General features: G+C 35.9%; 4 protein-coding genes and 1 non-coding gene across 9 annotated transcripts in view; 3 read left to right on the forward strand and 2 right to left on the reverse strand.

The window, feature by feature from the left end:
• Nucleotides 1-9176, forward strand: part of LOC138712192 (uncharacterized) — a 24617-nt gene extending 15441 nt beyond the window's left edge. For 2 of the 3 annotated variants that reach the window (XM_069843699.1, XM_069843700.1), the window contains exons 6-7: nt 1-125; nt 8318-9176. The exon at nt 1-125 is cut by the window's left edge and continues 333 nt beyond it. In XM_069843699.1, coding sequence (XP_069699800.1) covers nt 1-125; nt 8318-8627 — 435 coding nt within the window. In that variant the 3' untranslated portion in view covers nt 8628-9176. Of the gene's footprint in view, nt 126-8275 lie in introns of all 3 variants that reach the window. The other variant, XM_069843701.1, reaches the window with a different exon arrangement.
• A 6693-nt stretch (nt 9177-15869) lies between these two features.
• LOC138712195 (QRFP-like peptide receptor) lies at nt 15870-51474 on the forward strand. The gene is made up of 7 exons (XM_069843707.1): nt 15870-16562; nt 28789-28974; nt 30457-30760; nt 32327-32505; nt 36109-36252; nt 39252-39431; nt 46636-51474. The coding sequence occupies exons 2-7, from the start codon at nt 28798-28800 to the stop codon at nt 46942-46944; spliced, it is 1293 nt and encodes a 430-aa protein (XP_069699808.1). The 5' UTR covers nt 15870-16562; nt 28789-28797; the 3' UTR covers nt 46945-51474.
• On the reverse strand, nt 17322-17395 carry TRNAT-CGU (transfer RNA threonine (anticodon CGU)). Its single transcript has one exon. It is a non-coding gene; the product is annotated as a tRNA-Thr (tRNA).
• LOC138712194 (SET domain-containing protein SmydA-8-like) lies at nt 51126-90707 on the reverse strand. Of its 3 annotated transcripts, none has more exons than XM_069843706.1 (5): nt 90530-90706; nt 83792-83971; nt 61241-62530; nt 53577-53761; nt 51126-51514 (listed from the first exon to the last, which is right to left on the reverse strand). In XM_069843706.1, the coding sequence occupies exons 3-5, from the start codon at nt 62514-62516 to the stop codon at nt 51386-51388; spliced, it is 1590 nt and encodes a 529-aa protein (XP_069699807.1). In that variant the 5' UTR covers nt 62517-62530; nt 83792-83971; nt 90530-90706; the 3' UTR covers nt 51126-51385. The 3 variants fall into 3 exon arrangements, with proteins under 3 accessions (XP_069699807.1, XP_069699805.1, XP_069699804.1); XM_069843704.1 differs by having other exon boundaries at nt 83810-83971; nt 90530-90704; XM_069843703.1 differs by lacking the exon at nt 83792-83971 and having other exon boundaries at nt 90530-90707.
• A 1807-nt stretch (nt 90708-92514) lies between these two features.
• SmydA-5 (SET and MYND domain containing, arthropod-specific, member 5) lies at nt 92515-119699 on the forward strand. Its single transcript, XM_069843702.1, has 8 exons — nt 92515-92643; nt 97442-97594; nt 100431-100861; nt 104462-104767; nt 110777-110965; nt 114371-114524; nt 116713-116884; nt 118249-119699. Exons 2-8 carry the CDS (start codon nt 97457-97459, stop codon nt 118572-118574), a joined length of 1716 nt encoding a protein of 571 aa, XP_069699803.1. The 5' UTR covers nt 92515-92643; nt 97442-97456; the 3' UTR covers nt 118575-119699.
• The last annotated feature ends 9752 nt before the right edge of the window (nt 119700-129451 follow it).

A 129451-nucleotide genomic window follows, 5' to 3' on the forward strand; every position in this document is an offset into this window, starting at 1 on the left:
ACACTACACATGCGAAGACATACTGGCATCCGTCCCTATAATTGTAAGATGTGCGACAAGACATTCCGGACCGGCACAGCTTACAAAGCTCACATCAAAATACATCTGGATGAGCGTGCTTACAAGTAAGTATATTGTTTCTGTGAAAATGTGTTGCTGAGAATGCTGACGCATGCAGGATGATGATCAGTGTAGATTCAGACATTTTTCACTCTTTGGGGATATCTGAACAAAAATCAATCAATCAATCTTCTTAATGTATCCAGCTGTTTGCTGACAACATAAAATCCACTATAGTCCACTGTAGTCTATGCAGTTGTTGTTTTTCACGAGAAATGAGGGGTGTTTTGATCGGTGTTCATTATAGATGCCTGTTCCTAGTAGCCAGAGTTGGGGTGTAGTCAATATGTACTACAGGGCTGTGGTCTTCTGCAACTGGTACTGATGATTTTAATTTACTTCTTTTGTGGTTTATGGACGGATAGTATAGAAGAATATGTTCCAGATCTTCATCATTATTATTATTACACCACAGACAAGTAGGATTATCAGAAATGTGAAATTGTGTAGGTACAACTGTGTGACAATGTGATCTGTTCTGGCTCTTGTTAAAAATGTTTGAATATATCTGGGAAAATTTTTGAACAAAAAGAGATAAAGATACTTGAATACCTGTATTTATAAAAGAAGGCTCATGTCAGCTATGTCTGGCCATTAATCACATTTATTTTTATTTCTACATTCTTCACCAATGGATTGCTTTTCCAATTTTCTATTTTAATGCATTTCAATGTTATCAACATGTTAAATAATTATTATTTCAGACAATAATTTCCCAAATCACTTCATTGTACAGTCGAACCTCGATACAACACTTTTCAGGGGACTAGAAAAATTGTATTATTGAAGTTTTATATAATATTCTTATAGAAGTTGGTATTCCAAAGAAACTGGTTCGATAAATTAAAATGGTTGTCGTGATTACATCATGTAATCACAGACATTCAAATGGGTACGAGAAGTTTCATTCACGTTTCATTCACGTACTGAAGTCAAGCACTGACGGTATCATGTTGCTCTACAAACTCTGTCTCTACAAGCAGTAAGAAGTGGTTTCGTAAAGAATGAGGAGAACTTTTTTGATGAATTTAAATACTATTATAGTCACAATCATGCCATGGTATGAAAGAAAAATTTCACAATCTCGAGCGGGAATCGAACCTGCGACTTCCTGTTCTCCGGTCAGGCGCTCTACCACTGAGCTATTGAGTTCGTCTCACGCCAAAGGCTTGGAATTATCCTTTCATACTGGCGACTCTGTTATAGAGTACTGTCCATAGCGTCTGATCTAGTCAGCACTGCTTATGGGTTGAAAGAAACTTTACAAATGTAATCTCCATCTTGTGATGTTTGGTGACGTATACACGTCCGTTGATGTGACATATTAATGAATTTAAATACTATTATAGTCACAATCATGCCATGGTATGAAAGAAAAATTTCATAACCTCGAGCGGGAATCGAACCTGCGACTTCCTGTTCTCCGGTCAGGCACTCTACCACTGAGCTATTGAGTTCGTCTCACGCCAAAGGCTTGGAATTATCCTTTCATACTGGCGACTCTGTTATAGAGTACTGTCCATAGCGTCTGATCTAGTCAGCGGTCGACCTGGTTGGCTAGTTGGTATAGCGCTGGCCTTCTATGCCCAAGGTTGCGGGTTCGATTCCGGGCCAGGTCGATGGCATTTAAGTGTGCTTAAATGCGACAGGCTCATGTCAGTAGCTTTACTGGCATGTAAAAGAACTCCTGCGGGACAAAATTCCGGCACATCCGGCGACGCTGATATAACCTCTGCAGTTGCGAGCGTCGTTAAATAAAACAAAAAAAAAAATCTAGTCAGCACTGCTTATGGGTTGAAAGAAACTTTACAAATGTAATCTCCATCTTGCGATGTTTGGTGATGTATACACGTCCGATGATGTGACATATTAATGAATTTAAATACTATTATAGTCACAATCATGCCATGGTATAAAAGAAAAATTTCACAACCTCGAGCGGGAATCGAACCTGCGACTTCCTGTTCTCCGGTCAGGCGCTCTACCACTGAGCTATTGAGTTCGTCTCACGCCAAAGGCTTGGAATTATCCTTTCATACTGGCGACTTTGTTATAGAGTACTGTCCATAGCGTCTGATCTAGTCAGCACTGCATACACATCACCAAACATCATAAGATAGAGATTACATTTGTAAAGTTTCTTTCAACCCATAAGCAGTGCTGACTAGATCACACACTATGGACAGTACTCTATAACAGAGTCGCCAGTATGAAAGGATAATTCCAAGCCTTTGGCGTGAGATGAACTCGATAGCTCAGTGGTAGAGCGCCTGACCGGAGAACAGGAAGTCGCAAGTTCGATTCCCGCTCGAGGTTGTGAAATTTTTCTTTCATACCATGGCATGATTGTGACTATAATAGTATTTAAATTCATTAATATGTCACATCAACGGACGTGTATACGTCACCAAACATCGTAAGATGGAGATTACATTAGAACTTTTTTGTTGTTCTGTCGGACAAAATGTAATATGTTTACTTTGCTCAACAGTTGAATTAGTAATATATAGGAACATTGATTGCCATGCTGAATAATTTATTATTATTATTATTATTATTATTATTATTATTATTATTATTATTATTATTATTATTATTATTATTATTATTATTATTGAGCACCTGAGTGTGTGTTTCTATAATTCTTCTGTACATGCAAGAATATTGATATTTTTATATCTTCTCCATAGAAGGATAAAATTATTAGGTTTTATCTCAATTTTAATCTTCTTAATCTTTAGATGAGGGTAACTATTTATTAGTTATTCATTTAATAATAACATTATTATTATAAAAAAACTGCTGCAATATTATGTGCCAATGAACTGATAAACACCAGGAATTGATATGTCTTAAATCATACCAAGGAAGAGAAAGATGAGATAAATAAATGTAAGAAAGTCAGCTAGCTAATGGGGTTTGAAATATCTCGTGCTCTAAAGCCTTTTAATAGAACAGAATTTCTCAAAAGAGTAGGCTATGATTAAAATAGCTTGAATAACTTGTCCATAAGAAGCTTTTAATTTTGAAAAATTACAAATTTCTCGACCAAGTATTGAGAGAAGAATTTAGAAAATTCCTGATTATATTCAATAGGAAGGTTAAAAAAAGAAGCAAGAAAAATCGTATGTTATTCACTGGCTCTTGATGACAGCAGTGACATTACTGATACAGCAAAGCTTGAGATTTGTATCCGTGGGATTGATCAAGATGTTAGTACAGGAGCCACCCACTGGTTGTAGTTTTTATGCCAAGTACCTTTCCTTCGTCTCCTTAAGTCATAGGCTGTCTGTCGCATGTAATCACTGCAATTCGAGTTTTGGACACTGCTGGTCTAGTGAAACGTAGAGCAGAGTCTGTATAGGTCAGTTTTTGTCAGATGCTTTTCCAATTCACTGTGGGCTAAAGCAAGGAGATGCAGTATCACCTTTACTTTTTAACTTCACTCCGGACATTAGTCCATTCTGTAGTCACCTATGGCTCAGAGATATGATGATAACTCTCTGAGATGCTTCGAAGACCTTGCGTAGAATATTCAGTCCTGTTAGAAATCATCAGGGATGGAGGATGCTCTCTAATAATGAACTATCCTACATCCTGATTGAAGGATGGAATATTGTAAAATTTATAAAAGACCAAAGAATAAGATGGCTGGGACATCTAAACAGAATACCAATAAGAATGTTAAAGGGGAGACTATATACTAGGAGAAAGGGAGACCAGAAGTGAGGTGGATGGATGGAGTAATTAAAGACCTTGAAACTATAGGAATGATGGGCTGGACAAATGTGATAGACGACAGAGTAAGATGGAAGTGCGTTGTTAAAGAGGCAAAAACCCACCCAGGGTTGTAGCGCCAAATGATGATTACATTGTACTCTTTGAATGCCTGGGAATTTTCGTGTTACAGTTTCTCTTAGGTACACCAGATGTCACATGAGGTTCACTGACATTTTTCCTTCACAGATTTATTTGTGCAGGAAAAATAAACAGGTGTAGTGGGACTTTTCGTCCACTCTATGCAATAAACAATATAAATTATATTTTACATTAGATATTTTCTGTCTTTTGAAATATGATGGTGATGATGATGGTAGTAGTAGTAGTTGTTGTTGTTGTTGTTTTTGGTAATGGATATTTATTATTTACTGATCTATCTTTCTTAAGTAAAAATTTTTATGAAATAAATTTTACTGGAGCTCAGAGACATCATTAGAAATTTATCTGAGGGGGCCAAAAAGATAGTCCTGATATTTTACTGAAATAATCATTGTTAAAATTATGGAAAAATATTTTAAAAGTAACACATGACTGTGTAAAAAGTTATTTTCTATTATAATACTACTCAGATATGATGTGGTTTGTGTTGCAGCAAATGAAACACAAATACTGGCCTAACATTATTTTGTGTTTTCTCTTTCTCCCTTCATCTCACTCATGTTTACACTGATAGCAAGCACTTGAACATTAGTGTTGAATGTGTTACAAAAGTAATTTCCTGAAACACACTTACTTTTGAAATAAATTATGTTAATTACCATTGCATCTGTTAGAGGCTTGTATTCGGTTCTGGCGATGTCACCATCGTCATTGTCTCCATCAGTATTCAGTTCGACACTGTCCTCTGTATCAGACATGTAGATTTTTTAATATATAAGTTCTAAAATTTCATAACACTGTATTCTTTCATAAAGTCCTACTTCTGAAGTTTTATAGTGCCATTTAGTATTATATTCACTACTTCTAGATTTAAACCGAAATATCGGTTTGCTTTCAGATATGAAACTTGTTTTATATGCACATTACATGGCAAACTATAAGTCGGCTTCTTTTTTCACCAAATACCTTGAGTCCACCATTGTTAGGGGAGTCGCAGCAGGTCAGTTTTAATATGTAATGTTGATTTTCCCAAGTCTAGTCTAAGTAAAATATCAGTTTCATGTTGCTAGAAGTTCGATTTTGATTTAGCATTGTGCTTAGGAATTTTTACTTTTCCTCCACATTGTCCCTCTTTTCCATTAGGTATTTCTGTCAGTTATTCGTTTTGTTACATTTGCAGCCTAAACTTCGCAATATTGTTTAAATGAACGAATTGGAACTTTTGTATGAAATTTTGGCTTCCAAAGCTAGGGTAATTTTTGTAAGATTTTAAAATTCACCTTTGTTATAGATGCAAAAAATAATCTTCTACACATCTCTTTCTTCACAGTAATTTAAGTTTGTAATTCTCTTGATGAAATTATTGGGGATCATCAGTGTGGTTTTAGGTGTAATAGATCAACTATTGGGCTGATATTTTGTATACGACAGATAATGGAGAAAAAATGGGAGTATAAGGGTACAGTGCATCAGTTATTCATAGATTTCAAAAAGGCATATGACTCAGCTAAGAGAGAAGTTTTATATGATATTCTTATTGAATTTGGTATTCCCAAGAAACTAGTTCGATTAATTAAAATGTGTCTCAGTGAAACGTACAGCAGAGTTCGTATAGGTCAGTTTCTGTCAGATAAGGTTCTTAGGAAAATATTTGGGGCTAAAAGGGATGAAGTTACAGGAGAATGGAGAAAGTTACACAACACAGAACTGCATGCATTGTATTCTTCACCTGACATAATTAGGAATATTAAATCCAGACGTTTGAGATGGGCAGGGCATGCAGCACGTTTGGATGAATCCAGAAATGCATATAGAGTGTTAGTTGGGAGGCCGGCCGGAGGGAAAAAGACCTTTAGGGAGGCCAAGACGTAAATGGGAAGATAATATTAAAATGGATTTGAGGGAGGTGGGATATGATGATAGAGAATGGATTAATCTTGCTCAGCATAGGGACTGATGGGAGGCTTATGTGAGGGCGGCAATGAACCTCTGGGTTCCTTAAAAGCCAGTAAGTAAGTAATTCTCTTGGAGGAGGATCCGATATAGGCTACTTTCTAGGTGACATAAATGCTGCAGCACTGTCCAGAGTCAAGGTTCATCTCTGTTTAGAATATCATGTTGAAAAAGTACCAGTATAGTTAGGTCTACTCTCAGTAACAATATCACTATTGTTCATGGTTTATTGAAAAACAAGATTGAGAAATTTACACATTCATAAAATACAGCCGATCCGTTTGGGAAGATATAAAATAAAATTGCTATAAAAATTATATTAGGAGTGATATAGAAGTTATTGCAGTTTCAATATTAAAACACACAGGATTTTTTTGTCATTCTTTTTATGAACGAAAGAAACCTGATCATCTCTTAACAGTGACTGAATTAATAAAATGCTGTTTATTAGAAGACCGTGAGCTATATGCATATTGTATTTTACAGAATTTGAAAGTGTAACATCAGTTAAACATTGTTTTCGCCATTAGTCTTGTTTGGAGAGCTCCGAATTACAAGTTGATAGTATTACGCTATTGTACGTTTAAAGAAAGTGGATCTGTTAACAAATCACGTATTGGTGCATGTAGGTGTGTCGTAGTTGTGGTGTATTCAGTTACTTTAAATTTTCATTTCATTTCATTTATTGTATTCCATAGATCTTACATTAGCATTGGAGTTTTAAGATGTGGAACAAGTCAAAATTTTACAAGATTACAATTTTTTGGTGAGATGAAGTGAGGGGAGACCGAGGATTCGCCATAGATTACCTGGCATTTGCCTTATGGTTGGGGAAAACCTCGGAAAAAACCTAACCAGGTAATCAGATTGGTGACTCTACAAAAAATATACAGTACATAGCAATCAAATGCCTCAATTTACAAACCTGATCATTTATTCATCAGTTGAGCTATAAAATACAGTATAATACATAGCAAGTAAGTTAATTCAATTTAAAGTCATAAACAATTCAATCAGTTGAGATGTACAAAAATTGATAATATCATGCAAATTACTTCAGTTTACAAGCATAAACAATTCATCAGTTGAACTATACTGATTACTATTCAATTTACAGCATTGTACAATAACCAAGCTATACAAAAATATACAATACATAGTAAACATATAAATTCAATTTACAAGCATAATTTAGTTGAACTAAACAAAATTGTACAATTCAAGTGCAATACAGTAGAATCCCAATTATCCTTCACCCTATTAACTGATTGGTGGATTATCTGACCGTCTTTCTCTCACTCCCCCCCCCCCCTTTTTTTTTTTGCTAGATAAACATATGAAGTAGAGACTACTGTACATTATATTAGTATACATATTTTTTCTAGAGAGTATTATTACAAGCATTTAAAGCATTTACACTTACACAGTTTTGGTCTACTATTCGTGTTGCCATACTGTACAACTTCTATATAAAATGTATTCCATGCGTATCAAAAGAAAACGTGTTGTGCTAAGTATCGAACAAAATGCAAATAATTAAGTGGTTTGGGGAAAGAGAAATTGTCGGTCATCGCGCATCACAATACGAGACTGATGTTACAACTGTGCGCGATTTAATAAAAATCAAGGATAAAGTGTATGCAGTATGTAACTCTACAACATGAGACCTTTACTATTCATATCTTTCTGCTGACAGCCATTAAAAGGAATTTCCCTACCCCTTAAAAACACGTTGTTGACAACCGAACTTAAATTAATGAACTTCTGATTCACTACGAAGCATATTAAATGCAAGACAACTGAGAAAATTAGGAAAGTTCAGTGTTATTCACTTAATTTACAAAAATATTTTATGGTATGGATTATCCGATTTTTTCGATTAACTGTTCAGTCAACCCCCTTCATTACCACAGATAATAGGGGTTCTACTGTAATTCAATTTACAAGCATAAACAATTCATCAGTAGCCTGTAGAAAAAAATCTACGCAAAAAAAAAAAAAAGGTTTGAACATACTTGAGAATTTTGCCATCTTGCTGTATAAGATAGTTAATTTGAAATAATAATATAATGACTGACATTAGTAATGTCAGGACTAACCTCTGCATAAATATAACTGCATTATGACTCATTTTAGGAAATATGATATTTCACTTTTTCTCTTGAGTGAAATCCATTGTTAATGTTAAAAACATGAACATAATAATTATTTTCAAAGTTTCTGAGTTTGGGATCTGAAAACCTCTCAAATATGCCTAGTGACGTCACTGTTTGAACATGAAATGAATTTTGTCTTTAAAATCGAGTATGTATGTATGATGCAGTGTATAGGAAGAACAACTCTAAAGTATAATACTGTGGTGCAGGTGCCCATTCTGCCCAAAGAAATTCAACACAATGATCCAGCTCGCAGGTCACAAGAACAGCCACACAAAACCGTACTCCTGTGTGGAATGCAACCGGCCATTCTCATCCCTCTATGCAGTTAGGAAGCACATGACATCCCATGAGGAAGGGATCAGCGGGAAGGACCCACTCAAGTTCCAGTGCCATGTGTGTGGGGCGTCTTACGCTCGAAAGTTTGCTCTCAGGGATCACCTCAAATCACATGGACGGAACATTCCTCCAGCACCTGACAAGACCTGCTCGGATGACTCTTCAAGTGATATGTCTTAAATATTCTTAGTCTTGCGAAGTGAACTGCAACACGGGTCCAATTGTTTGTATACAGACTGTGAGCTGTGGGAAGATACAACATTTACTGCTGTAAGTATATGTAGCAACACCGTTGAACTTGCTCAAATTGAAGTTAAACTTTAACAGTGAAAGCAGGCATGAGATAAATATAATTGTGGGAGTGTTAGAAATACTGGTATTTGCAATTTTATGATGTAATTAACAATTAACGAATTTGTTTTCCTGTTAAACTTTTACATATAAATATAAGACTGTCACAAATTGAAATGAATGCTAAGTAATGAATTATACATGTATATACGTATTTTTTTTTGTTTCGGTTATGAAAATTGAATCATGTTATCAGTATGTCTAATATCTTTATTCCATTCACCTCTTGAAGCTTTTGTTTAATTTTTACTATTATTTTTATCTGAGTTGTTAGTAAAATTAATAATCTTGAGGTGTAATTGGAATAAGAAATAATATTTTGTTTATGTAAATTAATTTTATATATATTTAATTTCAAATATAGAATAATTAAATTGACTGATGTTTACTGATGTAAATTTAATCTAATGGGTGGTACAGTTTGGAAACAGGGTCCAGCTGATTTTTACCAATGATCAAGAGTTCCAAACATAATTTGTACACACGTAGTTTGTTAAAGTGAATCACTGGGGAGCTATGTATCACTTTGTGAGCTAGTGTGATCAGTGCTTTGAAAATGAGCAACACAAAGAGAATTGTACCAGCTGTGAAATTTGTGCTGTTGTATGCTGGCAGTAAGTCAAAGGCAAACTTGGTGTTGTCTTGCATAACATATGTACTCACACATCACAGTGCACTCTTGAGCTGCTTAGTTGTTTCAAGTAAAATTTGTTTTACCACGCACTGTATAATCTGAGACAAAAAAAAATGACTATCATACTCTAAAGGCCCACTCCCACTTAGCAGAATCGAATCGAACAGAATTTATCTTCACAATGTATTTAAATGGAAGATAGCAGAAAGCGACAAGTCGAATCGAACCGAATCGAATTGAATAGAATTCATGAGCTACAGTGCGTTCGTAGCTCGGCCGAGCCGGAATAAGACTAGAACCTTAGGTCAGGTCACCAGTTCACGGCCCATAGAAAGTCTTATGAGAGCTTTGTATTATACCCACTTCTAAAATATGTGGTTATTACTTTTATATTAGAATGACATATAATAGGCTACATGTCAAGCAGTGTATTCTATGGAATGGTCCGACCGAGCCACGAACGCACTGTAGAATATTTATTCCACTGACGGAACAGAATTTGTTTCGGCTATGATTGTATGTTCTCGTGAAGCCTTCGTGAAAAAACAAATGAGTCATATCCATTTTTGATGCGCAGTTTCTTTATTGAAAATTATTGCTGAAATACTATGTAGGCCTATACAGAAAACTGCAATTCAATAATATGAACAAAGAAGAAATAATAAATCTTGTTCAAAATTATTCACTATTGTATGACAAAACACAGAAGTACTACTGTAATAATTATTCCCGTAATAATGCTTGAAGCAATAATAAGTAAATTACTGGTAATGGAAACATTAGGTAAAAGTTAAAATCCAAAGCAGCACTAAAGAACGGAATTTTGCTTCACCTCTGAGAATATAAGTTAGTCAAATAAAGTGAAAATTCTCCATTTCTTGTTTTAAATATTTATTTCTTCACTTTCTGCCTCTTCACATAACCGTGCTAAAGCCATTATGCGATCCATTTTAATCTGTACATGCTTCGGTTTTGTTCGATTCCACTAGATGTGAGTGCTGGCAGACGTTTCAATTCAATTCGGTTCTTTTCCGATAGTGGGAGTGGGCCTTAAGTCTCCTTTGGAAGACTTTGGTTGATTCCGTGAGAGCTTAGGTTTACATGTGAATGAATTTATTATGCACATCTCCACTCTATTTTTCCTTTGTTGTGTTTGTTGCTTTTTCTGTCTGTTTAGAGATCAAGTGTTATAATTAATGTAAAAAAAAAAAAGATATATTCAAGGGGTAAATGCAAAATAAACATCCTTTCGCTAGTTGGTGAACCAGATGCTGCCCAAAGTGGACTTAGACAAATTCATGCTACAGGAGAGCAGTCATTTTTTGTGTCTAAAGCTGTGCGGCCTGACCTGGATACAGTTTATTACCATTTCTTTTTGCACCTCAAGGGTTTCTATGATGAAGCTTGCACGTTTTGTGAATGACAAGGACTTAAAAGCAGTAGCAAAGAATTGGCTGTCTTTGTTGGCGTCAAGATTTCAATGATGGAGGTATTCAAGAGCTCATGGTATGTCTCAGTCATGATATATAATATTAATAATGATAGTAAGTAAGGCTAAGATATTGTAAATAATTTGATTTGTTTCACTTGTTTCATAGTTGTGTTGTTCATGATGGAAATGGAGATTGACAACAACTGGGAAGATCTCATCATGGACAGAACAGAGTTGACATGCTTTGTGAAATCGTCACAGAGTCGACTTGCTTCATTATTCCTCTGATTGATTATTTCATAGTCAACTGGCCCTGGCATCCCAAATGGATTTCATGTTTGCATTGCAACGGTTTTTAATGCATATGATCGTGGAAGAGTTTAAATTCGCCATATTGCTTCCCTCCATCATAGATCACAAACTGCTTTAGTGTTCTTCAATGCTTTGTTTTTTGTCCATGATGTTACCATTAAGTTTGAGCATTATGGTGATTTTATGTTTTACATAACTTACGAGAAGTATAAAAAGTATGGAATACTGCTTACAGCTTTCCTTCGTTTAATTTTGTGAAAAAAACTCTATCTACAGAAACTGTAGGAGTTAAAAAAAGTAATATTTTGAACATGTTTTCAAAAACTGTGTGTTTCATTTATAAAGGATACATCAAGGAGTCAGTTTTTTTAATGGCACTATGTATTTATTTGTCTTTTATTCTTTGGTTCTTCAGGTTTCAAAACATACAAAATACAAAACTTTTTTTTATAGATTAAAAAACACACGCACAGATGCATGCACACACATTTTTTTGGTTTCTTGTAACACTTCTATCAACTGCTATGGTTATTTAGCATCTGAATGGAATGTAGGTGATAATGGCTGCAAAATAAGTCCAGGGTCCAGCTCCAAACATTACCAGCATTTGCTCTTAATGAGTTGAGGGAAAGCCCCAGAGAAAAACCTCAATCAGGTAACTTGTCCCAACCAGGATTTGAACTCTGGCTCACTGATTTCACAGTAAAACATGCTGTTACTCCACAGCGGTGGTTCACACACACACATTAATTACTTAGAAAATGGATATGCACTAGTGATATCCCGTCATATGGCGTCGAAAATGTGAGAGTCAGAGGACAACATATACACAAGGTGAGAATATTAGATAAGAAAGAAAACAAGCAGCCACTCTGAAACAGAACGAACCAAGCTTTGGAGACAGCATTGGAAAGATGCGGTAAACTTGAACTCCAATGTCTCCGACATTGCCCCGCCATTTTTTAGCGATGATTTTAGTTTGAATAAATTAATTTTCTGAAGATAGTTTTTAATTTTATATATTGTACGAAAATATAAAAAGTTAATTTGAATGCACTGAGAAATGGCTGCGTATAAATTTACATAAGTGAATGTATGGACCTACTTACAGCATGTTGGTATAGTATATATATATATATATATTTATTATGTAGGTAGTGTTATAATACATAAAGTTAAGATAAATCATTAATGTATTTTGCGTATTTAGCCCATGTACTGGGTTTTTGCCGGAAGGGAGAATTACTGAGAATTGACCGTCATAATAAAATTCGCTCCATTATTGCCAATGAACTTCGCCAGGCTGATAAGTATGAGGTGTACGAGGAAATTGGATGCCTTTCTGCTGACGGTTCAACTCGAAGAGCAGGTATTATTATAGACCGAAAAAAAAATTGTGGACTCATTCTCGATCCCACAGTCCGTTTTGAGAACAGCGAGGAACAACCTGGAGAAGTCTCAAAGAAAAACGGGAAATTTATCTGCCATGTTGCAGCAATTTGTAGACCAAATATAACATCAAGACATGGGACGTTATAGGAATTATGATTGGGGCTAGAGGCACAATCCCACGGGAGTCCTTAGAATTTTTCCGAAAATTAAAAGTTCTTAACACCACCCTGGACATGATATCCTCCACTGCACTCGAGTCATCGATTAGCATAATTATTACTTATATTCTTTATAAAATGTAATTTGTCTTGTAGACTAAATTGTTTGTTGCATTTCCAATAAATTTCTCAATGATAGCCTACCTAACTAGGGTTTCTATTAAAGAAAAAATTGAATTAAATATAAATATTGATTTAGAATTGATTGGGAGACCGATTATTAAACCCTGGTTGAGACGGCTATCAACTATCTTACATTAAAATTGCATAATGGCTAATATGAATATTATGAAATATCCTTAGCTATACTAATTGTTGGCTACATTGAATTTTACTGTAAATAAGTAAAGTTTGGTTTTAATTTGCATGTGGTGGCTGTAGGTAGTTGAGAACTGGCTGTATATGACTGTCTAGTAAGACAATTTACTTACCACATGTGGTATGGTAAGTAGTCATAACATTGTTATTTCTAGGGATTCTATAGTCATCAGTAATCGTGTGATATACTGTAATAAACTTACCTGGCATGGTAAGTACGAAATAATGAACTATCGTGCAAAAAATACGTAATACGAGTATATCTATATTAATAATAAATCTGTAGCCGAAATTTTTCTGGTAATTTTCGATTTTCCAAAAATAATTGGTCCTAACATATATAATTAACCACCCTGAAACCGAAAATAGCTTTTTTGAAATTTTTGTTTGTCTGTCTGTCTGATTGTATGTTTGTTACCTTTTCACGCGATAATGGCCGAACGGATTTAGATGAAAATTGGAATATAAATTAAGTTCGTAGTAACTTAGATTTTAGGCTATATGGCATTCAAAATACATTATTTAAAAGGGGGGTTATAAGGGGGCCTGAATTAAATCGAAATATCTCGCTTATTATTGATTTTTGTGAAAAATGTTACATAACAAAAGTTTCTTTAAAAATAATTTGCGATAAGTTTTACTCCTTGAAAAATTTTGATAGGACTGATATTTAATGAGATAAATGAGTTTTAAAATTAAAATAACTGCCATCTAAGGCAGTGTATTGAAATAAAAAACAAATGACTTCGTCTATAAGGGGCCTTGGACACAACAATCGAAAGCTATGAAACATAGCCTACAGACAATGTTTCTGTGTTTGTATGAAGTAATATCGGAAGCTAAATTAACTGATTTGTATAATTAATTATTATTTCGTCATTGGAAAGTGTAGTTTCTCTGGATGGACATAATGCTATAATGTTATTACAGTAACTTGTGAGTGAATTGAGGACAGGTAAGATTAAAATAGCTTCTTATGTACAGAAAACTTGGTAGGTTATTCTGTATATTCATTTCCTGCATTTCTTAAAATAATGTTTATGAACATATTCATTTTTATCTCAGAGAATTAACGAACGACGAGAGTGTATTGATTTAATATGCAGTAATAGTACGTTAGCTTAGCAATGCATTATTTTATAATTCAAATTTTAACTATGCTCAATTGAATCGTGTTAAAATACATAAAATATATATGCAATAAATGCAATGCAAAAAAATTGGGTAATGAGCCAAGCAGATTATGTAGCGCTGTTGTAAAAGTTGTTCCTCCTGAGATTCAAGAGCTCCCACAACAAATTAAAAACTTTCTAATTCGAGTACATCCGTTATCAACACACTTTTTACATAATATAATATAATACGGTATAATATAATATAAACATAATAAATCTGTAGCCAAAATGTTTCTGTTAATTTTCGCTTTTCCAAAAATAATTGGTAATAACAATTAAGAAACATGTTAAAGGAATTGTCATTGCACCAAATGAGTGGTCTCTGGATCAAAATGATCGCATTTTAATATTTTAAATACAATTTAAATTAAGTAACATATTAAACGATTTATCCTTCTATCAAACACGAATGTTCCCTGGATCAAATGTCCTATTTTAATTATGTAATTACTTTATATTTATTTCTAACGGGTGCAGCGGAGCGCACGGGTACGGCTAGTATTGTAATAATTTTCTATATTATGTTTTTTTTTTCTGTTACAAAATCTATATTTAAACACATAGACAAATTAAACGGTCTTATTTTTTTTTTTTTTTTAGTGATATTCTGTGTATGTTACTTTGTTTTCAACTAACCAGAACGTCATTGTAAAACTAACTGCTTTTGTGAACATTCAGTTGCTAGTTGTGAAGGAGGCCTTTGGAAGTAATAACAGTTAATAATTTAATTGTTCTATAGTGTCACCTGAATTTTAAACTATTTATTGCAATAAACGATTTTCAGAATGTGTTTTTCGTCTGCTACAGAAAAGCAAATACAGGGTGAATCAAAAGTATGGAACCATATAAATATCTTCCATATGCTTGATTTTCAATTACTATAGGTGTTACCAGTATTTGTAAGACCAAATGCTCTACCAGTGACACATTCGATTCTAGCCCTCAGCTATCTCAAAAGCCGCCATTTTGGATGCAACTTTGAAATTTTAAATGGAAAGGGGGTCATGTAAGTACTCAGAATCATCCAGAAATTTTCTTGAAAAAACAATGGTGCAATCCGTTTTGAGATATCTCTAATCGTTTTCAAGTTATTGAAAGATAAAATGACACAAACATTAGTTACTGCATCTACAGATATTTTGTATGGTGCAGTACTAAGGAGACTTTGGATAAGTTATTTTTATGCAATTTTGGTAATTAACTTTACTGTCTTACTGTTTGGTTAACCTGTGACAGTTTCAATGCATTGTTGTGATTATTTGAAGCTTTCTTATAACAAATTTCTTGATCTTCGTGATGGCATTATCGAAAGAGGAAAGAATTGATATCATTCCTCATTCAGGTGGGTTAAGCCACAGACATGTTGTAGGCTAACATGCACACACGCATGCACTTTTGATTAATCTAACGCTCAACAACACAGCCCATTCATAGAACACCAATATAGCGCGGCGTATTTTTGTGACGGTAGGCTGCAAGGCTAACTTCGTTTAGCACGGAGATGTGGAGAATTGATATCCCTTTTCCAGTCCCCCCCCCCCTCAAGCTCACGAATCAAAATCGTAGCCATGTCTTCAGAGGCTTGTTGCCACAAGCCTCGCCTCGCACTGAACCCTCGGATCCTGGAATGACTGCCAATATTGAACTTAATATGTGGAAGGATCGGAGTTAAATAAAGTGTTACGACACATCGTTATTACGAACTTATAGGTCTAATGTTACTAGGAATAATAACTCAAATTTTTTGGGTAGGCTAAGCTCAAAAGCCTCTTAAGAGCTTCGGCACAGATGATATGCTAAAATTTATGTACGATGTATTTTATTGATTATGAATATAAAGTTACGAACCGGAGTCTGTTCATTGCAATTTTTTGTGTGCAGGCATTTAATCTTAGTATCGGTAACTAAGCAACATAACTCGATAACCACCTGCAATTTGATGTACGAGTTAATTCGATACCTTAGTGCACTACCGATACGGGAGTGACGTCACTTATTGTTTTCGCGTAGATCATTTGAATAGATTGCTTTTACGCCCTATCTCTCACGTTGATAACAGTGGCCATCGATGGTCACTTCTTTTCGGCAAAATATAAAGACTTGTTCGCCCATAGTAATGTGAGTTGCAGGGCAAATACCTCTTTATGAAGACATGCGTGAAGTGCATGACAAACACCGGGGCTAATTGAATCTGCAGCGATCAGTCGTGAGCGATGAGCAGTGAGTTTTCCGAGTTCCAGTAAACGCGAGTCACGCCACCGCTTGTGTGCGTAGCTGCATTGGGTGAGTTTTGTTTCTGATTTGTTAAAGCTATTCTCAATCTTATACTTTCTAATAATTATACTAAGTATAAAAGAGAGTATTGTGATGCTTGAAATATTCAGATATATTGTCCACATCTGTGGAGTAACGGTTAGCCTGTCTGGCTGCGAAACCAGGTGGCCCGGGTTCGATTCCCGGTTGGGACAAGTTACCTGGTTGAGGTTTTTTCCGGGGTTTTCCCTAAACCCAATATGAGCAAATGCTGGGTAACTTTCGGTACTGGACCCCGGACTCATTTCACCGGCATTATCACCTTCATCTCATTCAGACGCTAAATAACCTAAGCTGTCGATAAAGCGTCGTAAAATAACCTACTAAAAATACAAGTTTTCAGTATCATGATGTCGAAAAAGTTCTGCGCTTTATCAGGAATACACCGGCACGTAAAATACGTCACCCATTTACGAGAATGAATGTTTTATTTTTGTTCAGACTTACAAATAGAGAGTATAGGTGTACGATTCACTCGTTCATAGTTTTCTTACCCAAGGGCAGATCTTTCACTGCAAGCCTAGCATTCTCTAATCTTCCCTATTTTCTGCATTCCTCGTAGTCTCCAAATAGGCTACGATCCATATCTGATATTTTCTTCTGCCCCGAGCTTTTCTCCCGTTCACCATTTCTTGCAGTGCATCCTTCAGTTGGCAGTTACTTCTTAAATTATGGTCCTACAGAATTATCTGTGTTTGTTACCATTTGTTATTAACGGAGAAAAATTATCTCCGGCGCCGAGGATCGAACTCGGGCCTCCCAGTTCTACGCACTGGGCGCTCTAACCACTGAGCTACGCCGAAGTTCAACTCACCGCACAGGATCGAATCTTTCTCCTTTGGTTCTTTTCCCTTCTTAGCCAGTGACCCACCCAATTCATTTTTCTTTTCATGTTCAGCTTCAGCACTATTTCTTCACCCACTCTTTCTAACACAACTTCATTTATTTTCCTGTCTGTCCATTTCACATGCTCCATTCTTCTCCATATCCACAAATGCTTCTAGTCCCTTCACTTCGTAGTAATGATCATTTTTCTGCTTCATACAATGCCACACTCCACACAAAGCACTTCACTAGTCACTTTCTTAGTTCTTTTTCTATTGAAAGCTTCCTTGGCCATTGATATCCTCGTCTTGACTTTTTGGCAGCAGCTCATGTTACTACTTATAATATATCCCAAGTAATTATTTGAAGCTGTCCACTTGTTCCACTGCCTCATTTCGAATTCGTACGTTTACTTTGTGTAGTTTTCTTCTGATAACCAGGTCTTAGTCTTGTTTGCATTTATCTTCATCCCATACTGCTCACAGCTGTAATTTATATCCAGTAGCATTATCCCTTGGCATCATCTCCTCTTCTGCTAACAACACATAACTTATCACCAGTAAATCTTATAAGCTTACAGTTTAATCTTCTTCCCCCGTCTTTCACTCTTCCCATGTTCTGAAACAATTCTTTTACTAAATTCCCCATGTAGATGTTAAAGAGGATAAGTGTTATAGGACATCCTTATTGTACTCCTCTCCCTATTCGACTTCCCTCTACGTTAAGAGAAGTAATTAATGAAGGGCATGCAATACATTTTCTCTTCAGATGAAGCGACATGCCGACAGTACTACTTTACAATGAAATTTATTTAATTATGATTCACTTAAAATTTATCTATGCGTATTTTATCATTGTAATATTGCGTAACTCGCGATTAAAAATCAAACGAGTGGTCGTACAGGTCTGTATATGCTCTCATGCCGAGATATTACTGAGACAAACCGCGTGACACTGTAATTTTACACGCAAGTTTGGCACTCTCATGCCTTTAGCGAGGGAAGGTTGCGTCATTGGGCGTGGTCACACAATTTACATTGCTTCGTAGCCGAACTGCTAATAGCATTAGCATTCGGCAGTGGCGCATATTGTTATTACAGTAAGCGTTTGAAGTTCTGCCATTTCTTGTGGTGCTTATACTCGGTGCGAGGAAAAACATGTTCTACGTCAAACATGATTTAGTTAGGACATGCCGTCTGTCTCGGTCTGTGTACAGCGGTTTCTCTTGAACTACAGGACAAATTTTGTTAAAAGTCAATATGAAGGGTTCAGAGCCATAGTGGGCCAAGCGCCATTTATTAAAAAAAGGAGAAAGCAAGGGTTAAAGTTAAGCGAATACCATAGTTTAATGAAGATTGACATATAATTTGTTTGAATGTGTATACTTTATAATACAGTAGAACTTGGTTATAACGACATCCAAGGGACCTTAAAAATTATGTTATAAACGAGTGTCGTAGTAACTGAGATTCGCATTATCAATCTAGTGAGGTGGAAAATGAAAAATAACAAACTTAATTAGACTTAGTTTAGATTTATGTATTGACTTTTAAGCCTACAATGAACATAATAAAATACATGTAGGCATACAATTATAAATACAGTATTCTGTATTAAAAACGTTTGTTCAGTACACACCAAACTACTTTACTTAGAAGTGAAGTAATCAGTCATTTTACTCTGTTGTCTTCTACTTCCCCAATACACACTTTCTAGGGCTAAATTACGTTCTATGTTCATAATTTCAGTTGCAATTTCACTGCTCCCTTCCCTAGCTTCATAGAACAAGTTCATAATTCTAATGACTTCTAAAGCGTCACTCACTTCTTTAAGTGGCCATACTGCGTTAAAATGCGTGCACTTAGTGAAAACGTCCTGTCGAAACTGATCTAATGCCGCATGAATTCGGGCAAGTTACAATGGGGTGGGGGAATCCGCCTGCATTCCAGAGGTCTATGACAGAAGGAGACTGTAAAGAATTTGTCAGGGTCAGATTTCAACAAAATATTTCTTAAAATACTTTGGTTCTTAGAAAATCTTATTCCTAACTGAGGTTGAAAATGACGTTATATGCCAGGTAGATATACGTTTGTCGTATTAAGTGAGGTAGGAAAGCATATGTCTTATGGGGGATTAGTTGGGACCACAGAATATTTGACGTTATAGGCGAGGTGTCGCACAAAACGAGGTCGCTATAACCAAGTTCTACTGTACTTGCTAAATGTTTCCATTGAATTATGGTAATAACTTCATTTTAACCCTTGTTTTCTACGGTTTTAGTAAATGGCGCTTGGCTCACTATGGTTCTGAACCCTTCATATCTACCTAAGAGTCGATTTATCCGGGAATGATGCATATGAAATATATTATTTTTAGTAAAAATTCTGTGGTGTTCGGGTAAAGGGGGATAAGTCATTTTTTTGTGTAGATGGATTTTTGTTCCCCAGATGAACACACAAGTTAAATTATACAAATGAGTGTGCAAAAACCAAAGAATACTAGGAGTTGATGCGTTTTATTTGTGTGGAAAGAGTCCGAAGTTTAATTTTCATTTATCTCCAAATTCATTTTTATGACTTATCTCCCTTTACCCAAACACCACAGAATTTATAGGTAGGTCTACTTGGTTTGAGTTAATTACATAAAATGGCGATTGACTCGAAATGTAGGCTGATTTTTTTGACAAGTTTTTTAAAATTATGTTTTATTTAACGACGCTCGCAACTGCCGACATTAGATAGCGTCGTCGGTGTGCCGGAATTTTGTCACGCAGGAGTTCTTTTCCATGCCAGTAAATCTACTGATATGAGCCTGTCGCATTTAAGTAGTACACTTAAATGCCATCGACCTGGGCCGGGATCGAACCCACAACCTTGGGCACAGAAGGCCAGCACTCTACCGAATGCGTAAACCTAAGGCCGACTCTCAAATTTTGTTTCTTGAATTATTATTATTTTTTATTGGGTTATTTTACGACGCTGTATCAACATCTAGGTTATTTAGCGTCTGAATGAAATGAAGGTGATAATGCTGGTGAAATGAGTCCGGGGTCCAGCACCGGAAGTTACCCAGCATTTGCTCGTATTGGGTTGAGGGAAAACTCCGGAAAAACCTCAACCAGGTAACTTGCCCCGACCGGGATTCGAACCAGGGCCACCTGGTTTCGCGGCCAGAAGCGCTGACCGTTACTCCACAGGTGTGGACTTCTTGAATTAAATTAAAAGAAAAATGAAATGAACAACTTAGCATAGCCTCAGAACTCAATGTTTCAGAGAAATAAATTGATATACGCAGAATTACTAATTCTTCTTTTCGTTGTAAATTATTTAGAAATATATTTGTAATCACTGCAGAATTTCTTATTAGCGTAATCTTACGCTCTCGAAACGTTTGTTACATTTGGGAGGACAATTATAATTGAAAAATGGTGTTGAAAGGATTTCATTCAAATGAGAAAGATGTTTGGAGTCGTACAGTATACGCTCTTGGCCTATATAACATACTTTTAAAGCCGTCGGTGTAGCTCAGAAGGTAGCGTGTTTCACTGTTGATTCGGAATTGCGCTTGTGTGTGGGTTCGATTTCCGCTTGGACTGATTACCTGGTTTGGTTTTTCCGAGGTTTTCTCCAACCGTAAGGCGAATGTCACGCAATCTTTGGCGAATCCTCGGCCTCATCTTGCCAAATACCATCTCGCTATCATCAATATCATTGATGCTAAATAACCTAGTAATTGAGAGAGCATTGTTAAATAACGTAGTAATAAAACTTGCTGTTAACATTTAATTGCGGATTGTTATTTATGTGAAAATACTTTTAGAAGAAACAACTGCAATAAAAATGTAACTACACGCACTTTATGTAAATTTATAAAAAAAAAAACTAATTACCAAATATATCGTCGTTGTTCCTGCAATAACTCCTATGTGACATATTTATCGATTTTCAGATTTTTGCTCTGTTAAATAACTTAAATAGTGATACAGCAAATAATAAAATCTCGTATATATAATTATATTTCTTTCTTTCGAAAATGTAAGAATTCACAGTCTCCTATGTACGACTGCCATAGGATGAATAAATGTGTTTTTTCCTCCTACTGAAATGGTATATTTTGCAGGAACAACGACGATATACATAAACCATACAATTCTTAATTTTGGATTTATGGAGAACATTTTTTTGTAATCCGATCCATATTAAATGATCTAGTTTATGTAAGCTATGTCTTTTGATTAACGGTTTAAGAAAATAAACTAAAGGTTGCAACATAATTCCAAACACTAAAAAAAAAAAAAAAAAAAAAACTGAGCTGTTATGAAACGAGTAAAATGTATAATGCTAACTAATGTATCACCTTAGGTTAGATTAGGGTAGCTACGGGCAGGTTAGGATGACCCTTTGTACGTCGGCCATACTGAGGCCTATTGTACGCCCCGAAGTGTATGGGATGAATGAGGATGAGGATGTACCAGCCCACCGGCCGCATGTGACCCCTCATCCGCTCACCCGATGGGGAGCCTTCTACCCTCCCTCGCTCTAAGTTCACACCGTCAAGGTGACAAAGTAGCACAGGATCCATTCCAACAGCCCGTCCAAGGCGTCGAAGCGCCCTTGGAAGTGCTCTTAAGGAATTAATCCTGGCAGAGATATTGCGGAAGGCTGTGAACTCAGGAGCGGTTGTAGAGAGGACGTCCCCTCTCCTAAGCGGATGAAAACATGCGTCTTGACCTGAATATGGCTATTGAATGAGATGAAAAAGATTAATGATATGATATGAAAATCTAAATTATTTTTCTCCACGGGAGGGGAAGGGAAAATGGACCGGGGCAATGAAAATTCCAACCCGGCATTTGCCTAAGTAACTGTGAAAAACCACGGAAAAACCAGTCAGGTTGAGCGTCCGGGAATCGAATCACACGGGCTTCTCGAATGCGAGTCCCATGCGATACGCATGAGCAACTCGCTAGGTTATATTTCGCCTTTGACACTCATTTTTCTGTCTGGAGTAAACCCTAAACTGTCGTGGTCTAAGGCATCCTGCCTAGGACCCGCGTTACGGAATGCACGCTGGTTCGAGTTCTCATGGGGGAAGAGATTTTCTTATGAAATATCGGCCAGTGTATGGGACCTGTGCCAACCCAGCATCGTGATGCACTTGGGGAGCTACGATAGGTAGCGAAATCCGGTTGCGAAAGCCAGCTATAACGGCTGGGGAGGATCATCGTGCTAACCACAAGATACCTCCATTCTGGTTGGATGATCGTCCACCTCTGCTTCGGCATGTGGGCGTGATGCCAGCAGCCAGCTGGTCGGTCTAGGTCCTTCTTGGGCTGTAGCGCCACGGATTATTATTATTATTATTATTATTATTATTATTATTATTATTATTATTATTATTATTATTATTATTATATAGTAAACCTTGAACTAAATCATAGTTCATACTTTCGTCGTGAAACTTGAGTCAATTATGGGCCCGTTTTGTTGTATTAACATTTAAAAATAAGCTATTGTAATTCTCAATATTGTGATACTGATATTCGTCATCGCCATTGAGAGGTCGTTTTAAAGATTCAATTTTTAACCGTCTATCCAGTAGTGTAGCTGAAAAAAAAAATGCCAGAATACTGCTTTCGTGATTTATTATTATTATTATTATTATTATTATTATTATCATTATTATTATTATTATTATTATTGGCGGCCGGGACTCGGCTGAAGATCCCAGGTTCAATCCCAAGTGGAGGGTGAGGATTTTTCTCATTGCTAAACTTCCAGAACGTCGCCGGGGTATACTACTTTCCCTGTCAATTTGAGTACTGAGTCTTTCCAGGAGGTGAAAAGGCGGACGGAGCCTGCAAGTTCCAGAAGATATGCATTTTTCAACGGTATATCCATTGTCAAAAGCAAACAATGACTCAACACATGAGATCGGTATTGTCTGTTACGCGATACGAACGATATCCTCTCATCTGCCTATTCAAGTCGCAGATAAAGCAATAAAACCCTGTTATCTCGTTCACGGATAATCTGGTTACCATGACAGCGAGGTGGAAAGTTCAGTTATTGCAATTTTTTGGAATCAATTTTACTTTTTTTTTGTAGTGGAACCTTATGGCCATAGACATTAATTTATAAACAGCGTGTTTCAATTAATTCTGTACAGAAGTAGAAAATGTGATCTTAGAAAGAAAATAAGAAAACGGCAATTAAGAACTTTAGAGGCTGTAGCCCATTTAAGGCTATTTGATATGTTTAACATACACTGCTCGGAAGATAAAAGTAGTCACTATTTAAATGATACAATTAACAAATTAAGGTATAAGAAAAAATTACAAGAAAGTGACTCCCGCTAAATAAATAGGCTATGTTGTTTCTTTTATGAAAGTTGGTACCATCGTGATTGTTTTGTTTTTCATTGTTGAAGCCATCTGAAAGCTTCACATAGCATAAATCAGATTGTGTGTTAGGAATGATAAAGGTTTATATGGATCGCACTGCAGTAATTCTAAGGTTATAGGCATCCTACAAGGAAAACTCAGCTCAGACTCCTCGCGCCGCGCATGCTATACCCCTCTTACCCCCCTGCAGTAGGCGGGTTCTTTAATAAGCGGCTACTGGTATAGCTATAACGGCTACGGTTGCGGACATGTGCACTCAAAGAGCAGCTGTAACAATAACCAAAAGTGAAGATGTCAACAGCGTCTCTTTCTAAGTCACAATCGGTATCCTCATCACTGGAACAGTCCTCATATTTAAATTTTAAATATTTAAATTAAATTAAATTAATATTTAATATAAAACACTATGTGACTCCCTGATAGAGATGGGTAAACCGTTCTTTTTAAGAAACAATTTCGACTGTAACTGTTTCATGAACGAAGCTGTCCCAGAATAACAGTTTCAAAGAAACAGTTTCGTAAGAATATGTTTACAACATCAATGCCAACTGTTCCAAGTGTTCCAACTTCTCATCTGCTTCGGGAATATGTTTCAAAGCACTTTAAATCAGCTGTTCAGTAGTATTATGAAGACAAAAGTCATTTTTCGTAGGTTACTGTTAAGGTTACAGTAAATAACTACAATTCAAAATGAATCGATTTTAGTAAAAATAGTTTAATAACGATGACATTAGCCGATGATATTTTTCGCTGTATATTAATAATGAACACTACTGTATGTTAGGGCACCATGAACATATTCTCCATCAATGGACAGCTAATAATTGAGGGGTTTGGCGAAAAAGGGCGTATACGTCAATATGGTGAATTGAGATACAGGCAATCTAAGATTTTAAAACGCACCCGAATAAAATGTTATACAGATAGTGAAAAAAATTATACATTAAATTAAAAATCTTAGCGAGTATAAATGTTTTGTAGCATTTAGGCAATTTATATTATTAAATTTCCTTATGTTTGTACCATTTAAAACTTCGGTCTATACGCCCTTTATCCATATAATGATTTGCTTAGGGGATTTAGTGTAGATTTCAGATTTAAATTTCACACGGAATTGAAACAAAGATACATTTTATGACATTTATTATCTACTTCTAAAGTAATTTACATTATTTCAGATATACTGAGTAGACATTAAGTACGCAAAGCAAAATCTCTGAATATAGGCTAACAGAAAAAGAAAATCTCCATTTTGTTTGAACATAAATAAATAAAATTTATTCTTTGTATAATCCTGAAAACAATAAGCCCAAAAATCTGAATATTGTAACAAATCTCTTTATAGAACATAAAATATTTCCGTCTGAATCCATGAGTTTCATGTTTGTTTACTCTTAAAGCAAGGACAATAATGAACATAAAAGCAGTCAAAGGAAACAACTGGACTGACTAAATTTAACTATATATATTTGCTTAGTAGAGACCAAGAGAAAACACACACAGTACAGTATGCGGTAACGCGCAACACTAGCTCTATTTGCAGACTGACTGACTAAATCGCGCACGCACGCACGCACGCACGCACGCACGCACGCACGCAGCCCTGTCCTGCAGGTATGTACAGTACAATCAAAACAAAATTTCGCTACTATAATTAGCGAATTATTCACCACATTTTAAACCGTTTTCCCGAAGAAGGGCGTAGAGGTCTATCCGCCTTTCTTCCGGCAAACCCCTCAATTAATATCAGATTTATTAGAAAATTTGATTCGCACAATTAAATCGCGCGATCCTACATAGGCTACTGTTGCACGAAGGCCGTGTGGAACATCGATATTATATCTACTTTCGATTGGAGGTCAATGATAGCGCTACACGTGGCCTTTGCAGACAGCAAAGAAGAGGCAAACTGTTTAGAAATTGAACTGTTTATATCTCTTGGAACCATGTGCATCTTTGGAGCATGTAACACTCTTTGGAACAGTTGGAACAGGTTATTTCACGAACGAAACAGTTTCAACTGTGAAACAGTTCCAAATAAACTGTTCCAGTTTTTTTTTACCCATCTCTACTCCCTGACTCTGTAGCAATAACACATGTTCAGTTTAGCATGAGAAGATATCATGTATTCATGTATTGTACATGCGCATGCGCATAATGTCGATGGTGTGATTGGAGACGGGGAGCATACGTCATCTAAGAGAGACAGTCACGCCCGCTGGTTTCTGCGCACTGAGTTTTCCTTGTCGGATGCCTATAACAGAGTCATAATGAAGCACCGGCTTTCTCTATCACTATAAATACCTCTAACAGAGTTCCTAAGCATTCTGAAATTCATATTACGACGTTAGAAATCTCAATTTACATATTATACAGGGTGAAAGTGAAATAGCTGTGCAGTTTGAGAGGAACGATAGGGTACACTTAAATGAATAGAAAACCTATATCACGGTTTGTGATTAAATGGACGGTAATTAGAAAATTAAGTTGGAAGTTTCAACAGTCTGGCAACCTTTCCGCTAACACAGCCCCTTTCTTCTCGTAATACAGATGTAAGAGTTCAACGAACTCAGCATACATGAACTGCCTTCCGCCTCCCCTCTCTGGCTACAACGTTGCAATTTGGGTGCATAGTACAGTGGCTTGAAATTAGTGGGTTTTAAATTAAATTTACACGAAAACCTCCACGCTATTACGAAGTACGCCAGAGGGATAAATGATACCTTATTAGATTTTCTATCGATATTGACAAAAATCATGATCCTACTCGCAATAATTACCGCATAAGAGGGTGTTAAACATTTGGGAATGGTGGAAAATTTTTTTCTGAGAAAACTACGAACTTTCTACCAATGTGGTATTACACTTCTTTCTTACATACAACATGAGCTATTCGCTCTGAAAATCTACAGAATTATTTCATTTCCATCCTGTATAAAGATAACAGATTAGGCGAATGACATCATAGTCAAGTGTCAGAGAAACAGAAACCTTTAACAGAACAGTTATTATTTAGTAGTCTCAGCATAGCAGAAGAAAACAGTTCGTGTTTTACTAGAGTGAAAAAAAACAAGAAAGCTAACAGGTAGGTAAAACATTGCCCAACTAGTATTCAAGGGGGAGGTACACCATTGATCTGCAAAAATTTGGTGAAATTCATTTTTTTTGTATCTTAGTTACTATAAAAGCTAAATAAACAAAACTTTTCATGCTTAATAAACATACATTACACTTTATTAAACACTATTCAGGATATTAAAATGGCTAATAATTACCTGTAAAATAATATCAAATTTTCGTAATTTTTTTACAACCGTGAAGCATTTACCTAATAAAAGATATGATTAATTAAATATCTGCATGATTATTTTTCTGTACTGTTTTAAAGATCTACATCAACAACATAGTCTAGGATCTTTTACCTATTCCTTCAAGAAATATTTTTTTTCTTAATCGTTACTTTCAATATTAAATTTTCTAAAAATTTTGATTAAACAAATATACAGGGTGATTTACGAGGAAAGGTAACAAATTTAGGATACGATATCTTAGGCCATTTTGAGTGAAAAGTTCATATGAACATAGGTCCGTTTTCGAATGGTGGCGGAGCTAGATGCATTTTTTTGGTAAAACGTCTCGCCCCAATGTGAATCAGACGTTACCATATGCTGCTGACGTGAGACGAGGCGTGAGACAAGGTCAAGGTCGCAATTAATGACATAACATTGGAATCTGCATTGTGAACGATGTAGATAAGAGGAAGAAACCGGGTGGTGGGGCATTACAAATGTCCAATCGCCTGCCCTTGTCTGATGTAATGACACAGAACCCGCAGATAACACAAATAGCCTACACTATCATCAATTCATAGCAGTCCAGTAAGCTACCTAAAGTACAGTAGTTATACAGGTACAGTTATCGAAAGTGTTAAGTTGTGTTTTTCAAGATGCCTTATAAATTTTCGACTACAGAATACGCCGATATTGTGTATGTTTATGGTTTCTGTGATGGAAGTTCCTTCCGTGCCGTCGCTGAATATGAACGACGCTTTCCGAATAGAAGGATACCATATCGAAGAGTACTTACTGTCTATGGGGTTGGATGAAAGACTTGGTATAGCAAAGGAAGGGGAAAACGAGAGAGGCGCTAATCGACCGTATTTTGGATGCGGCATAGAGAACAGTTACGTGCAACTCTCCCGCGCGATGAGCGCGATTCACGCCCGAGCGCAACAGTGCATTGAAGCAGAAGGAGGTACCTTTGAAAATGTGCGAAAACATCGACCCCGACGTCTGGAATATTAGGTATGTATGCATACATGAATATAAACTTTAAATTTGTCCGTTATCTGTCTCTAAATGCGAGTTAGTAAAATTGAATTTTAGAAGTTTTTATGAAACCAAAGGGTCATATCTCCGTAACCGTTCGAAAACGGACCTATATTCATATGAACTTTTTGACTCAGAATGACTTCAGAATTTACATCCTAATTTTTTTACCTTTCCTCGTGAATCACCCTGTATTTCCTGACGGAATAGATAAAAGATCCTAGACTATGTTGTTGATGTAGGTCTTTAGAATGTTTCTGTAAAAGAACCAAGCAAATATTTAGCTAATTGCAGATTTTATTATGTAAATGCTTTACGGTTGTAAAAATAATTATGTAAATTTGATATTATTTTTACCAGGTGATTATTAGCCATTTTAATATTCTGAATAGTGTTTTATAAAGAGTGTTGCTTGTATATTAAGCATTGAAAGTTTTGTTCATTTAGCTTTTATAATAGATGAGCTACAAAAAATTAATTTCACTAAATTTTTGCATGTCAATGGTCCTACCTCCTCCCTTAAAGCATTTTCGATTGTGAATGTACGTTCATCTAACGATATTAGTATCCAAAACCGTTAAAGACTATACAGTGGGTGTTCAGATCTTGCGTTTCGTGCATTGCCAATTTGTTTACTCAGGTGTGGACAATGTGTATGCACAAGAACGTCCCGAAACACACCGTCTGCAAGTCGTCCTGGCTCACAACGGCGTCGTCCGCGATGGAGAACAAATCCAACTGCAGCGATGACAATTGGTACGACATCGAGATGGACATCCGAACCGGATACCACAAGGTCGTGTCCAGGGTTGTCAGCTACGACAACGTAAGTGTTAAAACATTATGGTTTATTTAACGACGCTCGCAACTGCAGAGGTTATATTAGCGTCGCTGGTGTGCCGAAATTTTGTCCTGCAGGAGTTCTTTTACATGCCAGTAAATCTACTGACATGAGCCTGTCGCATTTAAATACTTAAATGCCATTGACCTCGGCCGGGATCGAACCCGCAACCTCGAGCGCTATGCCAACTACGCTACCAAGGCCGACACGTAAGTTTTTGTGGCGGGGGAAGATTCTGAGCTGGTGAAAACGCGATTCTTTCAATGTTATTGTCAATGGGGAAATGGGAGGAGAAAACGCGACCTTGCGAGGGAATTTTGGGCTGAAAAAGAACTGATTATGTGAGCTCCAAGGCCTGTTGCTATCTATTACCCAGGGTTACCATTAAACGATAAAAAATTTCTCAATCTTTCGGGCAACCTTATACTTCAATATGAAAAAAATGCGGACAAATTAGAGAATTTCCAAAAGTGTATGCGGACGGCTTTTTTTTATTACCAAAAAGCAGACTTGTCCGCATAAATGCTGACGTATCATAACTCTATATATCATCAATCCTATCGCCACTAAATAACCGAGTAGTTGATATAACGTCGTTAAATATCCAATTGAAAAACGGAGTGTGATCTATGCCATATTCCACTTACTGTGGAACATTTTTTATTACAGTGTCGAAAATACGATCGTATCCGTCGGCAGTATGGTATTCGGCCGACTCTACGTGACGCTCTTGGAAATGATTTTAATTGTACAAATGCAGTTCTGAGATTTTTATCGAATACAGGACTTGACAGGGTGATATAGTTTTTTATTGATCCGTTTTACTTATCCTCCGGACTCTTTACATCCGGAGGTTAATTTTTTTTAGTATACGATTTTAACAAAGTTGACATTCGGACCTTTTACATCCGTGGATTTTATAAATGCGCCAGACAATTTATTTCTGGTGGCATTTGTTTTATTGTTTTGTTATTTCTTTTTAAATACTACTTGGGGTCTGAGAAATTCTCACTTTTATGGTTTTTTATGCATCACCTTATTGAAACTGCATTTGTTTGCCTCGTTTTAACCGTGACAACGCTTTTTAGTTTTTTTAAGTATTCTGGTTATTGTATTGAATTTGTGTTTAATAAAAGATTTTAGATAAGGGCGCAAATAGCCATAGTAGCTGACGCGCCCTTTTTAAACCCCACTAACTAACTAACTAACTAACTAACTAACTAACTAACTAACTAACTAACTAACTAACTAACTAACTAACTAACTAACTAACTAACTAACTAACTAACTAACTAACTAACTCCAATTGAAAAAAACTCCCCTAAATTCTTAAATTTGTCCCTACCTAACCTAAAAATTACATATAAATAATAAAACGTTCCACGTGATCCAAGGAATTTCATGAATCTCCTGTCACATTTTGAATGCAATGTTAATGTAGCTTATACCTGCGTTATCTCTCAACAGATATCATATAAAGACTTGGAATTCCCCAACGATATCTGGATTCGAAAAGCGGACTGGGAGATCAGTGTGAAGGCAGCTGCATTCATCGTGGTGGTGGTGCTGGGGCTCGCAGGCAACACCCTGCTGCTGAGCATCGTGCTGAGGCACCGCTCCATCCGCACTCCGACCAACTTGCTGATCGCCAACATGGCGGTGGCAGATCTGGTCACGCTCCTAATCATGCCATGGGTCTTCTTGTGCATGGACTGTTTCCAGAACTACATACTGGGCGAGATCGGCTGCAAAGCACAGGGCTTCGTGGAGTGTAAGTATCCGGCATGACAACTTAAATCGGGACCGATAGATTTGTTACATTATGAAACACGATTTCTTGAGTAATAAGTACTCAGAAAGATTCGTAATCGCGAGGTAAGTACACAATAACTGAATTTAAAACTATTAACATTTTCGATTGTGTTAGAGGATGTTGCATATAACACAACTAAATTTAAATATACGCGATTACAGACACAATAACTGAATTAAAAACTATCAATGGTTTTGATCGTGTAAAACGATATTAAATATGTACTTAACTGAATTTAAAACTGTCAGTAGTTTTTATCGTGCAAAACGAGATTTCATAATATACAATAATTGCATTTAAAACTACCAATAGTTTTAATCGTGTACAACGATAGATAACACATAACTGAATTTCAGACTATCAAGAGATTGATCGTGTAAGACGAGATTTCATATAATACAGTATAACATGACTAAATTTAAATGTACCAAGAGCATTAGAATTCAAGACTATGAAGACCTTTGATCGTGTAGAACGAGATTTCATACACATCTGAATTTAAAACTACAAAGAGTTGTAATCTTTTAAGACGCGATTACACACACAACAACTGAAATTAAATCTACCAAGACTTTTTATCGTGTAGAATGGGATTATGTACACAATAATTGAATTTAAACTTACTAAGAGTTTAATCGTGTAAGATGAGATTACATATACAATGACTGAATTTAAAATTATGAAGAGCTCTGATCGTGTAAGACGAGATTACATACACAATAATTTGATTAAAAACTACTGAGAGTTTTGATCGTGTAAGACAAGTTGGCGTACACAATAACTGAATTTAAAACTACCAAGAGTTTTGATCGTGTAAGACGAGTTTGCAAACATAATAACTTAATTTGAAACTGCCAAGAGGTTTAATCGTCAAGATGAGATTACATACGCAATAACTGAATTTAAAACTACCAAGAGTTTTGATCGTGTAAGACGAGTTTGCATACATAATAACTGAATTTGAAACTGCCAAGAGTTTTAATCGTGTTAAGACGAGACTACATACAGTACACAATGACTGAATTTAAAACTATCATGGGGCTTGATCGTGTAAGACGAGATTAGATACATAATTACTGAATTATTACATAGACAGATTTTGGACCGTGTAAGACTAAATTGCATATTATGCAATAACTGAACTCAAAATCTATTTAAAGATTTTTGATAGTATAAAACGAGAATAGATTTACAAAATTAATTATTGAACTTCAAACTTCAGTGACAAATTTTTTGATCGTGTAACATTACATTTTATATATCGGTTAAACATGAGACTCGTATCAACAGATTCTTTAACTTGTTGGACGAGAATAGGTATACAATAACTGAATTGAAAATTCTTCCAACTTATTTTTGATCGTGTAAGACTAGATTACTTATTATACAGTAACTAAACTCAAAACTCTGACGAAAGATATGAAATTAATAATCGTGTTATATGTAGTAGTAGTAGTAGTGAAATATACTCACTCAGTGATAGTAATAATAGCAATAATAGTTACCTAATTACACTAATTCCAGGTTTCCTTCTACTCACTGGAGTTCTGAATCTGGTGGCCGTGAGTTACGACAGGCTCACGGCGATAGTGACGCCCCTAGAAGCCCGGCTGACAGTTCACGGAACACACATCATCATGGTGTCCACGTGGGTGACCGGAGTCATCCTAGGCATGCCGCTAGTCTTCTTCCGCTTCTACAGGGTCAGCATGACACATGCAGCTATACTCAAATGTTACATGATTTAACAAGAGACTTCAAATATTTTTGCTTCCCATATAACTCGTACAACTAATACCTTTTAATGCAGTGGGAGATGCCATTTTAATGTTCCACAATCTCTTAAACTCTCGAGTGAATACCTGTACTATTATAATTGTGCGGAAAATTTCTTTATGCTGCTTTATTTGAAAAATATTTTATAACATATAAATAAGCAATTTTTCGAAGTAGTTCGTACCAACTTCGGCACATGCATTACAACGGTGAAATGAATTCTGCCGCTTTTTCTCAAAATTTAATATCCCCGGTGTCTGTTGTACGACTAGACAGTCAGCTGAGATTCTGGCAACTAATTGCTCGTCAGTTTCCACTGGAGTTTCGTAGATTAGGGAATTGAAGAACACCCCCAACAGAAAAAGTCTAGGAGAGTGATGTCTGGTGATCGCAGTGGCCAAGAGACCTCTTCGTCCAATCCAACGTTGAGAAATGCGATATCTAGGTATGTTCTTTTGAAAGATAGTGTCACCAAACGTCTGTATTCGTACTTTGATACGGCAGAAATGCTAGCAAACTTGCATATCCTTCGGGTGCTACACCAGAAGTTTAGTGTTTAATTAGTATCTGAAGATGGCATCTCCGACCATTGGTTCCTTATATCAAAATACGCATATTGGATCCTTCTATCATATAAATCTTTATGATTCTGTTAATATGGAACTTCTAAATGTGCGCGAAGCATACTGATGAGCGACAATTTTATTGTCCGTAGCTGAGCTGCCAGTCTCTGTTGTTTGACCCTGAAAGTTAGTCAGAGGTACATCTCTTGGATGGTCAGTCATTAGCACAAATATTTGCTATATTAAAATAAAAGTAAAATATATTTTGAAGAGTAAAGGGGAAAAATTGATGTCACATTTTACTGTTTTTACAGGATAGCAAGTTGAAAGTTTCAAGACCCATTATATTATATTGCCTTTGGCTTATCATTCTTCAAAATTCTTGGACTATAAGACTGTTATTCTCTACAGTTAAACTACACAAATCTACACTACCTGAGCTATTACATAATATCTAAAACAGAAAATCGATAATTTTGGATTTATTACGCTTTTCCCCTGTGGTTTGCATATATATTTATTTAAAACGGATGTCGACGATGTTTTATATCATTTAGGATTTTCTGGGTCGAGACAAGTCACCTCCTCGTACGCTTTTTGTCTTGAACACTTCATTTCTCCTCGTTTCTTAACAGGATTATGCTTTGTGGTCCAAGAAATTAGAACACCAGAAAAATTCTCAGCGTAATACCTTCTTTGCACATGTCGAGCAGAGTTAGCGAGCACATGAGAAGCTCTAACACTTGCCTTTGCGTAGTATCCCGACAAACATCCATTCTAGTGACACATTCACCACAGTAGAATTCTCGCTCGTACCGATTGCCAGGCAAGCGTAAAAATTAACTCCCTTGTATTATACTTATCCTGTGCTATCGTACCGTTTTTTATCCACGTCTGCGGCTAAAATGCTAGCACGCTGATCTTCTGTCCAGGCGGTCCGGGTTCGATACTCTACAAGGTCGTTATGGACTTTGCGGTGGACAAAACAGACTCTGCAGAGAGTTTTCTCGTGGTAATCCCATTTCCCTAATTTATTCCACCAATACACTCCTCTTTCCCCTTATTTCATCTATCATTTGCAGTACTTACATATACGCTGGTGGGTTAATTATTACAAAATAGTTGTTGTGTATGGGTAGCATGGGTTTCCAATATTACAGGAAGGGCTTTGGGCTCCGGACCGCGGGGTTTGTCAGAAACTCGTCTGAGAATGGGACCTGATGACTGTTGTTGTTGTTTTCTAATGCCAGGCGTTTGACAATAAAGTCATTTGACCTCTTGCTCTCCAATATTTTTCAAATATATTATCATGACCAGCCACTGTAGCACAGATTTTGAGGTGTTCCGAATCCATTTCTTGATGAAAAATGGCAAGTTGTAGCCGATTTAAGTGAACACCATATTTTAACGTTTTGGTGGCTACTTCATTCACACACAACCCCCAGAATGTCTGGAGGACCACACCTGCTGTTGGTCGACGGGTCCATTGGACCTAGCTGGGAGATCTTGTTGATCACCAGCTTTCCCTCCTTAAGCCACTGGAGGACGATTTTAGTGCCATAGCAGGTCAGCACTAGGAACAGAAAAGTAGAAAGAGGAGGAAGGAAAGGGAAATGAACCCCTAGGCCTCGAATGCTCTAATGCCGTCAGGGTCGAAGAAAGTAAGAGTTCAGTCAGAGGACTGGATAGGAAAGGGTAAAGAGGGAATTAGGTATTGAATAGAGGAAAATTATACCAAATTCAGTCATTAACTCATCAAGCTGACCAGTGCTAATTGATGAGCAGCCCCTCTCTTTAGTTCAACTTGTAAAATTATGCTTACTAACAGCTGCACCACGGGAAGGCAGGGATGGGACATTGGGTATTTGTCCAGGTTGGTTCCTTAAAGCCTTCAATGGGAAGGATTAATGCTTTCCCCCCTGTATCCGACAGATACCATTTTGCAGCCACCTGATGACTGTGTGAGGGCTGTTATGACGGCCTACCTGTCGGCATCGGAGTCACGACAACCACCCAGGCCACCTGTCGGATTTGGACAATCTTCGCATATATAGGGTGTTTTATAATTATAGGTACAAACCGCAGAGATGACTAGAGGACAATAAAACTGCTAATAAACAGAGGTCCGGAAACCAACCGTTTTCGAGATATGTCATTAATGTGGTCATAATTATTATGAACCAGCCTGTATAGGGTGCAAACAGTCTTGGCTTTGTCCACCATAGATACAACTCCGCCATCGTCGAGATTTGAACTCGGTTCTGCAGTCGTTGTAAGCCAACTACCTTCCAACTAAACTATCAAAGCAGCAAATTGAAATTGAAATTCTTCATTATCCGGTGCAATTTCTTCTTTGTTACGGAATGTTGGGGAGTTCTTACGCACAAGCTTTCACAACAGGTGTATCGACCATAGCTTACCAACACTGTAGTCTCCCAGTTCTCCCGATTTCAGTCCCCGGTCTTTTTTTGGGATATTTGAAATGTTTTGTGTAGTCCAGTCCTGTTGATAATGTTAACGAACTTCGGGTGTGCAGTGTCAAGTTACAAGCTTGTTTCGCAGTAGGTCTAGAACGTATGGATTTAAAAAAATTAAAAAGTAATAATAATTTTACCCGTGTACATGTGGCATTTCTTGCTCAAAATGATCATTAAAGCACGGGTTATACGTCATGACTCACCGTATATATTCCATATTTGTTTTCAATGTAGTAAAATTAGTGATAATGAGTGACTATTTGAGATTATGAAGGAAGCTGGTAGCTGACTGTGGATAAATAAAAATAATGCTTAGTAGTTTTGCTGTTAATTGGGTGCACTATATATTTAAGTGAAAATGTGTGACTGGAAAATGAAAAGTACAGCGTTGCAGTTGTTAGTGTTTCATAATCATAACATAAAAGCCTCTCAGACAAATGGAAAATGGCTTGAAGGGCTGACAGCGATCTGCCTGTGTTGCGAGTTGCAGGAGCGAGAATGGCTAAACTTCGACGAGTCGTACTGCACGGAAGAGCGCGTCGTGATGCCCATCTACTGGTACGTGGTCATCGTGTTCGTGGTGTGGCTGCCGCTGCTGGTCATGACCTTCTGCTACTCAGGACTCTTCTTCAAGGTAAACTTCTACTCCTCGCATTTCCCTTGTTCTCCTTGTTATCACTGCATTCGTCTTGTATCCTGGTCTTGTCATTGTTCTCCTTGTGTTACCCTTGTTCCCATTGTATTCCTCTTGTTCTATTGTCTTCCACTTGATCGTTTTTTAATTGGTTATTTAACGACGCTGTATCAACTATTCGATTATTTAGCGTCTATGGAATTGGTGATAGCTAGATGGTATTTGACGAAATGAGACTGAGGATTCGCCATATATTACCTGGCATTCGTCTTATGGTTGGGGAAAACCTCGGAAAAACCCAACCAGATAATCGGCCCAAGCGGGAATCGAACCTACGTCCGAACGCAACTCCGGATCAGCAGACCTGAGCTACGTCGGTGGCTTCTTCTTGTCTATGCCTTGTTCTTCTTATATTCCCATTGTATTTCTCTTGTCTACCCGTTGTTCTCCTTGTCTTCCCCTTCTTCTTCTTTGTTTTCCATGTTCTCCTTGTTCTCCTTGTATTACCCTAATACTCCTTTTATTTCCCTTGTTTTTCTTGTATTTCCCTTGTTCTCCTTCTCTTCCTTTTCTTCTCCTTTTGTTCTCTTTGTATTTTCCCTGTTTTTCTTGTCTATCCCTTTTTCTTCTTGTATTCTCCTTGTCTTTGTATTTCCGTATTATTCTCGTATTTCCTTTGTTCTCCTTGTATTCGCACCGTACTACTTGTATTCTCCTTGTCTTCCTATTGTTCTTCTTCTGTTCTTCATGTTGTCCTTTTATTTCTCATTGTCTTCCCTTTGGTCTCCTTATATTACCCTTGTTCTCCGTGTAATTTCCTTGTTCTCCTCGTTTAATTTCTCGCACACCTACATGCATTTTTACGTAAAGATATGTTATATAGTAAAGTTTTGTTCCTGTCGAGTTCTTTTGGTAATTTTTGTGACGAGTTACGTTGTGAGTCTTGAACCTGTTCAGTAGGACTGGCAGATCGAGCCTAATTAATATACAGGGTGAACCGTAAGTAATGTCGTTAATTTCAGGAGATATATTTCAAACAAAAGAAGTTTATGCAAATCCACTTTTCAGGTGAAGCTGATTTGAATAATTTCAGGGAAAAAATTGTTCCGGGGCCTGGTATCGAACCCGGGACCTTTGGTTAAACATACCAATACTCTACCAACTGAGCTACCCAGGAACTCTACCTGATACAAACTCAAATTTTCCCTGAAAAACTAGATTTGCATAATACACGTCACTGTTCGTTAACAGAAAACCACAATTCAAGTCACACAGAGTTTGTGTGCACTCATTGTTAGTTGCCCGCTTGTCAGCCCGCTTTGAGGTCTGTGGATATAAAAGAGAAAAATTGAGTCGGTGTTTGGCAGAATTCCCAGGTAGTTCAGTTGTTAGTGCGTTAGTACGTTGAACTAAAGGTCCAGGATTCGATACCCGGTCCCGGTACAATTTTGTTCCCTTGAAATTATCAAAAAAGTTTAATACAATTTTGTTCTTTTTTGCTTCCTTTCCGAGATACAAGTTGTCTATATGAAACATTTAATAGCGTATTTTGTGGAAGCCGTTGATTTAATATCCAATATGGTCAGTCAGTTTAAGAGAGCAGTGTATTATGATATTAAATAATTGAAATAATTTTAGTTTTGGCCTTTAAATGTGAAGAAATCTGATCGGAACAAATTTAACTTTTCCTTTTGCAAATTAATTTTACAATGTTACATTTGTTCGGATCAAATTTCTGAACATTTAAAGGACAAAACTAAAATTCTTTCTATCATTTATCATCATAATACACTGCTCTCTTAAAGTGACTGAGCATATTGAGAATTCAGTCAATAACTTTCCCAAAACACGCTTTGAAATATTGCATATAAAATAATTTTTATCTCGAAAAGGAAGCAAAAACGAGCAAAATTGTGTTAAACATTTTTGTTTGAAATATCTCAAAGAATAACCCCATGAAATTAATTACATAACTTGCGGTTCATTCCGTATAGTCTGCTTCAATCCTGACCTTCAGTTCTGAATTGACAGTCTATAGTACTCTACGGGCTGCGGGCGGACTGTTCAAGGTGTATGGCTACCATTACTGATTCGCCCCTGTACGAAGAAGGTTTGGTTTATAACAAATATATACATAATGCTGCTTGAGTACATGGATGGCCAATTGGCTATAGCCAGTAACTGTGATAATGAAAGTTATTCCCTGTGTATATTTTCTCTACTTATTTATATGCCGGTTTTCTTATAGGACGTACTGTACAATGAAGGTAGAATACAGATCATAAAGAGCAATTGTTTGTATATATATATATATATATATATATATATATATATATATATATATATATATATGGAGTTTGATTAGTGTAATATGTAAACTGGTCAACGATGTATGCAGTAGAGGGGGAAAGGAACCGGCCACCCTACCCCATTACCTCCTGGCTTAATTGCCTCATGAGTGATGCCTTATTGGTATCATGAAGTTCAAACGTCTTGTTCGGACAGTTAACTAAACAACAATCACTTCAAATCGTAGTGGCGTCTAACAAGATGATCATGCAACACACAACCAATTTAGTTGCTTCCATACTAAACAACAGACTGAATCTTATTTTCCGATTACCTACGTTACGTGACAGTACATGCGCAGAAGCGGTGTATACTGGTCGCACGGCTTACCAGATCATGTGGCCAGTAGCCCAGTAGTTTTATAAAAAAAAGTTACTCTTCTCACGATCTGATTTGATAATATCTGTGTAGACGCGCTGCGAAGTAGGACCGTTTTATTCGCGAGGTGACGCACATGCGCAGAAGTACTGTGATAGCGTTCCCGCACAATAAAATTCATGTAATCATGTGTCAGAAATTTGTGCAGTTCCATAGGCAGGATCTTTTTTAAAATTTGACGATTATTGTAGTCTACATAGTCGTAATTGAGCCATAGTGTGTTGAGATCGAAGCAGTGGTGTGTTCTGCAGAACAGTCGTTTATGTTTGTAGTTAGACCAGTACGAGAAGAAGGTCCTCCGCAGGGAGCACCCTATCTCTGTGAGCTACAAGACCAAGGTGGCACGCACCATGTTTGTGGTGGTTGTAGCGTTTATGGTGTGCCGAGTTCCCTTCACTGCACTCATATTCCTGCGCTCCAAGATGCAGCAAGGAACTCAGACTATAAACCAGGTAAGGTTTCTATAAATTACGATATATATATATATATAGAATAGACCTACTCTGTCAGCTGTTAATGTTTGGGATTATTTGGATAAGCCGAGTCTTTTCAAGGTTATGTAATGTTAATGCTGTATGTATACAGATGTAGGCTAGATCTTTAGTTAATGTAATAGTTGTAAATCGGAATATATTATCCGAAGTTGAAAGCGGCTAAATTTGGACACATTAACAGAAGTGAGCAAACATTCCTAATTTTAAATATTTGTAAAGTAGATCGAGGAAAAAATTGCCAAACGTAACTATTAATAGGTTTTAATTGTAAGGCAGACTTCGGCTCTGCTAAAGAGAAATATATTATCGAAACTAATATCGGTGGGGTTTCACTTGATCGGGACTTCAATATCCACCCATACCACACACGGGCCTGATATATGATTAACGTTGTCTTAATACATGACCAAATGGAAGTAGATAGCTACATGGAATAAGTTTACAAATTTAAAATACACGAGGCACATATTAGTTTTAATTATTCCGTAAAGTACACATTTTGTATTATTTACGAACATATTATTTGTTGCTGTAGTTCTTAAAATAATGTTTAAGTGTATTGTTAATTTCCATTTGTTTTTATTTGCATAAACAATGATGCATAATGAAGCCAGCACAAAAAATTATCTTCAGGGAATGAGATGAGAGTAAAGTGAAAGACTATTGAAACTTATGTAGGACCTATACATAATTATGTAGGTTGTATTGTAAAATTAGGTATTTTATTTTATGTTTTATTATTATTGTGTTAAATTGTATTGTGTATTCTTATTGTATTGTGTATAAAATTGTATATGTGTTGTAAAATTATATTGTGTATTGTAAATTTTATTGTGTATTGGTTATCATTTTATTGTGTATTGTTAATATTGTATATACCACTGCCACCGGGTGCTTGCCCACTTGCAGTGTAAATAAATACATACATACATTATTATTAATTGTTTACCGAAATTAATTTATATGTATTTATTTATTTCAATTCATTCTGAATGTTCACTTATATAATTTGTATTGAATTACCTTAATCAATTTATATTTATTCTACTTTATCTGGCTGTTCACTTCTATACTATCATCTTAGCACTAAGTTCCTATGTATTGTATCTATCAAAATTTTGTTTACTCTTCGTCGTCTGTTTCGCCAGGAAGATATTAAAGTAAAAATAAACCATAAATAAACGAAGCATGTCTTTAGAGTAAAGAGAGACGAACAGAGGAGTTGATAATGAAATCAGTAACATTCCTCATACCTGCAATGGTAAAAACAATGAAATAACAAATTTCTGTATATCGACAAAAACACGAGAGTTTCAACCTTATAGAATGTGAACAGACACAGTACGAAAGCCTTTCTCTCCTAGCCCAGTAACTTCGAGGGGAAGTAAGCAGTATCCCTCTTAGACACTCTGTACTGTGATAATCACAACAAAACCGGCATAAGTAACATTACGAGTTTTGCTGTACATCGGCCAGTTTTTTCTTCCGTAACTGTACATTAGATAAAACAGCTTGCAATGTAAGCTGAGCACAGCAGTCCAATTTGATTCTGAACTTTTAAATACTGCTTCACTCTTTGGCAAAGATACGTGTTCTTGTTTATTTCTATCTTGAGGTGATTCCTTTGCCTTCGATAATACGATTATAGTGGTATTTTGTTAATTATTTATCGAGTCATATATTTAAATTTCCAAAATTTTATTTAATACGAATTTGAAAACTAAATCTTAAAACCTCAAACTAGTAATAGACCTATTAAAAAACTAAAACTGAAGTACTGAAAGAATGTGAATAAAACAAACTATACACTTAATTTAAATTACAAAACTAAAGCGAGGAACTGAAATTAAAACATCAGAATTAAAACTGAAGTATAAAATAGCAAAAAAAACTAAAATGTAAAAAACCAGAATTGATAATAAGAAAATTAATGAAACTAATAACTTAGCTGAAATGTCGAAAATTTGATTAAAGCGCTAGATGTGTACCTCGAAACTAGCTAAAAATTAGAACTAAAACAAGTAGGAAAGGAAGAAAACAGAAACTAAAAGTTGGATTGGAAACCAAAAGAAAACAGAACTCTAAAAGAGAAGTAAGAAATAAACCGAAAATAAAACTTGCAATTGATAAAGAAATACGAAATCAAATAAATTGAAATCGAAAGCCGAAGCTAAGAAAAATAAAACTATAATCGTAAAATTTAAGAATTGTAAAACTGCATCCAAAAAACAAAAACAAACAAACAAATAAATAAATAAATAAATAAATAAATAAATAAATAAATAAATAAATAAATAAATAAATAAATAAATAAATAAATAAATAAATAAATAAATAAATAAATAAATAAATAAATAAAATGTGATTCTAAAAGTGAAAAAAGTGGTGCGTACATAATACAAAAAAACTACTTGAAAATTACAACTGAGAACCAAAACTAAATTCTCAAGCTAAAAATTAAAAGTAGCGAAATAAAAGCTGTAACTCTGTATCTGAAACTCTAAACTAAAATGGACTATAATCTGCACTATGATTCAACATAATCTGCTTTCATTTACAAACACCTTCTCTGTATTTAATATCTAGTGCGCGAATAAATGGTTACAATCCCTTTGTTGAAAGTTCTAATTAATCAGTGCCATGAAGACGATAGCGTTTGAGAAAATATAAAGGAGATAAGTAAGGATTATTACATACGCTAATTGCATTAGATTTCTTAGGAAAATATATTTACAAGTGGAAAATAAACTTCCATGTGCTATGCTGCAAGCTTCTAAGTGGACTACATCTGTGGCTGCATAGTACATGAAAGCCACGACTATTGTAGATTTTACATTTATTTTGTTTCGTTATTCATAGTTACAGTTTCTACAGGTAGGTCTCATAACTCTCGTAATTAACTCTCAGATAAACTGTATTTTTATCCAAGGATAGCGTAGCCTGTAGGCTGCAGAACTAGGTACTACTCGCTTCCGTATCTGAAGTCACACTGATTTAATTGGTCCTGACTCATACCACGGCGCCGGGTCGAAATCGTTAAAGACGGCCATTTTCGCCGCGCCCCCTTTGTCTCTCACTCGTCTGATGCAATTGGTTTACATATTGTTTACATATTGCAAATAAGTCATTAGTGTAGCTCTTATAGCTTCAGTGTAGTAAGCGTCTAACATTTTGAACTTTTTGAAACATCTGAAACTCAGCACGTATTCCTTCATCCACATTAATTGGGGAAGGACATAATTCTACGTCAAAAATATTTATTCCACTTTACATAAGGGTAACTGTAAAGTTAGGGGTTGGCTTCCTATCCTTATTTGTGTATTTCGACCTGCTCTACCATGTTGTACAGTCCCGAGGAGGCATTTTTCGTACATCCTATAACAGGGAAGTATTATGTTTAGTCAACAGTCCGAAGACTGGTTAGATCGTCATAAGTAACACCAATAAGGCAACTAATCGAGAAGATAATGGGTTAGGATGGCCAGTTCCTTCCCTCCCTCCATTACATAGGCCTATGTACATCGCTGACTAGCAACATTAATTGAATTAATCTGCTTGCTATGTATTGCATGTTTTATGTATATCTTCTTCTTATTCTTCTTCCCTTCAAGTATTAGGCCATATGGCCTGTTACGATCTCATAGTTGAATTTTCAATCCAGCGCTTCTTTGGACGACCGAGAGATCTCTTCCCGTTTGGACGATAGTGGAGCATGACTTTTGAGATTCTATCTCTACGCATGTGATGCAGATGATTTATCCAATTGTTCCGATAATGTTTTACGTGATTAATTACAGGTTCTAGTTGTAATTCTTCCAATACAGCTTTATTGCGTTTATGATCCAATTTCGTATATCCCGCTGTATATCTCGTAAATTTAATTTCATTAGCCGTTATTCTGCTTTCGTCTTTCTTCCTCAATGTCCATACCTCACTGCTGTAATAAAGTAAAGGTCCCGCCGAGGTCTTGTATAGGCGAATTCTAGTATGCCTTTGTACTAGGGAAGGTTTCATAATGTTGTTAATTATTCCCATTGTTTTGGTGTATTTAGAAATTTTCTGTGAAATGTCTACTTCATCGAAAAAAGATAATGTGTATCCGAAATATGTAAAATAATTTACTCTTTCTAATATTTTTGAACCTAACATATTTTGCTAGGCACAGGGTATTTTCCGCAAAAGGCCATAATTTTAGTTTTATGTATAGCTGAGCTGTTAAATTACTTATATTTGTAAATTTAATTTATCTGCTTACTGTGTATTGTACATTTTTGTATAGCTTAACTGATGGATTGTATATGCTTGTAAATTTAATTAACCTGCTTGCTATGTATTGCATATTTTTGTATAGTTCAACTGATGAATTGTTTATGCTTGTAAATTGAATTAATTTGCTTGAAACGTGTGGAGCAAACTTTCAGAACATGACATGCCACTTTTCAGAAAATGATACAAATACGTGTCTCAATAATCAACGAATTTTTTGTATGGTGAAATTTGACAAGAATCTGTAGCAAAAAAAAAAAAAATCTTTAATATTTAACCGCAAAAAATATTTTGTTTATTGTAGGTATGTATGTTTTTGGCATTTTAAGTGTATTTTCTGAAAATGGACATGTCAGGTTTTGAAAGTAGACTATGTTCCTTATGTAGCTATTGTCTATTTTTCTATAACTCATCTGATTGAATTATTTACGCTTGTAAATTGATTTAATCTGTCTGCTATGTATTGCATAATTTTGTATAATCGTAGCTTAACTGATGAATTATTTAGACTTGTAAACTGAATTAATCTGCTTGCTATGTATTGTATATTTTTTGTATAGTTAAAGTGTTTGCTATGTATTGTATATTCTTTTTTATACCTAGTTCAGGTGTTTGCTATGTATTGTATAGTAGTGGCAAAAGAAAAAAAAACGGACCGACCCTTGTAGCTGATTTAAGAGCCGTGTTCACTCCAGAGCGTCGGTAGACTGGTAACTAAGACTTTCGTGGTTCGAATCCTGCCTGGGAAGGAAACTTTTTTTTGTTCCTTATTCAAATTTATTCCCAGTACTTTTCGATTACAGCGATAATTTAGTACTTAATTAACTTATTATTCCCAGAACATGAATTTTACCAGCTTATTTTCTAATGGATTTCGAAATGGGCTACGTCAGCATTCGAAACTACAACAATTTCAATAGATTACTCACTATCTTGTGAATGCGGGCGTGGCATGCGCAGTGGCTCATTTCGGGGACTTTGATTATTCCGTCGGTCCCGTCTTTTTTGCCACTACTGTACATTTTTTATACCTAGTTCAAGTGTTTGCTATGTATTGTATATTCTTGTAGAGCTATCAGTATAGGTCAGTCAGCAGACTCACTTGCTGTTGATACGGAGCTGCGCTCGAACTTGGGTTAGATTCCCGCTTGGTTCATTACCTGGTTGAGTTTTTACTGATGTTTTCCACAACCATAAGACAAATGTTACGTAATCTATAGCGAATCTTCGGCCTCACCTCATCTCGCCAAGAAATTGCATAACTCGTAACTTGTTCCACATCTCAAAGCTTCAGTGCTAATGTACAATCTATGAAATAAAAAAATGAAATGGAAAATGAAATAGTTCACTGATCAAGCTTGAGATGTATACAACAATTTTATTGTTCTTCCTCTGACATATATCGTCAAGTGAGATGTACTGCTTGATCAGAGGTGGGAAACTCATATTGTACACAGAGCAGTAAGCATGAGTATCTACGTACAACAGCAATTGTAGCGGGAGAAGTTAAGCTCTCTGAGAGAGGCTGTTTCCCGTCTCTGTGCTCCATCAGAGGTATTAACAAGGATATTCTCACACATTTCAGAATTCACGTAACGTTAATACACGTAAATACAGAGCGTTTGCTTACATAATGTAAGTCGATCGGGTGACGCACGACCGGCACGAAGGCCATGCAACACGCGGCATACGGTCTCGTGCACGCTCGGCAGTACAGTTGAGTCTTTCTGTAGGAGTGGTTATGTTGATGTTAGATTGCGTGTTATTCTTAGACTGTGTTAGTGAAGTGTTTAGATTTAGGAGTGATTGTGTTGCCGTTAGATTGCGTGTTATTCTTCTGATTTTGTTATTAAAGTGTTTAGATTAGAAGTGGATCCTTTGACGTTAGATTACGTGTTATTCTTCTGATTATGTTAGTGAAGTGTTTAGATTTAGGAGTGATTGTGTTGTTAGATTACGTGTTATTCTTCTGATTGTGTCATTGAAGTGTTTAGATTTAGGAGTGGTTGTGTTGACGTTAGATTACGTGTTATTCTTAGTGAAGTGTTTAGATTTAGGAGTGATTGTGTTGACATTAGATTACGTGTTATTCTTCTGATTGTGTTAATGAAGTGCTAGGTTAGCTTTCTCAAGTGGCACCACAAATTTACAGTAGAGCAAAGGATTTTCGTAGTAGTAGTAGTAGTAGTAGTAGTAATAATAATAATAATAATAATAATAATAATAATAATAATAATAATAATAATAATATATTTATTTTGACGAAGTTAAGGCCATCAGGCCTTCTCTTCCACTTAGTCATAAACAAAAGAAGCTGATAAAATTTACTAACATTTAAAGAACACTAATAAAACATTATACATTTATACAAGCACAAGTGGAGTAAATTAATTCAAACATACTAAATAATAATAATTACAAAATAATATAAGGCTCGAGTATATACTTATCTGAAAAAAAAAATGATTGCGGAAAGTTGAAAAGACGATTTGCATGAAAATTTCCTAATGTTAGGCCTACCGTTCCACATTGCAACAGGGCAAATGATCACTACTGAATCTAAATCTAAACATTTCACTAACACAATGAGAAGAATAACATGCAATCTAACGTCAACACAACCACTCCTACAGAAAGACTGAACTGTACTGCCGAGCGTGCGGAAGACGGTTTGACGCGTGCACATGGCCTTCGTGTCGGTCGCGCGCCGCCTGTTGAACCTACATTATGTAAGCGAACGTCCTGTAGTTGCATGCAAGAGAAAGAAAGCAATTCTTCAAGTCCTTACGAAATATCGAAACCTACCTTTGTAAGAACCATAGAATATATACGAATTTCTAAAGCTTGTATCCGGACTTTAAAGTGGCTGTCTGTTGAGGAGCTACGTTGTGTGCAGGTGGTGGATGCGTACAACACCCTGTGGTTCATCTCGCACTACCTGATCATCGTGAACGCCGCTGTCGACCCCCTCATCTACGGCCTGACCAACGAGAACTTCCGGCGCGCGTTCAGAGCTACCAGCGTGGCCCGATGTCTGTTCGGAGCCTCGGCGTCCATGACCATCCCGCGAACCCCTCGCACCCCTCGCCCGCAGTTCAACAGACTCGAACCCAGGGATCTCTGCGAGAAGGCAAACGACCAGCAATGGTTCACCGTTCCCAGGCACCTCAAGGGAAAGACGTCGAGCACGGACTGCTATATATAGAAGACTAACAAATCTTTGCCTTGTTTTGGAGGTAGCTTAGGACTAAACCACACTGCATGAAAGAAAACACCGTCAGGCTGATTGAAACTGACTCAGTCGGTTTTCTACAACTAACTAGCCCATGATAAGCAGGTTAGAGCCTTTCACACGAACACACCATGTGGACGAAACGTTTTGTTTGTTCCAAGCAGGGAGAGACAGTCGGGAGTTGTGTCATGTCTATTGTTTGCAGTAGTCATAATCAAAAACATCTTTCCAGCTGACTGTGTGAATTGTTTGCTGCAGTGTATTTAAAGTTGTATGAAATACTCCGTAGCAAGGAGTCCAAAGATGGGAAAGATGAGTTTTATATAAAATAAATTGATCATTTATCGATTCGTTACTTACATTATTACAACTACCAGTTGCGTGTATGTAATAATTGATTTATTATTTTTGGAATTGTATTATTCGAAACCTGAAATAACAATTACATAATAATGTTTAATGTACACACTAATAAAATACAATTTACTATTATTATTATTATTATTATTATTATTATTATTATTATTATTATTATTATTATTATTATTATTATTCGCGCTGGTTCGAGTCCTCATGGGGGAAGAAATTTTTCATTGAAATTGCAGCCAGTGTATGGGACCGGTGCCCACCCAGTATCGTGATGCACTTGGGTAGCTACGATAGGTAGCGAAATCCGGTTACGAAAGCTGGGGGGATCATCGTGCTTACCACACGATACTTCCATTTTGGTTGGATGATCGTCCACCTCTGCTTCGGCATGTGTACGTGAGGCCAGCAGCCGGCTGGTCGGTCATGGTCCTTCATGGACTGTCGTGCCTCGGATCATTATTATAATGTGTTCATGAGCATTTCAATTTATTTCTGTGTTGTTTTAAGGAAAATTCACTAAAAGAGAGAAAAAACAAAAAATCAAGTTGTTGAAAAATTCCAAACAATCATAATTATGCACTTAGACACTATATTTATATGTCCATTGCATAAAACCTCATTGTTTTACAAAAAATTGTTATGGATTTACTTGAAAATAATGGTGGCCATCTATCCCTATATCCTATGGCCATCTCACCCACACATGTTGGGTGAGATGGCCAGTGGCTTATGTTTCAAACGTGTTTTGTTATTACATTAGTGAATTATATGCGTCCTGAGGCACTGAAGTGGTGAAATATAACCTTGAAGAAACGTATTTGTTTTGTTTCGTATTTTTTTTTTACCAAATGGTTATCCTGTTCTAAATAATTTAGAAAACTATGGCCATCTAACCCGGAATTACCCTATTATTATTATTATTATTATTATTATTATTATTATTATTATTATTATTATTATTATTATTATTATTATTATACTAATAGCGGGTACTTGACTTTTTCTCATTCACACAATTATTATATTACTGTATAGAAACAAAACAAATTGTTATCAGATACTGTAACAAATTGAGTTTTTTTATTTAAAGTAAAATAATCCAATCTTTAGATGAAGTGTGAAGCTGAGAAGCTCCTTGTGTGAATAGAAAAACATCCAGATATTTACAGTTTTATCTTGAATGACTTGTTTGCTGCAATGTGTATTGAAGATGTTTGAAACAGCAACAAACTTTTGTTTCGAGCAGCCTGAAAGAGTTTGTTTACCGCAGTTTGGGTCTAACCTCACAGTACATTAAACAATATGCATGACCAACCCATAGCACTACGTGTGATTTTACTCATAACTTAAGATTCACACTTCGCCATTTGTATACCGTAATGCTACAACGTAATTTATAACGAGTGCTTCGTAACCGAATTCTGTATTCAACAATGATGTAACAACTACTGATTTCTTAAGGGGATAGGTACAGCTTACAACAGTATAAGTTTGGAAATATTCAACATTTTTTTTCCCTCCATTACTGTATCTTGTATAATAATGAAAATTAGTATGTGTAAAACACTGTCCTCCTGCTATATGAAAACAAATATTTTTATGATTAAAAAAATTATTTACACTTTTTTTCTCAAAATTCAGCTCACTGTGCAGTGATGAAGCGTTTCCCACATAACTAAAAAACTATCCAACATTCTGTGATGAACTCTTTTGTGTGTATTTATGCATGTCATATCTACAATATGATGCAAGATCACTTCTCTGCCTTTGATAGAATGTCTGATAAAAATAAATTCTTAAAAAAAATGGTCAAATATCAGTATTTTTTTCTAACACAAATAAAAAAAAATATCATTTATTAAGGACTGTAGTTAAAAGAGCATGATATTGTAAACATGAGTTTCAGCAATAAAATAAAAGAGAAAGAACATGAAAAAGTTAACAAGTTTATGAGTTATGAGGGAAACGCTTCATCACTGCACAGTGAACTACCACCATTATGAATTTTGAAAAAAAATAATATTATCAATTTTTTTTAAATAGTAAAAATATTTTTTTCATAACCAATTTTCATTATTGTACAAGATATAGTAATAGAGGGGAAAAAAAGTTGAATATTTTCAAAAATTTTACTGCTGTAAGCTGTACCTAACCCCTTAATGAAGGTATAATATATTTTTATTCTTGGCTGACGGGATATTGTTACGTTTTCGTAGAATAAGTTACAAATTACTTCATTTTACGTTAATTTTTGGTAGATTTAATTAATGTGGGGAAATAAATAACGTTAGGTTAGGTTAGATTAAGTTTGGTTTGATTAACTTAAGTTTTTTTTATGTTAGACTAGCTTGGTTAAGTATAGCTTAGTTAATATTAGGATAGGAATATGTTAAGTTTGATTAACATTTAAGAGTCGAGCGTTCATTATAGCGGGTGTTAGTATTATAGTCATGACCTGATATAATATGTTATAAATTGTGTATTATTTTTAAAGTACGTTGATATTTTTTAATTTTATGTAACACTAAGTCAAATTGGGAAACAGGTTTCCATATTCCGATTTCGTGGTAGTACATTGAAAGTTCTGCTCTTAGCTGTAAAACCCGTTACATCTTACTTTTGTGTAATAAAGAATATTTTCATATAACGAACCCATGTCTTCACAAATTTTACTGAAAATACAATTTTTCAATGTTCTTCCTTTGATGGAATGTATAGTGGTGGAGGCAAGACCTGTCCTACGACCTTATCAAGTGTCGTGGCTGTATCACCAATGAGTATGAAAGGGGAAGATAGGTTTTAGTCTGAGATAAACTTCCGTGTCGGTAGATTCATATGACATTAACCATCGTGAAACATACTCTCTTTCTGATAACTCATTCCTTCCCTTATCGCGCAGCTCAGATGCCAGGTCTCGCCTCCTCATCTGTACGTTTTGTATTGAACTATTAGCACAGAAGTTATGTTTATTTAATATTTCGTGTCATTTTTGTACCAAACATTTCTATTTTGGACGTTTTTTGGGTGATGTCCAGTGGTTTTGAATAATAGTACATTATGCAACGAGCCTATAATGGTAGTAATTAAGACGCGAGGATGTTTATGAAACGAGCGCAAGAGAGTTTCATAATTTTCATACGAGCGTCTTAATTACCATTATAGGCAAGTTTCATACGACTTTTTATGCTCGACCATACTTCTAACTTGAAATTATTCATAAATATTCATGTTATTGTTATGTGAGTGAGTGCAATAGCCTGCCTCATAAATTGTGAGATGTGCGCAGACGCGAAAGTATTGATTTTTTCCGGAAAACGAATGTCGACGACCTTGATATAATCTAGAGAGTAAGATAAAAATTAATCTTGATATAACTTTGAAATTGAAGTCGACATTGAAAAACGAGATGACAAATTGAATTTATTTGAATATTATTTACAGTTAACGCTAATTATTATAGTAACCTTCTGCTACAGTATTGGATTTCCAGGCTTCGTGACGTTTCCCTAGTTGTCTTTTGATTGCATATCCGAGAATAATCGCAAACCTGAACTTTAATGAAAATGAATAGGTGTACTTTAATGATATGCATTAAAGGACTGCTACCAGGTGTATAATTACTACAGTTCGGCATGGTCGAGCATAAAATTATTATCGTTATTCTCGATTTTACGAGGATTTGTATTTTTTGTTCGAATGAGTTTTAAGTATGAGTATGGTAGTGGGAGTTGCAAAAAAAAGTCTCGGCCAGAAGTAGGTCGTGTAATCACTGCGTCTTGAATATATTGTAAAAGCTGTAATTTTTTGTGTGTTTATTGTTATTGAAGTTTACAGAAGTATAAAAAGAGTGTAGTGTACACTTCACAAGTTGAAATTTTATAAGTTTGCATTTTCACCAGATATTCGCAACTGCTTTCGTAGTGACATGATTGAATGTTTATGTGATGATAATAAAGGTATTTATGTAATATATTTACATTATTCGTAGCACATGTCTTGTGTTTCCTGAATGATACACTTGTTCATACCTCGATGAACATGCTAGTTACATGTCACATTCTAGCTCTTTCGACAGATTGACGAGTTTCTCTTCCAGAAGCTGAGCCATGTCGGCCTCTGTTTTCAGGATCTCTGCAGCTTGCTGTAGCAACGTCATAGATTCTACCATAATGTCCTGAAAAAAAAAAAGAATTAAAATCCTTTGCATAGTCACAGATTTTTATATTGCATACAATGATAGACTATAATGACGGATGTAATAGGACTAATGTAATTTGTTAGATATCGTTATGATCAGGTTCTGTGTAGATTAATTTCAATGAATTCTGAATATCTGGTTTTATTCTACTTTGAAAAAATGGCAAAGTATTGTATATTTTACTGTATTTGTCTATTTTGCTTTTATAGAATCAGGATTAACATAGGTTATTACACAGGTATTTTATTGTTATTGTTATTCTTATTACTATTATTATTATTATTATTATTATTATTATTATTATTATTATTATTATTATTATTATTATTATTTACTGAACTAATGCTGCAGCTGTTATCACCATCACTACTACTACTACTACTACTACTACTACTACTACTACTACTGCTGCTGCTACTACTACTACTACCACTACTAATACTACCACTACCACTACTACTACTGCTACTACCACCACCACTAATACTACTACTACCACCACCACCACCATCACTACTACTACTAATACTACCACTACCACTACTACCACCACCACTAATACTACTAGTACTACCACTACTAATACTACCACTACTACCACTACTAATACTACCACTACTACTACCACCACCACCAATACGACTACTACCACCACCACCACCCCCACCACCACTACTACTACTACTACCACTACTAATACTACCATTACTACTACTACTACCATTACTAATACTACCACTACTACTACCACCACTAATACTACTACTACTACCACCACCACCACCACCACCACTAATACTACTACCACCACCACTACTACTACCACCACCACCACCACCACCACTACTACTACTACTACCACTACTACTACTATCACTAATACTACCATTACTACTACTACCACTACTAATACTACCACTACTACTACTACCACCACCACTAATACTACTACTAATACTACTACCACCACTAATACTACTACTACTACTACCACTAATACTACTACTAGCACTACCACCACACCACCATTAATACTACCACCACTACTACTACTACTACTACTATTACTGCTACTCTACTACTACTACTACTACCACCACCACTACTACTACTATTATTATTATTATTACTACTACTACTACTACTATTATTACTGCTACTACTACTACTACTTCTACTACTACTACCACCACCACCACTAATACTACTACTACTGCTACCACTAATACTACTACTAATACTACTACTAATACTACTACCAACACACCACCATTAATACTACCACCAATACTACTACTACTACTACTATACTGTACTACTACTACTACTACTACCACCACAACTACTACTACTACTACTACCACCACAAATACTACTACTACTACTATTACTACAGCTACTACTACCACTACTACTACCACCACCACTAATACTACTATTACCACTAATACTACCATTACTACTAATACTACCACCATCACCACCACTACTACTACTACTACTACTACCACCACCACCCCCTAATACTACTACTACTGCTAATACTACTACTACTACCACCACACCACCATTAATACTACCACTACTACTACTACTACTACTACTACTACTACTACTATAACCACCACTACTACTACTATTATTACTACTGCTACTACTATTACCATAACCTCTACCACCTCCACCACCACCACCACGAACTGCTGCCTATAAGTGACTTGTTTTAAACAATGGCACAGCAACAGAACTGCCAGCAACAGTTCGTAAAGAGAAACGCTGTTACATGCATGGTACACAACGATAGTGCACGGAATGAATGGAGAACGCATGCAGGTATATTTGAGAAGCATCGTTCCAAAACGTGTTTTTTCCATTCTTAAAAGCTTAACGTGTAGAATTCCCTGTCAGTCCTCGTGGTGTTTGACGTTTTCTCGGGGTTCTCCAATTTCCCTATGTTAGGCATCAACATCATTCCGACCACTTTGTAGCCCAGTGCCAAATTCAGAGCATTTCTCCAGTTGACGAAGTGAGAACTGACCTGTGCAGCAGACTTGGTGACCTTGTCTTCTGCCAAGTCCCGCTTGGCCTGCACCACCATGGCCGCCTGCAGGTCGTACAGCAGGAGGCCTCTTATCCTCGAGGCGCCTGGGTCCAGCACGTCCGCGATTTCCAGCAACTCCGTGCACAAGTTGATCTTTCGTTCCAGCTGTCTGCTTGATAGCTCTGCGAAAAAGACAATTCACGACTGATGAGTCTTGATTTAAAATATTGAAATATTACTTACATGCCGGTTATGAAATTGGTAATTGAATTGAATTTTAGAATAATGGTTTAGAGCAGACATGCTCAAAACGATAAGCTGAGGAGATTCAAAGAAATGCATCCCGCAATACACAGGTAATTTTCGTGTAGGGTTGGAGGTGATTTCAAGAAAGAACCGAAGCAGCGGCGGATTGTAATGTTTTGCTGATGAGAATTCATGTATTACTCAACTAAGGCCAGTGGAGTCCTGCAGTCTGGAGCGCCACTTGTATTGATCCTGCTTTCGTATAGCTTCATCGCTACAGTTCACATTACGCCCGCGGCTCCACTCGCCTCGGTCGAATAATATCTAGCTATTAAGATGACCATAAATAGAACAAAATTATACTATGAAAAATTTAATTGCATTAGTGTTAAGACATATTAAGAAAGCTAATGTTTTTCTTTGTCGAAAATAAAACGTATTTAGTGTCGTGAACTAAGTTATAAACCATTACGAAATCAATAACCATATGTCATAGATACTTTTAAAGTACTATTTACAAAACCAAAACCATTCATTTTTATATTTAAACATGTTAAATACCTGCATGTAAATAATATAGCCCAACTTTATTCTTCTGTATAAACTCCCAAATTTTTAACCTAAACAAAAAAACAAATTAATTATGTTTATGAACCGTTTACTAACTTGTAAACTCATTAACATAATAATTATAGCCATGTGGTAATTCGCCTAACATAAAACAGTTTCTGAAAATGAAAATATTTAACGGCCCCAAAGTATCAGTGTTAACAACAGTAAGCTAAATGCCACGACTGTCTCGAGTAACCTAGTCACCCTCCGCGCAAAGGAGATACGTACTACGTCAGTATTACGGGTGACGTCATCTAGCGACACGCGGGAGGGAGGAATTTGAAGCACTAATTGGCGGGTCGCGCTGCACCCCAGGCCATGTAACTCGAGAATGCTAAGCGAGAGAACGTTCGAAATGATATCAAACGATTTGTAACGAACTAGGCTACAGCTTAGATTGAGCTGCAATCAACAGTTGACAAGTTAAAGGAGCAGTCCGCGATAAAATTCCATATTTCGATTATATTATAGGATTTTTACCAAAGTAATCCTTGGATTAACGGCGTTTGTGCCATCGCTCTACGCCTTTTAGTTTGTGAAATATTAAAGGTTTTACTGCAAGCTCTGACGTCATAACCACTGATCGCTTCATAAGATTGCGTTGTAGTTCCGTTTGACATACAGCGTAGAACGAGTAAATATATATTCATGCGTTACAGTCAGTTATTATTAACACACTTAGGACCTATCACATGCATATACTGTAATAATAATAATAATAATAATAATAATAATAATAATAATAATAATAATAATAATAATAATAATAATAACTTATTTTGAATTTCGTACTCATAGTGATTAGAACAACTTGGGTCTGGTAAGGGTTCAAAGTGAAAAGGTTTAATATGTCGATCCATTATAACGTAAGTCAACGCCTTCACTGAGTGAGTGAATGTATGTGAGACGTGAAATATTCGTTATGAATGGACTGCAAATACGTGTTTATCTCACGTCAACAATAAATTAGTACATGGTTTATATTATTCTATTACGTGATAGTTGTTGAGTCACACGGTTTAGGCACGAAACTATGTTTGGGGGAACCTCTAAAACATGTGGATCATCGAATTGCGGCAGTTGATAACCAGTACTACTTCCAAGACTTTTTCTGTTAAGGTGGTACATTATGGATATAGGTACAATATGGATCATGCTAAGATTAGCGCAATTTTCTACAAGACTATTGTTGGTAGAACTGTTTTGAGCAGTGCGTCAAGAAGGAAGATCCTTGTTGTGTTTATCGCGTGAGTTTCAGCACAGCTGTGCCTTTCATTGAAGCTCTGCAATTTATTTTGCATAGCAAGGTAAATACTTGCACATGGAAGATATTCAATTTATAAAACTGCACAGTATTTATGTTCCTAGTGTAGCTTCAAACATAGCAGAATCATTTTTCTTTTCATGCAGTCTTATGTTGCCTTGAAATAGACGACTGTAGGTGCAAGTGCTGTCACCTATTGTTGCATTGTAACAATGAATGATCCCCATACATTTAACATTACTAAAGTACAATATGGATCAGTAGTCTAGGTACAATATGGATCAGTAGTCTAGGTACAATATGGATATAGCCTAGTAGTACAAATGGGATCGGGAGAAGTTAGACAATTATTTTTGTTGTAATTATTTCGATATATAGTCCTACGCGTATATTTTATATATTACAATTTTTTTTTCGTTTTGTTGTTGATTTTAATATTTTTTCTTACATGTTCATGGGTAGATGTTAAGGGTAAAAACAGAACCTAAATGCAGACGAAAGTGGAAGCCATCGGTGATGAACACTGCAATTAAGAGAGTAAAGGAAGGGTATTTGTTTATCCGTGAGGCTTTCGAGTTACGTTTACTGCACTCCATAGAAAACTGAAGCTTGAAGAACAGAGAGCTACTGGGTGAAAGTTTCGTGTAGGAGACGCAATAGTCTTGGTTTAACACCTCTTCAGGTGAAACACCCATGGAATACGGAGAACAGAGTTGCAGGGCTTGATTGGTTTCTCGCATTTCTAACGAGGCATTCAAACTCGAGTGTAAGGGAACCCGAGTCTCTGTCACGTGCCAAAGCTTAAGGATTAAATAGGCAATCAGTTGCGCATTTTTTTCGGCAACTTGAAAGAAGTTACGGACCAATTTGAATTGTGTGAAAAGCCTTATAATGTGTCCTTTATGGATGAGTGTGGTTTTCCACTTAGTAACAGCCTTATAAGATAGTATATCAACAGGGGAAATGAAAAGTTGTTGCTATTACCAACGCAGAAAGAGAGGAAAATGTAACCATCGTTGCATGTTGTAACACATCCGGTGGATTCATCCCTCCAATAGTCATTTTTGAAAGTGTTAGGAAACGCTCAGAATTTCAGGACACCTTGCCTCCAGGCTCGATAGTGGCAATGAGCGAGTCGCGGTACATAAATGAAAATCTCTTCTTGGCATGGTTGAATCACTTCAATACATACAAAACCCCAGACGGAAACTTGATAGTTCTGGACTATCATTCAAGCCATGTGAGTTTGCAAGCCTTGGAATATTTTCAGATGAATGAGATGAATTTTTAGGGTTACCACCACATAGCACTCATGTCTTACAACCATTAAACAGAACATTGTTTAAATCACTGAAGACCAAATACCATAAGAATGCAATTGAATTGATTCATCCAAATGAAAATCTGTCGAAGAAAAGATTCTGTCCCATATTCAACATGGCTTGGAACAGCATGGATTCCGTAGGTATAACTTTTAAAAGGTTTTCAATTTACTGGGATATTCCCATTCAACGATGACATTTTTCCGAAGGAAAAATTTGAACGTGCTGTCACGTCTATATAATCAAAAAATGATGCCGAAAATAATGCTGGTCATGCAACCGCTAGCACTAGTAGGCCCCAAACCTCTGGAGAGTCCTCCAGCAGACACACAAATGCGACAAAGCCTATAGTTTCAGAAACTGGATTATTCACCAAAACTAGCGGCAACTTCTCAAGTCATAAAAGTTGTTTTTCGTCACCAGAGGATACCATAAAAAATGTGTTGCCTTCTCCACCTAGAAAGGAGTCGTGCCGAAAACGGAAACTGCAGACCTCTGTCCACCTTTCTTCCCCACAAAACATTGACACCACTCGTGTTAAGATATGTGGCAATGAGACCACAAATAAAACCAAAATCCAAGGCGAGAAGCGCAACAGTGCTGAAAGGAAGTGTGTTGGTGTCATCAAGGAATCACAAAAAAGAAAAGATGTCTGTGGATTCTGTTTGCTGAATTATTATAGTCCGGAATCCATAAGGAAAGGGGACTGGATTTCTTGTCAAGGGTGCCAAATGTCGTATCATGAAATCTGTGTAGGTGGAAAAGGTAAAAAACAGTTTATTTGTGGCAAATGCCAGTGATTCTATATGTACTATGTAGGGATCCGAATTGTACCCACTGAGGTACATTATGGATCATTTTTTGTTAAATGTAATTTATTTTTCAGTGCTTAACTTAAGTGAAGTAATTTTGTTTAAACACTTGTATCATATCAGAAAATGTCCAAAGATTATATAAACATAAAATCATAACGCACAGACATGCATGTTGGCTGGAAAAATAAAATCTGTCTTCGGTGATCCATAATGTACCACTTTACCCTATAGTATCTTCTCTCCACGTATTTTTCTTCCGGCTGTATGTTTTGCCTTAGTGGCTTTAGAGTACTGGAGTCTGGAGCCAGTTACATCTCTTTTCACGTTGCAATTATGGTCCATTATCGCAATCATAGTTCTTGTTACCATTCTACCCTATGGAAAGTGTTTTCGCTTAGGATTGTAAAGCAATCTCTCGTTATGGTATGATTCAAATTTGCTGGTGTGACAAAATTGATTAGTCCGATTTAGATCTTTCAAAAGGGCAGGGTTACATACAACTTTTTTCAGAGCATTGTAATCGCTGGATCCAGGTTCGATCCATTCCCTCTCACTATTGTATGGGTGAATGTGTGCACATTTTTTATTATGACTCTGTTTCTCCCCATTCGTGTATATTAGAAACATGATTTAATACAGAAATGAATCTGTCTTCTAAGTCGTCAGAATCACCTTCACATGTAGCACAAGACCACATAGGTGATTTATAATGCTCTCTTTCCACATTTGTGCGGCGGCTTTAAGCTTTTTGCCATGTGCCAAATGTCAAATTGATAGCCCATCCATTCATATTTGGTCCTTATCAATTTCCTAATTCCTCTATGGCGGTCCGATAGAAAGAGGGTAATGTTCATTTTTTCTTTTAGGCGATCTAGAACATTTTCGCATGCTGCTTCGCCTACAATTAGACCTTTTTGCAGAACTACGAAGTCTATAATCTTATCTGGATCGAGGTCCATTACACTGTAAGTCACATATTTTGCACTGTATCTAGGTGAGTCAAATTGGCCATCACCGCGATTCGCATGTTTTTATCTTTTAGGGAATTGATAGGTTGTTCATGAATCTGAAAATAAGTACATCTGACTGTTGGTTCTACGAATTTTGAAATTATTTTATAAAATGTTGTCTTGCCGATGAAACATAGTTGTAAAGTTTTTGAAAATTTTCTCAAACAATTTGTATCTTATATCGCACAAGTATAACGCAGTACTCACTGCTATGCTTCACCTCTGTTCGGACTTCCACTCCCAATTACGGGCATTCTGGCACACTGCATTAGCTTTCAGCAATGGTCCTATTGTTTCTACCAAATATTTGTAAAAGAGGAATGACAAATATTACAAAAGAAAAACAAAATTTGTAACGCTGACCCCCCCCCCCAAAAAAAACCTTTTTGACTCCCTTCTTAGTGTCTCGCACCCTATCTCACACTGCACAACTTTGTTTATATTAGGCTCTGTGAATTTTCAGCCTCATCGAGAACTACACACACGTCAATATTTTCAGCTATAGGTGCATTACTGCAACTTGCAATTGCTTCTTTGACGACCTTCTTTCATTTATAAGCAGAGGAGCGCGTAGATCAGAACTGTCTTCGGGAGATTCTCCTTTCAAAAATAGGGAAGGGACAGAAGTTTTCTTAATTTTCATAGGAGTTCTATTGTCTTTCATTAAACGTCTTTTTAGTAAGGACGATTCTTCAAAATCAGTTTCACGGAAATGACTGGAACACACAACAGTAGTTTTCGATAGTGTAAAACCTTTTCTGTTAATTTTCTTCACCCATGTTTTAAATCTTTGCAGTAACTTTTCTCTGTTCGGAAATACATGAAATGATGTCCCTTCTTCATGTTCTGTTTTTGTTGTTCCCTCTGAACACGAAAAATCACAACATCACGGAATTTTAAACTGTATCACGATACAATTTCTTCTGTTTAGTCTACTGTACTTCAAAATCGTTCATATAAAAGAAAATACGTCTATATAAAACCACAACATTGGTATGTGCTGATTTTATGATTAAATGAAAAGCAAAACATGACTTCACACAATCATAACTAAGTCCGAAATTCTGTTCACGTTTACTACGGCGAGAGAAGATTATTTATTTTAATACAAAGCGCTGCTCTGCACTCGCCGATGTTCTCGGTCTACTACGCAATCACACCAATTCAGTGGCTGTGACGTCATAAGAATTTGTGCGGAGTCTGTAACTCAAGAACCATGCCTCGCATTGACATGCGGCAAATTACATTCTAATTAGATTGAAAAACGTGTTTGATTAAAGCCAACTTAATTTTATCGCGGACTGCTCCTTCAAATTTGGAAAAATAATTCGCAAATGGAATTGAACGAAAATAGAAAATTCATAAAGTCGAGGCATATGCAGCCCAAATTGAAGCGGCCATATAAGCAACAGACACCGGTACCTTACATTTAACGTTCAAACCCATTTTTGTACTGTACTTCCTAACTTTATCGTGTTAACAACACTTTTTGTACACAAAGTATGATCATCGGAACAGAATTCTATTGATTGATACATACTAAATTATAGATATTAATGTTAATTTATATCTAAATATATTTGACTAATATTGTTAGAAAAACAACTACCTTTAACAAAATAATCTGCCCTCAATGAGGGTGACCATAAAGATTCAGAATAAAAGCACTACAGAATAATTTAGAAAGACAAAAAGATTAAATACAGGAATTGTTTAGTAAAAAATCCAGAGAAATGCAAACCCAATAGAATAATCAATGGCCAAAATATAAATGGTAATGTAATATTTGGATTGAATCCTTAAGAATATTCAATATATTTTTTTTAATTTAAAAAAATCGGAGACCGAGTGCTTTTCAAATATTACATGTGAATTTAGGAAGTGTGCCACGTGCACCAAACAAAAGACCAGAAACACTCCACTGACCAGTGGGAATGTTATATTTCTCACTTAGGTATGGGATGCAGGACTCATAAATGGATTTCTTCTCCACATCAACGTATTGTACCTGCAGGGCATCCCTCTCAAATAAGATTGTAGGATCAAGAACTATTCCCTTAGATTGAGTCCTTTGGATGGCTAAAATATCTGCTCTTCTGTTCGAAAAAATTAGTGATTTATAAAGAAAATTATAGGGTAATCAAAAAACTCAGATACGGGACATCCTGGAAAATACGAGAACGTTGGTTACCCCAGTATGCTTTTATACTGAAAAAATAAAGCCATTAATTAAAATTCACTTCTATCCCCCCCCAATTCATATTCATTGGAGCATGCATTCTTATAAATTATTCAGGAAAACTACCACGAAGTTTTTTTGTAAACATGCATATGACTCCTCTTTTATTATCTTTCATGTCTCTACTGTTTAAAGTTAGAAAGAGTAACTAACCTGAAAGCAAATATCCCGGAATGTTTCCGTACATCTGGGAAAGAGCATACTTAACCTCCAGCATATGCCAGTTCTTCTGATGTAGAGCGTCTTTGTACTTCTCCAGAAAACCTTCTAGATTCTCAGGCTTGCTTTTATCCAACAATGTAATCTCCTGACGTATCGCGTCGTTCCCCCAAGACATCTGACGCCCGGGAATTGTATGGGAACAGACATCGCATTTCCAGGGAGCAGCAGGATCAAGCGGATCCGTCGACAAAATCTTGGACTCGCTTCTCGTAGCAGATTTTCTACATTGCGAACAATTTATAGATCCTAAGTAAGTCTCAAATTCTGTAGGATCTGAGCATCTGGCACATGTGCAGTCGAAGCACTTGGACTGTTTCAAATGTGCTCTTCTCGCCAGAGTTCCCCAGAGGGTCTGAGTATATGTTGTACTGATGATGTCGCCTTTCCTTATTGGGACTGTGGACACTAACTCTAGGACGTGTTTTGAGCCTTTAAACACGTGTTTAGTGTTCGGTTTGCAATCGTGCGATAACATGGCAGCCTTGGGGTACAGGCCTCTGATTTTGACATCACCTTCTGAGTGCCTTATTTCAAAAGAATTTGTGTCTAATATTGCCGTTACTCTAAGTATAGTTTCTTCGCTGAATTCTGTCATCGCGAGACCATCACGAAGAAATCCGACGATGTTGTTTTTGAAAATATTGTACAAAGTGGTGTCTTTTCTTTCTTCTAAATGTGACTGCAACTTGAGTAATCTTTCATACTTGCTGGGATCTCGTTTTTTGAGCAACAGGCATCTCAGAGGTGTTATGCTGCAGTATGCAGCCTCCTTTTTGCCTTCCCCTTGCAGTTTAATAGTGGCACGAAAGCCCCTCTCCTTCATGAGATTGCATTCGGGGACGTGAACCGGATGAGTCTCGCACTGGGGTCCGCAGAGAGGCCAGCTACAGCCGCTGCAGTAGTAGACTTCTTTGTCCTCGCAGACTCTAATTCGGCGGCTGCATCCGAGGCAGATAGGAAGTGAAACTACTTTGGGACCTATGGCAATAGGTTCTTCTTTGATGATAATTTCGCCCTGTTTGATGTCCCTGGTGGCCACCATGTAATAGCCCAGTTGTGTGGAGATGCTGAGTTTGTACGGAGTGCACTGGGTCTTGTGCACCTTCCAGTGTTGCTTCTGGTGATCACGGTTGCAGTAGAACACTGAGTGGCAGCCCGAGCAGCACTGGGTCGCTTGGGCCTGGCACACGGCGCACGATCCCCCCATGGTTTCCGGATCCTCTGTAACAAAGCGACATGAATATTTCATGATCTTTGATATGCACGTAAACATGTAATACAAAGTGTTTGTTACAGTAATGAAGTTCAATAAGAACGAATACAGTTACAGAAATCTGAATTATTTTTGGGCAGACTTACTTTACTCATCTGTCTGTTTCTCACAAAATGGCATTTAGCTCATGTCTGTTTACAGCCTAATATACTAGACTATTTATCTCTCATGTCATTTAACGATGGTTTAGTACTTTAGTGTGTGACGCTTAATATATTAGCACAAAAATTGCTTTCAGGACATTTCGTCCATATTTTTTCGCTCATGGATATTTCGGCCACAATTTTTTCGCCCACAGCTTCTTGGTCCATGGTTTTTTGGTCAAAAGTCGTGTTCGTCAAACTCCATTTTGGTCAAGACAATGCATTGTCCACAGTTTTTTTTCAGTAGGTTATTTTACGACGCTTTATCAACATCCTTGGTTATTTGGCGTCTGAATGAGATGAAGGTGATAATGCCGGTGAAATGAGTCCGGGGTCCAGCACCGAAAGTTACCCAGCATGTCCACAGTTAATTATGGACACATACAAATATGTTTTGGACCATACAGTGTACAGTGAAGTCTCATTACTTAATGCTACATGATTGTCAAAAGCGCATTGACTGCTACGATTAATGTTATTTATTTCATATACATAAATTCTAATATTCATTTCTTGAAGTTTCTTTTTCTTCTTCTTCTTCTTCTTCTTCTTCTTCTTCTTCTGCTTCTTCTTTATTCTGTGATTTCAATGTTTATAAGTTACAGCACGTAAATACTGCTGTATATCTCCTTTGTTTTGTACTCGTATCGCTCCACAATTGCCTCTACTTGATTTTGTTATATCAGGTACGTTTTCCTCACTGGTTTCTTAATATTCCCATGTTCAGCTCGCATTTACACCTGTTCGAAAATTTTTGTGTATGTCGCTTGATCTTTTTTTTGGTAGTTAAGGCACATACTAGAGGGAAGACATTATAAAAAAAAACCAAGGCATGTATTGTATAAAGCTGGCCAGATATGTGAGACATCTGATTTAGTTTTTCCTTCAAGTAGGCCTAATTTCTCTTTTTATTCCTGAGTGTATGACCTGTTTCCCATCTTTCATTGAAATAATTATCTATTCACCTAGACTGGATTCTGTAAGAACTTAAACTTTGCCCGTTTCCTTCTTTCAACTACCATCCAACAATCTTCATCAAACCACGGTTTCTTTTTCTTATAAATAAATAGGTAGATAGATAGATAGATAGATAGATAGATAGATAGATAGATAGATAGATAGATAGATAGATAGATAGATAGATAGATAGATAGATACATAGATAGATGACTAAATAAATAGAAGAATGAATAAATAAGTAAGTGAATACGTGAATAAATAAATAAATAAATAAATAAATAAATAAATAAATAAATAAATAAATAAATAAATAAATAAATACGTGAATACATGAATTAATAAACAATCAAACAAATGAAAATATACATAAACACATAAGTAAATAAATAAGTAAATAAATGAAATAAAATAATAAAATATTAGAAAGAGAACAAACAATAAAAAATAACAGAAACATGAACCAAATAAATATGAAAAGGTGAAGAAAGATAAACAAAAAATAAACAAAAGAGCTAAATAAGAAAAAGATAAACAAAAAAGGTAAACAAACAAATAGCGAACTGTATGAGAACCAGGGAGTGCAGGTGCGCTCCGTGAGCGGCTCTTCTCCATCTCTGACTAGTAGTCTAGTATGTAGGTACACATGCTATCTGCTTTGTTTACAATACGGGTTCCTGTTTCTGTCGTAGATTAACGGCGACTGATCTTTGTTGGCTTGCTATAAAATTAGTAATTAGTCCGTGTATCAGCGTTTTACTGCCCGCTCAGAACACGCTTCAAAGCTGAGCGGTCGCTATCCTCTATATTTATAACCAGCTAGCAGACAGTTCTACTTGCGATGTTTGAAGATGAAGATGCTAATAAAAACTTACAGCACAGGGAAACCCAAAACATCGCAATTCTTTCAAATTTAACCGTGAATCATGCTGTTCGCTATGTATTGAACAGTAAAATACGAATCGGTAAACAGAGCATACCGCTGTGTTCGCATTGGCTAAGACGCAAAAGTTTAACGAAATTTGGGGCTAGGACCTTGTGTTCCAATATGTCTAGGACAACGGTTCTCAACCTATGGTACACGTACCACCGGTGATACGTGAACCATTACTGGATGGTACTTAAAGTGTGAAATAAAAATATTTACTTATTCCAATGATAAGTTACAATGAACAAGTGTCATAAGATAAGCTTTGAAGTAAACCCCGTGCTTCTCAATATCTCGCTGCTTGTGTAGATGTGCTGAGTGCTGTACAGTAGTGGCAAAAAAAAACCGGACCGACCCTTGTAGCTGATTTCAGAGCCTTGTTCACTCCAGAGCACGATAGACTGGTAACTAAGACTTTCGTGGTTCGAATCCTGCCTGGGAAGGAAACTTTTTTTTGTTTCTTATTCAAATTTATCCCCAATACTTTTCGATTGCTGGTAAAATTCATGTTCTGGGAATAATAAGTTAATTAAGTAGTAAAATATCGCTGCAATCGAAAAGTATTGGGAATAAATTTGAATAAGGAACAAAAAATGTTTCCTTCCCAGGCAGGATTCGAACCTCGAAAGTCTTAGTTACCAGTCTATCGTGCTCTGGAGTGAACAAGGCTCTGAAATCAGCTACAAGGGTGGTCCGGTTTTTCTTGCCACTACTGTACATATGTTGAGATGGTGTCTGTCCATATATTCACTTCTGATACCAAGCTTGCAGTATTAGTCCTGTGCAATTCCAATGCCGTGGCGGTGTTAGCCAGTAAGTCATGGCCTGTAGTTAGGCGAAAGATGGTGACTGCTTCACTTCTTGGGCAGTCGAGTGTAGTCAGAACTTCATCTCTTCACTGTCTGCCGTGAAGTTGTTGATTACGTTCTTGAATGTATTGTTCTTTGCAAACTGTTTTCATTTTATATATGCTTGATTGTGCTGTACGGAATTCCTGTAAGTGAGAATTCTCGTATATCTGTGCCTTTCTTCGCAAGCATGTTCGCTTTTCATTTCCAGTTAGACCGCAGTGGCCAGGAACCCACTGCAGAGACACTGTTTTCTCTTTTGATGTTAAAGACTGGTATAGCTGGACACATTAGTTGATTTCAGGGGTTCTGGGAAAGTCGCAAGATGCTGTGGCTTGAATTGCAGACTTGGGATCAATAAATATAACTGAGTTGTTGCAGCTACTTGGTTTGAGTGTGCACACAATTGGCTTAGAGCAGGCCTGCACAAGGTTTGCGCTCTCCGAGTCGGCTCACAGCTCGAGAGCGGAATACAGATATTGGCTGCGCTCTGTATAAGGGTGGACTGGAAGAAGAGGTGATCTCGTACAAAATTTACACAAAAGTACTAGTATGAGTGTTCATGAAATGAATTCCCGTTCAATGTTTACAAAACTATCATGGGCTATTATTAATCAATAAAGAAATATTTATTTTACAGAAATAATAGAAACTCTATAGCTACTTAAATGTACAATATCATTTTGTTATATTTTTATTTATCAGTACATCAAAACGGGGTTTTATGCTGTTGACAGCTGAAAGGAACAGTGCTGATCGTAATGAAACATCAGTTACAGATGTTCGATGCTTACCTTTATTAAAGTTGATTATAGAAAACAGTTGCTCACAAATATAAATATTGAGCCAAACATAGCAATCATTTTCACAGCTAGCTTCTGTAGTCGTGGATATTATTGCTGAGGTTTAGTCTTGTAAAACTCAACCAGACTAGTAGTATTATTCAAACGGTCTTTAGCCCTTAGGCCACATTGAAAATCAGTAAGTTCAAGCTGTAAATCGTATGACGCTGTTTCAACTGGAATTGAAGGAATTATGATAACTTTAAACTTCTTTCCAATTAAGACAAGATCTTGGAACATAGAGTTAAATTAATTTTGAATTTCAATTAATATTTGCACATAATCGTGTAACATGCTTCATCACGAACAGTTTCTATCGTTGGAAAGTGAGCCATATTACCTTCCCGAAACCGACTTACGAAAAGTGTAAGTTTACGACTGATATCCCGTAATTTATTCAAAATATCAACAATGAACTTGCCTTTTCCCTGAAGAGATATATTTAAATTGTTGAAGATTAATAAATTATAACGTAGCCTACTCCATGTAATAATGCAACGTTCAACTCCTGAATTTTTTTACTGCGATCTTCATCAACAAAACCATCGTATCTCTGTGTGTGGACTAGTAATGACGTATTATATTATGTTTTCCTCTTTCTTTCAAACGTTTGTGGCAGATAAGTATTGACTTCACCTGCTGTGAAAAAATAAGCATTTTCCCATGCAATATTGAAAGAATTTGCCTGATGATCACTTTTCCGTCTTTTAGATTTCTCCATTATGTAGCCGTAAATAGGCAAAGTGAAATAGCTACTGATAATACACACTACACCAGATGGCTGCGTGGACTATCCTCTACCTATAGCAGATTACGCGTCATACGAATGACATATACGTCATTCCGACGTACCTTTCCGGTGAGCTGTTAGAGCGGGAGCGCTCAATGAGCGCCGTTTGTGCAGGCCTGGCTTAGAGCTATCTTCACTGCCTCAAACCTCCCCATCAAATATATAAATGCAAATATTAAGGGGATGCGCTACTGAAAAATGACAGTTTTTGAAGAAATATCATGTTTTTTTTTATTTTACTCTTCATATGCTAAATTCCAATGCTCCGTTACCACAACCTGTGTTTCAGCTATAATATATGCACTATAAAAAACATAGAAAACTCTTGTTTTAGATTAAAAAAAAAATGGTTTCCAATAATAAACGTGTTATTTTCAAATTCTATTTTTAAAAGAGTTATTTCTTGACTTAGATCATCGAAATTTTCCTGATTAATTCATAATCATGATCATAATATGCTGTTAAAATTTCAATACATTATCTCTTAAAATGTAGAAATTAGAAAATTCAGTAGCGCATCCCCTTAATTATCATAAGTAACGTTCGGATAAAGTGGCTGTATCAGGATAGTCTGTATAGCTGTGTAGGATAGGGCCTTGACTCGCTTCAGTAAACATTACCCCCTTTCACTAGCTAAACCTCCACCTGCTGGGAAGAGAGCTTCCCATCCTCTAGCTAAAACATCAGTGAACTGGCTGGGAGATACGCGACAGCTAGTTAATGTTTGTAAACAAAGTGCATGGACCAAGGATGCATATCCTGATAGAACTACTTTATCCGAATCATAATATATAACTGTTTTCTGGTTTTCTGTATATTTTGTGGATTACTCCATTATATACATTAAAACAGTAACTTTTCTAATTGAAGACGCCTAAATAAAGCAATCAATTATTGATACTGGAACATATGAACGTTTATTGTGTCCTTGAGAGCGATACTTGACGATTTGCCATTATAAATTTGGACAGTGGTACAGCTAATGTACTGAATTAAAAGTAGTGGTACATCATTGAAAAAGGTTGAGAACCTCTGGTCTAGGACATCATTTAAATCGTTTATTGTAATCATTTTAAATATATATTAATGAAAATCGGCATTTAAAAGTGATATGTATGTATGTATGTATGTATGTATGTATGTATGTATGTATGTATGTATGTATGTATGTATGTATGTATGTATGTATGTATGTATGTATGTATGTATGTATGTATGTATGTATATATGTATGTATGTATGTATGTATGTATGTATGTATGTATGTATGTATTAACACTACAATTGGGTATACACCCGATGGCAGTGATATATAATATACAATAATTACAATTACATGAAATAAAATAAAATAAACGTAAATATATAAATAGTAGATGCAATAAACCTAGGACTATAAATAAAAACTATTCTATAATAACGCCTACGATAAGCAAAGTAAATCTAACTTATAAGTACTTCTATTTCACCCAACTATCACCTTAATTAATTACATACCAACTTAATTACATATCATCTTAATTAATTAAATATCACCTTAATTTATATACATATCAACTAAATTACATATCATCTTAATTAATTACATATCAACTTAATTATTTATATATCAACCAATTACATGACACAACTTAAATAATTACACTGCACCTCCAATTACACTTTCATTCTAATCTTCTCAACCTTTCCTTAAATGTATTGATTTTAAGAGGACCACCCTGAAAGATTGCCGCAGGTAAGCTGTTCCAGTCTACTATTGTGCGGTTAACAAAGGAAAATTTTGCCACGTCCGTTCTTTGTTTTCTACATTTAAACTTCCTAATATGATCAGCCCTTCCTAAGTATGATGGTGTTGCTAATCTAGCATTGATATCGGTCCATGGTTTGTGTCCCATTTGTGCTTTAAACAATGCGGTGAGTCTGGTTTTTCGTCGCCTTGATTTGAGAAGTTCCTGCCCTAAGTCTTTTACTATCTCCTCACCATGTCCCTTCCCCATTTTGACATATTTTGCTGCCTTGCGTTGGATCTTTTCTATTGAATCGATTTGGTTTTGTCTATAAGGTGTTTTCCAGTTGTCAATGTTTTGGCTTGCGTTGTCTCAGGTGGGAGCACGTTGTAGTGCAAGACCCACAACAAAGTCAAAGTACTTTGAGCAAGCTTATAAGCAATGAAAAATTTTCACTTGTGCAGACAAAAAAATTGGTTTTCCACCTAAAGAACTGCAATTAATTGAAAATAACACTATCTATTGTTTTTACTAAACAGACATTTATGTTAAGTTTCTTGTTTAAGTTTTTTGGACAGTAAACTCAATTGGGAATGTAGCATTGACTATGTGTGCACCACGTTATCTAGAACAGTGGTTCTCAAAGTGTGGGTCGCGACTCCCGAAAGTCGTGTAAAGAGCTAAGGAGGTCGCGAAAGGATTTATAAAAGAAAAAAAAAATCGTTTTATTACATAACATACATTTTATGTTATGTTTAGAAACATAAATATGAACAACTTTGCATGTAAAAATAAAAACATTTCAGTAGTTACAAAAATAATGCTATAAATTTGGCTGTTTTTGAAAATGTAGCTTCTCAAATCTGGACTATATAATATAGGCTATTATTCGATACACACACTGATATTACAGACAGACAGATAAACTTTATTGTCAGAGGCATAAATATGGATAGACATTGTCAAATATGTATAAATTAGATAAGAGTTCAAAGGCCCACACGTGCGTCTTCTTGGCTGTAGGGACACAGTTGTATCAATTTGTTTTTTATATATTTCATGAATTTAAGAGTATTATTTGTATATTTAATATCCTCAGACAAACTATTGTAAATTTTAATACCAAAAAGCATACAAGTTGTGCTAATATTTGTAAGGTGGTGTGCCGGAATAATGAAACTATTTTTATTGCGAATATCATAAGTATGAAGGTTGAACGTGACGGTCTAAAATCGGATTCAGTGTACATCTGTGACTCTCGTAATATTGTTTTCAAACTCTTCCGGTTAATATTTAATAGGCTTTTGTTTAAAATTGTGCAAACTTAATTGCGTGTCCACGAAAATAAACTCAGCATTTGTCTTATCGTAAGATATGTAGATAAATTTTCTATGAGTTTTTTGATACACTGAAATGAATCTATTTCACGTGTTACGGATGTAAGTCACATAAGAATTTCTACACATGTTTTTGACAAAGAATTAACTGCGAAAAGCTTGTGCACGAATTTGCCAGTAGACCACTTAAGAAACTTGACTGTGTTTTTTACGTTTATCATGTAGAAATAAATTTATATAATGCCGCATTTCATATACTTTCCTAAATAATCAAAGTTCAGTAACCATCTGAGAGTCTAGACCTGGACTTCATGCTTCATATTCACTTCTGTGACACGGTTTTAAACAGATACAGCATTTGTTGCCAGCAGACGAAATGCAGTTTCACACAATGACAATCGCACCTGGCCGCGTATGTCTTGGCAGCAGACCACAGAAACAGCTATGCTCCAAAGATGTGGGCTGCACAGAGTTAGCGTCTGCTTGGTCGAATTTTTTTACGTAAATATGTCTATGCCGAAGGGTCATGCGAGAGAAAGTGTGAGGCACGGAAATGTGTAGAATCCAGCTCTGCGCCAACTGCTCAGTAACGGATACAATGTCATACCACAGTCTAGTATATACAGTCACGAAGCTCAATACGTAGTAAATATGCATCCATAGATAGTTGCTAACCACTTGGATCGTTACTATCGCCTCATTTCAGACAATGCGAAATAGTACCTGCACAGTCTATTGTTCCTAGTACCCTCATAAACTCAAGATTCGTGACTGTATATACTAGACTGTGGTCATACTACATACAACGGACCTCACAGAGAACGATTTGCTGAACTGTTGAACAACGATAAGTTAAAAAGTGTAAGGAAAGGGTAATAGAACTTTTATGAAAAGTGATAACTAGAGTCTTGCGTTTGGTTACCAAGAGCCTCCAAGCAACCCGCAACAGAGTAGGTATGTACGGAGTATAGATCACCGGCATACAACGTTACTTAGTTCAAGTCTGCTGTTCAGTGAACATATCAAAACAAAACAAAGCTAGTCGGTTGGAAATGAGTGCTACAATAGAAGAATTTGGTAGCGGAAACGTCATTAGAAGATGGAAAAATAGTTCATTTGAAACGCTTAAAATGTGTACAGACGTTCATTGTAAAGGGTGGAGACTCGTAAAATACACACTCATAAATTGTTTTGTTTCAAGTTTGTGCTGACATTCAGACTTTTTTCGTTTGTTAATTCCTATCTTTAATTAGATCTAAAGTATGTAGGTCCGTTTTGCTTATTGCAAAAATGAGGAGTAGACAAATTCCGGACGCCAGGTAGTTATGACGATTGAAGAATTGTCTATGGCGCCTGAATTGTTTATTCAGTTCAAAATGTTTTAAGATTTAAATTTATTTTGTCACTATAACTTACATAATTTTAACAAAAGCGGTCGTAGGGAGAAATTTGAATGTGCTTTTTAGATTAATATTTTTACATATATTGCGCGTCTGAAGATATTGTTCTATATAGCTCCAGAGCGTCTCTGAGAGCGTGTGCTTGCCTTGCATAGATATTGAATATTGTTTAATATATTTCAGTAATTCATTCATTCATAGTGTTCTGCCCAAGGGTAGATCTTTCACTGCAAACCCAGCTTTCTGCAATCTTTCCTATTTACTGCCTTCCTCTTATGTTTGCAGTTTTTCTTGAGAAAGGTAAATGCGGTAGCTTCCCGTTATGTAATTTTTGTATTTAATAACTAATATTTTAATTTTAAGTGAACATTGTAGTTGGTTGGCTTGTTATATTCACATCTTAAAATTAAATTAAATTAAATAAAAAAATAATACAAATATCCAGTCATCTTTTTTAACAAAAAATTACCATCAGGATGCGTAACATAACGTAAAAAATATTTTTTTTGCCAAAAATTGACATACGTATTAACTTTTGCCTGGGAACCAGAGAATTGTCCAAAGCCTGCCAGTTTCTAAACATAGCCCAATGATTAAGTTATTTCTTCTTTGTTTTTATATGTAGGTTTCTTATGGAAATGTGTGTGTATCCAATGCCCACCCACTTCACTTGCGTGATTGGGGTTCCGCATGCTGCGGATAGATGGCAGAACTGTGACCCATTTTCTAGTTGTACACCACTTCGGCGGATCACGCTGTGCACGATGTGTATCGTATGAAGGGTTATGTTATGCTAGGGTGAGTGTATGTGTAAGTGTTCGTGTAAGTGTAGTGTCAGGAATGAGTGATGATGATGAAGATGAGGAAGGGAGAAGGGGAAATCCGGTGCCGACACGTAGCCTACTCCTGTCGAATAGCACCAAGGGGGCCGCCAGACTTAACGTCCCTATCCGACGGACGAATCACTATCAATAGTGACATATGCCTTCTCTTCATATGCACTGCGGAGAGATTTGGGATTTAATCCAAGCATATTAGTGCACAATCTAATGATTAGAAGTTGTGCACCGCTATCTCTCCTAGTCCCGAGGTAGAAATTTTATTCTAATGGAAATGTTAAATATCTATAGGCCTACCCTATGCACAGAAAAACACATGATATAATATATAATTTAGCAACAATTATTATAATGCGTGGATATAGAACTAATAGGAGTACAGCCACAGCTACGAGCTGACTACATTGGTATTGGATGCATCAACCAGAATTAATTTTTTCATTGCCCAAAAGTACCAATTCGTTAAAAATCTAATAATCACAATAACACCCAATCGAGAATGTAAACGTTTCACGCAATTACAGGAATGCTGTGAATCCCCTGCTACTTTATTTTTCAAGGCTTTTTCCAATCTTTGTTTTACAGTTGGTGAAAGCTTCGGAAAAGCTCAACCCGGTAATCAGACCATGCGGGATTCGAACCCAAGACGAGTACGATCTCGGAACACAAATTTCTCGCGTTACCACGAGATAACGTTTGAGTCCCATAGATATCTCAGAAACTGGTGACGATCGAACTCCAGTTCGCTTGATGAGATGTGGTCAGATCATTATATGGGGTGTTTCCGAAGTGGTGTTAGAAACTTTCAGGGATGATGGCGAAGGGCACATGTATCAATTTGAGATCAGGAACCCTGGTCCGAAAATGACTGAGTCGAAAGTTATAAGCAAAAATAGTTCTGTGAAAATGAAATAATTTTATTCCTCTGTACAACTTATTTAGGTGTATTTATCTGTACATCTTACACATACTGTATTCATCTGACGTTGTTTACGTTGTCTACTTACAGTTTTCCATTCAATGCGCTGTCTGGGGGATGGGGACAGGAAACTACACTAAAGCAATGCAGATAGCGTAATGTGTAACGGACATGGTGGGTCTTGATATGCACATCTGTAGACAGCAAGGTATGTGTACAAGTTGCAGTGTCCAGTCGATCAGTCCTAGTGAAATGGAGGAGTACACGAGAGCGGAATAAGCAGACATGATTTTCGAATACGGATGAGCCAATGGGAACAGTAGACAAGCTCACAGATTATATCGGGGCAAGTACCCACGTAGGAGACATCCGGCTCATACCATTTTTCCACGACTGTTCAAAAAGTTAAGAGAAGGAAGACACGTGGTGCCAAATTACAATTTCATTTCCACACAACTATTTTTGCTTATAACTTTCGACTCATTCATTTCCGGACCATGGTTCCTTATCCCAAATTGATACATGTGCCCTTCGCCATCGTCCCTGAAAGTTTGTAACACCACCTCGGAAACACCCTGTAGAACTGCTCGTTATACACAAACAAGTTGAAATGTTTGGATAAGTAAGTATGCTGCCAGCAATTTTACAGGTTTTAAATAATAATATTATCTTTATGTATGTATATGTGTGTGTTCAGTGGGCGTTGACATGTCAAATAGAGCGATTTCGTTGATCTGCGCCACATGTTACTGAGTCATTGTAACAGGAAAGATAACTATGACAAGCCATTGTAACTCAATACAAACAAACAATACAAATACTTCATATTATATTTTGATAACATATTTTGGATTATGATGTATTGTTTTTAATTATAAACCAGCTGTTCAGTTCCATTAAACGCAATACTTTTAGTATATCCACAAAATCTGAAGAGTTTTGACGTAGAATGAGTCTTTTCCGCACCGAGTATGGGCATTCGATAAGGGACTCGTAATGAAACAAAAAAAAAAATACATTTCAAATGCTTATTGTAAGAAGACTATGGGCCACAGTCGAATGTCTATGTTATTAGTAATTTTATTAGGCCATAAACTAATGTAGCTTGTGTAAGTATGGCCAATGACACTACCTCCCCTCACTACGAGCATGATAGCCTCGAAATTAGTATATACACTATATATACTAGACTGTATATTATACAGTCACGAAGCTCAATACGTAGTAAATATGCATCCATAGATACTTGCTAACTACTAGGATCGCTACTATCGTCTCATTACAGACAATGCGAAATAGTACCTGCACAGTCTATTATTTCTAGTACCCTCATAAACTCAAGCTTCGTGATTGTATATACTAGATCAGGCCTGCACAAGGTTTGCGCTCTCCGAGCCGGCTTACAGCTCATGAGCGGAATGCGGATATTAGCTGCGCTCTGTATAAGGGTGGACTGGAAGAAGGGGTGATCTCGTACAAAATAAACACAAAAGGAAGTACTATTACGAGTACTTATGAAATGAATTCCCGTTCAGTGTTTGCAAAACTGTCTTGGACTATTATTAATTAATAAAGAAATATTTATTTTACAGAAGTAATATAAATTCTATAGCTACTTACATGTACCATATCATTTTGTTGTATTTTTATTTATCAGTACATCAAAAGGAGGTTTTATGCTGTTGGCAGCTGAAAGAAACAGTAGCCTACTGATCGTAATGACACATCAGTTACAGATGTTCAATGTCTGCCTTTATTAAAGTTGATTATAGAAAACAGTTGCTCACAAATACAAATGTTGAGCCAAACATAGCAATCATTTTCACAGCCAGCTTGTGTAGTGGATATTATTGCTAATGTTTAGTCTTGTAAAACTCAACCAGGCTAGTAGTATTATTTAAACGATCTTTAGCCCTTAGGTCACATTGAAGATCAATACGTTTGAGCTGTAAATCGTTAAATGTTAAATGTTATGTTCCGTCTTTTAGATTCCTCCATACTGTACTGTAGCAGTAGGTAAGCAACGTGAAACAGTTACTGAGAATAGGCCTACACACTGCACTCCACTAGATAGCTGAGTGGTCGTTTCCCTCTCCTCTACCTATAGCAAGTGTATGTCATTCTGACGTATCTTCCTCTCCGTTTCGGCGAACGGTAAACACCGCTCTCCCGCTCTGAAGGAGCGCGCGCGCTCGTTGAGTGCTGTTTGTGCAGGCCTGTACTGGACTGTGGTAATAACTCGGCGACACAAGAGCAGCTACAGACCTGCGTGAACACTCGTGTGATTTGTAATCTCGAGTTTGCAATATTAAAGCGATAATAGGTACGTACGATACACTTTCAGTGAACCATAGTGAAATATTTGTTGTGAGCTGGGACTAATTTCGGAATGTCGCTGCATATGAAGGTAAAATATATTGCATATTGCATGCCTTTCATTAGTTACTTCTCTTATCATAGACCCACAGGCCTACTGTCCATTTGTAAACCGAAACAAAAATAAACTATTCAAGCCAACATAACTGTAAGTAGTTTCATTCCCGAAACTGGGTGGCGTATTTATTCTACGTGTCGGTGTATTCCTCATACAGCGCAGAGTTGTTTATATATACAGATTGTCCCAAACGTCTCCAACATGCGGAATGTCAGTTTCAAATAGAAATACCACATAATGTGCTGAATGTGGCTAACCCACTCCCCAGACCTCACACCTCTTGATTATTACCTCTAAGGTTACTTCAAATCGCAGGTCTACCAGAAGAAAATCAGGGACTTACATCATTTGCAGGCCTGTATCATCGATATTATCTGTCATCGTGTGATGCTGAACATGTTGTAGAATATATGTGGGAACTGGTTAGATCACATTTACCTATGCCTGAATCTCGAAGGCTGCCACATTATGTGACTTTTCTATTTTCAACTAACATTTCCTGTGTATAGAGACTTTTGGGACACCCTATGTATTATATATATATATATATATATATATATATATATATATATACAGAGTGATTCACGAGGATTTACGGTCCTTTACGGAGCTTATTTCCGAAGACATTCTGAGCAAAAAATGTCATATAAACATGGGTCCTATTCTCAATATTTACAGAGTTACGTATCGTTATTGGAACGCATTGCTGTGAACGCGTGATCTTGGTCAGCGTGCAGTCAGCAGCCAACGCGAGCGCTACAGAAATCAAAGATATAGCCGTATGCAGTTACGTAGAGCGACGAGTGCAGTTCACAAGTGTGCGGACAAGTGTACTCAAGCGGACGGCGACATTTTTTAAAATGTGTTGTAAACTCACCAAGACTGTAAATTAGGATGCAAAATTGAACTGCAAATAATTAAGTCGGTGGAAGTGGTGTGAATTGTAATAATTGTTGTGATAAGTGCGTAAGAATAATGAAATTTTCTAGTTAAAAATAGAAAAGGATGTCTGTACGAAGCAACTAAGGAGTTCACAGCACATTTTTCGGTTCATAATACTTGCCAATTAAAGAAATGATACTTCTGAATGATTCATTCTCTATTTGTATTATTCTTTTACCTTCAAACTAAAGAAACAACGTATTTTACAAACAACTTTAAATTAGTGTAACTCTGAAAATATTGAAAATAGGAACTATGTTTATATGGCTTTTTTGCTCAAAATGTCTTCAGAAATACGCTTCGTGAAGGACGGTAAATCCTAGTGAATCACCCTATATATAAAATATCAGCGTGAGTCTTACATGGGTTTTCCTAGACGAATGTATCTTGCTTATCATTTAAAGCACACTCTCAAAAGATTTTATAATTTTAATAGATGATTGGGGCGTGCGGTAGCGTCGTGATTAAGGCGTAGCGCTGCAAGCCGAAAAGTTGCGGGTTCGATTCCCGATGGTGTCATGGATTTTTCCATTGATCTAATCCTTCCAACCTCACTATAGCCCTGGAATCTACTCAGCGTCTAACAAAAATGAGTCCCAGGGGCATTTCCTTTGGCGTAAAGGCGGAGGGCACGTAGGACTGACACCCCCTACTGCCATTAAATGCCGATTGTCTATAAAGGTGGGAGCCTTAACCTCTCGCCACCCTCTGGGCCGATTTGGCTTGTCATGGGATTAACTTTATCTAATAGTTCGTTGACTAAAACTTAAAGAAACCCTTAAAATATTTGCTTGTGTGTGCACATAGAGTGTAGGAGTTACCATTATAGTCACAACTTAAGATTTCCATATACCCATTAGTACTCCAAACTTGGTACCGTCAATATAATGTAAATATTTGCTTAGAATTCGAGCCTATACCAATATTGTGTTTTTGAAACAAATGGTATTAACCCAAAATAATTATATTTTATCTAGTCGCGTCTGTGGCTCAAGTCCTAGCGCGCTAGTATTTCGTTCAGGCGACCCGGGTTTGATTGCCAGCCAGGTCACGTTAGAATTATTTGTTGTGGAGAAATCAGGCGATGCAATGCTTGTATTGAAAATGTTCACCATCATTTCAAAAACATTTTGCTGTTAATGTAATGTACTATTCAACATTGTTACGTTGATGTATAATCTGTATACCTACTTCGTTCAGTACAATATTATTATTACTTCATTGGTATGCTGTACTTCATGTACTTCTTGACATTCATAGCCTTGTACTGAGTTTGGATTACTTCCTAGACAATAGATTCCTATCCGATAAATGTTTTATATGAACTACTCTATACGCTCTGTAAGTTTAGCACAACCTTTTGACTCACTCTGTAGATGTGATTATCTGGCAGAATATGGAGCATCCCTAACACTTGAGCCGAAACAGGTTTTTTTGTGAATTCGTGATGGAAGGAGTTGCTTACAATTTGTGCTGCTCGGTTAAGCTGAGTCCTCCATCTTTCTCACCACACATTCTTCTACAGCCATCAAACTTATATACCATACCAGTCTGCCGTACCTTACAGATCTAAATGTGATGTCATGTTGATTGTGAGATCGAGAGAGTTCCTTTGCTTCTGATGTGAGTCGCCTAGAATCTATCACCACTGTCATCTACCAATTTTTGAATAAACCGCGAAGGACACCCACTATGGAGGACGATTGATTCGGCGTCGCACAAACACAAGTGGTTCCCTATTTTTTGAGACAGATATAATAATAATAGGGATAATGTGGAGAGTGTTGGTGGAATAACGAGGTAAAAACTGGAGGATAGCGAGAAAACTCTCACAATCTTGGCTTTTGTTCACCAAAAATACTAAGCCGCTATATCCGAGATAGTAATTCGAGTTCGCGCTCCTTGTAAGCCAGCACTCTGAAAACTGAACTAACAAGATGGCTGAGAATAATATTACTATCTTGTGTTTTAGTTTCGTCACTCCTATATAGATACAATTTTTTTCAGTTTATATTTGTCGTAGAGTGGAATTCAATTTCGGGAGGAGGAACTACGGCTCAGCACTGGGATCTTTCAAGATGTTGCCCTGACCCTTAAGCTAGGCACATTCTCAAAACCATGTCGGCTGACTATGCTAAGGTTCGCTGCGTACCCAGGTTTCGAGCAATCATCTCCATTCGTCAATAGGCCAGCCGTCCTCCGTGCGTCGCCATCGCGGGCTCAGAATGATAAGGTTCTACCTGATATTTTTGTTAAAATTGATAATTTTTGTTGCATTGAATTCTCGTACTTCACACCTATCTACCATATAAATTACAGGGACATCATTTTATTTTTACTAACATTTTTAATATTAACCTGTCTATACCTTTAGAGAACCGGAAACACCGCTTGCTCCCCCCTCCAAGACTGGAGCTCGATGATACTGGCGTAAAACACAAATCACTCTACTAGGTATAGGATGGAAGAAAAGTAGTTCATCCATTTACGTAAACTAGGATTTTGAGTTTGATAATTTTCGTTAGGCTTTTCTTTAATCAAAGTACAGTACTGTATTAAGAATAAGTGTTTTTACTCACGAAGTGAGTTATCCATGCGAACGTATTCATTATGCAGTGTATATTATACTGTCTACAGCACATTAGCGTACAATATAGAGAAAGAAGTTAAATTGAAAAATAATCATAATATGAATATTTAAACACAATTTTGAAAACGGTGGCCGTTCATTTCGATACAGGCTTCAGTTCTTTTGTGCATATTATCGCACTATGGACTATTGCATCTAATTCCAATTGCCAGTTTCGTCCTTCGTACTAGTAACTCATGTTGAAATAATTCTGTACCTACTCTACGTACTGTGAATTCAATCTTCACTTCTGCCCGACCCGAAAATATAAAATTACTCAGACATGCTATCTACTGTCCGTCCAAGTGGTTATGCCGCAGGATTGTAGAAAGGGAGGAAATCACGTGACAGTTAATTACTTAACGAGGCCCTTTTATTTAAGTTAAATTAAACAGCTGTATAATATTACGTAAACGTCCAATTCCTAAGAGAAATTAATGTTTTCAGAAAAGAGCTAAGACAGCCCAGCTTTTACAGAGGGGCGAGCAGAAGCAGGTGGGGGAAATCGGGATGCGACGTAGGCAAACGGACAGTACCTGTGCGAAAATATGATTCAATATTGAAAGCTCTTTCGTCACTGGAAAACGCGAACATATTTCTGGAACGTACTATACTCAGTAACTCAGTACTGCTTACTATCTGCGGTCTTGGTTCTGTGTGGAGTTGGAACTTCCTTAGTAGAAAGGGTGGGAGTGAAGTACATTCAAAAACTCAGGTACAATAAAAATTGAAGTAAAAATAAAATGATGTCCCTGTATATGTTGATATCTCAATTATTGTTCGAGATAAAGTTGGTTTGAAAAGGTTCTTATCTCGACTGATTTTATTAACAACCAGACTTTTAAAATGATCTCCAGTAAAATTTACTAAACACTAGATAGAACCTTGTCATTCTGAACCCTCGAGTTAGCGTTCGGGCAATGCTATGAAATTTCTATGGAATGATGTAGGCGTAGATGTCTAATGTGGGGAAACGGAAGAACCACGATGAATACCTCAACTGCGATCTTGTCCGCCACAAGTGTCACTACGTATTTTTCAATAAAAAACCCAGGACTCACTGGAACTTGAATTCGGACTGCCTACGTGACAGGCTGAAGGTCTGACCACTCAACCACAGCAGAAGTTTATAGGACTATAGATGATCGTTCACTTCATTCGGTCCCCAATATCGGGAGCTCACTACTTCATTTTTTTCCTGAGGAGTTACATGATCATCAGAAATATTATAGCCTTTCTTGAGTCTCTCACATAGTGAGCTTTCCTGATGTGTGGTTAGCGCTATTCAGGGTCACCGCACAGGTACACTGGATTCTGTTATTGCCGTCTCGTTCTTTAGCCGTACTCACCACCACGAAACTACGTCTTCTATCCCACCCTACCGTGCACTTCCGGTTTAACTCGCCTGTATTGTATATTCCAGTCTTCAGTGGTGTTCATGCTAGAGTAGCAGCTGCCCCGTCATCACAAATTAGAACTCGTTTGCGTTGTATGCTAACATTTCGGAGATGCAAAGGCACGCCACTGCCCATAGGATAGATGTATAGATACTTATTAGCATAGGAGTGGAAGGGGGATTATGTACGGAACGTAATTACAACATCAAAAGTTGACGGAGTTAATAGAGTAGATTGTTCGTTAAAGAATGAAAGAATTCGTGACACTGCGATCAAGATGTCGTTCGGGCTCATTCAAAAGTCAAGAAAGATTTCAAAGTACTCTAACTTTATTAAAAGTAAGTTTTTACGCGTAATAATAATAATAATAATAATAATAATAATAATAATAATAATAATAATAATAATAATAATAATAAACATTTGTTCATAAAAATGGGAGTTTCTTCAAGTATAAAAATTTAAAAAGATTCGTGTATACACGTCTTTTTATCTTCTTTCATTAGTATACTCTCTTCTAGGAAATGAACAGCATTCAGAAGAAAAATCTTGCGAAATACTTTCGAATACACAATGTCCGGAAAAAACCTTCTTACAAAGAAAAAATCATATCCCAGAAACTATTGCGCTTATTGTCTTGACGTTTACACGTTTAGAAAGAGAAACTAGAAAAATCATATCCCAGAAACCATTGCATTTATGTCTCAAATCTTACACGTTTAGAAGGAAAAACTAAAAAAAATCGTATCTCATAAACTGCTGCATTTTTTGTCTCGATGTTTACTACAGGTTTCGAAAGAGAACTAAAAAAATCGTATCACAGAAACTACTGCATTTATTCTCTTGAAGTTTGCACGTTTAGAAAGACAAACTAAAAGTTCGTATCTCAGAAACTACTGCATTTATTGTCTCGAAGTTTACACATTATGAAAGATAAACTCAAAAAATCATTTCTAAAAAATTACTGCATTTATTGTCTTGAAGTTTGCACGTTTAGAAAGAAAAACGAAAAATTCGTATCTCAGAAACTACTGCATTTTTTGTCTCCATGTTTACAGGTTTAGAAAGAGAATTAAAAAAAAATCATGTCGTCTCAAAAACTACTGCAATTATTGTTTCAAAATTTACACGTTTTGAAACAGAAATAGGAACTCAATAATACTGAAGACGGTCTACTGGTATATCCACAGATCCTAAACACGCGGTATGACCACAGATGTTAAAGCGTGTATAAATAAACTTAACAAAAAGAATAATGCAATAGTTTCTGAGATGTTTTTTCTTTTTTACTGGGATTTTCCCGGACACATCGTATTCTAGAAGCTTCCATAATGACGACAAATTGCAGAGTACATACCTCAATGTATTTAGAGTTCTAAATCCTTTCATTGAACTGGAAAAATCTCTATTGCATTCAGAGTAACACTGAATAAGAGCAATTCTCATTTTTTGTTATATGATTAAACAAAAAGAAATATATTAACTCATTCGAAAATAGCTTGAATTTCTGTTTACATAATTTGCCATAGCAACATATCTAAACAGAAGTTTCTGTAAAACTAAAATAATCTTTCTTGACTTTTCATAACCTCATATTTACTGTTTGAAACAAAAGAAAAACATATAACACTACACAGAAAACAACACGACAGAACTCTCACAAAACAAAACAAGGTAGGACGAAAGAACATAGGACTATATTTTATTTGAGAATTATCTCGACTTCATTTATCAGATAGCCTATCTAATTCAAGGCTCTCTGAAAAAGATTATTTAGCACCAGACATTTTGAATGTCACTCTGGGATTTATTCTAAGCTCTATTTTATAGGGCTTTTAATTTAATATACAGGGTGATTTATGAGGAGATACCGCCACTTACGGAGCTTAATCCAGAAGACATTTTGAGCAAAAATGTCATATAAACATGTGTCCTATTCTCAACATTTTCAGAGTTGCAGTAATTTGGAGTTGTTAAAAAATAACTTTTATTTGGTTTCAAGGATAAAAGAGAGAATGACTTTTCAGAACTATACTTTCTTTAATTGGTCAGTATTCTGAAGCTAAAAATGTATTATTAATCCCTTAGTTTTCTTAGATTATTTCTTTTCAGTTCTTAACTATAAAATTACATTTTTATTACACATTTATCAGAAAAATTGTTACAAAACACGTCATTTTTGTAAACTCTTTAAGACTGTACATTAGGATGCAAAACTGAACTGTAGAAGTCATGTGATCTGTAACATTTGTTGTGATAAGTGTGTAATATTAATGTAATTTTAGTTAAAAATTTAAAAAAAATCTGTACAAACAACTAAGGAATTAACAGCACATTTTAACTTCAGAATACTAGCCAATTAAATAAAATATACTTTTGAATAGTTAATTTTTTGTTTGTAACATTCTTTTACCTTTAAAACTAAATAAAAAATGTTTTTCTTAAACTCCAAATTAGTGTAACTTTGAAAATATTGAGAATTGGACACATTTCTATGACAGTTTTTGCTCAGAATATCTTCAGAAATAAGTTCCGTAAGTGGCGGTAATTCCTCTTGAATCACCCTGTATATGTCTAACTGACGGGACAGCTTGATGGAGAGTTAGTCCAACTTTGCATTTCCACATGTTACATCTAAGAATATAACAAGGATCAATGACACAGATGGAATTTTAACCCATTACTTTGGTGCCATATGACTTTAAAAACCTTCATTTTAACACCGTAGGTAATTTATCACTTTATTTAATAAGACAGTGTTATATTTAAGTGCAAGAAACCACAGAATATTAAGTATTTCTTTATTTATATTAACTTATTTAGAACACAAATTATCAATTTATTTTATTAAATGACACAAAACAATGATTGTTAGCACATACGCACTACCGTGGTTTATGATTAAGTAAGAATATCTACTGGCACTATGAAGCATTACACAATAACATTCTCTAACATGGAAATAAAACAGAATGTGGATAGTCTACTGCTCTACACACGCAGCACAAGAATCTACTGGTATGAACAGGGCTGTCACAAAGAACTACTCGTTGCATTACGTGCAGATCACACTTTACATAGATATGATTCAATACGTTAGATGCGTATTTCTGTCGCCCGTGAACGCTGTTGGCTGCGGGCTCCTTGCTATCCCAAACACGACTGGCTGATGTGGACTACACTTCAACAGCGTGTGCTCCAAGTTCAAGCCTCCTGGTTCTCCCCTCCATCCCAGGCCGTTACTTTAAACCGGCCTTCTATATGCGAAAACAGACATTGCAATGCTTTTTCATTACAGAAGTAGAGACCAAAACTCACGAAAGGAGTAAGGAAATAAAAGTTAATACATTAATAAAGAAATAAATTATAAATATTTAATATTTCAATAAATAAGACATAAATCATTCGAAATTAAATTAAAGAAGTCCAATTTTAAGAAAATAAATACTGCAATTCAAATCCAAAAAAAAAAAAAAAAGAGAGAAAATAGATAACTAGACTTAAATGAAATAAAAATAAATAACAAATTAAAAACAAAAGAATAAAGGTGGTAAAACAAAATAGAAATACGTAATAAACAAAAAAAGTGAAGTATTGAAAATTTCATGAAAATAATTCACATAGATAATAATCATTTTGCCAATTAGTAACAAGAGGGGTTGGAGTGTGCTACTTACAATCGTGTACCTGTTTGACAGGATGTTCCTACAACAGTTTAACGTTCTTTGTTATCCTCTCTCAATCTAGGCCTGCTTGTAATCTACAGTAGTTAAGTTCAGTTTTAAACACATCATTTATAATTACTTTTTATTCAGGATGATGAATATTGTGGTTGGTGTGCTAGTAATTACCAGGGGCGATTTCTCAGGGCATGCTATGCTTGCTGTGCAAGCCCAATATTTTCGTAGAATGTGTATTTCTCAAAATGGCGTTACGTACATTAAAATTTATTTTAATTTTTGGAATACTGTATAGGCGTAATACCATCCGCAGGTTGGACACCGCAAGTATCGCAACGCTTGCTCGTTTCTTGGAGCTACAGAGAAGACGTAGAAATAACTGGAATATGATGTGCGCGCAAGTGCCTTCCTCCTTAGTCCGTCCTAGGCGCACATGCTTCTGTTATGTGTTGTTTGAAGCTCTGGTCCGAGAGCTACACCAACGACTATTTAACGTTACTCAGACCAGTATTGACAGCGGGAATGTGCTGTAATTTGCGAGTGCAATGTAATTGTATGAGTGGAATTCATGTGTTAGCTGCTGCATGTATTATCAATTCTTGCAATGAATTCGGAATTGTGTGTCATTGAAACCTTATTATTAAATCCATTTTCTCGAAGGACTAGGCCTATTCAAGAGAAGACAGACATTATAGACAATATGTGCGCTCGTTCTGTGTAGCTCAATACAACAATGTGCATTGGTTGGCAGGGTCGAAAAAACTAAATAAACTGTTTTGTTGGCCATGTTTTTTATATTATATCGAACTTCTACATCTGATAAGCGAATATGATCCATGACTCATAGTGATTTCATAATTATAAAATAAATTATTTATGTGGGTCTGATTATTTTTATTAATTATGAATTATTATATCCTCCCATCTTCCCCTATGAATAAAAGAGCAAGCCTAACTTTCGTGACTAGCATTCGCCCCTGGTAATTACCTTCTCTTTAATAGAGCCTATGAGCCGTTCAGAGCAGAAGTGGTGTAAGTCAGAAATGGGTGATGAGGGTTAAAGTAAACATTCTGTAAAATACAGCGCAAAGTAGCAATTAATATTCAATTTATTTAAACTATTAGTAGTCAGTGGATAGCACGAAATACATATTAATTGCTACTTTGCGCTGTATTTTACAGAATTTTTACTTTAAACCTCATTACCCAATTTTGAATTACACCACTTCTGCTCTGAACGGCTCATATGTAGTATTACGCCAAGAAGTTCATCGGAGTTATCGAATTTTAAGATTGCAATTGAGAGATTGTTGGTTGCCCGTATGTCTTTAGCAGACGACAACAGAAGACCGGGGGCGTTCTTAATGAGGTTAATGCAAAATAAACAGCGTGTTCAAAGTGTGAATTAGGCTCTTGTTAAAGAGTTTAACTCTGTATCAAAATGAGGAACGAATTTTGAAAAGCAAGACGAGATATTTCTATATAATTTGGTTAAGAGGAAAAAAGTGCGTATCAAAGATGAACATTCTAACATTTTTATATCACATGACAATGATATGGATTCATATACCAGTTTGATCTGTTTAAATTTCCATTTGAAGTTATAATAATAATAATAATAATAATAATAATAATAATAATAATAATAATAATAATAATAATAATAATAATAATAAACCTCCTAGTGGCACACCCTAGAAACTATATCGACCCATAGACTAAATTAAGTGAGGGGAAACTTTCTGCCTTGCAACGTATAGTATGGGAATACCTCCGACAGAAGAACCTAGCCTGACTTAAGGCTATAAGAATAAGCTGTTGGGAACCAACCTTTTCAGATCACCAACATACAGAGCTGCGACAGTCAGACCAGAATATCCAAGGAAACATAGCTACAATTCCAATGAGTTCCAACTGTCACCGGGCTGTGCAAAATGTCACATACGACGGAAATGTGGCAAATTATACTGAAGTACATTATGCTGAAGAACCATTTGTGTAGCCTCAAAGAGCTGTGAAGTTTTCAGTCTTGTGATTTCTTGAAATGGAGAGACATATATATATATATATATATATATTCAACATGAATAGTTTTAAAAATATTGTTTAGCCTTCATTTAATGTGTTTTAAATCTTATAAATCTGTCATTTTCACTTTTTTATTCATTATATTATTCAAAGAAGTGAAGTAAAAGTTCAAGTAAATTCATTAAAAGCTCATACTTTAATCATTACTAGCGTTCTCCATAAAATAAACCTATTGTCTAGAAAGGACTTTTCTTTCAAAGCCCACTAAGTCCGATGTAATTTTCCAGAAATGGAAGTGGCAAAGTTTAGTTTTTGGAAAAAAAGTTTCATAAAAATAATATTATAGAAAGAGAATTTTATTGGTCAATCTTATTATTTATATTGATTTTAAAATCTTAATTTTACATAACAATGAAGAAATTGTAATTTGGCTGAGGTAAAGAAAAAGTTTCCTGAAAATTTGTGTTGTTTCGACTTGGGGAAAACGGGCTGCTGATTCCCGCCTGTGCGCACCGTAATGTTTCAGATTGCTATTAGTATTGCTATTCTGCGTGGCGTGTCATGTTAAAGGGTAACGTTTTCATTAAATTAAACATAATAATTGAAGATCTCTCCGGAATAAGGGTATAACTAACAAAATATGTATAATGCACGTTTGAGGAGAAAGGAAAATAATTTAAGAAATATTTGACTTATCAAGGATACAAGTTTATTCAGCTATTGGATGCAATCATTGTTATAAATGAATGCTTCAAAATTACTTTCTTCACCTAAGTCACACATTTCTTTAATTTGATGTTACATCCTTTTCCCAGGAGGTCTTCAATTATTGTAATGTAAGTAACTTGATTTAGAAGGTGTAATGATATAAAATCTTCAGTTTTACTCTGATTAGAAATGAGCTGTTCAGAGAGTTATGGAGAAGCGTTAAATATTAAGCGGTAGGTTTGGAATGAATGGGGCCGCCTATTGCTTATCTTACAATGTAGTATTAATATGTTACATTTTATTGATGAACGTTTTCGGCATATTTATGCCATCTTCAGATCTTAAAAAGTTGTCTTTATTCATACTTAATATTATGCCACATTGGTTAAATGCAATACATAACTAGACTAGACGGCATTTCGGAAGGCGGTTAGCTTTTATATGCGCCGTAGCATTTCTGGTAGGTGACGTCACAAGCTTGTACAGTAGAACCAATCAGAATCAGTCTATAACAAGCACTTCCCGAGTTAGTTTGTTCACGTGCGAGTGTTTCAATACATTGAATAAGTAAAACTGGCATTTACTGTGTGTATGTAAGGTAAATAAATGGAAGAAGAGACTGTAAAAAGACAAGTATTACACAAGCAGACGCTGAAAATAGTATTTAAGGTGTATAATTATTTTAAAAATCTTAACAGCAGAACGCTGCCGGCCATCTTGATGCTGGCAGCAACGTTGCCAACATGCAAGAAATGACTGCAGAAGCATGTGGTGTGGGATTGAGAACCGTGCAAAGAATATTGTTAATGAAGGAAAGAGGGTTTGTTTGGTGTCATGCTTACAGTAATCAACGGCTAAGGTCATTATTGTCTTTTGATAATTTAAATTCTCTCCTGCGCTATTTGTATTGCACGTGCTCCTGAAGAACGATGTGGCAATGTTGTACGCTGGCTTGCTCTCTATATCTGTCTCTCTCGACGCAAACGCTAGCAGACAAACGCCTTCCGAATTGCCGTCGACTCTAACAAACAACGAAATTATAATTACACTATTTTAAGGCGAACACCAGCTATTGTACGTAAGTTATTTCCCCACAATTAATTACCGGAGATCACAAAAAAGTACTTTATTTTGAAAATAGACCTAAATAAATTTCGCGTGTTTACAGCATGTCCGGCTGACTGAACTTCGAGAAGTGACAACTTGAAAAACATATGGACATACGTCCATATCAAGCTGATATCTAATATTAACATCATTGTAGGCTACTTCAGTTTAATAATTGTTAACGCTAGAAAACTTTGCAACACTTGATACAGTCAAACAATCCACCATATAGCACAGATATCCAATTATGTTTAATTTGTTTTGTCAGAACATGTAAACAAAATGAACGACGAAAACGACATCTGTCTTATATGAATTTTGTCAAGTGTTATCTGCTAATGTTTAATGTTAATGTTTTATAGATCTGTTTTAATCTGTTCCATTCAACTAGTGTTTTGTGTTTTAACATATTATGAAGTGACATTGTACAATCAACAGCTGATTGTGGACACAGTAATCACAAGTTCGCCTTAAAAATAGTGTAATTATGATTTCGTTGTTTGTTAGTTATGTATTGCATTTAACCAATGTGGCATAATATTAAGTATGTATAAAGACAACTTTTTAAGATCTGAAGATGGCATAAATATGCCGAAAACGTTCATCAATAAAATGAAACATATTAATACTACATTGTAAGATAAGCAATAGACGGCCCCATTCATTCCAAACCTATAGTATTTCTGCTTATCGGTTAAAACTACCAACAAAATGAAAATTAAGCGGTAGGTTTCCTTAAACATGCTGCCAGCAAGGCGTAACACCACTGTTTGAAATGTCACAGGAAGAGAACAACAAGGCCCCACGCATGGTCTGTATGGGAGGCACGGGGATTCCCACTGCACTGGCGAGGGTCCAATCCGGCAAATCTCGATTTATAGCGAGAAATGCTGACGCTAGGGACACAGCGGAGAAATTATCCAATAATAAGTAAATACTATCTGTAGTAATGTCACGAGAGGTCTGAAATCTGCCGATAAATCCACGAGCGAAGCGAGTGGATTTATCTGGGAAATCTCAGACCTCGAGTGACATTTATTAGGACTATTTCGTGAATAAAATAAAAATTTAAATAATATATCCCTAAAATTCGATCACAGCATGTTAATAATTGTATATTAACGAATACTTAACCTATTCAGACATTGTGAAGTTGAAATACTCGTAGATGAATATCGATTATTGCAATAAAGAAATTCGATGTTGTTATTCAGTAATGCCAATTGCGAAAAGCGAAATACAGGTTTAACATTGTTAATTACATGTACTGCACTTTTATCTTATTATTATAACGAATACATTTTCATTATCTGCTGAAATCATAATTTAATTTAACAGTAACAGTGGGGACAGCTATATACCAATGCTTATGTATTCACAGCGAGGCATGTTGCTACACAGTGAAGCCATCTCTGTATAGATAGGCCTAATTAAAACACGAATTTTATTACGCCATACGAAAGGCAGTTTGATCAAAGACATTATTACTATGCAAGGTCTTTGAGTTTGATATGCGATGATGTTACATAAATTTGAACGTCTATTAATTGTTTAATTTCAATACAAATGTTATAGGCTACAATTTTATAGGTTACGTTAGGCATACCTGTGGAAGCAGGACCAATGTCAGCTGTGTCTTGTTTCGACCGTTCTTACAATGAGTGCTACACGAAAGCATTTTTTATAGCTCGACAAACGCATTCTCGCTGTAGTGTGTAACGGAACTAAAGCTGCATCTACACAGTTCAATATTCCAATCGCTTATGCGTGCAATCTGGGAAGAATAGAATCAAGTTTAAAAGGTACGTTCAATTAAGATGCATAAAGATTTTGTGTCTACATGGTGCGCCGTTTTGAACGTGGTCTTCACTGCGTAAATATATTAATTAATATTAAATATCAATCTTGCATTCATTGCTTTAAAGTTGAAAGAAAAGTTTAACCGTGTAGTTGCATCTTAATGTATTCATGATCATCAATTTACGGGGAAACAGTTGGCGACAACGACTAAACAAAAGAACGACCATGCGATAAATTGATAGCGATAAATCTAGCTGCAGAAATTATCGCAAAGTCTGACTGTGATTGGTTGGAATTCAAAATTTCATTACACTTCATTGGTCGCAAATGGAATGACGTCATATAAACGAAATAGTCTGAGTAAATCTTAGTAGCCTATCAAACAATTTAATCTACATTACAGTTAGCTCAAGTATTTTTAATTTTCTCTAGATATTGAACTATTTACAAGGTTAGTATGATTAAATATTAATTTTATATAGATAACTGTACCTGACATTTTGTGAACTGTAAATGAAAGCGGTGTCACTCTTGAGTATAAAATTCCGTAATATTTGTCAGAATTTAAAGATTATATCTCGTATTGTTTGTCACTTGAATTACAGTTGTGATCCACACTGTATAACAAGGAGCGCTCTCTATAACAGAGAGTAGATATAGGGCGCGCCTATTTCTGTACTGGCACTATGCACAGCCAATTCTTGTCTGTTAGAAAGGAACATCGTCTTAATGTTCTCTCGTCTGACGCCTGGCACGCTGAACGCACGCTGCGCCCAAATGTCGGTGTGGATGCCTAATCACAAGGCAAATAACATACCAATTTTATTTTTGTCTTCCGTGACAGTATCGATGTTCACTTTCAGGTTAGGGAAAATATCGTAGCGCTGCAAAAAGTCTATTTGAAAGTTTTGGCGGTATTTTGAATCGTAAAGATTGTTTAACAGAGGTGCATCTATGTAGCACCTTTCATTTTACACTTAGCGGGCTACGTAAGCCAACACAACAGTTTCTTTTAAAATCTCATTCACCGCCTTCTTTTTTCTCCATTTATTAAATAGTGACAGCTCCTTATAATATCGATCTCGCGATTTTCCTGGTGTAGCTCTTTGGTTCGATTGTTCTGCTTCTACCAATATTTCGTTAGGAATTTCAATACAATTCATTTCTACAAATTAATCTCGGACAAAAGTAAACTCTTTTGTTTTATTTTCCTACCATAATAACCGATTATTACGTTTTCCCTATCATAGTAACTGATTAAGACGTTTCTCAATTGTCATTTTGCTTACAATTCTCAATAATATCTGTTCCAAGAACATGCAAAATACAATTATTAATTTATTTTCTCTTCAGATATACGATTCGAAATACCATAAAACGTTGTACAATGCACGACCGTTATAAAAACTCAATATGCTCACATGGATAACTAAACTCTCTGTCGATCGTTTAGTTAAATTTCATGCTCGCATGATAAGTTTTGCATAACGGTCTTATAACATAGACAACTGTAATTTTAGTAACAATGAATAGACTTCAATTAAAAAGCAAGCATTGGGACTCAATTTCACAGACGATTTTCTTCATAATTTTTGTGTTATATACAGGGTGATTAAGGAGAAATAGTATATATTTTAGGCGGTGGTATTATGGACTATTCTGAGTAAAAATATTCGTATTCGTGTCCGATTTTGAATGCATGTGAATATAGAGCTGTTCAAATGTTATACATAACAAACCTTACATGTGATATCAAGGAAAGGGCCTTCATGAGGTGTTATAGGACTTATTATTATTATTATTATTATTATTATTATTATTATTATTATTATTATTATTAATTACCGTATATACTTAGAAAAAATGAACGGGTATATTTTAAGATAAAACATGGCAATAAAATCTTAGCATATTATGTTGTAACCTAAGTGAAAACACCTCAAATTTAGAAGCAATGCATTTCAGCTACTCTGATTTTGTTGCTAAATTGCTCATTACAACACAAGGATAAAAGTACTTATTTTAAATTGATTTTAGTATGCATGAACGAATTAATTAAATATTTAATTGTAACTTTTAACTAAAACAAATTCCTGTAATTTGTTCCTTAACAGTAAACAAGAATTTGATATTATTGAAAGGTGTTTCTCCTCTACAATACATTAAATTTGTAATCGACGAATTGTTACTCAATATTTTCGTGGAATTTTAGGAATGGTAGAAAGAGAATCTAGTCTTGAAAGCGTCGTTAAACATCATTGTTTATCGTCTACGCTCTCCGAGATCAGATGAGAATTGTGCGAAACAGGGAAACTTTTGGCACATTCTGGAGCATTCATTGATAGAATTAAGTAGTAAGACAGAAAACTCTCATTAGCGAAACAAACAAGATGTTAAGACAAGTCTGCTGTAGGCAAAATGTGATTTAGTTACAGTTTATTGGGAACAGTACTTCGGAATGTCCAACATTTATACTCTATTTTCGTCTTCAGTTAAAAATAATTCAAACTGGTTCGCGTTGCGAACGCAAGAGGGCATTGGGTGTTACTCAACTGGCCTGGACACAACACGGCACGAGGAAAGCACGTTGTAACATCATAAAAACTGTAAGTATTAATCTGGATCACTACGCAGTTTCTCTTTTGTTTAATACAGTGCTTTATGGTATAGTAATGGCAGTATTCCGACACGCAATAATAAGCTTGTGATAATAAGCTTGTTTTATAGTTTTATGCTTCGTAGCTTTAGTACAGCTGCGGCGAAAATGCGACTCACGAGCACATTGTGGCTCGCAGTGCTTTTCTCTCGCTTCCTACCTACAACCCCCACCCTCTCACTCACTTCAGTCAAACTCCGTTCCATTTGTATTTGTCTCTGACCTGCGAGTGGCGTATCGTCGCAATATCTTCTCGAAACCATGTACCTCTATAAAAAACGAAAGTTTCAAGTAGGATGGGAGGATGCATTCTTTTCCTTACAATATGATGAAAATATTAAATGTATGATTTGTTCACAAATATTACTAGGGAAACGGTTGTATAACATAAAACGGCATTATAAGTTACTACATGTTACTGATGAAATATTAAAAGGTTAAGTGTTATTATTATTATTATTATTATTATTATTATTATTATTATTATCATTATCATCTCTGTACGTCGATTCTTTTACAGCAGATGTACGAATAATGCGGTTAGATTTTCAATTTAAACTCACAGATTTACAATGCGACGTTAAATGAAAGCTAGATGTAAGGACTTAACAGATATTGAACTTTTCAAATCTCTGGAAAAAAATAAATATTTGAAGCTTCGTTCTTTCGCTTGCTCTGTTGAAGCCATGTTCGCTGTAACTTACGTTTGTGAAAAATTATTTTCAACAATGAAAATAGTAAAAATCAAATTTAGATCACGACTGACAGACAAATACCTTCGTGATCAACTACGAGTGGCAGTAAGTGACATAATTCCTGATTTTGAAACTTTGTCGCAGAGACATTCTGAAGACAGTTAATTTTAGGTTGTGATAATGTGTCCTATGTTTTCTTGTTCATTTCTTTCTTCGTTACACGTCCTAAACAACTTCCCCTTCGGTTGTCCGCCTCCCTCCATAGGTGCTATGCACGTTGCAGCTTACACAGTGGCTCGGCGCACCATGGCCTTTTCGCCACGGCTGCTTTAGTATAAACAAGTCATTTGACGACGATACAATTTATATCGACAGCAGCAGCAGCAGCTGTGAGCAAGAACTTGATGGGAAACTGTAACATGATTATCATTAGGGGCAGTATTCTGTCCCACGGCGTACGGAGATATTGTTCATATACTATATTGGCGTGACGTCAGGTTTTAATCACTACACAGGTACTATTCGAGAACTAAGGAGCGGATTTCTATGTAATTAAATATTATTTTTGCGTGTGATAAAACACAATTAACAAAGTTAAAAATTCCGAACATGAAGTTTCAAGTTTAAAACCCGAATTTTATTTCACATAAAAACACATATTTTCACAAAAAAATGATGTAAATACATATTTTCAGGAAATCTATTATAAACACATAAATCTTGGAGTTTTTTTACTTAAGTAATTTTTACAAGAACTTTTAAACATTTTAAAACTAAATCAATTATGTCACTCAGAAGTACGTTACCTTTTTTAAGAATTCTTGGTTGCTTCGTGTTTCTAAGCGCTGTGTGGTGTATCCGTGATCCATTTTTGTAACAGTATCGCCTCAACTTCTGAGAACTGCTAGTCAGCATATCAGTGTTATTATTAGAGAATAAATTAACATGGATAAGAAGGAGAGATCTTGCAACACATAATTAGGAATGTTTATTGTTGCTGAAGATGATTTCCTTCCACGTTTTGTTGTGAAACACAACAGATAAGAGCTCGGGTATGAACATTATTTAATTTAAACAAATCTCTCCCCTCTCGTTATGTCCATCAAGTAAGGCAATACTCTTGTTGTGATTCCCTGTTATCGGGCTTCGTCAATCGATATCCTTCAAGATATACTGAAAAATGGTTATTTAAAAAACGATTTGGCTTTCCTATTAGCAAATCTAAGCTTTTTGTGTGACTCCATAAAAAAAAACTCGAAACATCCAAAAACCTGTTGTCTCAAACAGGGAGGTGCGTACCGTGGAAATTAAGCTAGACTCACTACCTGGTTCAGAAGTACAAGTACTAAGGGACAAATTCCAGAATATGTTTGGGAAAAACAGTGGATATAAAAAAATGTGTAAAGTTGCTCAAGTATTGGAGGGTGTGCCTGTAGGTGAAACCGACGGTGTTTGTGTTTGTGACATTCCTCTCTTTAAATATTCACGTCTAACGTCCTGTGATGTGGAAAGATCGTTTTCACAGTATATGTCGTTGTTCAGAGATAATCGGCATGCATTTGTGATGGAGAATTTGGAAATGACCTTTGTTGTTCACTGCAATTCTCGGCCAACTACTAGCACTCATTGTGGTTGGTGAGTACCTAGTAACTTTTTTTTTGTCCAATCTAATAAGGTATTTTTGTCATATTAAAAAATATTTTTTTTTTTAATTTTAGCAAATATTTTTGTACTTTTTAGCACATAAAAAATAAATATATTTTAAAATTTTAGCACATAAAAATCCGCTCCCTATTGAGAACATTTGCATCTTGTTTGTGTACAGTTGAGGTTTTATTCATGATTCAAACTAGACCCCTCAGATACACCCTCAGACTGTTCACAATGCATTCTAGTGTCAGAAAATGATACTACGATGACCTTTTCTACAATTTAAATTCTTTATTCATTTATTTTGATTGAATTATTTTTACTGGCAGAGTTAAGGCCTTAAGGACTTCGCTTCCATTTAACCAGTATAAAAATATATAGTAAATATTATAAACAGGCTTCGTAATTCATCTACCTATAAACTGGAATGAGGTTCCTGATTCAAAGTGTTATGTGACGTCATAGCGCAGGTACAGGTACGTTCGTATACAAAATAGTTACGCATCCTCTGCCCTTTTCCTCTAGAAAGTCAAAACCGGGACGCAGTCATAGTGAGTAGTCTTATCGATCACTGCTCTTACTAGTCGTATTATTTAAATAACTACATCTTTGTGGCTGATTGAAGGTTCATTGTAGAGATAAAATGCCTTAGGTAAGATTTTTGAGCCTGTAATATTGCAGGGTATAGTTGAGGATATTTTAACTAATATTTTCACTTTCAATATAGACAATATTACATATAAATTGTGTAAAATAAACGTAAAAGTGACAAAAACAATGCACTGAAAGACACGGCAATACCAAAAGGTACAGAAAGTGTACTGAGCGTAATCCAAAAGAACCAGTGCCATCAAAATCTGAAAATTATGACGATATTAACTCGACGTTTAGCATGCATCTGTGTAGCCTACCATGATGTTCAGTACCAACATTCCAATTAATAAATTAAATAATCTACATTTTAAGGAATTTCTAGAAAAGGACATAGAAAATTAGTGGTTTTCAGTGACGAGCGACATGTGCAATATCCTAATGAAACAAGAAAAAATATCAGACAATAGGAATATCTTGTTCTACATCATGCACCAATTACGTCATGTGCTATTGAAATAATTTTTTGCAATATAAAATAATTTTAAGTGATCTCCGCATATGTTCAAGTTCCGTAATTTACGAATGCACGTTATTATTCACTGCAAAGATCACGACGAAAATGAACATCACGGCTCAAGCATGTGTTTACTAGTATAGCTTCAGAATGTAGGGAGTTGACTGTACTCCACGAATACGCAGTGACGACCTGTTTGTTTATATCCTTATCCATTGCATTACCTGTCTTCGGCGTACTATAGTCCCGTCGCTCTAATTTCCGGCAGCCAATCACATTGCTGGTCGGCTACATTTAAACGTGTGCGTCTTGTGATTCGCTGATACATTTCCTAAGGCTCGATAAATACTTAATATAATCGCCCGCCATTTTGGCTCTTTCGTTGGGTTCGCAGAAAGCACACGAGGACGTTATTTGCCGCTCAATTATTTGCTCAATTACAGTGCGTTTGATTTATTATCATAGGAGCTACGATATGATAATGTTTAACGGTGCGGCAAATAGATTCCTCGTATGGTAGTTCGGCAACGAAACAACAAAAATGGCGAACGATACTACCTACCTAGACTTTATAGAGCCATCAATTCCTAAGACGTAAGCAAAGAGTAGGAGTCACGCCGGGAATAACAGCGTCGCGAGTATATATACCCAATGTGTCTTTAACTTCAGTCTTTAGGTAGCTGGAATACGAAGCCTGCTTATGGCATACAGTAGCCCTGGGCATAAAGGGGAAGGGAAAAGGAAAGAAGATACCCTCCCCCATAGGTATCCTTTTCGCTTATACCGCTCTGGAAACAAATACACAGCAAGGCACTGTGCATTAGTGGTGGATTTTAGGTGACAACCGAGACCCGAAAGCTATGAAGCTTGTCGTATACAATCCGTCACTCACAAATGCTTGCCTTCCTGTCTAATCGCTTGGGTCCGAATACTTTCACATTTGTTGTAGGCAGCTTTAATGTGCGTTACTTGTGTTTGTAAGCAGGGTGTCTGCTGAAGGACACGTGACGTAATGTATACCCTGTGCACACTTATATTCATTCCAATGTTGTTGGACTAAGAAAACTGCCTTTAGTTATAAAAGAGAGCAAAAATCTCGCATTTCTTGCTCGGATCTTATTCTTAAATGCAAACAGTATTATACTTGAAAACACTTATTGGAAAAGCTAATTTTATGATGAAAGTTGTAAAAAAAGAACAGTCAGAATTCTGTCCTTGTAGGAAGTTAAAGTTGTGTTGGGTATTGACAGTGTTAAGGCAATTTTTGTGAGGTCACATGTTTTGCCTGCTTGTAGAGGTGCTGAGTGGCGATGCCTCAGGAGACGTGTGACGTGTGCTCGGCCCCCGCAGCCCACAAGTGCAGCGCCTGCAAGCAGGCGGCGTACTGCAGTAAGGAACACCAGAAGCAGGACTGGAAGAAGCACAAGGACGTGTGCAGGCCTTTCGAGGTTAGCGAGAGGGATTCTAGGCTGCACGGCACGGACTGGTTGTCTGGTTAGGTCACAACACTTTTCCCTGCTGTAAGACGAATGTCAAGTAATTCCATGGTGAATTGTCGGACTCATCTCGTTAAAAATACCATTTTCACTATCATTACAGAGAACGACAAATATCTTTGTTGATGAATCAGATCAGAGAAAATTACGTTATTTATGTAGGTCTACCACTATTTTGTTCTTTTTTTTTTAGTTAGTTATTTTACGAGACTGTATCAACTACTAAGTTATTTAGTGTCGGTGGAATTTGTGATATCGAGATGGCATTTGGAGAGATGAGGTCGAGGATTTTCCAGAGATTACCTGACATTCGCCTTACGGTTGGAGAAAACCTCGGAAAAATTCCAAGCAGGTAATCAGTCCAAGCGGGAATCGAACCCTCTGGTGTATACCATGTGCGCCACTACGTCATACTACTTTTGACCAACAAAACGGTACGAAAGGACGTCTTTCAACCAATCATGGATGATTATCGCTACAATTTTATTACTTCCCTAGCATTTGTTTATTTTTTAACTCTTCCCTAGCATTTGTTCGTTTTTATCACTTCCCTATCATTACTTTCGTTGTTTGCCAATATTTCAAACTGCAAATTCTTCACTGTACTATAAAACTTTGTTTGCGATCGTTGTTTGTTTCCTGCTTAGATAGTCGACTGAAAATGGCGACTCCGTTCAAACATTTTGATAAAGGGAACATAGTGAAATAGAATTTTAGTCAGTCAATTAATATTCACTTTATTGTTTTAGAGTACTTTATTTCTTCTAATCTTTATATGATTTCTTCTGTTTTTATCACCTCCCTACCATTTGTTTCTTTGTTTGCCAACATTTCAAACTGCAAATTCTTTACGGTACTGTAAAACATACTCTGCGATCGTCTTTGTTTACCGCGTATACAGTCAACTGAAAATGGCGGCTCCGTTTAAACGTTTTGGTGAAGCTAACATTAATGAAATAGAATTTTAATAAGTCAATTAATATTTTATTGTATTAGAATAGACGTACTTTATTTCTTCTAATCTTTATAGTCCACACCTGTGGAGTAACGGTCAGCGCGTCTGGCCGCCAAACCAGGTGGCCCGGGTTCGAATCCCGGTCGGGACAAGTTACCTGGTTGAGGTTTTTTCCGGGGTTTTCCCTCAACCCAATACGAGCAAATGCTGGGTAACTTTCGGTGCTGGACCCCGGACTCATTTCACCGGCATTATCACCTTCATTTCATTCAGACGCTAAATAACCTAGATGTTGATACAGCGTCGTAAAATAACCCAATAAAATAAAATAAATAATCTTTATATACTTTCTTCTAATCGTATAATAGTCAATTAAATGCCACTCGAGTTTTGATTTTCTCTAGATAAATCAAAACCTCTAGTGAGATTACTGTTGATAACATCATCTTTATGAGAATTGTGGCTTTGATTGTTTTTCCGTGTACTCTTCAAATGACTCTGTACAAGATGATTGCTATTCTCTTCAAAACACTGTAAAGCCATAAAACAGTAGTGATATAAGTGCATCTCTAGCTAGTGAACTTGGCTCGAAGCTACCATTTATATTATATTGCACCCGAATAATTTTACAATGCTCCACTAGATTATGGTGACATACGAGATTGACACCATTAATATATGAGGGTTTTGGTGTAGAAACCAGGTAAGTCCACTTTTGGTAAAGAAATGAGTTAAAGTATGCATCGTATATAGTACGACAATGCGCGTCTTTTGGTGCAAGAACCAGAGCTGTGTGGACTTACCTGAATGAGATACGCTTAGTTACCAACAGAGACCTTGGTTGTATTTGGAGCAAGAATCGGACTAATCCTAGAGTGCATATGTAGAGTTTGTATTTTTATAATACGGTATAATATGATTCCCATGTGAAGGTATTTAAGATTATTGATAGTTACAAATACAATTACAGACGTGGACAAATTATTAGACTAAATTAATTATATGTGCAACAAAGCTGTATTTATCGGCAGAAATAATGAACAAAAATGTATTTTGGACAGCACAATGAACAGAAAATTGAGTCTGGAAGTTACTAATATTTTGTGAACATTCCCTTATTCTTTATTAACACGTTGATTTCGTCAGGGATGCTGGAAACCAAAGTTCGACAATTTCTTTGAATATCAGCATTATTTAGCCAGATATCAGACAGTGCTTAAATGAGTCTATGTTTTGTTGTAAGCCTTTTTTTATTCACTTTCTTCTGCAGTATAGATAGCAGATTTTCAATTTCGTTCATGTCCGGTCTTCTTGCAGGCCATGGGAGAACAGACTGTTGAATATCTTCTGCAGCATATAATTCAAACACCAGTGTACCAACACAGCCAGACAAAATATACTTAACCATTGGAAAAATATACCAGAAGATGTAAATAATCATATTTGCAACAATAGAGACTCTGTGAATTATACTGATAGTTGATATGACGAATTATATTGTTTCAAAGAAAAACGTTTTAGTCTAATAATTTGTCCACGTCTGTATGACCAAGATTGTTTATATTTTGTTATTCATGAGCTTTACGTAGACGATAATGATATTTTGCTAGAAATATGTCAGATTTTAAATGCTTGGTGCAAAAGCCAGATAAGTCCAATTTTGTTTTCGCATTTACTTCAAAAGTACTTTTCTAGACTTAACTGGTTCTTGCACCAATCCCTTCATACACTGTAGCATACTCACAGAAAGACACAGCAAGGAACTACTGTAGATGTTAGCTTCAGAGTTTCATTTATAGTTTCTCGAAGACTAACAGAGATGATGATTTTCAGATTCGCTCCTCCCCAGAACTGGGAAAGTACCTGGTAGCATCACGTGACCTATCTCCCGGCGATGTCATAGTGAGCGAGGCGCCGCTGGTGGTGGGCCCCAAGCTGCACAGCGAGCAGGCGATGTGTCTGGGGTGCCACGTCCCCACTCGATACGACAGCGACTACCGGTGTCCCAAGTGCCTGTGGCCGTGCTGCGGGCCGAGCTGCCCCGCGGACCCCAAGCTGCACGCCGCGGAGTGCTCCATCCTGCGACTGCAGACTAGGCGCAACCTGGAGGCGGCGGCCGGCAAGGACGTGGGCATCTACCACTACGACGCCGTGACGCCTCTGCGCTGTCTGCTCCTGCAGCGCCGCAACCCGCGAAAGTGGCAGCAGATACTGGAGATGGAGTCCCATGTTAAGAAGCGGGGGCCCGGCACCGAGGTTTTCAGGTGTGTAGGTCCATGAAAGTAGCATATTATTCATAGTTAAACAAGGTGGATCAGAAAAAAGGCGATTTTAAGCCTCGTTTTTTTTGCACGTTATGCATTATTCCAGTTTTCTTACTTACAAATAGCTTTTAAAGAAGCCGGAGGTTCATTGCCATCTTTGTTTTTATATCGAGTGAAGGAGAAATGAAATAATAATAATAATAATAATAATAATAATAATAATAATAATAATAATAATAATAATAATAATAATACAGTAGTAGAACCCCGCTAGTCCGAACTAATTGGGACCAAGGCCTATTCGGATTATCGAAATTTCGGATTAAAGGGGCACAGAGTTATAATCCGGATGAGTTTAATACCCCAAGGGTGAAACCTAACCATTTTCCCCCCATTACTACATATGCTAGTGAATTATGGTGATTTTCTAGTTTGAAGGTTGAATTTTTTTTTCCAACTTCGTTTCGAATTTCGATACTGAGAAATACTACAACTGGTAGTGATTTTCTAACTGTTATGTTGGCAGCAGGAACAGCTGCTGTCGTTAGTGGAAATTATGAAAATTCAAATTGTTCAAGATTTCTGAGCCGATTACTGGAAGCTAGTGAAATTCGAATATACTAATAATTAATTAATATCAGAATCATATTGATACATAATAGTTATTTTGTGTATTGCGTTGTTGCTACAATTCAAGATTATAGTCAGATAAATGTAAATAAGTATAACATGTGGTGTGATACATGCATTTGGGTGATCGATAGAAAATGCGCACGGAGACAGCAGTTGTAACTAAAATAGCAAAATTATCAGGAGTAAGTAAATATTCTTAAACATGCATTTTAAAGTGGCATTCGGTTTTCGGAGTTTGTACTAATCATTTCACTCGATGAAACAAAATACATTTTTAGGTTAGGTCTCGTGAATCGTAAACTGTTTAGTCAAAGCAATGAATTTCATGTTGTCAGACAAAATACATTTTAATATTAGATTATATTAATCTACTAATTTCCAACATAATGTGCGAGAGGTTCAGGAGGAAAATATAGGCATACTCTTTCACAAATTATTGAACCATTTAGAAAACACCTCCCAACATAAATATGAAATGTAGTAAATAAGTAAATAAGCAAGACATAGTTATTATTAATAGTATATTATTATTATTATTATTATTATTATTATTATTATTATTATTGTACATGTCATTGTGATTTTACCCCCTTTGGGGATATCTGGTATTAGTTGGCAACACTGAAGAGACGACCAAATTAAGCTTTTAGGAACTGCTCTTACGTGATCCTATATAAGTAGGGAAACTACGCTTTATCCCCTCCCCTCCTCTCCCCTCCCTTTACTGTCCACTACTTTGTTCAGTTTGGAGGTCAGAAAAAATTATATTAACATAATGGTAGATATAGAAAAGAAGGTCTTATTAATTCACTAGTGACATAAGTAAGTTGTATCGTATGCACCTATTCTACAGTAGTGGCAAAAAACCGGACCGACCCTTGTAGCTGAATTCAGAGTCGCAGATTCAAATTTTGCTAGTCACAAAACACATCCATCTTGTATAATTAATTGTAACAATGAAATTTATTGCATTTGTTCGTTTCTTGCCGTGTTTTGTTTCCTTCAGTGCCTCAAACTTACAGAAGAAAAAACTTTGAGAGTTTTATTTTGATCTGGCATCAATGTTACATTTCTATCTCTATTTGGGAAAGATAACTGCGTATTTTTACATTAAATAGAAGTCTATAGTTTTGGCTTCACAATCGATATTGAAATTACCACAGTCTGACACAATACACAGCACAGGATTCTTTTGTATCAGCTACAAGAGTCGGTCCGGTTTTTTTGCCACTACTGTACATTTTGAGTTTCTAAATACTGTACCATTGAAGTGATTGAGTTTCAGGTCAAATATTCATTTTTTTTCCTTTTCTGTTTCTCCCTTTTCCATGTTCGGATTAATAGGAATTTTATATTAGCAAGGATTGGACTAACGAGGTTCTACAACGTTATTGTTATTGTCATTTCTATGTACTTCTCAAATCATTGAGGTTTCACCTGTTGAACAAACAATTCTCTCTGATTCCAAACAGTTCCAATTTTCACAATCCTGGTTTATACGATCATAATTGAATACCTCCTTCGAATAAGGATGTAACCAACAAGTCTATAATACACGTTTCAGGAGAAAAGAAAATAATTTTAGAATCATATTTCGTTAGGCGTATATTTACTAGCATAGGGATGCAAAACTGTGCTGCAATTGAAGCACGCGTCATAAGTCGGAACACGTAACTCATCCCATTCCTACAACTCTCGCGTCATTGTACGGTAGGGATAGAAGAGAAGAGAGAACAGTGTGTTTTCCAAACGTCACAGAAACGTCATTGAAGGCTCCGGCCATGTATATGGGGGAACGAACTCTTTCCCCATGGTTCCACCCCTTTCTTCCCCAGTTCTGCAATCCTGTACTGGCAAAACCATTTGATTAATCAAGGATACAAGTTTATTCAGCTATTGGATACATTCATTTATTGTTATAAATTAATGGATAATTGATTAAATGGCGATCTTACTCGTGTTAATTGTGTAAGCATGTGCGGCTTACAGCTGTTTCGGTGTTTCTTCACACCATCCTCAGAGCCTACTAGATCTCGGCGTCATCTCGAACTTCGCTGCCTGTTGTATGTGTGCGTTCGATTGTTGAAAAGTGTTGAAATGTGGTGTCAAATAGTGTGTGTGTTCTGAAATTGATCTGTGTGTTGATAATTTGATCAGGGTGTGTTTTAGTGTGCTAATATATTTAATATTGTTCTAGTGTGTTGAGTTTTTGGTTTTTGGGTTGTATGTGTAGGATTTCCATGTCTGTATTTACGTTATTGTATGTGTGGTTAGTAGTAGTTATGTGTTCGGCATATGTAGATGTATTGTGTCCTCTGGTTATTGCTTTAATGTGTTTTTTTGTATCGAGTTTGGAATGATCTGCCTGTCTGTCCAATGTAGAAACTGTCGCAACTATTGCATGTGAGTTTGTATACGCCTGTGTGATTATATTTATTTTTTTGTGTTGTTTGTGTGTTGAGATGTCTTTGTAGTGTTTTTTATGTTCTGTAGGCTATGTTGTATTTCTGTTTTCTGAATGAGGATGCGATCTTGTGTGTGTTTTTGTTTTCGTATGTTAGTGTGATGTATTTCTTGTGTTCTTGTGTTTATGTTGTGTTTTGTGTGTTTTTGTGTTTGTTGAGTTTTTGTTTTGTTTCCTTATGATTTTGTCTATTATGTTTGGGTTGTAACCATTTTCTTATGCTATGTATTTGATTGTATTCACTTCTTCATTGTAGTGTTGTTGGCACAGCTGTAAGCCGCACATGCTTACACAATTAACACGAGTAAGATCGCCATTTAATCAATTATTTATATTAAAGTGTTAAAGTAGTGTACGAAAGATTCAACGTGGATTATAAATTAAAGCTTGAAAATTACTTTTTCTACCGAAGTCATATATTTCATTAGTTTGATGTTATACCCATTTTCGAGGGAGGTCTTCAATTATATTTGATCTGGTTCTAAGTACGGTTATGTATTCAGGGAAATCCGTGACCGAGTGGTGACGTTCCTGCAGGAGAACTACCTGCAGAAATTGTCTGGCGCGGGGAAAGAGGGCGACGCCGTGCTGGAGGACTGCTCGGAGAACACGCTGCACAAGATCTGCGGCGTGCTGGACGTGAACGGCCTGGACATCCGCCTGGCCCTGGGCGCCGAGGTGGTGGCGCTGTACCCCACCGTGTACCTCATGGAGCACGACTGTGTGCCCAACACGCGCCACAGCTTCGAGATCGCGCTAGGAGACAAGCAGTACCGCGTCACCGTCCGTGCCACACGACAAATCCGCAAGTGAGCTCATTGTGCCTTTATATCGGTGTTGCCAACCCTGCGGCTTGACTGGATCGCGTAATTGGTTCAAAATTATCGTACTTTTCATTGGAGGATCGTACACTACATATAAAAATAGGCCTGTTTGAATTATCTTACCTAAACCCTTCCACCGTGTTTTATTTAAACGATTTTTTTTATATTCTTATAAGGAAATAATAATTATGTCCTCTAAAATCATAACTAACAATATTAAAACATTTGTTTTGTGACAATTAAACAAAAAACTCACATCTCACTAATTACCATTTGGCAGAATTATTTTAAATAGGTATGCCATGTATTAAATATCATAAATACAGTAAAACCCGATTATTCGTCACCGAATTAACCGATTGGGGGATTATCCGACTGTCTTTCTCTCTCGCTCTTTTTTCTTTTACAAAAAAATATATGAGTATTGTACAGTAGTGGCAAAAAAAAAACCGGACCGATCCTTGTAGCTGATTTCAGAGCCTTGTTCACTCCAAAGCACGATAGACTGGTAACTAAGACTTTTGTGATTCGAATCCTGTTCCTTATTCAAATTTATTCCCAATACTTTTCAATTGCAGCGATATTTTACTACTTAATTAACTTATTATTCTCAGAACATGAATTTTACCAGCAATCGAAAAGTATTGGGAATAAATTTGAATAAGGAGCAAAAAAAGTTTCCTTCCTAGGCAAGATTCGAAACACGAAAATCTTAGTTAGCAGTTTCTCGTGCTCTGGAGTGAACATGGCTCTGAAAACAGCTGCAAGAGTCGGTCCGGTTTTTTTGCCACTACTGTACATTATATTAGTACGAATTTTTTTTCTACAGAGTGTTTTTTTACAAACCATTTTTAGCCTTACGCAGCATGATCTACACTTCGAGTGGTCGTGCTGTCTAACTTCTATGCAAAATATCTTCCGCAGGTGTCAAAAGAAAACGTATTTGCTACAAAAAAAGTGCAAGTAATTGACTGGTTTGGGAAATGAGAAACTGTCTCATCACAACACGAGATAGGAATTACAACTGTGCGCGATTTAATGAAAAACAAAATATAAAGTGCATCAAATTTTTAAACATAAGACCTCTACTATTCCCATCTTTCCACAGACAGCTGTCATAAGGAGTTTCCTTGGCCATTAAAAACCCGTCGTTGAAAACTAGACTTAAATTAGTGAATTTATGATCCACACCTAGCGTGTGAAAAGTAAAGACCACGGCGGAAATGACGAAACTGTATTATGCACTTAGTTTTTGAACACCTTTTATAGTACGGACTATGCGATTGTTTCGATTAACCGTTCACTCCACCCCTTGTATTAGGGGGAGGTTGCCTATATTGGACCAGTTTTTTGTTTTTTAATCCCATGTCTTTAATAATGATTAAATTAAATCAAAATATGTTCTAGTACATTCTACATTCTATGTACTTTCATCCTATAGTGTTATATTTTAAATTACTCAATTCCTAATAAATATAAAAAGGTAAAACCAAAATCATAGAAATGGTCCAAATTGGGAAACCGGTTGCCTAATTTGGACTCATAGTGTCCCAATTTGGACCTCGCAAAAATGCATTAGTAATAGTAAACAAATAAGTAGAAGAAGGGTATTTATTATAAATATCTTTAATTCACCAAATTTTACGTTAAAAATGTATCAGCTATTAACATTTGGTGAAAGAAGTTACTGTACACAATTCTCTGAACTCTGATGAAATAGTGAAGAAAAACAAGATAAATTAATTACAGAAACACTATTGCATTCAAGCTGATTGTTAGTCAGAATATTTCTCTTTGCACTGAATTAGTTTTATATTAGTTGCTTGTCTCGGTTACATAGCCCATTTCAAAATTAGAGGAAGACTCATAGAAAAAAAAAAATGCAAAATGTTACATAGAATTGGAAAGTCCCTGTGAATAAGGAAACGTAGACATAAAAAATAAAAAGCTGACATGATTTCCTCTTGCGTTTGAAAGTTACCAGTGACAGTATAAAGAACCCTGCCGCATTGACAACACAGACTACTATGGTGTTTACACCTCTTTCACCACTTACGGCTCCAACTTGGTGTTTCTCTTTCTGAGCTATAACTTTCCGTTGCCTCTTTTGCACCGTTGTATATCTAGATTCGTCAACGTTGAACACAGTATTTGCTGTGATACCATTCTCATCGACAGTTTTTTTTCAGCAGGTCGGAAAACTGGATAACACTGTCCCTATTGAACTCCTTAGCTCGGGCCATTTATGCTCCTTCTGGGTGACGGAAAGAAAGTTTTGAGTTTCGCTTCATAGAAGCACAGAACCACTTCTTTCCGGTCATTTTTTCTCCTTGTTAAAAGTGTAGGGAACATCATATTTTCCTGCGACATCAAAAGCAAGCTTATGCATATCTTTGATTGTCAACCCATAAAACCTTTCTTCAAACAAGAGAATGTGGTCGGCAATAATTTTTTCCATATCTCAACTGAAGGTTGCTTGCCTTCCGAAGTATTTCATTGGAAAGTGTTTTTGCAATCAGCATATATCTTTGCTGTAGTCTATGGCACTCCATACACGCGAGCACACTCGTTGAGTCCATAGTCACCATTCCTTTATGCTGCTACCGCCATCTTCAAAGCATCATGTCATTTCCGGTAAGTTCCCCTTTTTGACATCTTCATAAAGACACAGAATCCCCCAATATACTACTTTTTCTTTAACGTTGGCCATAATATAATGCTTTATATTCATGTTGAAAAAAAATACTAACAGTTTCCTAAATTGGACCAGTCCAATCCAGGCAACGCGCTGAGGTCCAACCTAGGCAACTTGTTCACTTATGCAAATAGACATCACTAAACAAACACATGAAATTAAAAACTAGTTTTAAAACACGCAGATAGTAGCTAATGAAAAATACTTGTAACATAGTATAGAAATTGCTATTGCTTACTCCTACTTTATATAGAAGCTTAAGATCCGTAGCGTAAAAATTGTAAGCGAAAACACCAAAACGCGTTAACGGCAATCCTATTCGCTAAGATGGCTGCAGCTCACTGAACTTCAAGATGAGTACCTTAGGCACCGTCAGAAAGCAGTGGTACCAAATGAAATGTTTGAAATACTTCTATATATGGAAATACAACTGCGGTCCAATTTAGGCAACGGTCCAAATTCGGCAACTCTCCCCTACTACGGATAATAGAGGTTCTACTGTATTAATGACTGTTTTAAATAAACTCGCTTGTTCTACTCGTATAAAAGTTTATGAATTATTAAAAAGGTATTCCTTTAGAATTATGACTCTAGAGGACTCAGTTGTTAAAAATTAAATATGGGCGCACAAAAATATATAAATATTATTATGTTCTTCTTTTGGGAGAAGCTAAAAATTCAAAGAATCTTCCTCCTCAGGAGGATCAGCAATAGCAGGAACAGAAGAAACAGAACCTACATCTAACGCAGGGCTGGGCATCGGGAGCGGAACCAGACTCTAAACGGGGACGCTTAATATTCATCCGTCACTGAATCAACGCTGCGCGGTGTTCGGCGGAGTAGAAAGGGGGTGAAGAGAAATCATATGGCTCCCCGCGAGAGAGTAGAATCCGCTCTTGCTGCCCAGCCCTGATCTAGCGCTTTCACAGTTTGATCACCGCGCACAACCAATCTTTATGTAAATTTGGAAAGAGTTTATCATAATTTTCTATATAATTTTGTTTCCGTTTTTTATATTTAAGTATATCCGATGTAGATTTTTGGGAGTAGGGCGTACGAGGATCACTATCACTATATTCTGATTCCATTGCCACGTCACAATGACATATGATTTCTTACTGTCCATGCACTGCCACAAGAAAATATTGACAAAGGAAGTACTGTTACAGACTTCCCTGCTCCTTTGTACGTTTACTGCATAGCCTTTGTTTCTTTCTGAAAACATTATAACTAACTTATTACATGCATACGTGAAAAATTATGTTTAGATTATTGGGAGGATTGGAGAGATCATTTCTCTGAGATGTTTTGCAAATAAATGGAAGAACTTTGTCCTCGTCACTTTTTAATAGCTCCAAGTAACGGATTTTCAACGCGTCGCTATAATAATGTTTAGTCTGCCAAAATCAAGCTGTGTCCAGGACCTCGAGACATGAGAGCATTGTTTATTATTTATGTCTTATAGGAATTTGTTTTCTGCCAATCGACTCTACAGCACTTATAACGTAGATATTCTACACGCAGAAACTACTTTAAATGGAATCACCGTCTTCTGTGGCCGAATTAACAAAACTGCAGTAAACTATATTGGTCTGAAGTGATAACACTAATTATCTCTTCTCAAAGTTAAATTTATTCAGGTACTATACGGTGATATTATCTTAGTCATACAGAGAATGGAATTCACGACTGTAAAAAATGCTGCTTGAAAGCAACATCATATAGCTTAAGTAGCAAAATTTAATTTGTTATACTGAATTATTTCAACGTTAAAATTGCTTGTTTTTTAAAATGTGTATATGATAACGTTATGCAATTTGTGTTCTTTTGTTTTGTGTGTTTTTGGAAAATATAATTCCAATTAATGCTCCGCCATAAATGTTGTAACTAAAACCTTGTGCATCCCTCGTGTTTATCGTACGGCTCGTCCTCCCCACACGTTACCTGCACTTTGTTTACGTTTTCACTGTGCCTAAACGAGACGCTCTACTGTAGTACTCAGAACAGCGTGCAAATTCAGGTCTATCTAGACCAGTGATATCAGAGCAAGCGCATTTTTCTGACCTTGATGTCGAGCGCGGGCATCAAGCGCTAAGTATGGAAAGAGGAAGGGTTGTGTACATGAATAAGCAGCCTGTTGGATTAAGAAAACAGTGGTGCACAAACTTCTAACGGAACGTTATGTTGTTATTTTTATATGGCTTCTTTCTGTTTGATATTATCTATATTGCCTCATATTATCTATGTTATCTGTAAAACAAAAGTACTAACACCAATTTCTTAATATTGCAGTTGTGTTTTATATGTTAATAACATAATAAAGAGCTAAGAAGGAATATTCACATAAATTCCATAGTAGTACAACTATACTGTACTAATGAAACACATCATTCATAAAGAAAGTGATATCCCAAAAAAAGGGATTGAGTATGACATGATAAGTTGGAATTGGTATTGATGGTATCTTTAGCCTTATAAAAGTAATCAATAAACTAATCAAAACAATATTACAAAACAAAGTTACCTAGGTGTTGTATATGTTTTAAGTGTAACTAATATTCCATAACAAAACTCTCATCGCATTATGCTTTTAAGGTGTTATTGGTGAGCAACTTCCTATCATCAAAATATTAAATTATTTTCTTGAAATGTGCTGAAGCTATACAACACACAAGCACGCATCTTTTGCTTATGATGTAACAGTAGTTGCTTTGTTAATTCATTTTCTTACAAACAATTTTCATGCGAATATTTTCAAAATTTTCAATACACTATCTTCAGTAATATGTATTTACGGTATATTAGATTTACGAAAACATTCTGTAAGGCTACTAAATAAATAGGCATATATCTGAAAATTTCGCTTTTCTATAAAGGAATTTGAGAAAATATTTATTTTTAACAAAAAAAAATCAAACTTTAAAAAATGAACATTAAAATTAAAACTTACATTCTTATAATGCACTCATACTTCTCAGACAAATCTAAAAATTAACATGGATACAGTTTTAATAAGTTATCTTCCCTTTATCTATTGGATCAGTGGTGTTATCTATTGAATCAGTGCTGGCCATCCCTGAATATAGCTCGACCAGGCGGCATGTACTACCTCTTTCGTCTGTCTCTTTCCTTTCCGCTGTAAAGCGCTCAGGCTCTCCTGAGCTCTAAAGCGCGCGCTTGCTCCTATGGGCATCATGACTGATCTAGACCAATCGCGAGCTTGTGGCAAACATAACTATTATATGCAATTCCTTAATTGTAAACATGAAATTTAATTTCTTGTTTTCTGTTCGCTCCAGGGGAGAGCACATCTCCACCATGTACACGCATGCGCTGTGGGGGACGCAGGCGCGCAGGGACCACCTCATGTCCACCAAGTACTTCAACTGCCGGTGCAAGCGTTGCAGCGATCCCACAGAGTTGGGCACGTACCTCAGCGCCATGCGGTGTCTGGGGGCTGAGATCCTGAGCGACGGCTCTGCCGACGCGTAAGTGCACAGGGCGTCCAAGAATTTGAACAACTGCAATTCATAGCGCGAAATGTCCTTGGCTCTGGACTATAGCAAAATGTGGGCAGATGTCTGGTTTATCATTACCATATATGAGAGTGAAATATGTAGGTTCACTACTGCATATGCAGTTTGATTAACGTCTGGCCCACAATACGAATGTAATCCGGTAGAGTTACGTAGATCATGTGTATGGTCATTTGTTTATTTGATGTAACAATGTAAAATGTGTAATATATATATATATATATATATATATATATATATATATATATATATATATAATAATTTGAACTGGTAATGGAAATTACGGGAAAACGGCTGAACGGATTTTAATGAATGGCCCCTCATTTTGAAGCTTGGCATCCAAGCATTTTCAGAAAAATAGTAACTTTCAGTGAAGCGTTAGTTTTCCTACATAATTTTCCTATTTTCCAAAATCAATTTTTCGTCAGTTTTGATAACTAATTACATTTTAGTTTAAAACAAAAAACACACTACAATAAGCAATGGGCTATTACACGAAGGCCATGACCTGCAGGATTGCTGACATATTTAGAGCTCAAATTCAATTGGTTGTTAAAAACTTCAAGACTTACTAAAAATAATTTACAGGTCTGATTCTGCGGTGTGTAATTTTCTGAGTACAGCTGTATATTGGATATTAAAATCTATAAAACTTGAGGTGGTTTGATGACATTATTACCATTAGAAATTAAATATTATTATAGTTAATGCCATGATATAACTATTTTTCATTCATTATAGCCCTATAATTATTGCTATATTGATAATATGGAAGTGAAACGTTTTGGGGTTATGTAAGTAGATGTAAATTAATCTTCTTTTCTATAATTTACTGAGTGGCGGCTATATAGTATAATTTATATTAACTACAAAACTTACATAAGATAAAAATATTGTTATTAAAAATCAAATATTTTTATAGTTGCTAATCAAGTGGAGTTGAGTCTTTTTCATATACTTAATGGTGGTGTGATGTAGATATTTATATGCGTCATTCTCTTCAGTATTGGTTCGAGAGAGCGCAAAAATTACAGTTGCTAAGGAAAGACCAGAAGGTATTACTTACTGATAAAACAAGAAGTCTACAAAATTATGTAGTCTCCCGATCATTTGAGCAAGATCTCTTAGCAGGATAAAATGATTTCACCCTCTACATTTCAAACTCTACATCTAGCAGCTATACAAAGATGTCTATTGTTCGAAAGCATAGCAAACCTGACATTTTTTAACTTTCACCTACAATCCACAATGAACTGAAATAGCTATTGCTTTACTCCCGCATAAAAAAAACCCTGATCGTTCTGACATTGTTACTTGCGTTTTCGCGTTGAAACTCAAAAACTGAAGGTAGATAAGTTCAAGGAAAAGTATTTGGCATAAAAAAACCATTCAGAGGGAGTATGTTTCATTACTACGGAAGCAAATAACTTTCAAAATGTCTGGTATTTTTCATTGAAAATAAATCTGAAAAATTTTTATTTGAACGTTTAATGAACTTAGTTTGCAGTATTTGCTGCACAAGCCACTAATTACTTTATAAAACCCGAAGTTTATGAAATTTATAATTTTGTACCTAGAAGATTTGATGTAAAATAGTTGCTGACATAGGCGCCGATATTGGGGGAGGGGGTAAGGGATTTTCTGCTACCTCAGCTTATAAAGCCAAGGGGCGTTGCTCCCAATAAAATTAATAGAGGGACTTGCTCCTCCAAATAATACGAAGAGAGATTCCTCGTGTTGAAAAAAGTAATCACTTTGTTTGAAAAAGGAACTAATTTTATTTTAAATAACTGGGGCATAAGCCAAAAATGGTTATTTCAAATGCATAAAGAGCGTTAGCTGTCTCAACGAACGTGTTAGTGACGCAATTCACAATTCTCCCCCCATTTTTCTCCTCCTGCATTTGAGATAGGTGAAACACAATATGATGCACCAGTAATTCCACTTCTTTGTCCACTTTTCAGTTCAAATCTGTCAACTGTTGCGATCGAACGGTAACGGTCATGATTATTACCAAGCGGAAATAAAACAATTTATTTACAATTCAATTAACAGTTTATTCGACTGAATTTTTACCTAAAATCAGTTAACGAATTATATTATTAATGTTCAACATTTTTCATAAGCAATTAAATTTGTTAAGAAATTTAAAAATGACTGTTATCAACATTCAGTTTCAGTGATCGGTTCTTGTGATGATCGTCGTCTAGGATGTGTGTTTGTTAAGTAAAAAGTAACGTTAGAATAACGTAGCTGTAGCAGGATAGGCATCCTTGGTCTGTGCGTTTTGTTTATAAAAATTAACAACAGTAGTTGTCGCATGTCCCCCAACCGACGTTGTGACGACGTATAGTCAGTTTCTATCGGCTGTACTTTCCATTCACTGGTGTTTTAGCTAGGGGATAGGGAGCGCTATTCCCAGCATGTAGGGTTTTATAGTCGCGACGCTGTTATTCCCGGCGTGACTCCTCCTCTTTGCTTACGTCTTAGGAAGTCAAGGCTCTATAAAGTCTAGGTAGGTAGTATCGTTCGCCATTTTTGTTCTTTCGTTGCCGAGCTACCAGACAAGGGATCTATTTGCCACACCGTTAAACATTATCATGTCGTAGCTCCTATGATAATAAATCAAACGCACTGTAACTCAGCAAATAATTGAGCGGCAAATAACGTCCTCGTGTGCGTTCTGCGAACGCCAACGAAAGAGCCAAAATGGCCGGCGATTATATATTAAGTATTTATCCAGCCTTAGGAAATGCTTAACATTTTCATCATCGAATCACAAGACGCACAAGTTTAAATATAGCCGACCTGCAACGTGATTGGCTGCCGGAAATTAGAGCGACGGGTCTATAGCTAGGGAAAGGGGTAGTGTTTACTTAGTCTGAAGCAAGTCAAGGCCCTATCCTATATAGTTACACAGTTATACAAATACTTTATTCGAACCTTAGTAATCAGTGGTTGCGGTCTAACTGTTGATAATGGATAAATTCTTAATAAATAAATCTGTCCAAATAACACAGCAATTAAAAGGAAGAGAATAATAAATTGGGTTGTACTTAGTAGTGGCAGTGAAACTAATGGCTCGTGTGCATTATCGCTGCAAGAATCAAAGAAGGGCGATCAAAACAGTGAAAGGGAAATAAATTAGTGTATAAAGGCTGTAGTTTTCAACAATCTTGGGTCAGTCAGTTTCCACGGTTATTATTTGAAAAATCAGACGATGTTATTATTTGTAAGGATATTTTTCAGAATCAGTAATTAAAGCTTTCTATTATGCAGAGTCCTGTCCCCTCATTATTTCAAAGAAATCGATGCCTACGATTACTGATAATAGTATAAATCTGTCCCTTTGTACAGAGACGGAGCTTCATGCGGAGGTACACAGTTACCAGTTTCGCCACTGGATGACAATACAGACTGGCGCTGCGATCGCTGTCCTGTTGTTCTTAGTGCGTCACAAGTCAACGAACTAGTGTCAAGAATCGGAGAGGAGGTGGATAGTGTTCAAGCTGTGAGTAAAATGCTGCAATTATTTTCGTTATGTATATGGAAATATAAAAATTGGAAATTAATCTTTTGAAGAGGTGGAAAAATTCAAATACCTGGAAGCAACAGTAACAAATATAAATTATTATTATTATTATTCGGTTGAGAAGCTTTTATCATCCAGTCTGCTGTCAAAAAATCTGAAAGTTAGAATTTATAAAACAGTTATATTACCGGTTGTTCTGTATGGTTGTGAAACTTGAACTCTCAATTTGAGAGAGGAACATAGGTTAAGGGTGTTTGAGAATAAGGTGCTTAGGAAAATATTTGGGGCTAAGCGCGATGAAGTTACAGGAGAATGGAGAAAGTTACACAACGCAGAATTGCACGCATTGTATTCTTCACCTGACATAATTAGGAACATTAAATCCAGACGTTTGAGATGGGCAGGGCATGTAGCACGTATGGGGGAATTCACAAATGCATATAGTGTTAATTGGGAGGCCGGAGGGAAAAAGACCTTTGGGGAGGCCGAGACGTAGATGGGAAGATAGTATTAAAATGGATTTAAGGGAGGTGGGATATGATGATAGAGACTGGATTAATCTTGTTCAGGATAGGGACTGATGGCGGGCTTATGTGAGGGCGGCAGTGAACCTCCAGGTTCCTTAAAAGCCAGTAAGTACGTATTATTTGCAAAGTCCTACGTTCAGTCTTTCACATTTTCATCACGAGATATAAAAAGAATTTGATGTAGTGTTATAAAATATTCGATTAAAAATTCTCAGAAAATATGCATTTTAAACAGCCTTAATACTGAAGAAATTTATTTCTAGCCTATTATGATGAAACCATTGCACTTTGCGGCTTCGAGGGAAAACAAAGTCTGTTGTATTATTAGGCCTATTGTAATGATTATTTTATGGTATTTTTCTCTTTTAAATCCAGCTATGAACTCATAAAAATAATTAAAAATACTTAGAAAATATATTTCACATCTCTGATATAGTGATTTAAATCTTTTCTTGGTTTACTTACCATTCACGTTTACCCTAGATATCAAATTGATCTTCATTCATTCATTCATTCATTCATTCATTCATTCATTCATTCATTCATTCATTCATTCATTCATTCATTCTGGCCTGCGCAAGGGCAGGTCTTTCACTGCAAACCCAGCTTTCTCCAATCTTTCTTATTTTCTGCCTTCCGCTTCGTTTCCTCATATGATCCATGTATTCTAATGTCGTCTATCATCTGATATCTTCTTCTGCCCCAAACTATTCTCCCGTTCACCATTCCTTCCAGTGCATCCTTCAGTAGGCAGTTTTTTCTCGACCAGTGACCCAGTCAATTTCTTTTCCTCATCCTGATGAGTTTCAGGATCATTCTTTCTTCACCTACTCGTCCACACCTGTGGAGTAGTGGAGTAACGATTAGCGTGTCTGGCCGCGAAACCAGGTGGCACGGGTTCGATTCCCGGTCGGGACAAGTTACGTGGTTGAGGTTTTTTCCGGGATTTCCCTCAACTCAATGTGAGCAAATGCTGGGTAACTTTCGGTGTTGGATCCCGGGCTCATTTCACCGGCATTATCACCTTCATCTCACTCAGACGCTAAATAACCTAAGATGTTGATAAAGCGTCGTAAAATAACCTACTAAAATAAAAAAAAAAATAAATTCACCTACGCTTTCCAATACAGTTTCATTTCTTATTCTGTATGTCCATTTCACATACTCCATTCTTCTCCATATCCACATTTCAAATGCTTCTATTCGCTTCTCTTCACTTCGTCGTAATGCCCATGTTTCTGCGGTATATTCTATAAAATATTCTAAGTTGTTATAAGTGCAAACTTAAATTGCCAGACAGTTTTCTTTACTCATAATACTGTGTGTTTTCCTGGATTTAAAATGCAGGTATTTAACATTGCCTTAAGGAATCGATGTAAAAATCATTAAAGCTCCAACTTAATCGTTTGGGCCATGTTCAGAAATTAACAGGCTTTGACAATTTGTAAAACAAGAGAACATCATTAAAGTCAAAATGCGATGTTCTCTTCTTTTATAAATTGTCAAAGCCTGCTAGTTTCTAGACATCGCCCACTGATCAAGTTATTTATTGACTGTTTTTATACGTCCGCTATTATGGTAGTGTTAAACTCCTATGGACTACACACGGTATAAAATAAAAGTTGAATGTATTTTGACAGTCAAGTCCCACTGTAACACAGCTGGAGGAGCTGTTGTCCAAACTGGGCATGTTCCTGCATCCTCATCACTACCACTTGTACTCCGTGAAGCATTCACTGGTGCAGCTATATGGACACCAGCAGGGTTACCAAGCCAGCCAACTCAGTGAGCAGCAGCTCGAAAGGAAAGCGGGTGAGTGATTTTATTGGCAGTTTGAATGGGATTAATATTAGTGCTGTTGATCGATCAAAATGTTTAATCTGTTAACTATTTGAATTTAATCGTTTAATCGATAGATTAATCGAGTTTTGATCAAGTTGAAAAAATGTTTTAATGTACTGTACCTACACAATTATTGTTAAATTTAATTTGTGTTCGGTGATAAGCATAAGTATTAAATGTTGTATATCTGTATACATTGTATCGTTATATTACAAAACAACTATTTTAATTACTTACTTACTAATATATTTGTTATGAGGCTTATAATTTATTGTGTCAATTTCTGCGGGAATTTTTGAGACAAACATAAATAACAAAAAGTATGAAGACTCACCTAGTAAGTATTGCTTCATCCATGATTTTAAACATGTGAGTACATTCACATGCTCCGAATTACGTGCCGCTCTACGTTTAGTAACAATGTTTCCTGCATCACTAAGCACGAAAATAACGTTTTTCTTCTGTCAAGCACTTCTCCACGATCGTTCAATTTAAAAGCAAGTATTTCACCGAGTTTATCTCTCATATTCTCATATGACATAATGGAGTTTACACTTTTCACAAACCACAGAAAACTGATTTATTTTCTTTATCAAACTAAACACACAATCTTCATATACAAACGTAGTACAGAAACTGCAACTGCAAAACTACAGCGGTCGAAACAGAAGACTGGATCCTATTGTAATCGAATTACCAGATATTAAAAAGAGAAGAAGGTAGCTGTTGCGCTCTCACTTGCACGCAGTGTAGACATGGTTATTTTAAAAGGGATGAGGGAGATGAATCCCAGTAAAGTATGTATTTCATATGCTAGAAAGATGAGCTGACAAGGTGGAAGTTTTCTTGGAAAACCATAAAACTTAATAAGGGTTTCGCATTATGTTTCAACTTTCAATAGAGGTAGACTAGGTCACTGTCCTCATATTTCCATCTCTTTCTGAAGTGTTGTGCAAAGATTTTCCCTACACTACCTGGTTTACAGTTAGAAAATAACAGTACTCTTGCGCTTTTAAGTAAGCAATTTCCGAGAGAGAAATATTGTCGGCATTTTTAGTATGAGATTTTATTAACAAAATAATAATGAATATCAAATACAACCTATTAACTTTAATCGACTCGATTAATTGATTAAATATTTTTTCTTAATCTTACGACAGAAATTGATCGATTAATCGATTAAATCCCACAACACTAGTTAATATCATCATGAAAGGTAAACCTGTTGCTTTTAGACAAGTGAACTTCCTGTTATATTGAGCTGCAACAACAGACTTTCATAATTTCAGGATTGCTTCCAGATAGCGTTACAAAATTGTTGTTGGTGGTTTCAGAGATGTGCCGCGACCTGCTGGCTGTCACAGACAAGGTGGACCCCGGTTCCTCACGTCTCGCCCTCTATTCTTCGGTACTCCTGCACGAACTGCACTCCGCTGAGTTCCACCTCGCCCGTCGGAAGTTCGAGAGAGATCCGCCATCCATTTCGGCAGAAGAGATGACCCGCAAGGCGCAGGGTGCCAAGTCCTTGTTGCTGACGGCCATCAAAGTGCTGGAGCCGGAACCGGACTTCTCGTCGGGCAGCAGGATGATGGGCCTCGTGCGTAAGGCCCTCGTCGACCTCGAGAGTTGGGCCAGGGACAAGAAGCTCACACTCTCATAAGATCCACTTGAAAATATAACTTACATCAACCGACATGACCACATGGTTGCTAACGATCGACTGTTTGGAGTTCTTGCAATAGCTAACTACTGAGATGGCATGGTTATTTAAATAGTAATTTGGAAAGACTGTTTGTAACAAAAATTGGGCAATTTAAAAGTTTTTAATATGTGAAATAGTTCTGTAGTAAAACAGGATTTTAGGAATCGAAGGCTGTGAAAGTTAGAAAAATTATAGAAAGGGTCATTCCACCGCCACTCACATTACAATGTAACAACTCTCACCACATATTCTTAATTATACAGTTCCTGATTTTAATTGTATATTTTCATTTGATAAAGTATTTCATTGCCCGTAGAAAGGATGAAAATAGGTGTACAGTTACTTGAGAAATTATAATTTATTAAAAAGGGAAAAAAAAAAGTTAAATGTACTGTCACTCACATTACAAAATAAGGGCATGCATAATAGTATGCATACACAATAATGGCAAACTTTGCTCTTCTAAAAACTGGAAACGTAAGATTTTTTCTGTTGGACATCATAATATAATAGCGATAACTGAGTGGGAATAAAATTCCTGTTGAATATGTTTAAATTATTGCTGTATTTGTGTCACTCATATTACAGTTCTGTCACTCATATTACTTGGTCAGAATTACTTAATAAAAAAATTATTTTGTGCGAGATCGTGCGTATTTGCTTGTTTTCCGCACAGAACCAATACGCGGTAAGTGTGAAATACCACATACAATATTCCCAACGTAACACACATAACAATTTCCCTCTTCTTACCACTTCAGCGCGACATTAATTTTACTCCTTTAGGCTTTTAACATATTATTTTTAGAGACGTTTAACATAGTAATAATTATAAATTGGAAACTTACCACTACAATTTCACCTAAATTGCAATGTTAATTATTGTTTTTAAATATTTTCAAAAATTAAATAAAGTCTACTACTCCACGAAACTTATTGCATTCCTGATACAAGTAACATTAAGGAAGCCGTGAAAAAAATCAAGATTCCAGATGCCGATGTTATTACTGCAATATGTTATATAAATAATATTGTTAAAATATTAAAATGAAAAATAAATCATTACATAACCTTACCGTTTGTTTTAAGTTCGCATTTATAGACTGGGGGGGGGGGGGAGACAGACTTATATCACGGCCTGCTGGAGTATAGTAAACACAGAAAACATTTTATAGCAACAATGTTGAAGAAAGATATTTTGGTTTTCCGAAGTTGCCGTCATTAAACAGAAACCAAGATGGAGATTTCATTGCAACTAATTAGAAATTCGTCTTTCAGGTATGTAATAAACGATCTTCGCACAAAATAATGTACGATACACGAGCGGTATGTTTGTTTTCATGTTCTCGGAAATTAAAAAAGCTCAACTACGTTTCGCTTTTTCAATCTTTTTCTCGACCATGAAAACGTCAACATACCGCTCTTGTAACGCATATTACTATTGAAGTACAGTTTATGCTAAGAAGACGCTGAAATATATCATTAACATATTACAAAAAGAAACGCAAAGAAAAAATCATACAATTTATGGTATTTAAAAAAATATGCTATATAATACCCGTCTTAGTAGGCCTATAAAGTTATCAATTATATTGTATAACTCAGGGCTTTAGAGAAGCCAAATCTTGAAATAGTTTACTTGTATCATGATATGAGATAAGAAAATACTGACTTTAAAATCACTGAAATTCGCATGAAAAAAAAAACAATTAATGATGATATCTTGAAGCTAAGTTTCATAAGGAAAACAGTTTCCCATTAAAATATCCTTGTAAATAGGAAGTACACGATGTAGGCAATGGTTACAATAAAATTTTCACCTCGTCTAATAATTATAAAATTTTGATGAAATGTCCACTCCTCATGGAATGACCTAGAATTTACTTAGAGGGAATTTAGTTTATCCCTGAGGACTCCAATTCGAAAGTGTCTATTCTATCTACCTCTTTGATATCGAAAATATAGCAATGATAATCGAATTTATTCCTTTATATAAGTTCTTAATGACAGTCTGCAAATTTGTATTACTTTGCGATACATATAATTCATATTATAGTTAGAGTTCCGATTACCCGGACTATACTGGTCGAGAGCAATCTTGATAAGAAAAAATCCGGATAATGCGGAGGGTGAGAGCGCTATGCGGTTTTTGATCCTATAATCTTAAAAGGATAAAGGTTGGACCCAGTAATGTAGAAAGACGTTACTCACATGTACATAATAAGCGAGTTTTTATTCATAATATATTACAGTATGTAATTGACTTTAAAAACTTTGTTATTGTTCAGTACTACATATACGTACGCTACTGTAATTAAAATAAAGTGATCGAGATAACACGGAAGGCCGGATAATCGAAGTCAATTGGGACTCTACTGTATTTATAGAATAACAAATTACAGTAAAATCCCTCGTATCCGGTACCCAAATAACCAGAAATACCAAAATAACAGCACTTTAGGTAGGGAAAAAAAGGTCATTCATGATCGCACATGTCGCATATTGTTTACTCTTTACACTATTCACGCGTGAAAACATAGACAGAAAACCTGGATATGTCCCTGGAGTAGATCGGGGTATTATCGGTAAGCTGTTACTTGGATCTTGCAAACAATGCACACAGACGAAATCTTCAAATTTACCACTTGAACTCGCCTGTTTCGAAGGTGTATTGGACGAGTCTAAATAGGAAAGCGTAAAATTCTCTGTTCCTAAAGCGCGTAAAAGTTTCATTCGACTGAAAGATAGTATATATAAACAAGAAGACATTAGAGATATGTTAAAGAGGTTGAAATCATCGAGCGCTACTTCATCTTCATAGTTGCGACGTTGACTACACTGCTCTTCACGTCACATGGCCGCTATTTAAAATTGTAATAAAGTTACGAAAACGTTTAGTATTTTTTATGCTATTATGTATTATAATAATTATGAACTGATGAATGAACAGTACATTAACGTATTCAGTACCAAAAATAAGTATTGTACGTATTTCAAAACATTATTTTTAAATATCTTTATGAAAATTACTAAATTTCAACATGACAAGAAATGTTTGTGCAATACAGTATGTCTTTACATAACCTATAAACGTATTTTTCAATTATCCGGCAAAATCAGTTATCCGGCACTGGCTTTGTCCCATAGTTACCGGATAGGAGGAATTCTACTGTATTAGAAATATCCTGGATATGAACCCCAAATTGAATGATAATCAGGAAGAATAAGCAATTTATTTTTGTTCGGAGTTATGTGAAATTATATTCTAATGGGTTTACAGCCATTCCAGTTGTCACGGATGTTAAATTTTTACTATTTTCAAACTATATACATTGAAAATGAAATAGCTTTTGTTAGCTTTTATTATTAAAATCAATTTAGAACGTCAGTATTATTTTACAGAAAAAAAAAGTTGTTGAATAAAATTTATTATTATTGCAGAAAATAAAGAAAAGGTTCTGTCACGGATGTGACAAGATTATTTTGTGAACTCACTTCACATGCTACTGACAAAAAGTGTAAAAATTTGGTCTCTGCCTCAAGAAAAAAGATATTCATTCTCATAATGTCCATGTGAAAACTATGCAAATCTCATGGCATCCAATTAGTTCACAAAACATAATCGGTAAATATTTTATAGCTGTTTCTTCTATGCCACTGCTGTTACACATATTGTCACGAATATTACAGATGAGTTAATGTTTTTCATTTTTCCAGTTTCAAAACAACTCTGACATTTCTAAGTTAAAATATTCACTAGAATTGTAAGATTAAAACTGTTATTAATCCAAACTACTGAAAACAAATGATTGAAAGAATATAGCACAGAGTAAAAAGTTCTTGATCCTGGAGCTCTGGAATTAACAGTGCAAATTCAAAATATTTCTTCAACAATAGCTCCTTGAAAAAACATACATTAACAGCTGGTCTTTCTAACAGTTAGTGCTGCAAACATTAGGAAAACAAAACAGTACCTATTATCTATCGAAGTTCACTTAGATACAATGCCCATAAAACTTGTAAAATATTTTCCTTTTGAAAATAAAACATTAGATTACTTAAATTTAGAGCCCTATCTATGTCTTACACTAATAATAATAAATAAATATTTCTGAAAAAGACTTTTTTATCAGAATTCCTAGTTAGCCCGGAATGGCTGTTTAGTAAATGTAGGAGTCAATTTAAATTGAACAGATGTTTATATCAACAACTTTGATTAACAATAATCCAGTATATTATAGTATAGAACTGAAAATACACAAGAGGATTAAAACAATTAAGAAAATAACTCGATTCAAGAAGATTATTAAAAATGGCCTGTCAAATTGATCTATCTTATTTTTACTGATAATAGTTTAGCAACAATGAGTTGAGGTTTTTAATTTTATAATATATCTGAACTGCAAAATGCTAAAAGTTTCATTATACCTACCCAGGGATATGTTTCATAACATTTAATATGTAAAACTTATTATATTGTAATAATACATAGTGTTTAATTTTGAATAAAACATGAATACATTTTAAATAATGTTTAATAATTTGATGTCAGGACACATCATTTATTTCTTTATTTATTTTAGTTCATTGGTTGAAGATTCGTTCCGGAAATATGTCACCTTCCATTTGATCTAGATGAACAGTGACAGATATTACTAATACTAATACTAGTAATCCTACCACCGCCACTTTAACTAATTGTACTACTACTACTACGACTAGTATTATTACTAATACTAGTACTGTTGCTATTAGAAGGCCCAATACTACTAGTTTTACTACTACTAATACGATTACTAGTAATAGTACTACTGCTACAACTGTTAATACTACATACTACCACCACCACTACTACTACTACCAGTATTATCAGTAGAGACCGGAATCTTAGCCACTATTCTTTGAAAGTAAGTGAGTTCAGAGTTTGTGCAGTGAGCCAAATGACGACGAAGAGTAGTGGCATGCGGCGCTGTGCGATGTAAACAGACTACTCCCGCATCAAGGACAACAATAACAGTACGCACATAAAATAACGATTTCAAGGGTAGGGCTGTGTTGTGTGTTATAAGAATAAACATAGTCCTTGCTGTGAATTAAAATATTACTGCTTCATAGACACTACTCTTAATGAAATGTTTAAGCCTGTATTACTATAATCTTTGGTGTAAAATTTTAACATAAAATGTTACTATATCAGACGCACTACTCTTAACATGTTCAAGTCTATAATATTACAATAATCTTTGATGTAAAATTTTAACTCAAAATGTTACTGCGTCACAGGCACTACTCTTAATGAAATGTTTAAGCCTATATTACAACAATCTTTGTTGTAAAATTTTAACTTAAAATATCGGTATAATTGTAACAAAGGTACCGCTCTCAATGCAATATTTAAGTCCGCTCCCACTCAGTGGAATCGAACCGAACCGAAATGAAACGTCTGCCACAGCTCACATCTATTGGAATCGAATCGAAGCCGGTGTCGTGATACAGTACTGATTTTTTTTAGATCGAAATATTTCAAAAGTTTCCAGCCAATCATAGCACTTTAATTCAGTTCATGTATGTTCGAAAAATATACAGTAAGCTGTCTCGTATATATACTTATAAAACAGTTTCTGAATAGAAGTCGTTCCACGGTGATTGAAGCATGACCTTGGATGCGCTGTGAACGAAAATGCGTTCACTCGTAAGAGTTCCACGTGCTGCACCCTACATAACCTACGCGAGATAACAAGGCCATGCTTCAACTACGGTGGACAGGCTTCTGTTACGTGCGGTGTATCTTGAGAGATAGTGACCGTTAAATTGGATATACTGGGCCTATTCTTTTAGTTCCCGTTCAGGGAAGGGCATGGACTGGGACTGCTCTCGCAAGCAGGCCGCTCGAGTGGGCCCATTATAAAGTATAAAGTAAGCAAAGAAAATAGTATTGATGTATTATCATCACCGGCAAGCTGACAACAATCAATAACTTAGGAATTATCTTAAGCCTGCTCATGGATATAATTATTATTATAATGAAGATGCAAGACAAGCAACTCAGTGTGGCCAAGTGTTGAGCCGTATCGAATGAGAATAATAATATTTCTATGTATGGTATTCTCTATCTACTAGGATTCTATCCCCCCCTCATCAGAAATTTTAATTCGCACCTGCCTTTACCTTTCCGCATAGGCCTCACAACGCTCTCTCATCCCCGATCTCACGAGTAACCATGGGCCCAGTGGACAGTCCACAGTGTATAGCACTACCACCAACAACGAATGACCACATATCCACGGGGTGCAAGTTCGGCGGCGTTTCGGCGACTCTACATCGGAGTAAGCCCGAAGCATAGGGAAAAACGGAGATGATTATGATGATTATTATTATAGCGAAATGAGTCCGAGGTCCAACGGCGAAAGTTACCCAGTAATTCAATAATCCTTCAATTGGTTGAAAGATAGCCTCGGAAAAAACTAAACTAGATAACTAGTCCTAAACAGGATTTGAACTCGGGCCCGCCCATTTCATGGTCATATGTGCTAATTGTTAAACGGCCCACAGACGCAACTATCAGTTCTACAATTCGTCGTACAATTGTACTTAGTTCGATGGTTGGAACGATAATAGCAGCGCGTGTGTGGGCTTGTAGCACAGCCTGCAGTACGTCGCGGTCGAATTGGATGGCAGTACGGAGCTTCCACAAAATCTGTCGTGCTACCGGCATATCGAACGACAGCGTGCAAAGTACAGAGCAGCGGTCATCAGAACACTGCACTATCGGGCTAGCGTCTCTTACAGCACCAGCGTACATTCATGGTTACTAGCGGGTATGCTTCCTCCTGCACGAGAGTGCATATCGCCATGCACGCTTACCCGTAATCCATTTCAGCGAGTGCTTACAACCACTGGCATAGAAGTTGTAACGACCGATAATAATGTGTATAGTACAATTTCACATCTCTGCTATGCCAGGTGTTGTGGTTTTTTTTTTCTATAATTGTATATTCGTCATCGACTCAAAAGAAATGTTTTGGGTGAATTTATAGAATTATATAGACAAAATAGTTGCTACTGGGATGTGAAGTCAGATTATCTTCATAGGCCTATGAGTTTCCTGTTGCCAAATAACTTAGGGTTATTAAGTCTCATTTTTTTTTTGCTTCGTAAGTTCAAGAAAGCGATAATGTTTCACTAAGCATTCTTGAATAATTTTTCTAATCAACTCGTTTATTTTCACGTAACTCTCATAGTAAATTCATATGAAAGTACGTACATATGTATTTTTAACAACCTGTCCTTGTAGCACTTTGTTCTTTTATTTCGCTTCCCTTCAATATCATCTAACAAAGCACTACAGCAAGAATCGTAGCTATCTTCTTCTTCGATGGCATGGTAGTACCACAGTCTACTATATAAAGTCACGAAGCTTGGGATGATTTTTTGCAAATCTCGCGATAGTTGCTAGCCGCTTGGAGCGCTGTGAGTACTAGGAACAATAGACTGTGCTACAGCCATCATGATCTAATACAGGCCGTAAGGCAGACCATGTAACTCGCTTAACCCGATCACGAAGGGCGGCGTTTCAACCATATAAATTAGTTTGAATGCATGAACGTAACATATGTTTCTCTAAAATGTAGTGTACTTCCATTAATAAAATTTAAAACAATGATTATGAGACACTTCAGACATAATTCACTTGCGAGTTAAGATGTAATATCATTTATTGTGTGAAAATTACGTTGTTCGTATGTGTAATACCTGCCTTTATTTCGATTATATATTGCGAAATTCTTGTACATTCATTTATGCACGATTCAATAATTTTCAATTGCACCGCACGGATATTTAGATATGTTGAAATTATAGATTATGTTTACTGTACCAGTTGCCCCTTTCTGTCTAAATTTAGTGATCTCCAATGCCTTGCCATTCATATGAAAATTATAGGTTATGTTTACTATATTTAACTTATATTCCTAAATTCGCAATCATAAATTATAATTAAGCATAATGTCATGTATGTACCCAGGACATTCAATTTGTCTGTATTTTATTACTACAATTGAGTACTGAATTATTGTATTTATCTACTACCTAAGATACGAAGTAACACAATTGTACGTACACTAATTTCATAGGAGTGGTATGGTAAATGTTTTGTCTAAAATTAAGGAATGTAGATGTGCTAAACTGAAATCACAATATAAATTCTTTTTTATTAAACCTCAAAATAGCTTCCATTATAAACTTGAAATGTTGACGCGAACAGATTATGTTAACATGTAAAATTCTCTTCACATTAAAATAACAGTTTTGTAATTATTTCTGCAACATATTATGCAACAAGAAGTAAACGAAACTTATGGACACATTACACTAAATAAAGCTTAGCAATGATAAGCAATAAAGTTATAATATAATATTTAACTGAGCTCCATACACTCAGGGGCGTATTTTGCGGGCTACCGGGGCTACCGGCGGTAGTCCAAGGAAATTGCAAAAGAAAAAGTTTATAATATAACATAATGTAATAATTTTGTATTATTAGTTTTACCATAGTAATTAAAATTAAAGTAATTGTTAGATATATTTTGTGTAATAATAGGGTCAGCGGTAGCCCAAACCCTTTAACCAGTATACGCCACTGCATACACTGAAATAGAAAACCCGAACAAACATTACGGCCTGGTCTAGATCGAAAAAGTATTGACTGTGGAGTATTTCGCATTTTTGTGAAAAGCTATGTAAACTGTGAAATGTTCGTTATCGGTTGTAATAACTGTAAATGGCTAAAATACAATAATTTGAATAATAATATGGGTCAAGGAGACGTTTGTAGTACTATAAATTGTAAGAAAAATAGGTTAGAGTTATCCTTCTTCCGAAAGATCCAGGAAGGTGAGTTTATAGAATATAATATATATTTTATGAAAATAATATATAAACCTTATGATTTTTCATATTTCAATAGTGGTAGGAAGGTGTTAATTTTTTCAAAAGAACACGATATCGAAAGTACAATACATTTTATGGTCTGTTAGGGAAAGAGTCTGTGATGAGGCGATAGTAGCGATCCTGGTGGTGAGCAACTATCTATGGATGCATATTTCAACTGTCTATGTTTGCATATTTTGCATATGTTTGTAGTACCACAGTCTAGTATATACAGTCACGAAGCTCAATACGTAGTAAATATATATCTATGGATAGTTGCTAACCACTAGCATCGCTACTATCGCCTCATCACAGACAATGCGAAATATTACCTGCACAGTGTATTGTTCCCAGTACCCTCATAACTCAAGCTTCGTGACTGTATATACTAGACTGTGGTAGTACACTGATATTAGTTTTTCCGTCCCCGTCTACTCCGCGAACACCACCGAAATGAAAACATTCAGGACCGTATTCATAGACATTTTTAGCGCGGGCTTTCAGTGGATTATCAGCGTTTTTCGTATTCATAAACCAGTGTTAGCGACAGGATATGATTTTAATTCTGTACTAGTAACCAGTGGATAGCCGGGGCTAGCTTAGTACGCTCGTAGCGCGTGCCGCGAAATGTCTATGAATAGCACCCATGATTTTAGCGATCGGTAGAGTTGGTAGATTTTTGCAATAACGATAAATGAGAAATGTGCCCAAATACTGTCAAAATAAATAATGCTATGTTTAATAATATGTTAAGTATATTAGTTTTCTAATCCGCCATAAAATGTGAAATTGAACACAAAATCCAAAATGTATGCGGTTCTGCAAAGTAAGAGCGACCTTACATTTTATGAGGCATTTTCGTGTTTTTGTAAAATATGGAACTTATCTAAATGTCCTTGCCATATAAATAAATAAATAGATAGATAGATAGATGGATGGATGGATGGATGGATGGATGGATGGATGGATGTATGGATGGATGGATGGATGGATAGATGGATATATAGATAGATAGATAGATAGATAGATAGATAGATAGATAGATAGATAGATAGATAGATAGATAGATAGATAGATAGATAGATAGATAAATTAATAAATAGATAAATAAATAGATAGATAAATAAATTAATAAATAGATAAATAAATTAATAAATAAATAAATTAATAAATAGATTAATAAATAAATAAATAAATTAGTAAACAAATAAACAAATAAATAAATTAATTAATAAATTAATAAGTCAATAAATAAATAAATAAATAAACTAATAAATAAATAAATACATAAATAAATAAATAAATAAATAAATAGATTAATTAATTAATGAATAAATAAATAAATTAATTAATAAATAAACTAATAAATAAATTAATTAATAAATAAATAAATAAATAAATAAATAAATAAATAAATAAATAAATAAATAAATTAATACATAAATAAATAAATAGATAAATTAATGAATAAATTAATGAATAAATAAACAAATAAATAAAATAATAAATTAATAAATTAATAAATGAATGAATGAATGAATGAATGAATGAATGAATGAATGAATGAATGAATGAATGAATGAATGAATGAATGAATGAATGAATCAATAATATAAATATATAGGTTCTTAACTGTCAAATAGTTCGGTAAATATACCATCTCTAGCGATCAGTAAAATCGTACTGCCTGCCGAACTACAGCTATTTACGTTTGTGGGGAAAAAAAAGCGAACGACATGTCTAAACGAATTTATTTCCAATTTCTAGTACGACGTATCCTACAACATGTCGTTCCTTCTGTGGCCTTTTACTCCTCAGTTATGGGTGATAATGTGTTACACTGAAGTCTACATTCTGGATACAAGACATCAATTATATGAGATGAGGTCTGTGATCAAAGTTCTCCG

The sequence above is a fragment of the Periplaneta americana genome, chromosome 13 (assembly GCF_040183065.1).
Source record: "Periplaneta americana isolate PAMFEO1 chromosome 13, P.americana_PAMFEO1_priV1, whole genome shotgun sequence".
NCBI lineage: Eukaryota > Metazoa > Arthropoda > Insecta > Blattodea > Blattidae > Periplaneta > Periplaneta americana.

Coding starts and splice junctions, on each gene's coding strand:
- LOC138712195 (XM_069843707.1), top strand. CDS start 28,798: ATGTGTATGCACAAGAACGTCCCGAAACACACCGTCTGCAAGTCGTCC. Junction 28,975..30,456: donor GGGTTGTCAGCTACGACAAC/GTAAGTGTTAAA, acceptor ATCTCTCAACAG/ATATCATATAAAGACTTGGA. Junction 36,253..39,251: donor ACTCAGGACTCTTCTTCAAG/GTAAACTTCTAC, acceptor TTATGTTTGTAG/TTAGACCAGTACGAGAAGAA.
- LOC138712194 (XM_069843703.1), bottom strand. Junction 53,762..61,240: donor TCCGGGATATTTGCTTTCAG/GTTAGTTACTCT, acceptor TCTTTTTCGCAG/AGCTATCAAGCAGACAGCTG. Junction 51,515..53,576: donor TCACCAAGTCTGCTGCACAG/GTCAGTTCTCAC, acceptor TTTTTTTTTCAG/GACATTATGGTAGAATCTAT.
- SmydA-5 (XM_069843702.1), top strand. CDS start 97,457: ATGCCTCAGGAGACGTGTGACGTGTGCTCGGCCCCCGCAGCCCACAAG. Junction 97,595..100,430: donor ACGTGTGCAGGCCTTTCGAG/GTTAGCGAGAGG, acceptor GATGATTTTCAG/ATTCGCTCCTCCCCAGAACT. Junction 110,966..114,370: donor AGCGACGGCTCTGCCGACGC/GTAAGTGCACAG, acceptor CCCTTTGTACAG/AGACGGAGCTTCATGCGGAG.